We start from the raw sequence: 144179 nt of genomic DNA, 5'->3' as shown, positions 1-144179 counted from the left end.
AAATCAAAAAAAAGGGCATATCAACTGGCAAAAAAAAGCACCAGACCGGAAGATTGGGGGCAGTACAGGATACAGCAAAAGAGGACAAAGGGATTAATCAGGAAGGGGAAAATAGAATACGAAAGTAAACTTGCAGCAAACATAAAGACAGACTGCAAAAGCTTTTATCGGTATATCAGGAGGAAAAGACTGGTAAAATCCCAAGTCGGTCCCTTGCAGTCCGATTCGGGAGAATATATAATGGAGAATAAGGAAATGGCAGACCAATTAAACTCATACTTTGGCTCTGTATTCACAAAGGAGGACACAAATAACCTCCCAGGAATATCGGCAAACATAGGGACTAATGAGAGGGAGGAGCTGACAGAAATTAGTATCTCTAGGGATATGGTGTTGGGTAAGTTGAGGGGACTGAAGGCCGACAAATCCCCGGGGCCTGATAAACTACATCCTAGGGTACTTAAGGAGGTGGCCCTGGAGATAGCAGATGCTCTAAGGATCATCTTCCGGAACTCCATTGACTCGGGAACAGTACCCATGGATTGGAGGGTAGCTAATGTTACCCCAATATTTAAAAAGGGGGGTAGAGAGAAAACAGGGAATTATAGACCAGTAAGCCTTACATCGGTTGTGGGCAAAATGCTAGAGTCCATTATTAAGGATAAAATAGCGGAGCACTTGACAAATGGGGAAAGGATCGGACAGAGTCAACATGGATTTACAAAGGGTAAATCGTGTTTGACTAATCTGCTGGAATTTTTTGAGGAAGTAACTGGTAAAATAGATGGGGGAGAGCCAGTGGATGTGGTGTACCTTGACTTCCAGAAAGCCTTCGATAAGGTTCCACACAAAAGATTATCATGCAAAATTAAGGCTCATGGGATTGGGGGCAAAGTATTAACGTGGATAGAGAGCTGGCTGGCGGATAGAAAACAGAGAGTTGGAATAAACGGCTCGTTTTCGGAGTGGCAGGCAGTGACCAGCGGGGTGCCGCAAGGATCTGTCCTGGGACCCCAGCTGTTCACAATATATATAAATGATCTGGATCAGGGAATTGAATGCAATATTTCCAAATTCGCTGACGACACTAAACTAGGAGGAGGGGTGGGCTCTGATGAGGATGTCAGGAGGCTACAGTGCGATTTGGACAGGTTGGGGGAATGGGCGGATACGTGGCAGATGCACTATAATGTGGATAAATGCGAGGTTATCCACTTTGGGGGTAAAAACAGGAGGGTGGATTATTATCTAAATGGCAATAGATTGGGAGATGGGGAAGTGCAGAGGGACCTGGGTGTTCTTGTGCACCAGTCACTGAAGGAGAGCATGCAGGTGCAACAGGCGATTAAGAAGGCAAATGGTATGTTGGCCTTCATATCAAGGGGGTTCGAGTATAGGAATAGGGATACCTTACTACAGCTGTACAAGGTGCTGGTGAGACCGCATCTGGAGTATTGTGTACAGTTTTGGTCGCCCCATCTGCGGAAGGATGTTCTTGCCATGGAAAGAGTGCAGCGGCGATTCACCAGGCTGATACCTGGAATGGCGGGAATGACCTACGAGGAGAGATTGAATAGTTTGGGCTTGTACTCACTGGAGTTTAGAAGATTGAGAGGGGATCTCATCGAAACATATAAAATTATGGCAGGCCTGGACAGGCTGAATTCAGAGAGAATGTTTCCAATGGCAGGGGAGCACAGAACCAGGGGCCACAGTCTAAAAATAGCGGGCAAATCATTTAAAACAGAGATGAGGAAGAATTTCTTCACTCAAAGAGTGGTGAGCCTGTGGAATTCCCTGCCACAGAGGGCTGTGAAGGCTAAATCAATAAATATTTTCAAGAGAGAATTGGATATATTTCTGAATGCTAAGGGGATTAAGGGTTACGGAGAAAAGGCGGGGACGGGGTACTGAACTGGTAAGATCAGCTATGATCTCAGACGAAGATCAGCCATGATCTCATTGAATGGCGGAGCAGGCTCGAAGGGCCGAATGGCCTACTCCTGTTCCTATCTCTATGATTCTATGATTCTATGAAATTCCATTTGCCACTGTTCCGGCCATCTGACCAACCCATCTATATCGTCCTGCAGACTGAGGCTACCCTCCTCGCTATTTACCACCCCACCAATTTTGGTGTCATCTGCGAACTTACTGATCATACCTTTTACATTCACATCCAAATCATTAATGTAGACCACAAACAGCAAGGGACCCAGTACCGATCCCTGCGGTACCCCACTGGACACAGGCTTCCAGTCACAATAACAACCTTCCACCATCACCCTCTGCCTTCTGCCACGAAGCCAGTTTTGGATCCAATGTGTCAAGGCACCCTGGATCCCATGGGCTCTTACCTTCTTGACCAGTCTCCTATGCGGGACTTTATTGAAAGCCTTACTGAAATCCATGTATACCACATCCACTGCACTACCCTCATCCACACACCTAGTCACCCCCTCGAAAAATTCAATCATATTAGTCAGACATGATCTTCCCTTGACAAAGTCATGCTGACTATCCCTGATTAATCCTTGCCTCTCCAAGTGGAGACTAATTCTGTCCTTCAGAATTTTTTACAATAATTTCCCTATCACTGATGTTAAGCTCACTGGCCTGTAATTCCCTGGTTTATCCCTACTACCCTTCTTGAATAATGGTACTACGTTAGCTGTTCTCCAGTCCTCTGGCACATCCCCTGTGGCCAGAGAGGTTCTGAAAATTTGTGTCAGAGCCCCTGCAATTTCCTCCTTTGCCTCACACAGCAGCCTGGGATACATCTCCTCCGGGCCTGGGGATTTATCCACTTTTAAGCCTGCTAAAACCACCAGTACCTCCACCCTCTCGATGCTAATATGTTCAAGTATATCACAGTCCCCCTGCCCGATTTCTATGTCTACATCGTCCTTCGCCATAGTGAACACAGATGCAAAAAATTCATTTAAAAGCCCACCTACATCTTCTGGCTCCACACACAGATTGCCACTTTGGTCCCTAATGGGCTCTACTCTTTCCCTAGTTATCCTCTTGCCCTTAATATACTTATAATACACCTTAGGATTTTCCTTTATTTTGCTCGCCAGTGTTATTTCATGGCCCCTCCTCGCTCTCCTAATTTCTTTTTTAAGTATCCCCCTGCACTTTTTATACTCCTCTAGGGCTTCCTCTGTCTTTAGTCCTTTGTATCTGCCAAAAGCCCTCCTTTTTTTCCTAATCCATTCTCGTATATCCCTTGACATCCAAGGTTCCCTGGGCTTGTTGGTCCCACCCTTAACCTTTACGGGAACATGTTGCCATTGTACTCTCTCAATTTCCTTTCTGAAAGACTCCTATTGCTCCAATGTGGATTTTCCTACAAGTAGCTGATCCCAGTCCACTTTGGCCAGATCCTGCCTTATCATATTAAAATTGGCCTTCCCCCAATTTAGAACCTTTATTTCCGGTCCATCTCTGTCCTTTTCCATGACTACCTTAAATCACACCGAATTATGGTCACTGTCACCAAAGTGCTCACCTACTAACACTTCTACCACTTGCCCAGCCACATTCCCTAGAATTAGGTCCTGTACCGCCCCCTCTCTTGTAGGACTTTCTACATGCTGGCTCAAAAAGCTCTCCTGGATGCACTTTAAGAATTCTGCACCCTCTAAGCCTTTCACACTCTGACTATCCCAGTTAATATTGGGGAAGTTGAAATCCTCCACTATTATTACCCTATTATTTGCACAGTTCTCTGAGATTTGCCTACATATCTGTTCCTCTGTCTCCCCTGACTGTTTGGGGGCCTATAGTACACTCCCAGCAAAGTGCTTGCCCCCTTTTTATTTTTAAGTTCTACCCATATGGCCTCATTAGAGGAACCTGTTAATATATCATCCCTCCTTACAGCAGTAATTGACTCCTTAATTAATATTGCGACACCCCCTCTTTTACCCCCCCCCCCCACTCTGTCTCACCTGAAGATTCTGTACCCCGGAATATTGAGCTGCCAGTCTTGCCCCTCCCTCAACCATGTCTCCGTGATAGCAACAATATCATACTCCCGTGTGTTCATCAACACCTTCAGTTCATCCACCTTATTCGCAAGGCTCCTTGCATTAAAATAAATGCCATCCAGCCTTGCCCTACTCCCTTGTGCCATTACATATTTGCTCTGCCTTCCAAGCTGACTTGTTTTCTGCTCTATATTTGGCTGTACAGCATCCCCTATTATAGCTCCACTCTTTATCCCATCCTCCTGCCAAGTTAGTTTAAACCCCCCACAACAGTGCTAGCAAACCTCCCCGCAAGGATATTTGTCCCGTTCTGGTTCAGGTGCAACCCGTCCGACTTGTACAAGTCCCACCTTCCCCAGAAGCAGACCCAGTGATCCAGGAAACTAAAGCCCTCCCTCCTGCACCAACTCTTTAGCCACACATTCATCTGCTCTATCCTCCTATTCCTATACTCACTAACACGTGGCACCGGGAGTAATCCAGAGATTACAACCTTTGAGGTCCTGCTCTTTAATCTGCTACGCAGCTCCCTAAATTCTTGCTGCAGGACCTCATCCCTCTTCCTACCCATGTCGTTGGTCCCAATGTGAAACACGACCTCTGACTGTTCACCCTCCCCCTTCAGAATGCCCTGCAGCCGTTCAGTGACATCCTTGACCCTGGCACCAGGGAGGCAACAAACCATCCTGGAGTCACGTCTACGGCCACAGAAACGCCTATCTGTTCCCCTTACGATAGAATCCCCTACCACTATTGCTCTCCCACTCTTTTTCCTCCCTTCCTGAGCAGCAGATGCACCCCTGGTGCCAGGAAGTTGGCTGCTATTATTTTAAATCCGTGACCTTTGGTTACCGACCCACTTGCCAGAGTGAACAGTTTCTCCCTACTTGCTCGATCAAAACCCCTCATCATTTTGAACACCTCTATTAGGTCTCCTCTTAACCTTCTCTGCTCTAAGGGGAACAATCCCAGCTTCTCCAATCTCTCCACATAACTGAAGTCACTCATCCCTGGTACCATCCTGGTCAACCTCCTCTGTACCCTCTCCAAGGCCTTGACATCCTTCCTAAAGTATGGTGCCCAGAACTGTACACAAGACTCTAGCTGAGGCCAAAACCCTGCAGCTGTACAAAACCCTGGTTAGACCACACCTGGAGTACTGTGAGCAGTTCTGGGCACCACACCTGAGGAAGGATATATTGGCCTTGGAGGGAGTGCAGTGTACGTTTACCAGAATGATACCCGAACTTCAAGGGTTAAGTTACGGGGAGAGATTATATAAATTAGGGTTGTATTCCCTAGAATTTAGAAGGTTAAGGTGTGATCTGATCGAAGTTTTCAGGATATTAAGGGGAACAGATAGGGTAGATAGAGAGAAACTATTTCCGCTGGTTGGGGATTCTAGGACTGGGGGCATAGTCTAAAAATTAGAGCCAGACCTTTCAGGAGTGAAATTAGGAAACACTTCTACACACAAAGGGTGGTAGAAGTTTGGAACTCTCTTTCGCAAACGGCAATTGATGCGAGATCAATTGTTAATTTTAATCTGAGATTGATAGGTTTTTGATACCCAAAGGTGTTAAGGGATATGGGCCAAAGGCGGGTGTATGGAGTTAGGTCACAGATCAGGCATGATCTCATTGAATGGCGGAACAGGCTCGAGGGGCTGAATGGCCTCCTCCTGTCCTATGTTCCTAGTGATTTGTAAAGGTTTAGTGTAACTTCCTTGTTTTTGTATTCAATGGCCCTATTTACAAAGCCAAGTATCCCATACGCTTTCTGAACCGCCTCACCAACTTGCCGTGGCACTTTCAAAGATTTGTGAATATGGACCCCCAGGTTCCTCTGCTCTTGCACCCCCTCAAAATAGTCCCATTTAGATTATACGGCCTCTCCCTGTTGTTTCTCCCAAAGTGCATCACTTCACACTTATCCTCATTTAATTTCATCTGCCTTGTGTCTGCTCATTTCAGTCTGTCTCTGTCCTCCTGATGTCTGCTACTACTATGCTCACTATTTACTACGTTGCCAAGTTTTGTATCATCCATAAACTTCGAAATTGTACACCTATACCCAAGTCCAGGTCATTTATATATAACAAGAAAAGCAATGGTCCTAATCCCGACCCCTGGGGAACCCACTGCATACTTCCCTCCAGTCAGAAAAACATCCCTCAGCACTGCTCACTGCTTCCTCTCCCTTAGCCAATTATATACCTAAATTACCATCAGCCCTTTAATTCCCTGTGCTTCTATTTTCCGTGTAAGTCTCTTAAGTGGTACTTTATCAAATGCCTTTTGAAAGTCCATGTATACAACATCTACTGCACTACCTTCATCAACCCTCTGTTACTTCATCAAAGAACTCACTCAGGTTAGTCAGACACAATTTACCTTTAACAAATCCATACTGGCTGCCCCTTATTAACCCATGCTTCTCCAAGTGAGAATTAATTTTGTCCTTGACAATGGTCTCTGGTTGTTCTCCCACCACTGACATTAGACTGATTGGCCTGTAGTTACCAGGTTTATCCCTCTCCCCTTTTTTAAACAGGGTATAACATTTGCAATCCTCCAGTCCTCTGGCACCACTCCCATATATCTGAGGGAGATTGAAAGATTGTGGTCAGAGCTTCTGCTATCTCCACCCTAACTTCCCTCAGCAATCTCGGATGCACCCCATCTGGACCAGGTGACTTGTTAACTTTGAGTGATGACAACCTATTTAGCACCTCCTTTCTATCTATTTTTATCCAATTTCTCTACTCCCCCCTCCTCTACTGCGACATTAACTTCATCCTCTTTTGTGGAGACAGATGCTAAGTACTCATTCAGTACCTCAGCCACGCCCTCTGCCTCCGTATGATGAGCTCCTATTTGGTCCCTAATCAGCCCCACCATTCCTTTAACTATCCTTTTACTTTTCATATGTTTATAGAAGATTTTTGGGTTCTCTTTTATGTTACCCGCTAATCTTTTCTCATATTGTCTCTGCCCTTATATCCTGTTTCATTTTCCCCCGCACCCTCTGTATTCTCCTGGTTTTTGACTGTATTCTGTACCTAACATTTGTTGTAAACCTCCTTTCTCTGTTTTATTTTAACCTTTATATCCTTTCTCATCGGGAGCTCTAGCTTTGGATGGCCTATCTTTCCTCCTTATGGGAATATGCTTGGATTGTACCCGAACTATCTCAGCCTTGAAGGCCTGCCATTGGTCATTCACTGTTTTCCTGGACAATCTTTGTTTCCAGTCCACCTGTGCTCAATCCCTTCTCAAATCACTGAAATTGGCTCTCTTCCAGCTGGGTATTTTCACCATTGATTCTTCTTTGTCCCTTTCCTTAACTACTTTAAACCTAATGATATTGTGATCACTGTTAACCAGATCTCTCCTGCCCCAGAACCGATGAGAAACATAGAAACATACAAGATAGGAGCAGGAGTAGGCCATTCGGCCCCTCGAGCCTGATCCCTTTAGCCTTAAGAAATATATCCAACTCCTTCTTGAATATATTTAATGAATTGGCCTCAACTGCCTTCTGTGGTAGCGAATTCCACAGGTTCACCACTCTCTGGGTGAAGAAATTCCTCCTCATCTCTGTCCTAAATGGCTTACCCCTTATCCTTAGACTGTGACCCCTGGTTCTGGACTCCCTGACCATCGGGAACATCCTTCCTGCATCTAGTCTGTCTATTCCTGTTAGAATTTTATAAGTTTCAATGAGATCCCCTCTCATTCTTCTAAACTCCAGCGAGTACAAGCCCAATCGACCCAATCTCTCCTCATACGTCATTCCTGCCATCCCGGGTATCAGCCTGGTGAATCTTCGCTGCACTCCCTCCATAGCAAGAACATCCTTCCTCAGATAAGGTGACCAAAACTGCACACAATACTGAAGATGTGGTCTCACCAAGGCCCTGTACAACTGCAGCAAGACATCCTTGTTCCTGTACTCAAACCCTCTCGCTACGAAGGCCAACATACCATTTGCCTTCTTAACCGCCTGCTGCACCTGCATGCTTACCTTCAGCGACTGGTGCACAAGTATGCCCAGGTCTCGTTGCACTTCCCCTTCTCCCAATCTATTGCTATTCAGATAATAATCTGCCTTCTTGTTTTTGAAACCAAAGTGGATAACCTCGCATTTATCCACGTTATATTGTATCTGCCATGCTTCTGCCCAATCACCCAACCTGTCCAATTCATACTGGAGTTTCTAGGCATCTTCCTCACAGCACACACACACACCCAGCTTTGCGTCATCTGCAAACTTGGAGATATTACATCTTGTAAGAAATAGCTGTTAGATTCAAAGATGGGTTTTAATTCTTAGAACAGAGATTGACAACATGCAACCGGGAACAGATAGCATAAATGCCAGCAAGGTCGAATATCAAGCATCAAAAGACAAATAGAAGTGATAAGGAAATTATAAAATGCAAGGAAACAGGGAGGATAGCACCTGCTAGATAACAAGGAGCCACGAAGCCATAAAATGCCCTTGAAGAAACTTGACAAAACATTCCTCAGAAAGATAAGAGGGAGGCCTTGTCAGTCATGCAGAAAGGGACGGCGAGGGTTACCTCCCCGCTTCACAATTGGACAATAGGATGGGAATCAAATGATTGACACCAGATGATTACCAGCCCACCAAATTTAAATATAAATATAGACGACCGAGAGAGGAAATCAGGCAGTCAGGGGCAAAGGTTTCTCTGAGGTGGCTATGGCCTAACACCTTGGTCAAGTTTAGCCTCTGAGGTGGCTGATGGCCTAACACCTCCAGCAGCTTGAGAGATGACCCAACGGAAGTGACCACTGCAGCAGACTGCAGGAATCCACCCAATCCGAGACCACCCTACTGCCTCCCTGTCTGTCCGGTCGTGTCATTCGGATTCGGGAGTCGTAGATCGCTTCTACTGTCACGGGTTGTATGTCTATTATACTCAGCTTAAACCATATGTAATATCTGATTATGCTTTAAAACTGTAGCTCTTTAATAAAAGCCTTGCAACTTCTAAAACCCTGTTGGGTAATCTGTGTGAGCCTGTGATCCTAATCTTACAATCTAGTTCCCTCGTCCAGATCATTAATATATATTGTGAATAGCTGGGGTCCAAGGACCGATCCCTGCAGTACCCCACTAGTCTCTGCCTGCCACTTGGAAAATGAGCCATTTATTCCAACTCTTGGCTTTCTGTCTGCCAACCAGTTCTCTATCCAAATCAATACCTTGCCCCCAATCCCACGTGCCTTAACTTTACACGCTAATCTCTTCTGCGGGACCTTATCGATAGCCTTCTGAAAGTCCAAATACACCACATCCACTGGTTTTCCCTTATCTATTTTACCAGTTACATCCTCAAAAAATTCCAGTAGATTAGTCAAGCACGATTTACCTTTTGTAAATCCATGTTGACTTTGTCCGATCCAGTCACTGTTTTCCAAGTGCTCTGCTGTTACATCTTTTATAATGGACACTAGCATTTTCCCCACTACCGATGTCAGGCTTACTGGTCTGTAATTCCCCGTTTTCTCTCGACCATCTTTTTTGAACAGTGGGGTAACATTAGCTACCCGTCAATCCATGGGTACTGTTCCAGAGTCTACCGAATTTTGGAAGGTGACCAGTAATGCATCTACTATTCCTAGGGCCACTTCCTTTATGAGAGACCCTTTAAATGTTCTGACTGTGAAAAGAGGTTTCAGAGTTCATCCAACCTGCTGTGTCACCAGCGAGTTCACACAGATCCTCAAAAAAAGGAAGATGTTTTAGAAAGGCTGGCGACACTAAAGGTTCGTGAAAGCCCCGTCGCCCCATCGCGCCCCACATCGCTTCCCCCGCGGCTGCTCAATGGGAACTGAGCCGGTGTGAGGGCTGCTTGTGAGAGAAAGAATGAAAGAGGGAGAGAGTTTCTGGGCCCACCCCTTGAAACCTTCTCACGGACCCTGGTTGAGAACCTCTGATCGACAAGAGGCGCTGCAGCAACTCGCCAAGGCTTCTTCGGCAACACCTCCCAAACTCACCACCGAGAGGGACGAGGGCAGCAGGCGCAGGGGAACACCACCACCTCCAAGCTCCCCTCCAAGTCACACACCATCCCGACATGGAAATATATCGCCGATCCTTCATCGTCACTGGGTCAAAATCCTGGAACTCCCTCCCTAACAGCTCTGTGGGAGCACCTTCACCACATGGACTGCAGCAGTTCAAGGCGTTGGCTCACCACCACCTCAAGGGCAATTAGGGATGGGCAATAAACAATGGGCCATCCAGCGACACCCACATCCCAGGAATTAATAAAAAAAATCTTTCCTACCAGTCGTTAAATGTAGGAATACCATATCTTCTCCAACTTTGACTAGTTTATCCTGTCTGATTTAAACCGACCCCACAGTCACTGACACCAATCTCCTCCTGTCTGATATAAAACAACCCCACAGTCACTGACACCAATCTCCTCCTGTCTGATATAAGCCAACCCAACAGTCACTGACACCAATCTCCTCCTGCCTGATATAAACCAAACCCACAGGCCCACAAAGATTAAACTCAGCCCGTTAATTGGTTTGGACTTGTCCCCATTCCCATGCCGAGGGGATTGCTGTACCAGGTGGGAGGGGAAACATTTGAGGATTTGCCACCAATTCCCATTCCCCTTCTTTCTGGTGGATGATGGAGGTGCCATTGTGTGTAATGCGCAAGTCAGTAAGAATAGTCAGCAAGGATTAATCAGCACTTTCTAATTGGAGATGTTAATCAATGGAATCTTTCAGACAGTGAATTGTAGATTTTGTACCAAAGATCAATTTAGAATTGAAGTCATAGAGTTATATAGCACAGAAAGAGGCCCTTCGGCCCATCATGTCTGCGCCGTCCATCAAGCCCTGTCCAATCTAATCCCATTTTCCAGCATTTGGTCCATAGCCTTGTATGCAATGGCATTTCAAGTGCTCATCCAAATGCTTCTTGAATGTTGTGAGGGTTCCTGCCTCTACCACCCTTTCAGGCAGTGAGTTCCAGACTCCAACCACCCTCTGGGTGAAAAAGTTCCTCCTCAAATCCCCTCTAAACCTCCTGCCCCTTACCTTGAATCTATGCCCCCTTGTTATTGACCCCCCTACTAAGGGGAAAAGTTCCTCTTTATCTACCCTATCTATGCCCCTCATCATTTTGTACACCTCAATCAGGTCCCCCCTCAGCCTTCTTTGCTCCAAGGAAAACAACCCCAGCCTGTTTAGTCTTTCTTCATAGCTGAGGTGCTCCATCCCAGGTAACATCCTGGTGAATCTTCTCTGCACCCTCTCCAAAGCAATCACATCCTTCCTATAGTGAGGCGACCAGAACTGCACACAGTACTCCAGCTGTGGCCTCACCAGCGTTTTGTACAGCTCCATCATAACCTCCCTGCTCTTATATTCTATGCCTCGGCTAATGAAGGCAAGTATCCCATATGCCTTTTTAACCACCTTATCTACCTGTTCCGCTGCCTTCAGGGATCTATGTACATGTACACCAAGGTCCCTCTGACCCTCTGTACTTCCTAGGGTCCTACCACTCATTGTGTATTCCCTTGCCTTATTTGTCCGTCCAAAATGCATCACCTCACACTTTTCAGGGTTAAATTCCATTTGCCACTTTTCCGCCCATCTGACCAACCCGTTTATATCGTCCTGTAGCCTGAGGCTTTCCTCCTCGCAATTTACCACCCGACCAATTTTCGTGTCATCTGCGAACTTACTGATCATACCTTTTACATTCTCATCCAAATCATTTATGTAGATCACAAACAGCAAGGGACCCAGCACCGATCCCTGAGGTACCCCACTGGACACAGGCTTCCAGTCACAAAAGCAACCTTCGACCATCACCCTCTGCCTCCTGCCACTCAGCCAGTTTAGGATCCAACGTGCCAAGGCACCCTGGATCCCATGGGCTCTTACCTTCTTGACCAGTCTCCTATGCGGGACTTTGTCAAAAGCCTTACTGAAGTCCATGTATACCACATCCACAGCATTTCCCTCATCCACACACCTAGTCACCCCCTTGAAAAATTCAATCAGATTGGTCAGACATGATTTACCCTTGACAAAGCCATGCTGACTATCCCCGATTAATCCTTGCCTCTCCAAGTGGAGACTAATTTTGTCCCTCAGAATTTTTTCCAATAATTTCCCTACCACAGATGTTAGGCTCACTGGCCTGTAATTCCCTGGTTTATCCCTGCTACCCTTCTTGAATAATGGTACTACGTTAGCTGTTCTCCAGTCCTCTGGTACATCCCCTGTGGCCAGAGAGGTTCTGAAAATGTGTGTCAGAGCCCCTGCAATCTCCTCCTTTGCCTCACACAGCAGCCTGGGATACATCTCCTCCGGGCCTGGGGATTTATCCACTTTTAAGCCTGCTAAAACCACCAGTACCTCCTCCCTCTCGATGCTAATATGTTCAAGTATATCACAGTCCCCTTGCCCGATTTCTATGTCTACATCGTCTTTCTCCATAGTGAACACAGATGCAAAAAATTCATTTAAAACCCCGCCTACATCATCTGGCTTTACACACAGATTGCCACTTTGGTCCCTAATGGTCCCTACCCTTTCCCTGGTTATCCTCTTGCCCTTAATATATTTATAAAACATCTTAGGATTTTCCTTATTTTGCTCGCCAGTGTTATTTCATGGCCCCTCCTCGCTCCCCTAATTTCTTTTTTAAGTATGCCCCTGTGGCGACACGCCACCACTGGACATAATCCGCTCACGGCGGCACAGACAGTCTAAGCAGAAGCCCCCAGCCGGGGGCCCTTTCCTCCAGCAACTTGTTTCCCGCAGGGACAGGCTGCCGGGAGCACTTCCTGTCTGGAAAGTATTTAAGTGGATGCGCGGGCTTTTCTAGTTCCTGTTTGCCATGTGGTCAGAATAAAGAAGCTGTGTTTTCAATAGCTCTGTCTCGACTCCCACGTTTGCCGCGGTATCTCAACACTGGTGACCCCGACGCTCAGGACGAATCCTAAGCTAGCATGGCGGATACAAACGTAGTCACGGTTAAATTACCAGACTTTTGGGAGAACCTCGCCGAAGCCTGGTTCGTTCAAGCTGAGTCCAGATTCCGGCTGAAAGGCATTACAGTCGACGCCACGAAGTACGACTACCTTGTCGCCTCGCTCACCTACGCTACAGTCCCCAAGGTTTGGGCAGCGCTGCTGGATCCACCAACAGAGGGCAAGTACGAACATCTGAAGGCTGCGCTACTTAAAAAATTTCAAACGTCCTCTTACCAGCGCCACTGCCAACTCCTGGACCTCCCCGGCCTTGGTGACGCTTCACCATCAGACCTGCTTTCCCACATGCTGTCCCTCTCAGACGACAAAAATCCCGGCGCCCTTTTTCGCACGCTTTTCATTCGGCAGCTCCCCACCAGCATCCGCCCACTCCTTGTGGAGTCTGACTCCACGGACCTGAATGAGATAGCCGAAAAGGCCGACCGGCTGCTCTCTGCACAGGCCGCTCGCGACGTCGCGCCCGACCTCACGGCAACGACCACGTGGTCTTCCCGGGCCGCTAAGCCCGACCGCCCTACCACTCCGGGTCACTGCTACTACCACACCCGTTTTGGCGCTAGGGCTCAACGCTGCACGCCACCGTGTTCCTTCAAACCCCCCCCCGCACCGGCCCCCGCGATGGCCGCGTGGCAGAAGGAGCCCCTACTGTACGTCACTGACGACAGAACCAACCGCCGATTTCTGTGCGACACAGGGGCCCAGCACAGCATCACCCCCGCCTCCGCCCTCGAGAGCCAACGCGGCACATGGGGTATCACACTGGCTGCAGCCAACGGCTCTGAAATCCGCACATATGGCACCCGCATGGTCACGCTCGACCTCGCGGGCCGCCGCTACCGCTGGGAGTTCCTGACAGCCAAGGTCCTCTGCCCACTCATCGGCGCCGACTTCCTACGCGCCCACGGCCTCCTTGTCGACATTCCGAGGCACCGCCTCGTCGACATCAACACTATGGCCCCCATCCCCGGCGCCTTTACCCCGGCCCGTTCGGCCGGCCTGACGACCTACTGCCTCGCCAGAGCCACGGACGACTACTTGGCACTCCTAGCTGAGTTTCCCGCCCTCACTAACCCGACCTTTTCGGCCAAAGCCGCCAAGCACGGTGTGGAACACTATATCCCCACCACCGGCCCCCCAGTTTCTGCCCACGCCCGCAGACTCAACCCGGCCAAGCTGGAAATCGCGCGGGCCGAGTTTACCAACATGGAACAACTCGGCATCATCCGCCGCTCCAGCAGCCCTTGGGCCTCGCCCCTCCACATCGCCCCCAAGCCCGGCGGAGGCTGGCGCCCTTGCGGGGACTACCGCCGCCTCAACGACGCCACCACCCCCGATCGGTACCCGGTGCCACACATCCAGGACTTCTCGGCCCGACTGGCCGGACGAACCGTCTTTTCCAAAGTCGACCTGGTGCGCAGTTACCACCAAGTCCCCGTACACCCCGCGGACATCCCCAAAACGGCCGTCATCACCCCATTCGGCCTGTTCGAGTTCCTGAGGATGCCCTTCGGCCTCAAGAATGCAGCCCAGGCTTTCCAGCGCCTTATGGACTCAGTCCTCCGGGACCTGAACTTCCTATTCGTCTATCTAGACGACATTCTCGTGGCCAGCTCCTCCAAACAGGAACACCTCGAACACCTTCGCATCCTGTTCGGGCGCCTAGCCCAACACGGGCTCACCCTCAGCCCGGCGAAGTGCCAATTCGGCCTAACCGAGATCGATTTTCTCGGTCACCACATCACCCCTGCCGGGGCCGTCCCCCTGCCCAACAAGGTGCAGGCCGTCCAGCAATTCCCCCGCCCCACAACCATCAAGGGCCTCCAGGAGTTCCTCGGGATGGTGAACTTCTACAACAGGTTCATCCCCAGAGCCGCAGCCCTTATGAAGCCCCTATACGACTCCCTCCGAGGAAAATCCGGCAAGATGGACGTAGCCTGGACCACTGACACGGCAGCCGCCTTCGACGCCACCAAAAACGCGCTCGCCGACGCCACTCTGCTCGCGCACCCGAGGGCCGATGCCCGGGTCGCGCTCACCACCGACGCCTCCGACCACGCGGTCGGGGCCGTGTTCGAGCAGTGGGTCAATGGCGCGTGGCAGCCACTTGCCTTCTACAGCCGCCAACTGCGCCCCCCGGAGGTCAAATACTCCACTTTCGACCGCGAGCTTCTCGCTCTCCACCTGTTGGTCCGCCATTTCAGGTTCCTCCTGGAAGGCCGCCCCTTCACCGCGTATGTGGACCACAAGCCACTCACATACGCGATGGCCAAGCACACCGAACCCTGGTCCGCTAGGCAGCAACGCCAGCTCGCGGCCGTCTCCGAGTTTACTACGGACATTCAGCACGTCTCCGGTAGAGACAACGTGGTCGCCGACTGCCTTTCCCGTCCCGCCGTCTGTGCGAATCACCTCGCGGTCGACTACGCACAACTAGCAGCGGCCCAGCTCACGGACCCAGACCTCCTCTCGGCAGCTACCAGCCTGCCAGGGCTACGCCTAGCCAAGGTCGCGCATGGGCCCGAAGCCATGGCAGTCACGTGCGACGTCTCACTCGGCCAACCCAGGCCGGTCGTCCCTGAGACCTGGCGCCGCCGCGTCTTCGACGCGCTCCACGGGCTCTCTCACCCGGGTTCCCGCGCATCCGTCAAACTCCTCTCCAAGCGCTTCGTCTGGCGCGGCCTTAGCAGAGATGTTCGGACTTGGGCCACCTCCTGCCTCGCCTGCCAACGGGCTAAGGTACAGCTGCACACCAAAGCACCCCTGGGAGACTTCGAGGTACCCAGCCGCCGCTTCGACCACGTACACGTCGACATCGTCGGTCCCCTGCCGCCATCGCAAGGCCAAACTTATCTCCTCACGATGGTCGACCGCTACACACGCTGGCCTGAGGCAGTGCCGCTGACCTCCACCACCACAGCCGACATCGCCAGGGCGTTCGTTAACACCTGGGTTGCGAGGTTCGGCGTACCGGCCGACATAACCTCCGACAGAGGCTCCCAGTTCACCTCCGAACTCTGGACGGCCACAGCACGCAACCTCGGGGTGACGCTCCACCGCACCACGGCGTACCACCCGCAGGCCAACGGACTTTGTGAACGCTTCCACAGGTCACTCAAGGCCTCACTCCGCGCCGGCCTGCAGGACAGTACCTGGATTGACCGCCTACCGTGGGTGCTACTCGGCCTACGCACCGCGGTCAAGGAGGACCTCCAGTCCTCGGCAGCGGAGTTAGTCTATGGACAACCGCTGCGCGTCCCAGGCGAATTCCTTCCGGAGCCTACCAAGCCTTGGTCGGCCGAACAGCAGCGGCTCGACTCTTTCTCTTCCGCTCAGCAGTTCGCCCCACTTCTGGTCAACCGACACGGCGAACTCGCACCTCACGTCCCGCCAAATTTACAGCAGGCGCGCTTCGTCTTCGTGCGACACGACGCGCACCGCGGGCCCCTGCGACCCCCGTACGACGGTCCGTACGAGGTACTACAAACCGGGGACAAGGTATTCAAGCTGCGACTCGGCGACAGGGTCGAGACAGTCTCCATCGACCGGCTCAAACCAGCACACACAGAACCAGGGGAACAGGTCCCCGTGGCCCAGCCTCCAGCCAGAGGCCGTCCCCCCGGCAAGCCAGCACAGCCGGCGGCGAAGCCCCTGACCCAACCAACCAGACCGGCGACCACTCAGAGCCGCTGCGGCAGAACCATTAGACCACCGTCACGACTCGTCCACTCCTCCTAAGCGGATTCTGGGGGGAGCTCTGTGGCGACACGCCACCACTGGACATAATCCGCTCACGGCGGCACAGACAGTCTAAGCAGAAGCCCCCACAGCCGGGGGCCCTTTCCTCCAGCAACTTGTTTCCCGCAGGGACAGGCTGCCGGGAGCACTTCCTGTCTGGGAAGTATTTAAGTGGATGCGCGGGCTTTTCTAGTTCCTGTTTGCCATGTGGTCAGAATAAAGAAGCTGTGTTTTCAATAGCTCTGTCTCGACTCCCACGTTTGCCGCGGTATCTCAACACCCCTGCACTTTTTATACTCCTCTAGGGCTTCCTCCGTCTTTAGTCTTTTGTAACTGCCAAAAGCCCCCCTTTTTTTCCTAATGCATTTTTGTATATCCCTTGTCATCCAAGGTTCCCTTTGCTTGTTGGTCCCACCCTTGACCTTTACAGGAACATGTTGGCGTTGTACTCTCTCTATTTCCCTTCTGAAAGTCTCCCACTGCTTTGATGTGGATTTTCCTATAAGTAGCTGCTCCCAGTCCACTTTGGCCAGATCCTGCCTTATCATATTAAAATCGGCCTTCCCCCAATTTAGAACCCTTATTTCCGGGCCGTCTTTGTCTTTTTCCATGACCACCTTAAATCTCACCGAATTATGGTCACTGTCGCCAAAATGCTCTCCTACTGACACTTCCCCCACTTGCCCGGCTACATTCCCTAGAATTAGGTCCAGTACCGCCCCCTCTCTTGTAGGACTTTCTACATGTTGGCTCAAAAAGCTCTCCTGGATGCACTTTAAGAATTCTGCACCCTCTAAGCCTTTCACACTCTGACTATCCCAATTAATATTGGGGAAGTTGAAATCCCCCACTATTATTACCCTATTATTTTCGCACTTCTCTGAGATTTGCCTACTCAAAGATGTGCGGGTTAGGTTGATTGGCTATGATAAATTGACCCTTAGTGTTAGGGGGATTAAATGGGGATATGTGTTGGTGTAGGGGTTACGGGGATTGGGTGGGATATGTGTCGGTGCAGGCTCGATGGGCCGAAATGGCTTCTATCTGCATTGTGGGGTTTCTGTGATTTCTGTGATATCTGTTCCTCTATCTCTCCCTGACTGTTTGGGGGCCTCTAGTACACTCCCAGCAAAGTGCTTGCCCCCTTTTTGTTTTTAAATTCTACCCATATAGCCTCATTAGAGGAACCCGCTAATATATCATCCCTCCTTACAGCAGTAATTGACTCCTTAATTAATATTGCAACACCCCCTCCCCTTTTACACCCCCCTCTGCCTCGCCTGAAGATTCTATACCCCGGAATATTGAGCTGCCAGTCCTGACCCTCCCTCAACCATGTCTCCGTGATAGCAACAATATCGTACTCCCATGTGTTCAACAACAACTTCAGTTCATCCACCTTATTTGCAAGACTCCTTGCATTAAAATAAATGCCTTCCAGCCTTGCCATATTCCCTTTTGCCTTCACATATTTGCTCTGCCTTCCCAGCTGACTTGTTTTTTCCTCCGTATTTGGCTGTAAATCACCCCCTACTATAGCTCCACTCTGTATCCCATCCCCCTGCCAAGTTAGTTTAAGCCCCCCCCCAACAGTGCTAGCAAACCTCCCCGCAAGGATATTGGTCCCCCTCTGGTTCAGGTGTAAACCATCTGACTTGTACAAGTCCCACCTTTCCCAGAAGCAGACCCAGTGATCCAGGAAACTAAAGCCCTCCCTCTTGCACTGTAGGGGGTTTCTCTTGCTCGTTCTGGTCTCCTACCAGGCTTCGTGCAATAATTACCCTTGAGTGGTTCGACCCACTCTCCCCTACGGTTCTAGACCTTGGACCTAGGTGCAGGGAACTGTAGTGCAGAGAAAGACTCAATAGACCAGGTTGAATAGCACGAAATGGATGCTTTTATTATTAAACAGTTTGCAGCATTAAGAAATACATGTCATAAGCACAAATTAAAGCAACTACAAGCATGCACATATCTATAAACTTAATTCCATGGAAATGGGAAACACACGGCACATCGAAAAAGGGGGAACACATTACGATTACCCTTACCCCCTCCCCTAGACCTAGACTAAGTTTCGACCTGAGGAACTCGGAATCATGCTCACCACTTTCAGATTCGCAAAATAGGGGGTTCGCAGCCTTTTGGCACAGCTTTCCGTCGTCACGTGGATTTGGAAACTTCTGGCGCAGCTTGTTTTTCTCCCTCACTCTCTCTCAGGCGAGGAGGCAGTGGACACAGCCTTGATGAGCGCTCGTCATGGTTGAGTCTGTTAACAAGCTGTTGAAGAACTGGATACACATGGGAGAATCGGCCACCGATGTGATGTTGAATAACTGGATGCACATGGGAGAATCCGAGAGTTTCTGGCCGAATGGTATGTCGAGGCCCTGACTGGCTAGGCCCGGAATGTCTTTTTATTTATGTCTCGCTCCCGCCTGGCTCGGCGGTTTTCCAGAGGGTGTCTTCTCCTTCGGCCTGGGTCGTCGATGATCTCCCGACAAAAGTACCCGGGCCACCCTCCTTCGTCTCCCCGTCGTAGTCGAGCCTTGCCTGGCCGAGCTGGCTTCCCAGCCAAAGTCTTCTCGTCGTCCCCGAAGTTACGAATTGTACTGAAGAAGTGAATCGTCCTACGAATGAAGCATAGCCGTCGAGGTGAAGTGTTGCCTCCAGTGTGTGTGTGTCCTTTTTGATGGACTTTCAAATCCATAATTATACCCTTTTGGGACAGTCTTATCTCCCGCCAGATCATAGTCCAGTCTTTGTAATATTTTTGGCGGGCAGAAATCTCTGCAGGGGCGCTTTGTCTTGTAACGGGAGCTGATGATAGCTTAACTGGCCTTCCTGGCCGATAATGTCTTTTACATTGTCACCGTAACTCGGTTCGTATATTGATCGGTCTGGAGATTGCCCTTGATGGCTGTTAAACGGTTTTTCCTTTGTACAATAAATGGGTTTAAGTGTTCATTCAATTGTCCGCCCATATCTTGATGGGCCCCATCCTGTTGCCTGAAACTGTCTTGTACTTAGAATCCAATTGAATATGTATGCCCATTTCCCTGAGTTTCGGTTTCCTGATACTGGCTTTCGCGGGCTTACTGTTCTCAATCCACAAGCCTGTTTGGCTTGCAGTAACAGAAATCAAATGGTCCAAGAAACTGATCACGAGGTCCGGCGGCCATTTTGTATGCCCCTTTTTTTATCAAAGGGTTTTCTGTATAAGCTTCTTTTGGTCAATAAAGCTGTATTATTAATCCTGTTTCCTTGCGTGATTATTTAATGAAAATTTCCGAATCTTACAGCACCATCCCTTTAGCCACGCATTCATCTGTTCTATCTTCCTATTCCTATACTCACTAGCACGTGGCACTGGGCGTAATCCAGAGATTGCAACCTTTGAGGTCCTGCTCTTTAATCTTCTACCTAGCTCCCTAAATTCTTGCTGCAGGACCTCATCCCTCTTTTTACCTATGTCGTTGGTACCAATGTGGACCACGACCTCTGGCTGTTCGCCCTCCCCCTCCAGAATGCCCTGCAGCCGCTCAGTGACATCCTTGACCCTGGCACCAAGGAGGCAACAAACCATCCTGGATTCACGTCTACGGCCACAGAAACGCCTATCTGTTCCCCTTACTATAGAATCCCCTACCACTATTGCTCTCCCACTCTTTTTCCTCCCTTCCTGGGCAGCAGGAGCACCCCCAGTGCCAGGAAGTTGGCTGCTGCTGCCTTCCCCTGGTAAGTCATTCCCCCCAACAGTATCCAAAGCGGTATACCTGGTTGAAAGGGGGATGGCCACAGGGGTCCCCTGCACTACCTGCCTGCTTCTATTGTTCCACCTGGTGGTCACCCATTTCCCTTCTGCCTGTGCAGCCCTACCCTGCGGTGTGACCAACTCACTGTACGAGTAATTCGCAACCCTCTCAGCATCGTGAGTGCTCCACAACCCATCCACCCGCAGCTCCAGCACCCCAAGATGGCCCGTTAGTAGCTGCAGCTGGATGCATTTCTGGCACACGTGTTGGCCAGGGACACTGGCAGCGTCCCTGAATTCCCACATAGAGCAAGAGGAGCATATCATGGTGAGGATATAGAATGCAAAATATGGTAACAACTCGCTTCGCATAGCCAAGGATCCTGTCAATCTAAAATGGAGGATCCTGTCAGCATAAAATGGTGGTGAAATGTCGACATCGCTGAGTCACTTGCATATTGTAAGAAATGATCATGTTAACTCAAGAAACTGTGAAGGCAGCAGGAAGTAAAATAAAAGAAGCTAAACTGATCTGTGGCTGCTAATATGGCTGGCACCCACGATGTCACACCTTGCTGGTGGAAACAGTGTAGGGCGGAGTGCAGAGGTTATACAGACAATAGGCGATCAGAAAACACATTACCATGATTGCAAACGCATTACCATAATGATTAGGTGATCGTGAAACCATTACCAGGATATTTACTTAACTATAAACCATTCAGTGAAATGTGACTTCTTTGTTTCATACTGCCAGGCCAGGAAATCAAATTAAATGTATACGTGTACAGCTCGGGATTGGTGCAGACTGTACGATGTGTTAATGTCTTCTCAAATTCAAGTATAATAATGTGGCACACTGTATGAAAGATTGCTTGCTCTGGTTTAACCTGTCGGACTCTTCTGGAGTCAGGACTGTGCTGTATCAGAGTAAGTCTCCCGGGATGACGGAATAAAAACTTTTGAACTCAACCAGTATTCGACTCAGTGTTTGTACTGAACCAGATTGAGGACCAAAAGAATCCGTTTCAACAATGGGGCTGGGCTCTCCTGGCATGACCTACCCCTTTAATCCATTTAAATTAAATTAATTCAATACCACCAGTAAAGTAAGCCTTACCTGGTCACTGGAGCCCTTTGTAGGCCTGCTCTACCGCTGAAGCACCCGTCGAAGCTCTGAGGCCTTGCCTCACCTAACTCCCTGACTCACCCAACTCTTAGCACTCTGTTGAAAAACTGCACTCAGTGCAAAATCGCACTTCAAAGCCTGTTTTTATAGGCCCTGAAACAAAGACTTGCTGAGCCCAGCTACAGGAGAACCAGGTTAACCAGATTACTCCAGTTTCCCTTGTTAACTGCCTTCAGCTGCTCTGAGTTGTAGGACTTGTTTATCCCTTTTTAACCCTGCTTAAAGCTGGGAAATTTAGATTTTAAACAGTAAACAGTACACAGTAAATGTGAAACAAACAAAAGTTTGATTTCAGCAACCAGTTAAGGCTCCCTGACTCACCCAACTCTCAGCACTCTGTTGAAAAACCGCACTCAGTGCAAAATCGCACTTCAAAGCCTGTTTTTCGCACTTCAAAGCCTGTAAAAGTTCATAAATTTATTGCAAACAAATTTCTGACGAGAGTCCCTGAATTAAGGAGAATGATCACAGACTGCGGTTCTTAAAGGGACACTGCAGCCCCAACAAGTCAATCAGCTATACATCAAGAATATTAAACTCCAGACAGTTATAGGGTTATTAACATCAGCAGAAACAATCCCCAACTGTCAGAATGAACATGGTTCAGTCCTGGATTAGCATGTAAAGTTAAGGCACATGGGATTGAGGGCAAGGTACTGACTTGGATAGAGAACTGGTTGGCAGACAGGAAGCAAAGAGTTGGAATAAACGGCTCTTTTTCCGAGTGGCAGGCAGTGACTAGTGGGGTACCGCAGCGATCAGTGCAAGGTCCCCAGCTATTCACAATATATATTAATGATCTAGATGAGGGAACCAGATGTAATATCTCCAAGTTTGCAGATGACACAAAGCTGGGTGGGCATGTGTGCTGTGAGGAGGATGCCGAGAAACTCGAGTATGATTTGGACAGGTTGTGCGATTGGGCAGATGCATGGCAGATGCAGTATAATGTGGATAAATGCGAGGTTATACACTTTGGTGTCAAAAACAGTTAGGCAGATTATTATCTGAACAGCAATAGATTGGGAGAAGAGGAAGTGCAACGAGACCTGGCTGTCCTTGTGCACCAGTCGCTGAAAGTAAGCATGCAGGTGCAGCAGGCGGTTAAGAAGGCAAATGGTATGTTGGTCTTCGTAGCAAGAGGGTTTGAGTACAGGAACAAGGATGTCTTGCTGCAGTTGTACAGGGCCTTGGTGAGACCACATCTTGAGTATTGTGTGCAGTTTTGATCACCTTATCTGAGGAAGGATGTCCTTGCCATGGAGGGAGTGCAGCAAAGGTTCACCAGACTGATACCTGGGATGGCAGGAATGACGTATGAGGAGAGATTGGGTCGATTGGGCTTATACTCGCTGGAGTTTAGAAGAATGAGAGGGGATCTCATTGAAACTTATAAAATTCTAACAGGACTAGACAGACTAGATGCAGGAAGGATGTTCCTGATGGAGAAAGGATTAATTAGCAATCTTGTTCTGCGAGGCCCCTTGGGTCGGAGCGATCATAATATGATAGAATTCTTCATTAAGATGGAGAGTGAAGTAGTTGACTCAGAGACTAAGGTCCTGAATTTAAATAAATGGAACTATGATGGTATGAGATGCGAGTTGGGTAGGATTGATTGGGTAATGTCACTCAAATGGTTGATGGGGGATAGGCAATGGCAAACATTCAAAGATCGCATAGATGAACTACAGAATTTGTTTATCCCAGTTTGGCATAAAAATAAATCAAAAAAGGTGACTCAACCGTGGCTAACAAGGGAAATTAGGGATAACATAAGATCCAAAGAGAAAACATATAAATTGGCCAAAAAAAGCAGCAAGCCTGAGGATTGGGAGTAGTTTAGGATTCAGCAAAGGAGGACAAAAGGATTAATTAAGAGGGGGAAAATAGATTATGAAAGTAAGCTTGCAGGGAACATAAAAACTGACTGTAAAAGCTTTTATAGATATGTGAAGAGAAAAAGATTGGTGAAGTCAAGCATAGGTCCTTTACAGTCAGAATCAGGGGAATTTATAATGGGGAACAAAGAAATGGCAGACCAATTAAATACATATTTTGGTTCTGTCTTCACAAAGGAGGACACAAATAACCTCCCAGGGATGTCGGGGAACATAGGGACTAATGAGAGGGAGGAACCGAAATAAATCAGTATTTGTAGGGAAATGGTGTTGGGGAAGTTGACATAAGAACATAAGAAATAGGAGCAGGAGTAGGCCATATGGCCCGTCGGGCCTGCTCCGCCATTCAATAGGATCATGGCTGATCCAAACCTAGACTCACGTTCACTTCCCTGCCCGCTCCCCGTAACCCCTAATTCCCTTATCAGCTAGGAAACTGTCTATCTCCATTTTAAATTTATTTAATGTCGCAGCTTCCACAGCTCTCTGAGGTAGTATATTCCATAGATTTACTACCCTCTGAGTGAAGAAGTTTCTCCTCATCTCAGTTTTGAAATGGCAGCCCCTTATTTTAAGATCATGCCCCCTAGTTCTAATCTCACCCATCAGTGGAAACATCCTCCCCGCATCCACCCGATCAAGCCCCCTCACAATCTTATATGTGATGCGCTATCAATTACTGAGAAAGACTGGAAGTTAAGAGAGTAACAAACAGGCTTTTATTAGCTAAAGAACGAAGGCATGCCTCTAGTGGTCGACCGGTCCTGAATGCCTGGGGAACTGCAGAGCAGCCGCCTTTATACCAGGGCATATGGGTGGAGCCAGGGGCGGAGCCAGCTGAGGCATGCACAGACAGGTACAACAATGGGCAAGAGTGAACAACAGTGAAGTGAACAACAGTGAACAACAGTGAAGTGAACAACAGTGGTTTACCACAATATGTTTCGATAAGATCGCCTCTCATTCTTCTGAATTCCAATGAGTAGAGGCCCAACCTACTCAACCTTTCCTCATAAGTCAACCCCCTCATCTCTGGAATCAACTGAGTGAACCTTCTCTGAACTGCCTCGAGAGCAAGTATATCTTTTCTTAAATATGGAAACCAAAACTGTACACAATATTCCAGGTGTGGCCTCAGCAGTACCCTGTATAACTGAAGCAAGACTTCCCTGCTTTTATACTCAATCCCCCTTGCAATAAAAGCCAAGATTCCATTGGCCTTCCTGATCACCTGCTGTACCTGCATACCAACCTTCTGTGTTTCATGCACCAGGACCCCCAGATCCCTTTGTACTGTAGCACTTTGCAGTTTCTCTACATTTAGATAATAACTTGCTCTTTGATTTTTTCTGCCAAAGTGCATAACCTCACACTTTCCAACATTATATTCCATCTGCCAAATTTCTGCCCACTCACTTAGCCTGTCTATGTCCCTTTGCAGGTTTATTTATGTCCTCCTCACTCACTGCTTTCCCTCCCATCTTTGTATCGTCGGCAAACTTGGATATATTGCACTCGGTCCCTTCCTCCAAATCGTTAATATAGATTGTAAAGAGTTGGGGTCCCAGCACTGAACCCTGCGGAACACCACTAGTTACTGATTGCCAACCCGAGAATGAACCATTTATCCCAACTCTCTGTTTTCTGTTAGATAGCCAATCTTCCACCCATGCCAGTATATTACCCCCAATCCCGTGATTTTTTATCTTGTGCAGTAATCTTTTGTGTGGCACCTTGTCAAATGCCTTTTGGAAGTCCAAATGCACCACATCCACTGGTTCCCCTTTATCCATCCTGTTTGTTACATCCTCAAAGAATTCGAGCAAATTTGTCAAACATGACTTCCCCTTCATAAAACCATGCTGACTCTGTCCGATTAAATTATGCTTATCTAAATGTCCTGTTACTGCTTCCTTAATAATGGACTCCAACATTTTACCAACCACAGATGTTAGGCTAACTGGTCTATAGTTTCCAGCCTTTTGTCTACCTCCCTTTTTAAATAAGGGCGTTACATTAGCAGTTTTCCAATCTGCTGGGACCTTTCCTGAATCCAGGGAGTTTTGAAAAATTACCACCAGTGCATCCGCAATCCCCACCGCTACTTCTCTCAAGACCCTAGGATGTAAGCCATCAGGTCCAGGGGATTTATCCGCCTGAAGTCCCGTTATCTTACCGGGTACCATCTCCTGAGTGATTTTAATCGTGTTTAGCTCCTCCCCGCCTATAGCCCCCTGTTTGTCCAGTGTTGGGATATTTTTAGTGTCCTCTACTGTAAAGACTGATACAAAATATTTGTTCAGCGTTTCTGCCATCTCCGTGTTCCCCTTTTTATACTCCTCTAGGGCTTCCTCTGTCTTTAGTCCTTTGTATCTGTCAAAAGCCCCCCATTAGGAAAAAAAGGGGAGCTTTTGGCAGATACAAAGGACTAAAGACAGAGAAAGCCCTAGAGGAGTATAAAAAGTGCAGGGGGATACTTAAAAAAGAAATTAGGAGAGCGAGGAGGGGCCATGAAGTAACACTGGCGAGCAAAATAAAGGAAAATCCTAAGGTGTTTTATAAGTATATTAAGGGCAAGAGGATAACTAGGGAAAGAGTAGGGCCCAATAGGGACCAAAGTGGCAAACTGTGTGTAGAGCCAGAGGATGTAGGTGGGGTTTTAAATGAATTTTTTGTATCTGTGTTCACTATGGAGAAGGACGATGTGGACATAGAAATCGGGCAGGGGGACTGTGATATACTTGTACATATTAGCATCGAGAGGGAGGAGGTACTAGCGGTTTTAGCAGGCTTAAAAGTGGATAAATCCCCAGGCCCGGAGGAGATGTATCCCAGGCTACTATGTGAGGCAAAGGAGGAGATTGCAGGGGCTCTGACACAAATTTTCAGAACCTCTCTGGCCACAGGGGATGTGCCAGAGGACTGGAGAACAGCTAACGTAGTACCATTATTCAAGAAGGGTAGTAGGGATAAACCAGGGAATTACAGGCCAGTGAGCCTAACATCAGTGGTACGGAAATTATTGGAAAAAATTCTGAGGGACAGAATTGGTCTCCACTTGGAGAGGCAGGGATTAATTAGGGATAGCCAGCATGGCTTTGTCAAGGGAAGATCATGTCTGACTAATTTGATTGAATTCTTCGAGGGGGTGACTAGGCGTGTGGATGAGGGTAGTGCAGTGGATGTGGTATACATGGATTTCAGTAAGGCTTTCAATAAAGTCCCGCATAGGAGACTGGTCAAGAAGGTAAGAGCCCATGGGATCCAGGGTGCCTTGACACATTGGATCCAAAACTGGCTTAGTGGCAGAAGGCAGAGGGTGATGGTGGAAGGTTGTTTTTGTGACTGGAAGCCTGTGTCCAGTGGGGTACCGCAGGGATCGGTGCTGGGTCCCTTGCTGTTTGTGATCTACATAAATGATTTGGATGAGAATGTAAAAGGTATGATCAGTAAGTTCGCAGATGACACAAAAATTGGTGGGGTGGTAAATAGCAAGGCGGGTAGCCTCAGTCTGCAGGACGATATAGACGGGTTGGTCAGATGGGCAGAACAGTGGCAAATGGAATTTAACCCTGAAAAGTGTGAGGTGATGCATTTTGGATGGACTAACAAGGCAAGGGAATACACAATGAATGGCAAGACCCTAGGAAAGACAGAGGATCAGAGGGACATTGGTGTGCATGTACATAGATCCCTGAAGGCAGCAGAACAGGTGGATAAGGTGGTTAAAAAGGCATATGGGATACTTGCCTTCATTAGCCGAGGCATAGAATATAAGAGCAGGGAGTTTATGATGGAGCTGTACAAAACGCTGGTAAGGCCACAGCTGGAATACTGTGTGCAGTTCTGGTCACCACACTATAGAAAGGATGTGATTGCTTTCGAGAGGGTGCAGAGGAGATTTACCAGGATGTTACCTGGGCTGGAGCGCTTCAGCTATGAAGAAAGACTGGACAGGCTGGGGTTGTTTTCCTTGGAGCAGAGAAGGCTGAGGGGGGACCTGATTGAGGTATACAAAATTATGAGGGGCATAGATAGGGTGGATAGGAAGGAACTTTTCCCCTTAGTAGAGGGGTCAATAACAAGGGGGCATAGATTCAAGGTAAGGGGCAGGAAGTTTAGAGGGGATTTGAGGAAAAACGTTTTCACCCAGAGGGTGGTTGGAATCTGGAACTCACTGCCTGAAAGGGTGGTAGAGGCAGGAACCCTCACAACATTCAAGAAGCATTTGGATGAGCACTTGAAATGCCATAGCATACAAGGCTACGGACCAAATGCTGGAAAATGGGATTAGATTAGACAGGGCTTGATGGTCGGCGCGGATGCGATGGGCTGAAGGGCCTCTTTCTGTGCTGTATAACTCTATGACTCTATGACTATGACCACTAATTTCCCGGTCTCGTCCTCTAAGGGACCAACTTCACTTTAGCCTCCCTTTTTCTTTTTATATAACTGTAGAAACTCTTGCTATCCATTTTTATATTTTTTGCTAGTTTACTTTCATAATCTATCCTCCCTTTCTTAATTATTCTTTTAGTTATTCTTTGCTGGCTTTTAAATGCTTCCCAATCTTCCATCCTCCCACTAGATTTGGCTACTTTATATGCCCTTTTTTTCAGTCAGATACTAACCTTTATTTCTTTACTTAGCCACGGATGGCTGTCTTTTCTTTTATGCCCCTTTTTCCTCAGTGAAATATATTTTTCTTGAAAGTTGTGAAATATCTCCTTGAATGTACACCACTGCTCATGTACCGTCTTACACCTTAATCTATTTTCCCAGTCCACTTTAGTCAACTCTGCTCTCATACCTTCATAGTCTCCTTTATTTAAGCTTAGTACATTGGTTTGAGATCCAACTCTCTCACCCTCCAACCTTTCCTTCCTGTCTGTCCTTCCCAATTGTCAAATACCCCTGGATGTTTAGTTCCCAGTCATGGTTACCCTGCAGCCATGTCTCCACAATGGCCACCAGATCATACCCATGTGTAGTTATTTGTACCATCAACTCTTCTATTTTGTTACGAATGCTGCGTGCATTCAGATAAAGAACTTTTAAATATGTTTTGTGACAATTTATTCCTGCTTTTACCCCCTTTACTACTTTACCTTTATCTTTATCCATTCTGTCCCTTCCTGACACGCTCTGGTTTTTAATTCCCCCACTGCTACCTTGCTCTATTTCCTTCTCCATTGACATTTTTTTTTTCGCTCTCTTGAAACCTCCCCCCCCACTAATTAGTTTAAAGCCCTCTCTACAGCCCTAGTTATTCCAATAGCCAGGATTCTAGTCCCAGCACTGGCCAAGTGAAGTCCGTCCCAACGGAACAGCTCTCTCCTGTCCTAGTGCTGGTGCCAGTGTCCCAAGAAGCAAAACCCATTTCTCCCACACCAGTCTTTGAGCCACGCATTTAACTCTCTGATTTTATTTACCCTAGTCAAATTTGCTCGTGGCTCGGGTAGTAATCCAGAGATTATCACCCTTGTGGTTCTGCTTTTTAATTTGGCCCCTAGCTGCTCATACTCCCTCAGCAGAACCTCTTCCTTGTCCTATCTATGTCGTTGGTACCAACATGGACCACGACAACTGGATCCTGCCCCTCCCACTCCAAGTTTCTCTCCAGCCCAGAGGAGATGTCCTTAACCCTGGCACCGGACAGGCAACACAACCTTCGGGACTCTCGATCTCGGCTGCAAAGAACCCTATCTATCACCCTAATGATACTATACCCTACCACTACAACATTTCTTTTTACTCCCCCCACTTGAATGGCCCCTCATTCCACGGTGCTGTGGCCAGGTTGCTCATCCTCCCTGCAGTCCCCGTTCCCGTCCTCACAGGAAGTAAGAGCATCGAACCTGTTGGACAAGAGCAAGGGCTGCGGCTCCTCCAGCACTACCTCCTGGATCCCCGTACCTGCCTCACTCATAGTCACACCCTCCTGTCCCTGACCATGGACTACATCTGAATTAGTTAATCTAATTGGTGTGACTACTTCCTGGAACACAGAGTCCAGATAACTCTCCCCCTCCCTGATGTGTCGCAGTGTTTGAAGCTCGGACTCCAGCTCATCAACACGGAGCCGGAGTTCCTCGAGCAGCCAACACTTACTGCAAATGTGATCCCTGTAAACATCAATGGTGTCCACCAGCTCCCACATATTGCAGCAGTAACACATCACCTGCTCTCCCATTCTATGTAATTAATTAAATTTATTAATATTATTTTTAAATACCCTCTGCCCCGATTCTAGATGATGAATATCACACCTCTATTTAATTGAACTTTCCAACTTATAAAGGTTTAAAAGGGAAGGAAAAGTACTCACCAACCAGCCAATCAACCACTAGCTTGACTGTGATGTCACTTTTGAATTCTGGCCTCCCTTTGGAACGTTGCCTGTGGAGCCTGTTTAGGCTGCCTTGCCTCGCTGCTGCGGCTCAACTTGACACCCGCTGCTGCTCCCTGCTGCCTCGACAGGGCCTCGCCTCACTGCTCTGCCTCCGCGATGTCTGCTAATCCTGAGACTGGCAGGAAAATCAAGGCCAGAAACAAAACAGAAACAGCACCTAACACCCCACTTGCCTTAACTCTCTCACTTACCCAAACTCACAGCACTCTCTGCTGACTCGCACTGTTGATGGGATTGAAGGCCGATAAATCCCCAGGGTCTGATAATCTACATCCTAGGGTACTTAAGGAAGTGGCCCTGGAGATAGTAGCTGCATTGCTGGTCATCTTCCAGAACTCGATAGACTCTGGAACAGTACCCATGGATTGGAGGGTAGCTAATGTTACCCCACTATTCAAAAAAGGTGGTAGAGAAAAAGTGGGGAATTATAGACTGGTAAGCCTGACATCGGTAGTGGGGAAAATGCTAGAGTCCATTATAAAAGATGTAATAGCAGAGCACTTGGAAAGCAGTGACAGGATCGGACAAAGTCAACATGGATTTACAAAAGGTAAATCGTGCTTGACTAATCTACTGGAATTTTTTGAGGATGTAACTGGTAAAATAGATAAGGGAGAACCAGTGGATGTGGTGTATCTGGACTTTCAGAAGGCTTTCGATAAGGTCCCGCATAAGAGATTAGCGTGCAAAATTAAGGCACGTGGGATTGGGGGCAAGGTATTGACTTGGATAGAGAACTGGTTGGCAGATAGAAAGCAAAGAATTGGAATAAATGGGTCATTTTCTGAGTGGCAGGCAGTGACTAGTGCCGCAAGGATCGGTCCTAGGACCCCAGCTGTTCACAATATATATTAATGATCTGGACGAGGGAATTGGATGTAATATCTCCAGATTTGCAGATGACACAAAGCTGGGATGGAGGGTATGCTGTGAGGAGGATATCGTGAAACTCCAGTACGATTTGGACAGGTTGGGTGATTGGGCAGAAACATGGCAAATGCACTATAATGTGGATAAATGTGAGGTTACCCACTTTGGTGGCAAAAACAGGAAGGCAGATTATTATTTGAATGGCAATAGATTGGGAGAAGAGGAAGTGCAAAGAGACCTGGGTGTTCTTATGCACCAGTCGCTGAAGTTAAGCATGCAGGTGCAGCAGGCGGTTAAGAAGGCAAATGGTATGTTGGCCTTCGTAGCAAGAGGGTTCGAGTACAGGAACAAGGATGTCTTGCTGCAGTTGTACAGGGCCTTGGTGAGACCGCACCTTGAGTATTGTGTGCAGTTTTGGTCGCCTTATCTGAGGAAGGATGTTCTTGCCATGGAAGGAGTTCAGCGAAGATTCACCAGGCTGATACCTGGGATGGCAGGAATGACGTATGAGGAGAGATTGTGTCGATTGGGCTTATACTCACCGGAGTTTAGAAGATTGAGAGGGGATCTCATCGAAACCTATAAAATTCTGTCAGGCCTGGACAGACTAGATGCAGGACGGATGTTCCTGATGGCCGGGGAGTCCAGAACCAGGGGTCATAGTCTAAGGATAAGGGATAAGCCATTTAGGACTGAGATGAGGAGGAATTTCTTCACCCAGAGAGTGGTGAACCTGTGAAATTCTCTACCACAGAAGGCGGTGGAGGCCAGTTCATTAAATATATTCAAGAAGGAGTTAGATATATTTCTTAAGGCTAAAGGGATCAAGGGATATGGGGAAAAGGCAGGGACATGGTACTGAATTTGAATGATCAGCCATGATCTCATTGAATGGCGAGCAGGCTCGAGGGGTTGAATGGCATACTTCTGCTCCTATCTTCTATGTTTCTATGTTTCCCCCAAAGCTGTAAATCCCCATCCCACACACTCTCCCTCCTGCCTGTGCTGGAATCCAAACCCATCGCACCATCTCCAACATTTCTTCCCTCCACTCCCAGTTTTCCCCCTCCCTCTACTCTGGTTTGATTCAGTTCTACACCCTTTGTGTGCAGAGTGAGAATAAAATCAATGAGTCAATTATTGTCTCCCTGGCCACTGGGAACCTGAAGACCCGCCCACTCTTTGTTCCTATACAAAGATGGCCGTGCTGGCACCGTGCTGCAGGTGGAACCGGCGTATTTCCTCTACCAAGATGGCGGCATGTAACGCGGGCCTATCACCGAGAAAAAGCCTCACCGCTGCCGTCCGGCGGAACACAGACCGGGCTGCTGGATCTCATTCAGGCCTGAGGCCGTTCTCCAACTTTATAAACCCTGCGGCGCGGCCTACCCGCAGTTGATTAATCTCCCAACCCCGCTCCCGCTGACCTGCAGCTCCGCCTGGCGACTGTGTGAGGCTTTCTTGTAAAGTCGGTGAGGGACACGTGACCCGGGCCCACGGCCTGATTGACGGGAGCTTCCGGCCAATAGAGAGCGAGCGGGGTGGGGCTGGAGGAGCGAGCCGGAGGCGGGTCCTCCAACCAATCAGGGAGCCCGAGGGGTGGGACTAGCGCCGACTGATTGTCTGATCGGCAGGGCAGCGAGTTTCTCCAGTCCCGTGTTCAGGGCCCGGGGCCGGGGAGGCTGTGGGCCTTTATTCCCCTTATTGGACACAAGGCTCTTTGTCTCACAACACACTGGCTCAGGTTTTAATAGAGACTTTTTAAATTCATGAATAAGGGCAGATAAACCTTGTGCTTCTGTGGAACAGTCTTTTTAATATGTGGGAGTAAAAGTACAAGTTTTTTTCCCCCTGGGGAATTTATTATTAGTTTCAGGAAACAACAACAACCACTTGTATTTATAAAGCGCCTTTAAAGTAGCGAAACGTCCCAAGGCTCTTCACAGGAGTGTTAGAAAAGATCCAAGAGGTAGGTTTTAAGGAGCATCTTAAAGAAGGTGAGAGAGGTAGAGAGATGGAGAGGTTTAGGGAAGGAATTCCAGAGCTTAGGGCCCAGGCACGGCCGCCAATGGTGGAGCGATTAAAATCGGGGATGCTCAAGGGGCCGGAATTAGAGAAGTGCAAACATCTTGGGGGTTGTGTAACTGAAGGAGATTACAGAGATAGGGAGGGGCGAGGCCACGGAGGGATTTGAAAACAAGGATGAGAATTTTAAGGATGAGACACTTAAGGAAAAGCTGGGAGTGGGGGAGGGTCAAGCCCTTATGGGGCAGGGTCGTTAATTCTGTTCTGCGACAGTTACTGGGACAGACTGTATTTCCCCCTCTCCTCCACACAGGGATTTGTGGTAGTTAAAGGGACAGTGATTCTCCTTGTTCCGTGAGATTGTAATTAAAGGATCACTACTCTGAGATGGCTACGAATCTTTAGTGTCGCCAGCCTTTCTAAAACATCTTCCTTTCTTTGAAGATCTGTGTGAACTCGCTGGTGACTCAGCAGGTTGGATGAACTCTGAAACTTCTTTGCACAGTCAGAACATTTAAAGGGTCTCCCATTGGTTCTGGGGCAGGAGGGATCTGGTTAACAGTGATCACAATATCATTAGGTTTAAAGTAGTTATGGAAAGGGACAAAGAAAAATCAATGGTGAAAATACCCAGCTGGAAGAGAGCCAATTTCAGTGATTTGAGAAGGGATTGAGCACAGGTGGACTTGAAACAAAGATTGTCCAGGAAAACAGTGAATGACCAATGGCAGGCCTTCAAGGCTGAGATAGTTCGGGTACAAACCAAGCATATTCCCATAAGGAGGAAAGATGGGCATTCAAAGCTAGAGCTCCCTGGATGAGAAAGGATAGAGAGGTTAAAATAAAACAGAAAAAGGAGGTTTACAACAAATGTCAGGTGCAGAATACAGTCAAAAACCAGGCAGAATACAGAGAGTGCGGGGGAAAATGAAACAGGATATAAGAAGGGCAAAGAGACAATATGAGAAATGGAGGGGGCATCCTTTACCTGGTTTACGGTAATTTACCTGGTCAAGCAGCTTTTTTTCCCACTGCACTGAGACCAATACCAAACAGCGGTTTCGAATCGCTAAACCCCCCCCTTCCAGTTCTGACTGGAGGAACTTATAATTAATGATACATTAAAAACGGACTAATGATCTGGATGTAAGAAAGTCAAACTTTATTAACTAAATAAACTACACCACACGATCAATGTAATCACAGTAAAATTGCTTAACAGGGGAAGGCAGATGGCAAAACGAGGGATAAATAGATACAATGTTAACCTTACAATCTTAGCACATTTCCCCTAAATTACCACCCCTTTACTTCTCACTAGGTTGCCTTGTTGAGGAGCCAGAAACCTGCTCACCTATGTTCCAAAGAGAGAGAAGAGCTCACCTGCAGTCCAATGAAAAAAATAAGAGCTATGCTTCTGAGAAGCTATCTTTATATCCTGGGAGCTCCTGCTGTTTTGGCACTGAAAAGGTCTGTGTGCAAATTCGCACCGAAAAGTTCAAATACACAAAAGGCCATGATTGGAATGGTTGATTCAAACCCATTCACAGAATCACAGAAACCCCACAGTGCAGATAGAGGCCATTTCGGCCCATCGAGCCTGCACCGACACATATCCCACCCGATCCCCGTAACCCCTACACCAACACATATCCCACCCTATCCCCGTAACCCCACGTATTTAATCCCCCTAACACTAAGGGTCAATTTTTTTTATCATAGCCAATCATCCTAACCCGCACATCTTTGGACAGTGGGAGGAAACCGGAGCACCCGGAGGAAACCCACGCAAACACGGGGAGAATGTGCAAACTCCACACAGACAGTCACCCGAGGCCGGATTCGAACCTGGGTCCCTGGCACTGTGAGGCAACAGTGCTAACCACTATGCCACCGTGCTGCCCTTCTAAACTGTTCCCTTTCTCAGTTTGAGTGTCTTTTCCGTAGTTTCGTTGTGTTCTAATTGTGTGCTGGGCTTTGAATGGAGCTGGATTACTAGGTAAACAGAAGCCCTTTGTCCTGTGGTCACTGAAACCGCAGCCTAAGTGGATAATACTTTATATCAACATCCTGCAACAGTTTCTGTAAACAAACATTGCCTCTGCAGGGAAGGGAAACTCCTTTTTTGATTGACAGAATCTGACAGCCACTGCTTGAGCCTCCCACTTTTCACAGACCTACACGAGCTGTTTTCCAAGCCCCTTTGTCCTCGGCCATGCTTTTCTGATGGCCATTTTTGTCCCTTTGCAATTTACACAGTTCAAAACTCAAGAGTACATTTTTAAAATAAAATGTGCTGTATTAAAGTGTGCGAATTTTTCCACGAAGTTCCTCGATTCCGGTGTTGTCCACATGCTGCCCAACTCAACGCAGCCCTCCTGCGATTCTGGGTATGTTTAAAACATTGTCCAACCCAGAGGCAATTTCCACGATGTAGATTAATATTTCCAGTATCTTCGGGGCTGAGGGATTTTGCGAACCCCAACAGAAAAGATTAGCGGGCAACATAAAAGAGAAACCAAAAATCTTCTATAAACATATGAAAAGCAAAAGGATAGTTAAAGGAATGGTGGGGCCGATTAGCGACCAAATAGGAGCTCATCATATGGTGGCAGAGGGCGTGGCTGAGGTACTGAATGAGTACTTAGCATCTGTCTTCACAAAAGAGGATGAAGTTAATGTCGCAGTAGAGGAGGGGGAGTAGAGAACTTGGATAAAAATGGATAGAAAGGAGGTGCTAAATAGCTTGTCATCACTCAAAGTTAACAAGTCACCCGGTCCAGATGCGATGCATCCTAGATTGCTGAGGGAAGCTAGGGTGGAGATAGTAGAAGCTCTGACCACAATCTTTCAATCTCCCTCAGATATATGGGAGTGGTGCCAGAGGACTGGAGGATTGCAAATGTTACACCCTGTTTAAAAAAGGGGAGAGGGATAAACCTGGTAACTGCAGGCCAATCAGTCTAATGTCAGTGTGGGTGAACGACTAGAGACCATTGCCAAGGACAAAATTAATTCTCACTTGGAGAAGCATGGGTTAATAAGAGGCAGCCAGTATGGATTTGTTAAAGGTAAATCGTGTCTGACTAACCTGATTGAGTTCTTTGATGAAGTAACAGAGGTTTGATGAAGGTAGTGCAGCAGATGTTGTATATATGGACTTTCTAAAGGCATTTGATAAAGTACCACATAAGAGACTTACGTGGAAAATAGAAGCACAGGGAATTAAAGAGCTGATGGTAATTTGGGTATAATTGGCTAAGGGAGAGGAGACAGTGAGCAGTGCGGAGGGATGTTTTTCTGACTGGAGGGAAGTATGCAGTGGGTTCCCCCAGGGGTCAGGATTAGGACCACTGCTTTTCTTGTTATATATAACTGACCTGAACTTGGGTATAGGTGTAAAATATCGAAGTTTACGGATGATACAAAACTTGGCAACATAATAAATAGTGAGCATAGCAGTAGCAGACTTCAGAAGGACAGAGACAGACTGTGAAATGAGCAGACACAAGGCAGATGAAATTAAATGAGGATAAGTGTGAAGTGATGCACTTTGGGAGAAACAACAGGGAGAGGCTGTATAATCTAAGTGGGACTATTTTGAGGGGGTGCAAGAGCAGAGGGACCTGGGGGTCCGTATTCACAAATCTTTGAAAGAGCCACGGCAAGTTGGTGAGGCTGTTCAGAAAGCGTATGGGATACTTGGCTTTGTAAATAGGGCCATTGAATACAAAAACAAGGAAGCTACACTGAACCTTTACAAATCACTAGGAACATAGGAACAGGAGGAGACCATTCAGCCCCTCGAGTCTGTTCCACCATTCAATGAGATCATGCCTGACCTGTGACCTAACTCCATACACCCGCCTTTGGCCCATATCCCTTAATACCTTTGGGTATCAAAAACCTATCAATCTCAGATTAAAATTAACAATTGATCTCGCATCAATTGCCATTTGTGAAAGAGAGTTCCAAACTTCTACCACACTTTGTGTGTAGAAGTGTTTCCTAATTTCACTCCTGAAAGGTCTGGCTCTAATTTTTAGACTATGTCCCCAGTCCTAGATTCCCCAACCAGCGGAAATAGTTTCTCTCTATCTACCCTATCTGTTCCCCTTAATATCCTGAAAACTTCGATCAGATCACACCTTAACCTTCTAAATTCTAGGGAATACAACCCTAATTTATATAATCTCTCCCCGTAACTTAATCCTTGAAGTCCGAGTATCATTCTGGTAAACCTACGCTGCACTCCCTCCAAGGCCAATATATCCTTCCTAAGGTGTGGTGCCCAGAACTGCTCACAGTACTCCAGGTGTGGTCTAACCAGGGTTTTGTACAGCTGCAGGGTTTTAGCCTCAGCTGGAGTCTTGTGTACAGTTCTGGGCACCATACTTTAGGAAGGATGTCAAGGCCTTGGAGAGGGTACAGAGGAGGTTGACCAGGATGGTACCAGGGATGAGGGACTTCAGTTATGTGGAGAGATTGGAGAAGCTGGGATTGTTCCCCTTAGAGCAGAGAAAGTTAAGAGGAGACCTAATAGAGGTGTTCAAAATGATGAGGGGTTTTGATCGAGCAAGTAGGGTGAAACTGTTCACTCTGGCAAGTGGGTCGGTAATCAAAGGTCACAGATTTAAAAAAGTTGCTATAAGAACTAGAGGGAAATGAGGAGAATTGTTTTCACACAGAGGGTTGTTAAGATCTGGAATGCACCATCTGAAAGGATGCTGGAATCAGGTTCCACAGGAACTTTCAAACGGTAATTGGACATGTACTTGAAGAGGACTAGTTTGCAGAGTTCTGGGGATAAAGCTGGGGTTTGGGACTAAATTGGACAGATCTTTCAAAGAGCCGGCACAGACACGATGGGCTGAATCACCTCCTTCTGTGCTGTTAGATTCGATGATCAGTGTGAACACGTAGGTGACCCTTAAGGCTCTTCGAGCTTTTAAAGCTATTCCCACAGTCAGAACACTGAAATGGTCTCTCCCCAGTGTGAACAAGCTGGTGTCTCTGCAGGTTGGAGGGCCGAGCAAATCCCTTCCCACACACAGAGCAGGTGAACGGTCTCTTCCCACTGTGTAGGTTTTGGTGTATCTTCAGATTCCCGGAGCGTTTAAAGATCTTTCCACAGTCAGAACATGTAAAGGGGTTCTCTCCAGTGTGAACTCGCTGATGTTCCAGCAGGTGGGATGACTCAGTGAATCCCTTCCCACATTCACAGCAGATGAATGGCCTCTCACCAATGTGAACTCGCTGGTGTCTCTTCAGCACCCCGGGGCTTTTAAAGCTCTTCCCACAGTTAGAACATTTAAAGGGCCTCTCATCAGTGTGAGCTTGCTGGTGTTGCTTCAGATTCCCGGGGCTTTTAAAGCTCTTCCCACAGTCAGAACAGTTAAACGGTCTCTCATCAGTGTGAACTCGCTGGTGTTCCTTCAGATCCCCGGAGCTTTAAAAGCTCATCCCACAGTCAGAACATTTAAAAGGCCTCTCATCAGTGTGAGCTCGCTGGTGTTGCTTCAGATACTGGGGGCTTTTAAAGCTCTTCCCACAGTCAGAACATTTAAACAGCCTCTCCCCAGTGTGAACAAGCTGGTGTCTCTTCAGATCCCTGGGGCTTTTAAAGCTCTTCCCACAGTCAGGACACTGAAATGCTCTCTCATCAGTGTGAACAAGCTGGTGTTCCTTCAGATCCCCGGCGCTTTTAAAGCTCTTCCCACAGTCAGAACATTGAAATGGTCTCTCCCCAGTGTGAACTCGCTGGTGTGTTTGCAGGTGGGATGAACAAACAAATCCCTTTCCACACATGGAGCAGGTGAATGGACTGTCCCTGGTGTGACTGCGCCGTTGAACTTCCAATGCAGGCGGCAAATTGAATCCCTTCCCGCCGTGCCCACCTTGACCCCGTTTCTCCCTGGTGTGACGGTGCATGTGTCTCACCAGGTCAGGCAATCGGCTGAATCCGCGTCCACACACCGAACACGTGTGCGGTTTGTCATCGCTGCGATCGCTGCTTTCTCCTTCCATGTGCAAAGGCCGATGATATTCAAGCCCTGATGAATCGAGCGACTCTGTCAGATCTTGACGTGATGTTTGGTCTGAGCTTCCCGCCTGTAACTGCTCCACTTCTATAACCCTGTAAACTGAGTTCAGAAAAGGATCAGAGGCAAACTGTTGTTCAATTTTCCCCTTTCCGAACCTAGGGGCAGTGAAGCTGGTTTTCAGGCCCCAGCTGCTGCACAGGCTGGTTGAAAGGATCAGCAGTAATGGCGGCTGCAATACCCACAAGCCCCAGTGCTCCAGAAAGCGCTCTGTTGACTCTGAGTCCCGCGCATGTGCTCATGGCCCCCACGCTCTCCCTCCTGCTCCACAAACGCCCATCCCGATTGGTCCACAATGCGCATGCTCAGCGCGCAAAACCCTGCGGTTGGAACACCCACGCATGCGGAGCCGAAACATCTGGTATGCGTGCGTGGCTCAGTTGGGGGCGAGTCGGTGTTTCGCCTCAGCCGCCAGGGAGGTGCGCATGTGCAGGATGACTCAACATTCTTCCTGTCAGCAATCACTCCCTCGTTTCTTTAATAAAACCAGAAAATGCTGGAAATACTCAGCGGGTCAGGCAGTAACTGTGGAGAGAGAAACAGAGTTAACGTTTCAGGTCGATGACCTGTCATCAGAACTGCTTGTTCTTTAGTGTCAGCTGTGGCTCAGTTGGTAGCACTCTTGCCTCTGAGTCAGAAAGTTGTGGGTTCAAGTTCCACTCCAGAGATTTGAGCACCAAAATCTAGGCTGACACTCCAGTGCAGTGCTGAGGGAGTGCAGCACTGTCGGAGGTGGCGTCTTTCGGATGAGACGTTAAACTGAGGCCCTGTCTGCCCTCTCAGGTGGATGTAAAAGATCCCATGGCACTATTTTGAGACAGAAAGACTTGCATTTATACAGTGCTTTCATGACCACCAGATGTCTTGAAGTGCTTTACAGCCAATGAAGTACTTTTGAAGTGTAGTCACTATTGTAATGTGGGAAAGAGCAGGGGAATTATCCCTGCTGTCCCAGTCAATGTTTATCCCTCAATCAATGTAACAAAAAGATAGATTATCTGGTCATTATCACATTGCTGTTTGTGGGAGCTTGCTGTGCGCTAATTGGCTGCTGCATTTCCTACATTACAAATGTGACTACACTTCAACAGTACTTCATTGGTTGTGAAGCGCTTTGGGATGTCTGGTGGTGGTGAAAGGTGCAGAGAAATGCAAGTCTTTCTTTCTTCACTGATCTCACCAGTGACCTGTTCTGGCTGATTGACAGCCAAGAGTCTGCGCATGCGCACATGGAGCAGCGGTTTGGGTCGAGTCCGGCACAGCTACCCCTCCCGGTCACAACGGGTAATAACCGCGCATTCCCAGAGGAGACCAAACTCCCCTCCCCCACTCGGAGCTGTGCCTGCGCACTCGGATCCTGTCAGACGGAGTCGGCGCGGGGCATTCCAGGGAAAGGCCTTGGTGTCGGTTCCAGAGTCGCGATCGGTGATGCAAAGTGAGTTTTCTCTGCTCCGATTGGATGGAGAATCACGCGGGGTTGGGGGGAGGAGTGGATCGGGAGAGAATAAAGAGAAATAGAAAAACCTGAGAGTCCGCGAGGCCCCGGACCGGGCGACGTCAGTTGGACGGAGCACGTGATCTCCTCAGGGACACGTGACCCGGGCCCGTAGCCTGATTGACGGGAGCTTCCGACCAATAGGAAGCGAGTGGGGCGGGGCTGGAGGAGCGAGCCGGCGGCGGGTCCTCCAACCAATCGGGAAGCCTGAGGGGCGGGACTAGCGCCGGCTGATTGTCTGATCCACAGGGCAGCGAGTTTCTCCAGTCCCTTGTTCAGCGACCTTCCGGTCGCCTGTCATTTTAATTCACCACCCCATTCCCACTCGGACTTTACCGTCCTTGGCCTCTTGCATTGTTCCATGGAAGCTCAATGTAAACTCGAGGATCAGCACCTCATCTTCCGATTAGGCGCTTTGCAGCCTTCCAGACTCAATATCGAGTTCAACAATTTCAGATCATAACCTCGGCCCCTATTAATTTTTCCTTATATTTTTTATCCACCCCTTTGTGGTTTCTCCCTTCCTCCCCCCTTTCATTTTTTTTCTCTCTCCCACATGGCAGCTCTCTCTCATTCTGCCAGAGCATTTCACACCTAATCTGAGCCGTCTTTTGTCTCCACTAGTCCAATCACCATCTCGTCTCGTTTTGAATACCTTGCGTCTGCGCTCACTCGGAGGTCGAACTCCAAACCATCGTCAACACCTTCACCGAAGCATACGAGAGCATGGGCCTTACACAAAACATCCGTAAGACAAAGGTCCTCTACCAACCTGCCGCTGCCACACAGTACTGCCCCCCGATTATCAATATCCATGACAAGACCTTGGACAACATGGACCACTTTCCATACCTCGGGAGCCTACTGTCAACAAGGGCAGATGTCGATGACGAAGTCCAACACCGCCTTCAGTGTGCCAGTGCAGCCTTCGGTCACCTGAGGAAGAGAGTGTTTGAAGACCAGGACCTCAAACCTGGCACTAAGCTCATGGTCTACAGAGCAGTTGTGATACCTGCCCTGCTGTATGCCTCAGAGACATGGACCATGTACAGCAGGCACCTCAAAGCACTGGAGAGGTACCACCAACGCTGCCTCCACAAGATCCTGCAAATTCATTGGCAGGATAGGCGCACCATCAGTGTTCTTGCTCAGGCCAACATCCCCAACATTGAAGCTTTGACCATGCTCAATCAGCTCCAATGGACGTGTCACATCGTCCGCATGCCCGATACGAGACTCCCAAAACAAGCGCTCTACTCAGAGCTCCGACATGGCAAGAGAGCCCAAGGTGGACAGAGGAAACACTTCAAGGACACCCTCAAATCCTCCTTGAAAAAGTGCAACATCCCCACTGATACCTGGGAATCCCTCGCCCAAGACCGCACAAAGTGGAGAAGCATCTGGGAAGGCGCCGAACATTTTGCGTCTCTTCGCCGGGAGCAAGTGGCAGCCCAAACACCCCATCCACCCGCCCCTTCAACCACCGTCTGCCCCACCTGTGACAGAGACTGTAGGTCCCACACTGGACTCATCAGTCACCTGAGAACTCATTGTTAGTGTGGAAGCAAGTCATCCTCATTTCCCGAGGGACTGCCTAAGAAAAAGAAGATTTTGCCTGTAATGGAAAATAACTGAAGATTAGTCCCAGTGTAACCTTTGCTGTCATGAATGAGCCTCACATCCTTGCTCATGTTGGCTGCAATTGTGTAGAAAGGGGATGTGTAAAGAGAGGGTCTGTGTATGGAGATGTGAAACAAGGAAACAGTGTGTGTGTGTGCGATAGTGACACAGCCTTGTGGTCACAGTCAGAACAATGACAGATATCCTTGTGGTTATGGTTTGGGCAGGGCCAGATCAATAATGTAGTAAACAAGTTAAATATAAATATCGCCAGTGCAGTCACAGCTTGTTAGAACAGACCTGGGGAGAAGAGAGCTCTGAATCCACTGTATTATCTCTGTTCTCCGGATCGGGTAACTATACTCTCTGTATCTTTGTAGCGCTGTTAATAAAGTCAGTTAAAGACAATCTGTTGTGAGTTTGATTATCTGGTGTCTGAAACCACAAGACTCAATTTTTAGAGTCAACAAGATGAATAAGTAAACACATCATGACCCAATACTCCAGCTGTATACTCACAGGAGAAAGTCTGTTATCACACTCCTCGAGTGGACAGAATAAAGAAAGATCCCAACTCAAAGAGCCTCTAGAATCATTTGTAAATACCTTTCAAATCCTGACTGATATCAATTGTCAGTGTACGTTCCATTGATGTCAATGGAAGATGAGAGAGGGGCTGGAGAGTAGGGGTGAAAGAGGAGTTGGCGTGAGGGGGTTGGAGAGTAGGGGTGAAAGGAGTTGGGGTGATGGCAGTTGGAGAGTAGGGGTGAAAGAGGAGTTGGGGTGAGGAGGTTAGAGAGTAGGGCTGAAAGAGGAGTTGGGGTGAGGGAGTTTGGAGAGTAGGGGTGAAATAGGAGTTGGGGTGAGGGGGGTTGGAGTGCGGGGTGAAAGAGGAGTTGGGGTGAGGGGTTTTGGAGAGTAGGGGTGAACGAGGAGTTGGGGTGAGGGGGTTGAAGAGTAGGGGTGAAAGAGGAGTTGGGGTGAGGGGGGGTTGGAGAGTAGGGGTGAAAGAGGAGTTGGGGTGAGGGGGGTTGGAGAGTAGGGGTGAAAGAAGAGTTGGGGTGAGGGGGTTGGAGAGTAGGGGTGAAAGAGGAATTGGGGTGAGGGGGTTGGAGAGTAGGGGTGAAAGAGGAGTTGGGATGAGAGGGGTTGGAGAAAGTGAATAACCTCATATTTCCCCACATTACACTCCATCTGCCACCTTACTGCCCACTCACTTAGTCTATCTATATCCCTTTGCAGATTCTTTGTGTTCTCCTCACAGCTTACTGTCCCACCTAGCTTTGTATCATCAGCAAACTTGGATACATTACACTCAGTCCCTTCATCTAGGTCATTAATATAGATTGTAAATAGCTGAGGCCCCAACACTGATCCTTGCGGCACCCCACTAGTTACAGACTGCTAACCCGAAAAAGATCCATTTATCCCTACTCTCTGTTTTCTGTCCATTAACCAATCCTCTATCCATGCTACTACATTACCCCCAACCCCATGAGCCCTAATCTTGTGTAATAACCATTTATGTGACACCTTATCGAATGCCTTTTGGAAATCCAAATATACTACATCCACTGGTTCCCCTTTATCTACCCTGCTAGTTACATCCTCAAAAAATTCTAATAAATTCGTCAAATGCAATTTCCCTTTCATAAATCCATGTTGACTCTGCCTAATCATGTTATGATTTTCTAAGTGCCCAGTTACCACTTCCTTAACAATGGATTCCAGCATTTTCCCGACAACTGATGTAAAGCTAACTGGCCTGTAGTTCCCTGTTTTTTCTCTCCCTCCTTTCTTGAATAGCGGTGTTACATTTGCAACCTTTTTACTGGTCCAGTAACATTACCACCATGCTCCCGTTCCTGAGTTAACAATTCGGTGATGTCAGCTTGTGTCAAGTCTGTCTCTCTCTCCACGGGTTAGATACAGAGTAAAGCTCCCTCTACACTGTCCCATCAAACACTCCCAGGGCAGGTACAGCACGGGTTAGATACAGAGTAAAGCTCCCTCTACACTGTCCCATCAAACACTCCCAGGGCAGGTACAGCACGGGTTAGATACAGAGTAAAGCTCCCTCTACACTGTCCCATCAAACACTCTCAGGGCAGGTACAGCACGGGTTAGATACAGAGTAAAGCTCCCTCTACACTGTCCCATCAAACACTCCCAGGGCAGGTACAGCACGGGTTAGATACAGAGTAAAGCTCCCTCTACACTGTCCCATCAAACACTCCCAGGGCAGGTACAGCACGGGTTAGATACAGAGTAAAGTTCCCTCTACACTGTCCCATCAAACACTCCCAGGGCAGGTACAGCACGGGTTAGATACAGAGTAAAGCTCCCTCTACACTGTCCCATCAAACACTCCCAGGGCAGGTACAGCACGGGTTAGATACAGAGTAAAGTTCCCTCTACACTGTCCCATCAAACACTCCCAGGGCAGGTACAGCACGGGTTAGATACAGAGTAAAGCTCCCTCTACACTGTCCCATCAAACACTCCCAGGGCAGGTACAGCACGGGTTAGATACAGAGTAAAGCTCCCTCTACACTGTTCCATCAAACACTCCCAGGGCAGGCATAGCACGGGTTAGATACAGAGTAAAGCTCCCTCTACAATGTCTCATCAAACACTCCCAGGGAGAGAGAGAGAGAAGGTGGGGGTTCGAGTGGACCAGGGACAGTCTGTTAAACTCGCTGTTTGCTGTGACCAGTTTTCCTTCGGTTAAAAATGGCCTCCTGTAGCCCAGTGACACAAACAGCCCATTAAACTCCACCAATGGCCTTTGGTCTGGTGAGGTCTCCCTTTGTGAAACATCGGCTGTTGTTAAAGCTTTTCATGCTGACACGCTCACAGAGAAATGAGCTGCAGAACTGCCGACACCGTCAGCTTTAAGGAGACGTTTCCCTTTAGAGATCGGATTGTCCATGGAGTTTGATTAAACTGATGTTAAAGTAACAAGGCTGCTTTGCCCCGTGACAATAACAGATTATCAGAATATTTCCCATAGGTTAAAATTCAATATTACAGGGATTCACTGCCCTGGATGGTTGAAGTGGACCCTGTGATATAATAGAATTTTCTGTCCTGTCAGACTTGGACATCTTGTAGATCCATCTTTTAACAAGTTGTGGGATCTCAGTTCTCAGATGGATTCCACTCAGTTTGTAACAAGTCCTCAATCAGCTCGTTGTATTGTCGAGATATCAAGGACCCGACACACTGCGTGTGTGAAACAAAGCTAATTTATTTGACATTGATACAGATTAAACTCCAGCCCAGTTATAGGGGTTACTAACATCAGCTGAAACAAACCCCAACTGTCAGAATGAATATGGTTCAGTCCTGGATGTGATTAACAGCAGAATCCAACCCCTGCAGTCACTTGTGAACTCGCTGGTGTGTCAGCAGGTTGGATGACTGAGTGAATCCCTTCCTACACACGGAGCAGGTGAACGGCCTCTTCCCAGGCTGAACTCGCTGGTGTGTCCACAGGTTGGATGACTGAGTGAATCCCTTCCTACACACGGAGCAGGTGAACGGCCTCTTCCCAGGCTGAACTCGCTGGTGTGTCCACAGGTTGGATGATAGACTGAATCCCTTCCCACACACGGAGCAGGTGAACGGTCTCTCCCCAGTGTGAGTGTGTTGGTGTGTCAGCAGGTTGGATGATAGACTGAATCCCTTCCCACACCCACAAAGGGTATTAGGACTGCCAAAAGGAAACAGACACTGTGGATAGAGGATCATTTCCACAACAACTCGGACCCCGGCGCATGTGGCAATGCATCCAGTCCATCACTGACTACAAGGGCAAAAACACCAGCCCCCCTGGTTAGCGATGCCTCCCTTCCGGAGGAGCTTAACAACTTCTACGCTCGCTTCAACAGCGACAACAGGGAGCCGGCTACCAAAGCCTTGCCACCCCCGGAAGACAAGGTGCTCACTCTGTCGACCTCCGACGTAAGGGGTGTTCTACGTGGAGTGGACACACGAAAGGCTGCTGGACCGGATAGCATCCCTGGACGGGTACTCAAGGAATGTGCTGATCAGCTGGCTGATGTCTTCACCGCCATCTTCAATCTGTCATTGGCCCAGGCAGTAGTCCCTACATGCTTCAAGGCCGCTACCATTATTCCTGTGCCAAAACAAACGGCTGTGATGTGCCTGAACGACTATCGACCTGTCGCACTCACACCCATCATAATGAAGTGTTTCGAGAGACTGGTCCTGGCTCACATCAAAGCCAGTGTTCCCGCCTCTCTTGACCAACACCAGTTTGCCCATCGTGCAAACAGATCAATGGAGGATGCAATCACAACTGCTCTACACTCAGCACTGAATCACTTAGATGGTAAAGAGACCTACATCAGAATACTGTTCATAGACTACAGCTCAGCATTCAACACTATCGTCCCCAACAAGCTGGCCAAACTCTTGGCCTGAACACTTCCCTCTGCGACTGGACCCTGGACTTCCTAACAAACAGACCCCAGTCTGTCAAATTAGGTAACCACACCTCCCCCCCCGACCCTGAACACGGGGGCCCCACAAGGATGTGTGCTGAGCCCCCTCCTCTACTGCCTCTTCACCCACGACTGTGTGGCTGTTCATGGTTCCAACACCATCATCAAGTTTGCGGATGATACCACGGTAGTAGGCCAGATCACCAACAACGATGAGTCAGCCTACAGGGAGGAGGTCCAGCATCTCGTGAAGTGGTGCGCCGATAACAACCTGGCCCTTAACATCAAGAAAACCAAAGAAATCATTGTGGACTTCAGGAAGTCTAAAGGCGGAAGTCACACCCCCATCCACATCAATGGGGCTGTGGTGGAAAGGGTGGACAGCTTTAAGTTCCTCGGAGTCCACATCACGGAAGACCTCTCCTGGTCCCTCAATACCTCCTCTCTGGTGAAGAAGGCCCAGCAGCGCCTATATTTCCTAAGGAGGCTGAAGGGATGTAACCTGTCACCCCTGATCCTCTCTAACTTTTACCGCTGCACAATAGAGAGCATCCTGACGAACTGTATCACAGTATGGTATGGCAGCTGTAGCTACTATGACCGGAAAGCCCTGCAGCGCGGTCAAAACTGCCCAACGCATTACCGGCACCCGGCTACCGACCATAGAGCACATATACCAGAAACGCTGTTTACGGAGGTCACGGTCCATCATCAAAGACCCTACCCACCCCAGCCACAGTCTGTTCACCCTCCTGCCATCTGGGAGATGCTACAGATGCATTCGCACCCGTACGACCAGATTTAGGAACAGCTTCTTTCCCAGGGCTGTCATCCTACTGAACTCCACAAATAAACTCTAAAGCCTGCACATCTGCCAATGCACTTTATTATGGTTATGTTTATGTTAATATATTACAAGCCAAATGTATGTTGAATGTTTAAATGTCTTAATCTAAATGCACACTCTCGGGAGCCGCAAGCCTACATTTCGTTGTACTGCACTTGTGCACTAACAATGACAATAAAAGTTGATTTGATTTTTTTTGATTTGATTTGAACAGGTGAACGGCCTCTCCCCAGTGTGAACTCGTTGGTCTGTCAGCAGATACTTTGCACTTTCAAGAAGTCAAACAGGCGTTTCACTGCAGACAGGTTGCCATGGCAACACTGATAGGACATTCCACTGAATCGACTGGTTGGAAACTGTAATCAGATCAGGAGAAACAACAGAGTTTGCCGTTATTAACCACAATATAAGCTTAAACCGGAGTGAGTAATACATTCGATTATAATGTGTGATGAAAGGCTCTGACGGAAGGTCAGTGACCCGAACCGTTTACTCTGTTTCTCTCTCTCCACAGACGCTGCCTGACCTGCTGAGGATTTCCAGCATTTTCTCTCTTTATTTCAGATTTCCAGCATCCGCAGTATTTTACTTGTGTAATTGGATGGATCTTTCAGAGAGCCGCACAGGCACGATGGGCCGAATGGCCTCCTTCTGTGCTGTATCATTCTAGGATTCTGTGAAGTGTCAGTTAATGCAATTTAAGAAGCATCAAAGGGTTTGTGTCAGAATTTAACTGAGTATCGAGGCAACATGTCCAGGTTATGTAAACTGGGCCTGTTCACACTGGAAAGAGAAGGTTGAGAGGTGATAGGATTGCTGCTTTTAGGATTCTAAAGGGACTGGATAATGTAGAGCACGACAAGTTATTTCACCCTGTCTAGAACAGTAGAACCAGAGGACACGGCCTGCGCTTGAAGGGGGTAAATGCAAATTCAATCTGTGGAAACAATATTTCAGTGAGTGAGTGGTCAATCTAAGGGACAGGCTCCCTAGGGAGACGGTGGAAGCAGTTAGTGTTGATTCATTCAAATGCAAATTGGACCAATTTCATTCATAGAATAAGATTTTGGGACACAGTGTGTGAGTAATTTGAGACATGACATGTGGTCAGTGTAGAATGCTCGGGAGGAAGAGGTGACTTTGGTCCGATGGCTCCTAAAGCTCTCCACCACTGGGGTTTTCCTCACCTCATGTCTGGGTCTGTTGTAGACTCATTGATAGTGATTGATCGCTGTGATTAGTCAACAACTCCATTATCGTTGTATCATGGGACTCCCAGGATGGTAGAAGGCCAATTAGATCAGAACCGAAATAATCCAGAGTAAGAAAGGAGAAATGGACCAAAAATGGAGCAGTCAGTAACAGGACATCAATTAGTCTCCTCTTATCATGGAGTCAGCACAGACTCGACACAAAGTGTGTTTGAAACAAAGCTGATTGATTTGACATTTATCCAGAATATTAAACTCCAGCTCAGTTATAGGTTTATTAACATCAGCAGAAACAAACACCAAGGCCTAGAAATTCATTATAGCCACTTTTGGGGCGGTAAAGTCGGGCGGCCGCTAAAGTTTGCGCCCGGCGCAAAGTCGAGGCCACTTCGCCGAGATTCAGTTGCATCGCCCTAAGAGGTTGCTGCTGCGCTAAAACAGGCGATGCACGACTATCATTAGGCGCTAAGCCGGCAGCCCGGGGCGCCGACACCGGAAGTTGGGCGCAGGGCAGGTGCGGCGAGCTGCTGATTGCCGGCAGACACTCTGGCTCCGGTGAGCTCTTAAAGGGGGAGGGTGGATTTGTTTTTTTGACAGGCCGAGACTAGTGTATTTGTGTTTTTGGGGAGGGCTTCTCTCCATCACTTTGTTGTTGTTCCTCCTCCTCCTCCTATTCAGTAAGGCCCCGCCAGGTCTTCAGCGCCCGAAATTTAGCGCTCGCCCGGATTCCCGCAGCGCCCGCCTGAAATTCAGTTGCCACGTGCGAAGACGGAGGCGGGCGCTACTGCAGGGTTTGGCCGCCTCGATTGGGGCGATGAACGTCTATTTCAGCCGTCCAGCTGCCGCTGCGCCACCCGATGCGGTGCGGCAGGCTGGAGTACTGCAGGCCTCCTCCTTCTCTTAAGGAGGAGCTGCCTGCAGCCGTGAGATCACCGTTGGATTCTCCCGGCAAATGAGCCCGGCACCACGGAGAAGTGCCGGGCTCGCGGGAGTCAGACAGCAATGCAGCGGGGGGGGTGGTGCAGGAGTCCGGGGAGGGAGGTGCAGCCATGCGGCCGCCGGGAAAGCGGCCGGCCGCCCCTCCACCTTTATGCGCCAGCCTTTCGGAGCTGCAAGGCACCGTTTTCAAAACGTTGTTTGCGGCCGCTGCGGGCGAGGCGGCCGCAACTGAAGTTGGCTTCGGAGCGGAATCACGTTGTAACCGGGGCGCTGTGCACACCGATGACGTCATCGGTGCCGGCGCAGCGCTACCGGCTAACGCCGATGTTAGGGCCCAACTTAATTTCGGGCGATAAGAAACTTCAGGCGCAAACCACTTTATAGCCAATAAGTGGGCGCTAACGCAACTGAATTTCTAGGCCGGAGTGTTGCAAAACGGCTGCCTTTTCTACTGCAGGAGTGCCCTTTAATTTGCGCTCCCCGCGGCCCGCCTCGGCTGTGTACCGTTCCACTTCACAGTCGTTCGGGCCGCCAGGCGCACAATGGGGCGGCGTGAGTGAAGTTCCGGTTTCGGGCGCACAAAGGGCGTTGCACGACGAAATGACGTCATGATCTGCGCGCGCAGATGAGCGCGCGCAATGACTTTGCGCCGGCGCTAAATGTCTACTGAAGTTGGGGCGAGGCACAGATCGCGCTGCGCCCGGGCGCTAAGTGCCTAGCGCTCGAGATCTACTCCTCCTAAGGCGCTAATGGCTGGCGCAGCCAACTGAATTTCTAGGCCCAACTGTCACAGAGTGAACAGTCCTGGATGTGAAAAACAGCAGCAGTAAAAGCAGAATCCAACCCTTGCAGTCACTTGTGAACTCGCTGGTGTCTCAGTAGGGTGGATGACTGACTGAATCCATTCCCACACTCGGAGCAAGTGAATGGCCTCTCCCCAGTGTGAACTCGCTGGTGTGTCAGCAAGTTGCATGAACGAGTGAATCCCTTCCCACACACGGAGCAGGTGAACGGCCTCTCCCCAGTGTGAACTGGCTGGTGTATCAGCAGGTTGGATGAATCAGTGAATCCCTTCCCACAGACGGAGCAGGTAAACGGCCTCTCCCCAGTGTGAATGTGTTGGTGTCTGAACAGATCCTTTCTGCTTTTAAAGCTCTTCTCACAGTCAGAACATTTAAACAGTCTCTTATCAGAGTGAACAAGTTGGTGTTCAATGAGGCTGGATGAACAAGTGAATCCCTTCCTACACACGGAACAGGTGAATGGCCTCTCCCCAGTATGAGTACGTTGGTGTTTTAGCAGGTCATTTGTGCGCTTAAAGCTCTTCTCACAGCCAAAACATTTAAATGGTCTCTTGTCAGAGTGAACAAGTTGATGTTCAATTAAGTTCGATGAATAACTGAATCCCTTCCCACAGACGGAACAGGTGAACGGCCTCTCCCCAGTGTGAGTGCGTTGGTGTCTCAACAGATCCTTTGCGCGTTTAAAGCTCTGCTCACAGTCAGCACAATTAAATGGTCTCGTATCAGAGTGAACAAGTTGATGTTCAAGCAGGCTGGATGAACAAGTGAATCCCTCCCTACAGACCGGGCAGATGAACGGTCTCTCCCCAGTGTGAGTGCGTTGGTGTCTCAACAGCTCCTTTGTGCTTTTAAAGCTCTTCTCACAGTCGGAACATTTAAACGGTCTCTTATCAGAGTGTACAAGTTGATGTTCAAGCAGGCTGGATGAACAAGTGAATCCCTTCCCACACACGGGGCAAGTGAACAGTCTCTCATCAGTGTGAACTCGCTGGTGTGTTAGCAGTTAGGATGACTGAGTGAATCCCTTCCCACACTCAGAACAGGTTAACGTTCTCTCCCCAGTGTGAACTCGCTGGTGTGTTAGCAGTTGGGATGACTGAGTGAATCCCGTCCCACACATGGAGCAGATGAATGGCCTCTCCCCAGTGTGACTGCGTCGATGAGTTTCCAGCTCAGATGGGTAATTGAATCCCTTCCCACAGTCCCCACATTTCCATGGTTTCTCCGTGGTGCGGGTGTCCTTGTGTCTCTCCAGGTTGGATGATCAGTTGAAGCCTTGTCCACACACAGAACACGTGTATGGTTTCTCTCCACTGTGAATGGTGTGATGTTTTTTCAGGCTGTGTAACTGGTTAAAGCTCTTTCCACAGTCAGTGCACTGGAACACTCTCACTAGTGTGTGTGTGTCTCGGTGCATTGCCAGTCACACTGATGTTTGAAATCTTTTCCCACAGACAGAACAGGCAAACATTTCTCCTTCCACATTCAAAGGCCGATGATATTCCCTGTAAAAGTAGTTTACAAAAGAGATCACTGTAAGTTCAGGACAAAAATGCAGAACAGATATTTCTAGTTTCTACGGAATATTCTTTCCTCTCTTATTACATAGAATTACCCAGATTGTATGGCACAGAAACAGGCCATTCGACCCAATTGGTCTCCTCCTATTCCTTTCTCCCATGTGTTTATCCAGGTTCCCCTTAAATACATCCATGCTCTTCGCCTCAACTACTCCCTGTGGCAGCAAGTTCCACATTCTCAGCACTCTCTGGGTGAAGGAGTTTAATCGAAATAGGACTTTCCTGGGCAGCCAATGAACGCTGCTGCCTCTTCTGTGCATTTCCTGGCGAGGCTAAACAGTTGATATTTTCTGATCAAAAAGAGCTGAGCTCGGCAGCATTAGTCCTGCTTTGCCTCCTTTGGAGGCCAGGTGTACGAGCAGAGTGAGCGCAGCCTTCACAACAACCGTAATAAAATTGTTACAGTTGTGAAGGAACTTTGTGTCAGTGCATTGGACCACAAACAAAGTATGTGCGTCAATTATTGTCTGACTGCACTACTGTGATGCTTTAAAGGTGCTATATAAATGTAAGTTGTTGTTTGGTTTGAGTTTGCGGTGTGTAAATGCTGCCCTTCTCACAGCCTGTAAAAGTTTACAAAAGCCATCACTGAGAGTCCAGGAGAGAAATTGACAAGATTCTCTCCTCCTGGTTCCTGGCCAAGGGGGCCGCGCATGCGCCCTGCTGCCCCTGAGCCTCTCAAGATGGCGGCCGTTACCCCGGGCCTGTTACCGGGAGAAAGCCCCGCAGCTGCTGCCGCCCCGCTCGGAGCAAACGCCCGGCCCGGAGGCTCTTGTTCGGGACCTGAGGCCCACCCCGGGTGTGTGTGAAGCGGATAATGTTGAGTGTTTTAATAATGGGGGCTGGGGCCGCACTCGGGGTGTGAGCAGCCCGCGTCCCCCCGGGGTTCATTAATCTTTTATTTAAATCTGGCAGTACTTGTTACAATTCATCAATTACATGATAAATCCATTACATTCATTAACCACAATAAGGCTAAGCCTTAGAAGAAACAGCTTTAGGATTAACAGTACAAATACAATAATAAATTTTTCCAGACAAAACCAATGTCAACAATACAGGTACCCATAGTAAAAAAACAATACATACCAGTCCTACTGGCAATCTAGTAATGCTTCATTTTTGCTTGGAATAACCTGGTGTCCTTTTTTAAAATTTTAACATTCAAGTACAACAGTACTTCTACAACTCAACAGTTACATAGTAAATCCATTACATTCATTGACCAATTATGGTCAACAATATAAATACAACAATAAATTTTACAGGTAAATCAATAATGTTTACAGTACAAACTGCAACTATTTAATAAACCAAGAATCCGTACACGCCAGTCCAACTGGCATTGTTCAATCATTCAGTTATTCATTCCTCCATTCGTTCGCTCAAGCATAAGTTCCATGTGCATGACTGCGTGCATGTGTGCCATTTCTATCTGCGTGCATGCCTATGTGTTCGTTCATCTGTCCGGCAGGCTTCACGCTCACCAAGCCGACTTTCACCTGGGGAGCGAGGGCCCTTCATTCGGTCCAATGTAAGTTCCATTGTGTCAGCGTGCGTATCATTTGTCTACCTGTGTGCATGTGTGCGTTTGTTCATCCGTCCGGCAGGCCTCACGCTCACCGAGTGACCCCCATCCTGGAGAGCGGCCCTTCATTCGGTCGAACGCAAGTTCCATTGTGTATGCGTGCGTGCATATATTTGTATCCACATGCGTGCGTTCACTAGAGCATTCGTTCGTTCGATTAAGGAAGGCTTTAACATTAAATAACACCACAATATAGAAAATCCCACAACCATATCAAAAAATCTCTTAAGACTTCAAGTAAACTACTTTTAACCAGAACCCGAAACTTCTTCAAAAACAAGTAATACCAGTTCTACGCCAGTGCTATTGGCCCTCTAATAACTCCTCATCTTCACTTGATGTTATCCAACCATATAATGTCATAATCCTTATCCACAGTCTTCAACCTTTCCACAGAAAAGAAGCCGACCACTTTCTCAAATCCCATAAAAGAGGAAAACGAGTACTCAAATTCCCTTCTTCTTGCTGTTATCACTAACAGGACCCAGCCATCAAGACATTCGTTATTCCTTGCTGATATACCTTGTTTTGTCTTTTATTTTCCTTTTTTACTTATATCCCGTTCTCTTTTCCCATCTTATGGCTGTTCAAGCACCATACTATAGATAGGAACAGTCTGTCTTTCCTCCACCAAAATGGCAGCGCACAAACCCGATCCCATCACCGAAACAAAGCCTCGCAGCTGCCACCAGATGGAGCACAGGCGGGGCCACTGGAACTCATTCGGGCCGGAGACCGTTTTTCAACTTTAGAAACCGTGCAGCATGCTCACCCACAGCATCTCCCGACTCCGCTTCTGTCGACCAGCCGCTCCGCCCGAGGCCCCCCCCGTCTGGGGTCCTCCGTGGTGGGCCTCCCGCCTACGACACTCTCCTCTGGGTCTTCCACCCTGGGCCTTCTGCACTGGGCCCTCCGCACTGGCATTCCCCATGAGCAGCCGGGGTGTGGAGCAGCCCGTTCACACAGCACCGAGCAGAGCTGAGCTGCTGAGAATCTCGCAGCCTCCCCCGGGGTTCATGAACCCGCTCCCTGAGCTCTCTCACCTGATGTGTCAGCAGCTGCTGCCAAGGTCCGCACATGCTCAGCTCGCCTTCTGTTGTTCAGGTTTAAAGGTCAAGCCCCGCCCCTCACACACTCCGATTGGTTGGAGGACCCGCAGCCGCTCCTCCAGCCCCGCCCCCTCTTCCTATTGGCCGGGAGCTCCCGTCAATCACCCGGGCAGTGAGCGATGAGCATGCGCGGGAGTGACCGGACAGGAGAAACCACAACTGGATCGACACAGCAAAGCCGCCAATCCAGAGCCGGCTTGTATCAGGGCGGGCGCTGGATGCGGAAGTCGGTCCCTGGCCGCCTGTGTAGGTCTTTTTGTTGCTTCAGTTTGAGCTGGAGTGGAGATGGAGGAGAAGCTGCTGGGTTTAACCCCCAGTACTTCTGAGCCCAGGAGGACCCAACAATTTCCAATGTGGGACTGTCAAGGGAGGTAGAATCTGGGGGAGATTAGGTTGTTAAACAGACACTGTCCCTACAATGTAAAGGAGTATTGTTTTAGGAACAAGTATTTCTGTAGAGGTTTTAATCCAGTTTTTAAAAAATTAATTCATGGGATGTGGGCATCACTGGCAAGGCCAGCATTTATTGCCGATCCCTAATTGCCCTTGAGGAGGTGGTGGTGAGTCGCCTTCTTGAACCACAGAGGGCAGTTCAGAGTCAACCGCATTGCTGTGGGTCTGGAGTCACATATAGGCCAGGCCAGCAGATTTCCTCCCCTAAAGGACATTAATGAACCAGATGGGTTTTTACAACAACTCGATAGTTTCATGATCACCATTACAGATACTAGCTTTTCATTCCAGATTTATTTCATTAACTGAATTTAAAATTCCACAGCTTCCATGGTGGGATTTGAATTCATGTCTCTGGATCAGTTTACACACGCAGATTTTTTGAATTAATTCGTGGGTTGTGGGCGTCACTGGCAAGGCCAACATATGTTGCCAGTCACCAGTTTCCCATTGAGAATGTGATGGTGAGCCTTCTTCTTGAACCACTGCAGTCCGTGTGGTGAAGGTACTCCCACAATGCTGTCAGGTAAGGAGATCCAGGAGTTTCACCCAGCGACGATGAAGGAACAGCAATAGATGTCCAAGTGAGGATGGATGGTGTGTGACTTGGTGGGGAACTTGGAGGTGATGGTGTTCCCATGTGTCTTGTCCTTCAAGGTGGTAGAGGTCGCGGGTTTAGGAGGTTCTGTCAAAGTTCTTGTCGAGTTGTAGATGTATAAAGTCCCTTTCCTTCCCTTCCTTTCGCTCCCACCTCTCTCCTCCCATAGAGGCTACAGTCGTGTGTAGGCCCAGACCAGGTGGCGGATTCCCTTCCCTGAAGGACATCAGTGAACCAGTTGGGTTTTTATGACAATCCAGCAGCTTTCACGGTCACGTTTTCTGCTGCCGGCCCCACAAATGACCAGATTCATTGAGCTCAATTTCACAGCCTGCCTTTATTTTTTTTGTGGGCTCTCTCTCACGCTCTCTTTTTCCTGTTTTAAATTCATCTTACAGGGTATGAGGAGTGAAGAATTTGTGGACAGGAAGCTCAAGCCAAACATCGCATCAAAATCTGACAAAGTCACTCGATTCATCAGGTCCTGAATATCATTGTTGTTTGAACATGGAAGTAAAATGCACCGTTCACAGTGGAGAGAAACTGTACATGTGTTCTGTGTGTGGACGAGGCTTCAGCCGATCATCTAGCCTGTCAAGACACAGGCGCAGTCACACTGGGGAGAAACCATGGAAATGTGGGGACTGTGGGAAAGGATTCAATTACCCGTCTGAGCTGGAAACTCATCGGCGCAGTCACACCGGGGAGAGGCCGTTCACCTGCTCCGTGTGTGGGAGGGGATTCACTCAGTCATCTGCCCTGCTGACACACCAGCGCATTCACACCAAGGAGAAGCTGTTCACCTGCTCTGTGTGTGGGAAGGGATTCACTCATTTCTCTGCCCTGCTGAGACACCAACGGGTTCACACTGATGAGAGAGTCTTTAAATCCTCCAACTGCGAGAAGGGCTTTAAACGTCCTGAGGCACTGATGGAGCACCAGTACATTCACACCGGTTACACACCGTTCAGCTGCTCTCACTGCGGGAAGAGGTTCGGGCGATCACGTGACCTGCTGACACACCAGCGAGTTCACACTGGGGAGAGACCGTTCACTTGCCCCGAATGTGGGAAGGGATTCACTCAGTCATCAAATCTGCTGAAGCACCGGCGAGTTCACACTGACGAGAGACCTTTTAAATGCCTGGACTGCGGAGCTACAAAAGTTCTGGGGAACTGATGTGCCATCAACGTGTTCACACTGATGAGAGACCGTTCAGGTGCTCTCACTGCGGGATTGGATTCAGGCGGTCATCTGAACTCACTGTCCACCAGCGAGTTCACACTGGGGAGAGGCCGTTCACCTGCTCCATGTGTGGGAAGGGATTCACTCAGTCATCCGGCCTTGTGACACACCAGCGAGTTCACACTGGGGAGAGGCCATTCATCTGCTCCATGTGTGGGAAGGGATTCACTCAGTCACCACATCTACTGGCTCACCAACTTGTTCACACCAATAAGAGACCTTTTAAATGTTCTGACTGTGGGAAGAGATTTAAAAGCGCAAAACATCCGACACACCAATGCACTCACACTGTGTAGAGGCTCTGTGTGTGGGAAGGGATTTAATCGATCATCCAGCCTACTGACACACCAGCAAGTTCACATGTGACTGCAGGGGTTGGATTCTGCTGTTGTTAAACACTTCCAGGACTGAAACATGTTCATTCTGACAGTTTGTGTTTGTTTCTGCTGATGTCAATAAACCCTGTAACTGGGCTGGAGTTTAATATCCTGGATAAATCAGCTTTGCTTTAAACACATTGTTGTAGTTTTTCATCTTTCCCATCTGGGTGTTTAGCATCACCTGACTGGAGCTCAGAAAGGACAATCTGGGGGAGGATCGGACGGCGGGAACAGAACTTCAGCCTGGACACAGTCCTTCAGGGCCACACTGAGAGGGGCAAATGGCACTTTGGTCTTTCTCGTCTCTCTTCACTGACAGCAAAGTCCCCGTGTGAGTTAATCTTAAGGCCTGTAAGAAATGTGTCCCAGCCGCTCTCCTCCATGGTTCAGAGCTCCTAGGCACGGAACAGAATGCTCCTTTTCAACTGTGTTTAGAGTCAGGAAGAACGGCGAATGCTGGAAATGTGCTGTCAAATCGGAGATTGGTGTCAAACTGCGATCTGTTCCTGACTGAAAGTGAAACAGCAGGTTTAAGTTTCCAGTCAAAAAATGACTGTGGTAATTATTCTATGAAGATTTAACGTGTTTGCCTGACAGTCCTGACTCTAAATAAATCTGTTTAATATAAATTGGTTAAAGTCTGCATTAAAATAGCAGACGGAGGAGTTCACAGGAGCCTGTTAACTGCTGGTACAATTATACAACAGACATTTGATCTCCAGATAAAGAAGGACCTGCAGCGTGTTTCCAGGAATTCCCTGTTTTATTGATGTGTGTGTGTTAGACACCAGGATAACTAAAAATACACGACCCGGAACAGCCACGGGGATGCGATCCCGACAGTTATTCTGGGATCACTCCCACTGTGAAACTCCAGCACTGACCCTGCTGAAGGTTGTAGGCTCAGGGAGTGGGGCCTCCGGGAGTGGACGGTAAGAAAGCTGGGTTTCAGCATCCTGACAAATACATGGCGAGGAACCAGAGGAATCCTTACTGAGGAACCGTGTGGGGTTTTACCGGCCAACATAGGTCTAGGGGTGAAAGATTCCTGACTCACCGAACTGTCTTACATTGAACCCAGTTTGTAACAAGATGAATTCAGTTTACAGGAGAATAGAGACAAATATCACCTAGAATTGAGACAAAAGCAGCCATTAGAGAAGTTAAGAGATATTTGGAAAAGAAGATGCTGCACAATTATAGTAATAATAGCAAAAGCTTTTCCAGCTTTGTCAGAAGACATAGTTACACAGAGTTACATAGAATTACAGAGTCTACAGCACAGGAACAGGCCATTCGGCCCAACTGGTCAATGCTGGTGTTTCTGCTCCACACGAGTCTCCTCCCACCACTCTTCATCTAACCCTATTAGCATATCCTTCTATTCCTTTCTCCCTCATGTGCTTATCTACCTTTCCCATGAATGTATCTGTGCTATTCACCTCAACTACTCCTTGTGGTAGCACGTTCCACATTCTTATCTCTCTTTGGGTGAAGAAGTTTCCCCTGAATTCCCCATTGGATTTATTAGAGACTGTGTTATATTTATGACCTGTAGTTTTAGACTCCCCCACAAGTGGAAACATTTTCTCCAGGTCCACCCGATATAACCTTTTCATAATCTTAAAGACCTCGATCAGGTCACCCATCGGCCTTCTCTTTATTCTAGAGAAAAGAGCCCCAGCCTGTTCAGCCTTTCCTGATAAGTATATCCTCTCAGTTCTAGGATCATCCTTGCAAAGCCTTTTTCCACCTTCTCCAGTGCCTCTATATCCTTTTTATAATATGGAGACCAGAACTGTTCACTTTACTCCAAGTGTGGCCTAACCAATGTTCGATACAAGTTTAACATAACTTTTCTGCTTTTTAATTCTATCCCTCTAGAAATTATCCCCAGTCCATTGTTTGCTCCTGTTATGGCCTCATTAACCTGCGTCGCTACTTTTAGTGATTTGTGTATCTGGACCCCGAGATCCCTTTGCTCCTCTACCCCATTTAGACTCTTATTTTCTAAGTAGTAGGTGGCCTCCTTATTCTACCTACCAAAATGCACCACTTATCTTAAAATTAATTTGCTAATTGCCCTCCCATTCTGCAAGTTTATTAATGTCTTCTTGCATGTTGTCACAGTCTTCCTCAGTATTAACTCTACCTCCCAATTTGGTGTCATCGATAAATTTTGAAATTGTACCTCTGATTCCTGAGTCCAAATCGTTTCTGTAAATGGTGAATAACAGTGATCCCAGCACCGATCCCTGTGGAACACTACTTCCCACCTTTTGCCACTCTTAACCCCTACTCTCTGTTTTCTGTAACCAGCTTGCTATCCATAACAGTTTGTAAGATCGACAAGATAACCAAGGTCAGGCCGTGTTTAGTGAAGGGCCAGGCAGCAGAACGGATGTAAAGCTGGCTACAAAACAGAAATCAGAGGGTTGGAGTTAAGGGAAGTTTGTTGCAATCTTTCCATCCATTCTGCTGCCTGACCTTTGACTCCACACAGCCTGACCGTGGTCATCTTGTAGACTGTACATACTGCAGACACAATGCACCAGTGGTGGAGGGGGTGGATATTGAGTCCTGTGGCAGGGGCGCTGATGAAGTGGATTTCTCTGTCTGTGAGTTTTGAGGCATCGCTAGTGGCGTTTTTCACCACTTTCCACCTTTAAAAAAAACCTTGCTGACAGTTTATTAAAGCCATTAACAGCCGCTCGGGTGGGACACACCAATAACTGAGGCCTTGTTTCCCTCAGAATGACAGGCCTGAACCCGAGTTAGAAAACATTTAGTAATTAAACCAGACTGGCCGGGGCCTGAGGTGCGAGTTAGTAACGGAAAATTGGTGGCCAGCGTACTTCACACCAGGGCTGAGGACCCGGGGACTCAGGTTGCTGTATCATTTATTGATTCATTTTGTTTATTGCCCAATCTCAATCAGACTGGCGGGTCATCTTGCTGTCTGGCGGAGGCGAGGTTCCCCAGTGGAGGGCGCTCTACGCGGGGGTCCTTCCCTGCACCATTGGGGATCTGGGGTGGAGACTGTTGCAGGGAGCTGTCGTGTGCAGTTTCTAAGTTCCTTTCCAGACTCCAAGGCCAGATGTGGTTTCTGTGGCCTAGAGGAGTCCACGGGCCGTGTATATATTCAGTGTGAGAGGTTGCAGCCCCTGTATAGTTACCTGAAGGGGCTGCTCCTCAACTCTTGGTTACACTTTAGCCCCACACTCCTAATCTTTGCCCGCTTGGTGCGGAGGGGGGGTGGGTAAGTCGGAGGGTCTTCTCCCGGACCTGCTCTTGGGCCTGGCGAAAACAGTAATTTGTAGGTCCAGGATGGATGGGGCTCATGGGGAGGGTCACCCTGGCTGCCTGCCTCTCTCCTGTGGTCTTGTCCCTGCCCAGGTGGCCCTGGAGAGGGAGCAGGCGGTGTCCACCGGTTCACTTGATACCTTCCTCGACCGGTGGGCACGGAAGGTATCAAGAGGCGATAATCGATGCTCACAATCACATTGTGATTTAATTATTAATTTTCTGTGTGTCACAAATACATTCCTTCTATTTTGATACAAAAGCTCTACTAGACATGTTAAACTACTAGTTATTTAATCAGGGCTGCAGCTGCTGAAAGGTTGACTGTACTGAGGTTTGTGGCCAGAGCTGGCAGACGTGTTGTTCTGAAGTCTGATGTCTCACACCTGAAGAGTCTGTTTATGTCGTGTTGTAATGATCTTTTTCTGTTGCCTGGTGTCAGAAATAAAAATCAAACGGAGATGATGCCTCACTCTGTTAATCAACTCTTTGACACATTTCCATGCATTTCCTTTCTTAATTTACAAAGATCACAAATCCATTAGTGAACAATGGATTGCCAGTCTGCCACTTTTTAGTGAGGCTTGAAAGGATTTGCTGTGAAGCTACACCTGCTGATCTGTCTGTGTGTAACTGTTTGGATTGTGTTAGACAACAGTCCGAATATCTCGCCTACATCCATTACAATTTTTGAAATGTTAGATTGAAGAAGTTGAGTTTGAATCTGACAATTCTGAAATTGGGAGCTGTTAATGATTTCTGTTTTTCACGTAACTATATAGTGATGTGATCAGTCAAAGCAAATTAAAAGATGCTGCTATTTACTGAACACAACTGAATAATTCTACAAGGATGTTATCGCAGTCTTCCTCAGTATTAACTACACCCCCCAATTTAGTGTCATCAGCAAATTTTGAAATTGTACTTCTGATTCCCAAGTCCAAATCATTCATGTAAATGGTGAACAACAGTGGTCCCAGCACCAATCCCTGTGGAACACCGCTTCCCACCTTCTGCCCGTCTGAGTAAATACCTTTAACTCATCCCGTTACTATAACTGGACTTGTCTCCATTCCCGTGCCGAGGGATTGCTGTACCAGACGGGAGGGGCAACATTTGGGACGCTCGATTCTCCACCAATTCCCATTCCCCTTCTTTCTGGTGGATAATGGAGGTGCCACTGTGTGTAATGTGCAAGTCAGTAAGAATTGTCAGCGAGGATTAATCAGCACTTTCTAATTGGAGATGTTAATCAGCGGAACCTTTCAGACACTGAATTGTAGATTTTGTACCAAAGATCAATTTAGGATTGAAGTAAAAAGTTCATAATTTTACTGTAAAATAATTCAGGGACTCTCATCAAAAATTAAAGGGAAAGATGAGACAGCGGTTCTTAAACGGACACTGCAGCCCCGACAAGTCAATCAGCTATATATCCAGAATATTAAACTCCATCCCAGTTATAGGGTTATTAACATCAGCAGAAACAAACCCCAACTGTCAGAATGAACATGGTTCAGTCCTGGATGTGATTAAGAGCAGAATCCAACCCCTGCAGTCACATGTGAACTTGCTGGTGTGTCAGCAAGTTGGATGAACGATTAAATCCCTTCTCACACACGGAGCAGGTGAATGGCCTCTCCCCAGTGTGAATTCGTTGGTGTGTCAGCAGGTTGGATGATTGATTAAATCCCTTCCCACACACGGAGCAGGTGAACGGCCTCTCCTCAGTGTGAATTCGCTGGTGTGTCAACAGGTTAGATGATCGATTAAATCCCTTCTCACACACGGAGCAGGTGAACGGCCTCTCCCCAGTGTGAACTCGCTGGTGTGTCAGCAGTTTGGATGACTGATTAAATCCCTTCCCACACACGGAGCAGGTGAATGGCCTCTCTACGGTGTGAACTTGCTGGTGTGTTAGCAGGTGGGATGACCGAGTGAACCCCTTCCCACACACGGAGCAGGTGAACGGCCTCTCCCCAGTGTGAACTCGCTGGTGCAGAATGAGGTTGGATGACTGCTTGAACCTCTTCCCACAGTGAGTGCAGCTGAATGGTCTCTCGTCAGTGTGAACTCGCTGATGTGTCTGCAGAATGCACAAGCGAGTGAATCCCTTCCCACACACGGAGCAAGTGAACGGTCTCTCCCCAGTGTGACTGCGTTGATGAGTTTCCAGCTGGGACGGGTAATGGAATCCCTTCCCACAGTCCCCACATTTCCACGGTTTCTCCATGGTGCGGGTGTCCTTGTGTCTGTCCAGGTTGGATGATCAGTTGAAGCCTCGTCCACACACAGAACACATGTACGTTTTCTCCCCGCTGTGAACGGTGTGATGTTTTTTCAGGCTGTGCAACCGGTTAAGGCTCTTTCCACAGTCAGTGCACTGGAACACTCTCACTCAGGTGTGTGTGTCTCGGTGCTTTTCCAAACACACTGACGTTTGAAATCTTTTCCCACAGACAGAACAGACAAACATTTCTCCTTCCACATTCAAAGGCCGATGATATTCAGGTCCTGATGAATCGAGTGACTCTGTCAGATCTCGATGTGATGTTTGGTCTGAGTTTGCGGTGTGTAAATGCTGCCCTTCTCACAGCCTGTAAAAGGAGTTTACAAAAGTCATCATTGTGAGTCCAGGATAGAAATTGACAAGATTCTCTCCTCCTGGTTCCTGGCCAAGGGGGCCTCGCATGCGCCCTGCTGCCCCGAGCCTCTCAAGGTGGCAGCCGTTACCCCGGGCCTGTCACCGGGAGAAAGCCCCGCAGCTGCTGCCCCGCTCGGGGCAAACGCCCGGCCCGGAGGCTCTTGTTTGGGGCCTGAGGCCCACCCCCGGTGTGTGTGAAGCGGATAATGTTGAGTGTTTTAATAATTGGGCCTGGGGCCGCACTCGGGGTGTGAGCAGCCCGGATCCCCCCGGGGTTTATTTTTTTTATGTATAACAAACTTTATTTACAGCCAAGTTAAAACTTACTGATCTTTTAATCATTTTTCCTTTCTGTAATATAGTACATCTAAAGCAACATGAATCCAAAAATAGGCCAAGAATCTTCTTGGGTTGAAATATAAATTATTCAAAAGCCCAGAAAGAGTCCAAAAGAACACAAAACATAAGCATTCTATTTTTGTAAAAGTATCAATACTTTGTAGTACAGCACTTTCAAAAAGACTGACATGTCATAGTGACATAGAAACATAGAAAATAGGAGCAGGTGTAGGCCATTCGGCCCCTCGAGTCTGCTCCGCCATTCAATGAGATCATGGCTGATCATCCAAACTCAGTACCCTGTCCCTGCTTTCTCCCCATATCCTTGATCCCTTTAGCCTTAAGAAATATATCGAACTCCTTCTTGAATTTATTTAATGAATTGGCCTTCACTGCCTTCTGTGGTAGAGAATTCCACAGGTTCACCACTCTCTGGGTGAAGAAATTCCTCCTCATCTCTGTCCTAAATGGCTTACCCCTTATCCTTAGACTGTGACCCCTGGTTCTGGACTCCCCGGCCATCGGGAACATCCTTCCTGCATCTAGTCTGTCTAGTCTTGTTAGAATTTTGTAAGTTTCAATGAGATCCCCTCTCATTCTTCTAAACTCCAGCGAGTATAAGCCCAATCGACACAATCTCTCCTCATACGTCATTCCTGCCATCCCATGTATCAGCCTGGTGAATCTTCGCTGCACTCCCTCCATGGCAAGAACATCTTTCCTCAGATAAGACAACCAAAACTGCACACAATACTCAAGATGTGGTCTCACCAAGGCCCTGTACAACTGCAGCAAGAAATCCTTGTTCCTGTACTCAAACCCTCTTGCTACGAAAACCAACATACCATTTGCCTTCTTAACCGCCTGCTGCACCTGCATGCTTACCTTCAGCGACTGGTGCACAAGGACACCCAGGTCTCATTGCACTTCCCCTTTGCCCAATCTATTGCCATTCAGATAATAATCTGCCTTCCTGTTTTTGACACCAAAGTGGATAACCTCGCATTTATCCACATTATACTGCATCTGCCATGCTTCTGCCCAATCACCCAACCTGTCCAAATCATACTGGAGTTTCTCGGCATCCTCCTCACAGCACACACGCCCACCCAGCTTTGTGTCGTCTGCAAACTTGGAGATATTACATCTAGTTCCCTTGTCTAGATCATTAATATATATTGTGAATAGTTGGGGTCCAAGGACCGATCCCTGCGGTACCCCAGTAGTCACTGCCTGCCACTCAGAAAAAGACCCGTTTATTCTGGGCCTGATAATCTACATCCTAGGGTACTTAAGGAAGTGGCCCTAGAAATAGTTGATGCTTTGCTGATCATCTTCCAGCATTCAATGGAATCTGGAACAGTACCCATGGATTGGAGGGTAGCTAATGTTACCCCACTATTCAAAAAAGGTGGTAGAGAGAAAATGGGGAATTACAGACCGGTAAGCCTGACATCGGTAGTGGGGAAAATGCTAGAGTCCATTATAAAAGATGTAATAGCAGAGCACTTGGAAAACAGTGACAGGATCAGACAAAGTCAACATGGATTTACAAAAGGTAAATCGTGCTTGACTAATCTACTGGAATTTTTTGAGGATGTAACTGGTAAAATAGATAAGGGAGAACCAGTGGATGTAGTGTATTTGGGCTTTCAGAAGGCTTTCGATAAGGTGCCACATAAGAGATTAGCATGTAAAGTTAAGGCACATGGGATTGGGGGCAAGGTATTGACTTGGATAGAGAACTGGTTGGCAGATAGAAAGCAAAGAATTGGAATAAGCGGGTCTTTTTCCGAGTGGCAGGCAGTGACTAGTGGGGTCCTTGGGCCGATATATTAATGATCTAGACAAGGGAACTAGATGTAATATTTCCAAATTTGCAGACGACACAAAGCTGGGTGGGCGTGTGTGCTGTGAGGAGGATGCCGAGAAACTCCAGGATGATTTGGACAGGTTGGGTGATTGGGCAAAAGCATGGCAGGTGTAATATAACGTTGATAAATGCGAGGTTATCCACTTTGGTGGCAAAAACAGGAAGGCAGATTATTATCTGAATGGCAATAGATTGGGAGAAGGGTAAGTGCAACGAGACCTGGGTGTCCTTGCGCACCAGTTGCTGAATGTAAGCATGCAGGTGCAGCAGGTGGTTAAGAAGGCAAATGGCATGTTGGCCTTCGTAGCGAGAGGGTTCAAGTACAGGAACAAGGATGTCTTGCTGCAGTTATACAGGGCCTTGGTGAGACCACACCTTGAGTATTGTGTGCAGTTTTGGTCGCCTTATCTGAGGAAGGATGTTCTTGCCCTGGAAGGAATTCAGCGAAGATTCACCAGGCTGATACCTGGGATGGCAGGAATGACGTATGAGGAGAGATTGGGTCGACTGGGCTTGTACTCGCTGGAGTTTAGAAGAATGAGAGGGGATCTCATTGAAACTTATAAAATATTGACAGGACTGGACAGACTAGATGTTGGAAGGATGTTCCCGATGGTCGGGGAGTCCAGAACCAGGGGTCACAGTCTAAGGATAAGGGGTAGGCCATTTAGGACAGAAATGAGGAGGAATTTCTCCACCCAGAGAGTGGTGAACCTGTGGAATTCTCTACCATAGAAGGCAGTAGAGGCCATTACATTAAATAAATTCAAGAAGGAGTTGGATATATTTCTTAAGGCTAAAGGGATCAAGGGGTATGGGGAGAAAGCAGGGGCCGGGTACTGAATTTGGATGATCAGCCATGATCGCATTGAATGGCGGAGCAGGCTCGAGGGGCCGAATGGCCTACTCCTGCTCCTATCCTCTATGTTTCTATTCCAACTCTTTGCTTTCTGTCTGCCAACCAGTTCTCTATCCAAGTCAATGCCTTGCTCCCAATCCCATGTGCCTTAACTTTACACGCTAATCTCTTATGCGGGACCTTATCGAAAACCTTTTGAAAGTCCAAATACACCACATCCACTGGTTCTCCCTTATCTATTTTACCAGTTACATCCTCAAAAAATTCCAGTGGATTAGTCAAGCACGATTAACCTTCTGTTAATCCATGTTGACTTTGTCCGATCCTGTCACTGTTTTCCAAGTGCTCTGCTATTACATCTTTTATAATGGACTCTAGCATTTTCCCCACTACCGATGTCAGGCTTACCGGTCTGTAATTCCCCGTTTTCTCTCTACCACCTTTTTTGAATAGTGGGGTAACATTAGCTACCCTCCAATCCATGGGTACTGTTCCAGATTCCATCGAATGTTGGAAGATGATCAGCAATGCATCTACTATTTCCAGGGCCACTTCCTTAAGTACCCTAGGATGTAGATTATCAGGCCCTGGGGATTTATCGGCCTTCAATCCTGTGAATTTCCCTAACACCATTTCCCTACAAATACTGATTTCTTTCAGTTCCTCCCTTTCATTAGACCCTATGTTCACCGACATCTCTGGGAGATTATTTGTGTCTTCCTTTGTGAAGACAGAACCAAAGTATGTATTTAATTGGTCTGCCATTTCTTTGTTCCCCATTATAAATTCCCCTGATTCTGACTGCAAGGGGCCTACGTTTGGCTTTACCAATCTTTTTCTCTTCACATATCTATAAAAGCTTTTCCAGTCAGTTTTTATGTTCTCTGCAAGCTTACTCTCATATTCTATTTCTCCCCTCTTAATTAATCCCTTTGTCCTCCTTTGCTGAATCCTAAACTGCTCCCAATCCTCAGGTTTACTGCTTTTTCTGGCCAATTTATATGTCTTCTCCTTGGATCTTATGCTATCCCTAATTTCCCTTGTTAGCCACGGTTGAGTCACCTTTTTTGATTTATTTTTATGCCAAACAGGGATGAACAAATTCTGTAGTTCATCCATGCGATCTTTGAATGTTTGCCATTGCCTGTCCACTGTTAACCCTTTGAGTGACATTCCCCAATCAATCCTACCCAAATCGTGCCTCGTACCATCGTAGTTTCCTTTATTTAAATTCAGGACCCTAGTCTCTGAGTCAACTACTTCACTCTCCATCTTAATGAAGAATTCTATCACATTATGATCGCTCCGACCCAAGGGGCCTCGCACAACAGGATTGCTAATTAATCCTTTCTCATTACATAATATACCCAGTCTAAGATGGCCCGATCTCTAGTTGGTTCCTCGACATATTGGTCCAGGAAACCATCCCGTATACACTCCAGGAATTCCTCCTCCACAGTATTGTTACTAATTTGGTTATATTTATCTCTTCAAAGAAACAACTCAACTGATTTCCCTTTCCTTGATTACATGCAACTCAGTATTTCAGTTAGCAATGGTTTATCAAATACAGAATATAAAATGTTGATGATATATGCCCACTCCCCGGGGTTCATGAACCCGCTCCCTGAGTTCTCACCTGATGTATCAGCGGCTGCTTCCAAAGTCCGCGCATGCTCAGCTCACACTGCCCGGGTAATTGACGGGAGCTCCGGACCAATAGGAAGAGCGGGGCGGAACTGGAGGACCGGGCGGCGGGTCCTCCAAGCAATCGGAGTGTGTGAGGGGCGGGGCTTCGCCTTTGAACCGGAACAACAGATGGTGAACTGAGCATGCGCGGGAGAGGCTGATTGTTGGGTGGTGAAGCGGAAGCGGAAGCGGAGAGGCTGCAGCAGGTAAAGGCGGGTTAGTAAACCCCGGGGAGACGCGGGCTTCACACACCCCGAGTGCGGCCCCAGGCCCGATTATAAGAGCAGTGAACATTATCCGCCCCCACCCGCGGGTTCCCGTTTCACTCCGGCCCGAATCTCAACAAAGCGCCAAACTCCGGGACAGACAGGAAGTGAGTCAGGGAGTGTCTGTAAATGGAGGAGAAATGGTGACTGGTCAGGGAGCGTCTGTAAATGGAGGATGAATGGAGACTGGTCAGGGTGCGTCTGTAAATGGAGGAGAAATGGTGACTGGTCAGGGAGCGTCTGTAAATGGTGGAGAAATGGTGACTGGTCAGGGAGCGTCTGTAAATGGAGGACAAATGGAGACTGGTCAGGGAGCGTTTGTAAATGGAGGAAAAATGGTGACTGGTCAGGGAGCGTCTATAAATGGAAGAGAAATGGTGACTGCTCAGGGAGCATTTATAAATGGAGGAGAAATGGTGACTGGTCAGGGAGTGTCTGTAAATGAAAGCGAAATAGTGACTGATCAGGGAGCATCTGTAAATGGAGGAGAAAAGGTGACTGGTCACAGAGCGTCTGTAAATGGAGGGGAAATGGTGACTGGTCAGGGAGCGTCTGTAAATGAGGAGAAATGGTGACTGGTCAGGGAGCATCTGTAAATGGAGGAGAAATGGTGACTGGTCAGGGAGCGTCTGGGAGAAATCATTCAGCATTTTTTGGGGGTTGATTTGTGTGAACAAATATATCAGTGATTTTAATGAGACTCTGTGTCCCAGCTCCTGTAAATACTGGCTGGAAAGGGGCCGGACTCTCAGGAGGCTCCACACCGCTGACTGCTTGTGTGTCAGTGATCTCCCATCAGATTAATGTGATTCTGCTGTGGGTGTGTTTAATAAAGTGCCCGAAGCCCTCACTGTAACACTCTCACATATCCCACCTGCAGTGTAATGTCTGTGCTGTGTGCTTCCTGTCCAATATCCCCCTGATCCCTGGCTCTCCTGTTGCACCAACTCGGTATAATGGGACAAGAAGTGCAGCTTAAGAGATTCCCAAATCAGGGACGGAATGAAAGGTTCAGACATGTGGAATGTTAATCTTACACAATGTGTGAGATGCTGAGCACCCGCCCAACATTTCACCACCACAGCTTCTATCAAATAGTTTCTTCAATTTCTCTTCTGAAGCCATTATTTTATGACAGAGTCCGGTCCCCGCAGGGTGCTGGCTTCCAGTCGCTCATGAGTGTAGAACTGAACCCATCAGAGTCAACACCTTCAGGGGGAGGAAGAAAAGTCGATTGAAAGGAAAAATGTTGGAGATGGTGCGATGGGTTTGGATGTCAGCACAGGGAGGAGGGAGAGTGTGTGGGATGGGGATTTACAGCTTTGGGGAAAAAGAGAGGAAAGAATGTTCCATAGAAACTAGAATTGTCTGTTCTGAATTTCTATCCTCTACTTACAGCGATGTCTTTTGTAAACTCCTTTTACAGGGTATTAGAAGGGGTGGGATTACAGACAGGAAACTCAAACCAAACATCACCTCAACATCAGTGTGACTGGAAAAGCACCGAGCCCCACACACCCGAGTGAGAGTGTTCCCATGCACTGACTGTGGAAAGAGCTTTAACCAGTTACACAGCCTGAAAAAACATCACACCTTTCACAGCAAGGAGAAACCGTACACGTGTTCTCTGTGTGGACAAGGCTTCAACCGATCGTCCAACCTGGAGAGACACAAGGACACCCGCACCACGGAGAAACCGTGGAAATGTGGGGACTGTGGGAAGGGATTCAATTACCTGTTTGAGCTGGAAACTCATCAACGCACTCACACCGGGGAGAGGCCGTTTACCTGCTCCGTGTGTGGGAAGGGATTCATTTCCCCATCCCAGCTGGAAACTCATCGCTACAGTCACACTGGGGAGAGGCCATTCACCTGCTCCATGTGTGGGAAGGGATTCACTCAGTCATCCAACCTGCTGACTCACCAGCGAGTTCACACCGGGGAGAGACCGTTCACCTGCTCCATGTGTGGGAAGAGTTTCACTAATTCAGCTCACCTTCTGAGACACCAGCGAGTTCACACTGACGAGAGACCTTTTAAATGTTCCAACTGTGCGAACTGCTTTAAAAGCTCTGAGGAACTGATTCAACACCAGCGGGTTCACACTGACGATAAACCATTCAGTTGCTCTCACTGTGGGAAGAGGTTCAGGTATTCATCCAATCTCGTTGTACACCAGCGCACTCACACTGGGGAGAGACCATTCACCTGCTCCATGTGTGGAAAGGGATTCATTAAATCATCCAACCTGCTGACACACCAGCGACTTCACACTGGGGAGAGGCCTTTCACCTGCTCCGTGTGTGGAGAGGGATTCACTTGTTCATCCAGCCTGCTGAAACACCAACGAGTTCACACTGGGGAGAGGCCATTCACCTGCTCCGTGTGTGGGAAGGGATTCACTTGCTCATTCGGCCTTCGGACACACCAGCGAGTTCACACCGGGGAGAGGCCATTCACCTGCTCTGTGTGTGGGAAGGGATTCACTCAGTCATCCGGCCTGCTGATTCACCAACGAGCTCACACTGGGGAGAGGCCGTTCACCTGCTCCGTGTGTGGGAAGGGATTCACTCAGTCATCCAACCTGCTGAGACACCAGCGAGTTCACAAGTAACTGCAGGGGTTAGATTCTGATGTTGCTGCTGTTAATTACAGCCAGGACTGAACCATGTTCATTCTGACAGTTGGAGTTTGTTTCTGCTGATGTTAATATCCGCTATTACTAGGCTGGAGTTTAATATTCTGGATATATAGCTGATTGACTTGTTGGGGCTGCAGTGTCCCTTTAAGAATCATTGTGATCATTCCCCTTAATTCAGGACTTTCATAAGAAATTATTTGACAATAAAATTATTTAACCCTAAATTGACCTTTGGTATTAAATCTACAATTTATTGTCTGAAAAGTTCCACTGATTAACATTTCCAATTAGAAAGTGCTGATTAATCCTTGCTGACAATTCTTACTGACTTGCACATTACACACAGTGGCACCTCCATTATCCACCAGAAAGAAGGGGAATGGGAATTGGTAGAGAATCGAGAGTCCCCAAATGTTGCCCCTCCCGTCTGGTACAGCAATCCCCTCGGCATGGGAATGGATACATGTCCAATCCAAGTAATAGGCTGAGTTTAATATTTCTGGGCCCGTGGGATTGGTTTATATCAGACAGGAGGAGATTGGTGTCAGTGACTGTGGGGTTGGCTTACATCAGACAGGAGGAGATTGGTGTCGGTGACTGTGGGCCTGGTTTATATCAGACAGGAAGAGATTGGTGTCGGTGACGGGTTGGTTTATATCAGACAGGAGGAGATTGGTGTCGGAGACGGATTGGTTTATATCCGACAGGAGGAGACTGGTGTCAGTGACTGTGGGGTTGGTTTATATCAGACAGGAGGAGATTGGTGTCAGTGACTGCGGGGTTGGTTTATATCAGAGAGGATAAACTAGTCAAAGTTGGAGAAGATATGGTATTCCTATATTTAACGACTGTGGTAGGAATTTTTTAATGCATTCATAGGATGTGGGCGTCGCTGGATGGCCCAGCATTTATTGCCCATCCCTAATTGCCCTTGAGAAGGTGGTGGTGAGCCCCCTTCTTGAACCGCTGCAGTCCGTGTGGTGAAGGTCCTCCCACAGAGCTGTTAGGGAGGGAGTTCCAGGATTTTGACCCAGCGACGATGAAGGATCGGCGATATATTTCCATGTCGGGATGGTGTGTGACTTGGTGGGGAGCTTGGAGGTGGTGGTGTTCCCCTGCGCCTGCTGCCCTCGTCCCTCTCGGCGGTGGAGGTGGTGGGTTTGGGAGGTGCTGCCGAAGAAGCCTTGGCGAGTTGTTGCAGCACCTCTTGTCGATCAGAGGTTCTCAACCGGGGTCCGTGAGAAGGTTTCAAGGGGTGGGCCCAGAAACTCTCTCCCTCTTTCATTCTTTCTCCCACAAGCAGCCCTCACACCGGGCGCCGGCTCAGTTCCCATTGAGCAGCCGCGGGGGAAGCGATGTGGGGCGCGATGGGGCCAAGGCTGCGGAAGCCGCCCCTCGCTCGCTGCCAATTGGGTTGATCCAGATTCCCATCATCTCCATCCAGCCTGTTGCCCCCATCTCCCCCTTCCCCCCTACAAATCCAGGCTGGGGTTTATTGGAGGGTGGGGCCATTCCCAATTCCAGGAGCCCAGCCCGTTAACCACCTTCTCCCACTGGAACAGGAGCAGTGCGCAGGCGCAGTTTCCGGGACCGCAGCTCCAGCCGCTGCTCGCCCTCACACCAGGCGGCGCCACTGAGCAGGACAGCCCGCGGCTCTGGGGATTGGTCCCATCAAACGTCAATCAAAGGCCAGCAGCCAATCCGCTTGGCCCAAATCCCGCCTCCAACCGCCGTCTATTGTTGGGGCGAAATTCAAAGCGCCGCGAGCGGGAGCTCAAACTGTCAATCAAAGGCCAACCCCGCCCACTGCACCTGCTCACTCTCCGATTGGTGGCTGCGGGGGTGGGCGGGGCGATAAAGGGCCAATCAGTGCTCTCTCCGCCTGGGAGCGGGGCTTTGCGCAGGTGAGCAGATCACGTGGGCTGGAAGGAAGGCGGCCACAAGGCAGCTTGTGAGGTCACTGGGCCTCTTGTATTGGAGAATCAAGGAGGAGGGAGTTTAAAACATACTATTACCGCACTTAATCGCCAAATAACTATTTATTTCAAAAAATAAAGCACAGTGATTTGAAATGGAAAGACTTGCATTTATAGAGAGGCTTCTGTGATCTCAGGATGTCCCAAAGTGCTTTACAGACAATGGATCCTGGCCTCTTTATTTCATTTCCTGTGCTGCTTTAGTCTTCACAAAGGGTTCACCTGAAACGTTGACTCTATTTTCTCTCCACGGATGTTGCCTGGCCTGCTGAGTTTTTCCAGCATTTTCTGTTGTTATTCTGGATTTCCAGCATCTACAGACAATGAATACTTGTGTTGTATTACAGGGGGTCCAGGGAATTTTTATAACATAGGAGGGGCCTCAGAGAACCCCTGATCTCCACTGTCCCATCAAACACTCTCAGGGCAGGTACAGCATAGGTTAGATACAGAGTAAAGCTCCCTCTACACTGTCCCATCAAACACTCCCAGGGCAGGTACAGCACAGGTTAGATACAGAGTAAAGCTCCCTCTACACTGTCCCATCAAACGTTCCCAGGGCAGGTACAGCACGGGTTAGATACAGAGTAAAGCTCCCTCTACACTGTCCCATCAAACACTCCCAGAGCAGGTACAGCACGGGTTAGATACAGAGTAAAGCTCCCTCTACACTGTCCCATCAAACGTTCCCAGGGCAGGTACAGCACGGGTTAGATACAGAGTAAAGCTCTCTCTACACTGTCCCATCAAATACTCCCAGGGCAGGTACAGCACAGGTTAGATACAGAGTAAAGCTCCCTCTACTCTGTCCCATCAAACACTCCCAGGGCAGGTACAGCACATGTTAGATACAGAGTAAAGCTCCCTCTACACTGTCCCATCAAACACTCCCTGGTTAGGTACAGCACGGGTTCGACACAGCGTAAAGCTCCCTCTACACTGTCCCATCAAACACTCCCAGGGCAGGTACAGCACGGGTTAGATACAGTGTGGAGCTCCCTCCACACTGTCCCATCAAACACTCCCAGGGCAGGTACAGCACGGGTTAGATACAGAGTAAAGCTCCCTCTACGCTGTCCCATCAAACACTCCCAGGACAGGTACATGGACATGTTATCGATAACTCCCCTAGATACATGTTTGACAAATTTGCTCGAATGCTTTGAGGACGTAACAAACAGGGTGGATAAAGGGGAACCAGTGGATGTAGTGTATTTGGACTTCCAAAAGGCAATTGACAAGGTGCCACACAAAAGATTACTGCACAAGATAAAAAAATCACGGGATTGGGGGCAATATACTGGCATGGGTGGAAGATTGGCTATCTAACAGAAAACAGAGAGTTGGGATAAATGGTTCATTCTTGGGTTGGCAATCAGTAACTAGTGGTGTTCCGCAGGGGTCAGTGCTGCGACCCCAACTCTTTACAATCTATATTAACGATTTGGAGGAAGGGACCGAGTGCAACGTATCCAAGTTTGCCGACGATACTAAGATGGGAGGGAAAGTAGTGACTGAGAAGAATAAAAAAAAACCTGCAAAAGGTCATAGACAGGCTAAGTGAGTGGGCAAAAATTTGGCAGATGGACTATAATGTTGGAATGTGTGAGGTTATGCACTTTGGCAAAAAAAATCAAAGAGCAAGTTATTATCTAAATGGAGAGAAACTGCAAAGTGCTACAGTACAAAGGGATCTGGGGGTCCTGGTGCATGAAACACAGAAGGTTAGTATGCAGGTACAGCAGGTGATCAAGAAGGCCAATTGAATCTTGGCTTTTATTGCAAGGGGGATGGAGTATAAAAGCAGGGAAGTCTTGCTGCAGTTATACAGGGTACTGGTGAGGCCACACCTGGAATACTGCGTACAGTTTTGGTTTCCATATTTAAGAAAAGATATACAGGTACTTGCTCTCGAGGCAGTTCAGAGAAGGTTCACTTGGTTGATTCCGGAGATGAGGGGGTTGACTTATGAGGAAAGGTTGAGTAGGTTGGGCCTCTACTCATTGGAATTCAGAAGAATGAGAGGCGATCTTATCGAAACATATAAGATTGTGAGGGGGCTTGATTGGGTGGATGCGGGGAGGATGTTTCCACTGATGGGTGAGACTAGAACTAGGGGGCATAATCTTAGAATAAGGGGCTGCCCTTTCAAAACTGAGATGAGAAACTTCTTCACTCAGAGGGCAGTAAATCTATGGAATTTGCTACCTCAGAGAGCTGTGGAAGCTGCGACATTAAATAAATTTAAAACAGAGATAGACAGTTTCCTAGCTGATAAGGGAATTAGGGGTTACGGGGAGAGGGCAGGGAAGTGGACGTGAATCTAAGTTTGGATCAGCCATGATCCTATTGAATGGCGGAGCAGGCCCGAGGAGCCGTATGGCCTACTCCTGCTCCTACTTCTTATGTTCTTATGTTCTTATACCAAGGCTAGGAGAGGCACCCTGGATGGTATGGGTAGCTGGGACTTGTCCATAAGAGTAACTGAAGGTATGAGAGCTGAAATAATCTACAGTAATGATCGGGTGTTAGTCGTGGCTCAGTGGGAGCACTCTCTCTCTCTGTCTCTCTCTCTCTCTCTCTGTGTCTCAGTGGGAGCACTCTCTCTCTCTCTCTCTCTCTCTCTCTGTGTCTCAGTGGGAGCACTCTCTCTCTCTCTCTCTCTCTCTTGTCTCTGAGTCAGTAGGTTGTGGGATCTAGTCCACCTCCAGAGACTTGAGAACAAAATCTAGGCTGACACTCCAATGCTGTACTGAGGGAGCACGGCACTGAAAGAGGAGCCGTCTTCGGACGAGACGTTCAAGCGAGGCCCCATCTGCCCTCTCAAGTGGACGTAAAAGATCGGATATAAAAGCAAAATACTGCAGATGCTGGAAATCTGAAATAAAAACAGAAAATGCTAGAAATACTCAGCAGGTCAGGCAGCATCTGTGAAGAGAGAAACAGAGTTAACATTTCAGGTCGATGACCTTTCATCAGAACTGGGGCCATCGACCTGAAATGTTAACTCTGTTTCTCTCCCCACAGATGCTGCCTGACCTGCTGAGTATTTCCAGCATTTTCTGTTTTTATAAAAGATCCTCTTGATGTTATTTTGAAGAGCAGGGGAGTTCTCCCTGGAGTCCTGGCCAACATTTCTCCCTGAACCAACATCACTAAAACAGATCATCTGGTCATTATCACAGTGCTGTCTGTGGGACCTTGCTGTGCGCAGATTGGCTGCTGCATTTCCTACATTACAACAGTGACTGCTCTTCAAAAGTACTTCATTGGCTGTAAAGTGCTTTGGGATGTCCTGAAGTTGTGAAAGGTGCTGTAACAATACAAGTCTTTCTTTAACAAAGGTGAAAATGCCCCAAAATGGAACAGTCGGTAACGGGATATCAATTAGTCTCCTCTTATCTTAGAGACATCAAGGACTCGATACCAAGTGTGTTTGAAACAAAGCAGATTTATTTGACTTATCTCTAGAATGTTAAACTCCAGCCCAATTAGAGGGGTTACTAACATCAGCAGAAACAAACCCCAACTGTCAGAATGAACATTGTTCAGTCCTGGATGTGATTAACAGCAGCAATAACAGCAGAATCCAACCCCTGCAGTCACTTTTGAACTTGCTGGTGTCTCAGCAGGTTGTATGACCGAGTGAATCCCTTCCCACACACGGAGCAGGTGACTGGCTTCTCCCCAGTGTGAGTGCGCTGGTGTCTCAGCAGGTTGGAGCTCTGAGTGAATCCCTTCCCACACACTGAGCAGGTGAACGGCCTCTCCCTAGAGTGAACTCGCTGGTGTGCCAGCAGACTGCAGTTCTGAGTGAATCCCTTACCACACACTGAGCAGGTGAACAGCGTCTCCCCGGTGTGAACTCGCTGGTGTGTCAGCAGGCTGGAGTTCTGAGTGAATCCCTTCCCACACACTGAGCAGTTGAACGGCCTCTCCCCGGTGTGAACTTGCTGGTGTGTCAGTAGGTGGGATGAATTCGTGAATCCCTTCCCATACACGGAGCAGGTGAACGTCCTCTCCCCAGTGTGAACTCGCTGGTGTTGTATCCGTGTGTTAAGAGAGACACGGAAGGCAGGAGTTGGTTTCACAGGTGTTTACTGAACAAAGTCTGGAGGCGAACTAACTGATACAACATAATATACAAGCTTATATAGCCCGAGTGGCCATTACCGGCATTACAGTACACAGGGGGCTCTTAAAGGCACATACACTACAATTCCTCCCCTTTTAGCCAACCAGTACATAATATTTTAAGTAATCATTAATTACATGTTACAAGAACAATAATCTACACATTGCTGCAGTTAATCAATTATAAGTCAGTCTCTCTGGAGGCTTCCTGACTCGGTCCGGATAACGCCTCGGTGATGTAGTAGTTTCTGGTGGTGTAGTAGGTTCTTTTGGCAAGGCTGATTCGGCTTGAATGCCAGTGTCGGGTTCATCTGGTTCCAGTATCACCGGATCGGAGGTAGATACTATGGGTATCTCTAATTCATCATTAGGCGTATAGAGTTGTGGTGTAGGTTGTCCCTTTTCGGATGACTCTATGATCTGGTCAGCATGGCGCCTTATTATGCTTTCTCCAATGTCCACGGTATACATTAGCGGTCCTAGTCGTGTGCAAATAGTTCCAGGCTGCCATTTCTCGGTACGGCAGTCCCGGGCCAAAACTTGTTAACCTATCTGGAAGGTTCTAGTTGGCCTTTCATTCATACATTGAAATTGCCGGTTCTCCACGTCCCTTCTGATGTTTGGCTTGATCAAATCCAGCCGGCATCTTAGGCTTCTATTGAAGAACATCATGGCGGGAGTTTGGTTTGTAACCATATGTGTTGCATTCCTGTATGCAAACAAGAAGTTATCTACCTTATGCTGAAGTTTTATGTCTTCATTACCCATGGCCTTTATGGCCTTCTTGAAGGTCTGGACAAACCTTTCAGCCAATCCATTGGTGGTGGGATGGTATGGGGCGGACATGTAGTGCTTAACCCCATTGTTTTTTAAGAACTTCCTGAATTCTTCGGACACAAATTGCAGTCCATTATCAGAACAGATCTGTTCAGGCAGCCCATTCCTGGCAAATATGGTCCTTAATACTGTGATGGCTTTTTCCGTGGTGGTGGAGGACATCTTTATTACCTCCAGCCACTTGGAGTGTGCATCAACCGCGATTAAGAACATTGAGTCCATAAATGGACCAGCAAAGTCGATGTGTACCCTTTGCCATGGAGATGAGGGGCTTGTGGTGGAGCGTTTTGGACCCTCTTGCATCCTAGGCAGCTCTTGGTCATTTCTTCGATGTCTCCATCAATACCTGGCCACCATACAAACGCTCTGGCTAGGTTCTTCATTTTCACTCCACCCAGATGCCCCTCGTGAAGCTCCTTTAGCACTTTATCCTGGAGTTTGGGTGGAATCACCACTCTGGATCCACACATCAAGGTTCCTCGGCACACTGACAGCTGTTCTCTTCTTTGCGAGAATGCTGGCAACAGTGGTTCACCATGTGCTGGCCATCCCTTCACTGTTAAATCGTAGACTCGTGAGAGAGTCGGGTCATTTCTCGTTTCCTTTTCAATGGCAGAATTTGTTACTGGTAGACATTCCACTATGGTAGAGTGGAACATCTCCACTGGGTCTACTGTAGGTGCCTCTTCTACCGTTGGCAACGGTAGACGCGATAAACCATCAGCATTCCCATGCTGTTTTGATCCTTTGTATTCTATGTCATATTGGTGTCCCCCTAGAAAAAGGGACCACCTCTGTAGCCTTTGCGCTGTCATAATGGGAACACACTTTTTAGGGTTGAATATGGAGACGAGGGGTTGATGGTCAGTCAACAAGGTAAATTTTTGTCCGTGTAGGTAATGGTTGAATTTCTTCACTCCCCATACCAGGCTGAGTGCTTCTCTGTCGATCTGGGCATAGTTACGCTCAGCTGAGTTCAATGAGCGTGATGCAAAAGCTATCGGCCGCTCCGAGCCATCAGGGAATCTATGCGATAATACCGTTCCTACGCCGTAAGGGGATGCATCGCACGCCAGTCAGATTGGCAGTGATGGGTTGTAATGAGCCAAAACTTCTTCGGATGTGATTAAGTCTTTGCATTTATGGAAGGCATGTTTACAGTCTTCGCTCCATTTCCAAATTACTCCTGTTTGTAGCAGTTCATTAAGAGGGTGCAGAAGAGTTGATAAGTTCGGTAAAAATTTATGATAGTAATTTATCAATCCCAGGAACGACCTTAATTGTGAGACATTTTCAGGTGCTGGGGCTTTTATGACCGCTTCAATTTTTTCAGGTGACTTATGCAACCCTTCCTTGTTAATTATGTGGCCACAATATGATATTTGTTTCTGGAAAAATTCGCACTTAGGGCGATTTGCTCGTAGGCCCCGTTCTCTCAGCCTAGTGAGCACCTGCTCCAAATTGGCAAGGTGCTCGTCGTTTTCTCCTGTTACAAGGATGTCGTCTAGGTAGCATTGAGTCCCCAGAATCCCTTGGAGGACTTGCTCCACAGCTCTTTGCCAGATAGCTGGAGCTGATGCTACTCCGAAAACCAGTCGATTGTACTGATACAGGCCTTTGTGTGTCTTTATCGTGAGATACTTTTTAGAGGCCTCTTCAACCTCCATCTGTAGATATGCCTGTGCCAAGTCAATTTTGGTGAAACGTTTCCCTCCGGATAGTGAGGCGAAAATATCTTCTAACCTCGGAAGAGGATACTGTACCGTGTGAAGGACTGGGTTTACAGTCACCTTGAAGTCTCCACAGATGCGAATTTTTCTCTGTTCTTCAGATTTATCATTATTCAACGTTTTCTTCATGACCAGGACGATGGGTGTTGCCCACTCACTCCAATCTATCTTGGATAATACGCCTGCCTTTTCCAAATTCTCCAGCTCTGCCTCGACTGCTGGACGAATTGCGTATGGCACCGGCCTTGCCTTAAAAAACTTGGGAATTACCGCATCTTCCACTTTTATTGAGGCGGTGATGCCTTTCAAGGTTCCTAGTTTCTCTTGAAACACTTCTTTGGCGTTGGCCAAGATGTCTTTTAATCGTTCAGTTATGACGTCATCGTCATTTTTTTTCTTACTGGTCACCGTCAGTGCCTGAATGGAGTGCCAGTCTAAACGTATCTTCCTGATCCATTCACGTCCCAACAGCGGTGGACCACCATCTTGTAGAACGTATAAATACAACTTCTGTATTTCCTTGCCGTTGTATACAACAGGCACCCTTATTTTTCCTTTGGGGTATACTTTCTGCCCCGTATATGTTTTCAAGATAATGGATGTGTCTTTTAAAGGTATATGCGGAAATAGCCGCTCGTAATCCCGTCGATTTATGACGGTCAGAGCTGATCCTGTATCTCGCTCCATTTTAACTGGGGACCCCGCTATTGTGAGGGTAACCCAAATGGTCTGGTAATCTTCTTTGGCAATTACATTATGTAATTTGAGACAGCTTAGTCTCTTGTTTCTGGAGTCGCTATCGCTCTTCTGGTCTTCGGAGCTTCTGTCCGTCATCATTTGTACCTTTCTGTACTTTTCCTTATTGATTTTTTTCCTGTCCGTGGATTTTTTTTGTCCAGATCGGCATACACGTGCAATGTGTCCAATCTTTCCGCATTGCCTGCATGCTTTGTCCTTGAACCAGCAGTCCCTCTGGTCATGGGTGGATCTGCCGCAGCGATAACATCTCTCGAAACCCTGTGTCATTTCATGGGTGCCGAAGTCCTGCATCTTTTGCTGTATCTCTGCAGCTCCTCTTGCGGCTGCTTCGTATGATGCAGCCATACTGAAAGCCTTGTCCAGTGTCAAATCTTTCTCAGAAAGCAGCCTTTTCTGTGTTCCTTCACTTAGGAGACCGCAGACGAATTTGTCTCGAAGAGAATCTGCCAATCCTGCCCCAAATTGGCAGTGCTTTGACAGCTTTCTTAATTCGGTAAGGTAATCAGCGTTACTTTCATTCTTGTGCTGATTCCTCTTGAAGAATTTGAATCGTTCCGCTATCAGCAGCGGTGTTGGGTTTAAGTGCTCCTGTAGGGTATTAACAATCTCCTTAAAATTCTTGTCCTTTGGTTTGGCTGGAGTGATTAAGTTTCGTAACAGCCCGTATGTCTTTGCGCCCATTAGATTTAGAAGTACTGACGCTTTTTATCATTTTCTATTCCATTTGCTGTGCAATATACCTCCACTCTTTCCACATATATGGTCCAATCCTCTATATCGTTATCAAAAGCATCAATATTGCCAGCCTTAGGCATCCTGGAAAAAAATGGCGCTTCCCGCGCTTTCCTTTCTTCCCTGCAGAAAAAAAATGGCGCTTCCCGCGCTTTCCCGCCGCTGCTGCTGCTGACAACGCTGTTTTCCGCGGTTTTTTTATTTACAGGTGGAGACTCGTTCCCGCCGGACTCTCTGGGACTTTTCCCCCCCTCTGCTTGGTCCGAACGCCGACCTGCTTTGCAGCGCCGGCCGTCTCCTGAGTGCTCCCCCCCTCTGTTTCTGTTTGCCTCCGCCTTCGCTGCTCGGCCCCGCTGCAGAGCCAGCCGATGGAGCCCCAGCCCGCCCAGGAAGGATTATTGCAGTACCTGCCACCAGCTCGGCTAGCTGGTGAAACCACAGTTTTTTTTTTTCTTTCTTGCTTTTCTTCGACTTTGGACGTCTGAGGAATCGATGTCCTTGAGGTGCTGCCGAATTGCAGGTAAGTCCGTTTCCAATTCGTCGCCACTGTTGTATCCGTGTGTTAATAGAGACACGGAAGGCAGGAGTTGGTTTCACAGGTGTTTACTGAACAAAGTCTGGAGCCGAACTAACTGATACAACACAATATACAGGCTTATATAGCCCGAGTGGCCATTACCGACATTACAGTACACAGGGGGCTCTTAAAGGCACATACACTACAGCTCGTGTGTCAGAAGGGTGGTTGAATTTGTGAATCCTTTTCCACACTCAGAGCAGGTGAACGGCCTCTCCCCAGAATGAATTCACTGGTGTGTCAGCAGATCCCTTTTGCTTTTAAAGCTTTTCTCACTGTCAGAACATTTAAAAGGTCTCATGTTTGTGTGAACAAGTTGGTGTCTCAGTAGCTGGGATGACTGAGTGAATCCATTCCCACACACGGAGCAGGTGAACGGTCTCTCCCCGGTGTGACTGCGTCGATGAGTTTCCAGCTGATACGGGTAATCAAATCCTTTCCCACAGTCCCATTTCCACGTTTCTCCCTGGTGTGACTGCGCTTGTGTTTCGCCAGGCCAGAGGATCGACTGAATCCTCGTCCACACACAGAACACGTGTACAGTTTCTCCCCGCTATGAATGGTGCTTTTTGCTTCCATGTTATGTTTGATGATATTCAGGTCCCGATGAATAGAGTGACTCTGTCAGATCTTGATGTGATGTTTGAGTTCAATTTCCTGTCTACAAATCCTGCCCTTCGAATACCCTGTAAAATGAATATAAAACAGGAAAAAGGGAGCGTGAGACAACCCACAAAAACACAAAGACAGGTTCTGAAAGTGAGCTCAATGAATCTGGGAATTTGTGGGGCCGGTACTAGAAAAAAAGTAATGATGAAAGCTGCCGGATTGTCATAAAATCCCAACTGGTTCACTAATGTCCCTCAGGGATATGGGGATCAGGTGGGAAAGTCAAGCTGAGGTCGAAGATCAGCCATGACCTTATTGAATGGTGGAGCGGGCTTGAGGGGCTGTATGGCCCACTCCTGCTCCTAATTCTTGTGTTCTTATGGAAGGGAACCTGCCACCCTACCTGTCCCACGACTTCTACTGCCTAGAAGGAAAACAGCAGCAGGTGCATGGGAACACCATCATCTGCAAGTCACACACCATCCTGACTTGGACATAGAGCGCCGTTCCTTCATTGTCACTGGGTCAAAATCCTGGAACTCCGTCCCTAACAGCACTGTGGGAGCACCTTCACCACACGGACTGCAGCGGTTCAAGAAGGTGGCCCACCACCACCTTCTCAAGGGCAACTAGGGATGGGCAATAAATGCTGGGCCATCCAGCGACACCCACACCCCATGAATGAATTAAAAAATCTGCATATGTAAAATAGATTAAAAGCCTCTACAGAAATGCTTGTTCCTGAAACAATACTCTTTTACATTGTAGGGACAATGTCTGTTTAACAACCTAATCTCCCCGAGAATCCACCTCCCTTGACAGTCCCACATTGGAAATTGTTGGGTCCTCCTGGGCTCAGAAGTACTGGGGGTTAAACCCAGCAGCTTCTCCTCCATCTCTACTCCAGCTCAAACTGAAGCAACAAAAAGACCTACACAGGCGGCCAGGGATCGACTTCCGCATCCAGCGCCCGCCCTGATACAAGCCGGCTCTGGATTGGCGGCTCTGCTGTGTCGATCCAGTTGTGGTTTCTCCTGTCTGGGTTTCCTGGTGCCGCGCTCATCAGTCACCTGACAACCCATTGTTAGCGGAAGCGCGTCATCCTAGGTCCCAGGGACCGCCTCAGGAAAGAAAATGGCCGCACATGTGCCATGCTGCAGGGGGAACCAGTCCGTCTTTCCTCCACCAAGATGGCTGTGCGTAGCCCGGGCATGTCGCCGAGGAAAAGCCTCACCGTTGCCGTCCGGCGCAACACAGACCGGGTGGCTGGATCTCATTCGAGCCTGAGGCCTTTCTCCAACTTTATAAACCCTGTGGCGTGGCCTACCCGCAGTTTATTAATCTCCCGACCCCGCTCCCGCCGACCTGCAGCTTTGCCCGGCGACCGCGCGAGGCTTTCATTTAAAGTCAGTGAGGGACACGTGACCCAGGGCCGCGGCCTGATTGACGGGAGCTTCCAACCAATAGGAAGCGAGCGGGGCGGGGCTGGAGGAGCAAGCCGGCGGCGGGTCCTTCAACCAATCGGGGAGCCCGAGGGGCGGGACTAGCGCCGGCTGATTGTCTGATCCGCAGGGCAGCGAGTTTCTCCAGTCCCTTGTTCAGGGCCCGGGGCCAGGGGAGGCTGTGGGCCTTTATTCCCCTTATTGGACACAAGGCTCTTTGTCTCACAACACACTGGCTCAGGTTTTAATACAGACTTTTTAAATTCATCAATAAAAGCAGATAAACCCTGTGCTTCTGTAGAACAAACTTTTTAATATTTGGGAGTAAAAGTACAAGTTTCTTTCCCTCTGGGGAATTTATTATTAGTTTCAGAAAACAACAACAACCACTTGTATTTATAAAGCGCCTTTAATGTAGTAAAACGTCCCAAGGCTCTTCACAGGATCGTTATAAAACAAAATTTGACACCGAGCCACATAAGGAGATATTCGGGAAGATGACTGTCTTGTTTTGCACACTTTGTACAAAAATAATAAATTGCAGGACAACGGAGTATTACAGTTTAAACTATTTTAATGAAGCATCAGGTCTGTAAGCTTTCTCACAGCAACACCGTGTGGACAAGATGGAGTCAGGGTCCCTGGGTCTTCTAAACAATAGCAGTCCTTACAGATGCCTGCAGGCCAATGACAACTCAGCATGTGATTACATGTGAATATAATAGGTATTCCTTACAGATGCCTGCGGGCCAATGATAAATCAATATGCAAATGTTACATCCCCTTTCTTTTAAAAGAAAAAAGTTATGCATTACTTTTCTGCCCTTGCAGCACGTTCCTTTGCAGAGCTAGACAGGTAGCTAACAACTTGATATCTTCCCATAAAAATCACTTGACTTTTCTTGTAAACTTTACTGAAAGATTCTTATTGTGAAACTGAAATACAATACAGAAGTGGAAGCATACATTAGTACACAAGCACATAACTGATATACATACACAAACTTAGGTAAGCATGAGCAACACAGTACATTTGGCATGTAACTTACCAAAACACGTGAAAACACAGCTTACTGTGAATATACATTTAGCAAACTGAAAGGCATTCTCTTACATTCACTTTAAATTAGCCCTGTACATAGTGCATCAAAATACAGCTACAAGTTAACCAGTTAGATACAGAGAGCGAGCAATTCACGGCTAGCTGTGTAGGTTTGCTTACAGAGAAAGGTTACAAACTAAACATTTTCTGCAAAATATAGTGTACACTAATCATCTATAACATTCTCAAGTACTTACAGACAAATAGTGTCCAAGGCCGAAGCATAACAAGAAAATAACTGCAACACCATGTGTCGAGCTGCAGGTCTTGTGATATACAGCAATTTTACTTTACAGCAATTTTCCTTTACAGCACTTTACTGCGCTTTACTGCACTTGCTAGGTACCAAATATCCACTAGGTGGCAGCACACCATGGGAATCGACCCAAATTAATTAAACCCCTGAATTAACTTGAAACTAACATAAATCCTAAAGGAAGGCAGCACACTCCCCACTTGGTATAATTCCATTGTACCACTACAGATACAAAATAAAACCTAAAGAAAACATCCTTTGGCTGCAAACATACTCAGAATCCTTTCTCTAGGTTTCTTCAGAAAGGAGGACTACGATCTCTGAGACCGGCCTCAGAAACACTTTGACAGTCCCCTCCTTGACAATCTTCACCTCCAGCTTGCGGACCCTCTTGTCCCTGCTCGGCAGAGTTTTGACAACCAGTCCCACTGGCCATTCATTTCTGTGTGCTTGGCTGTCTTTCAGCAAGACAACATCTCCCACTTTGACATTTGGCTTGTCTTCTGTCCATTTCCTACGGCTCTGTAGGGTGGACAAATACTCTCCTGTCCATCTCTTCCAAAAAGTGTCTGCAAGACACTGGACTTGCTTCCACTGCTTCCCGTGCAGCTCAGCCATGTTGAAGTTTCCAGAGGGGGCTGAAATAGCACTCATCTTTTGAGTCAGGAGCATCGTTGGGGTGAGGACTGCAGGCATGTCTGAGTCAGTGGACACCAGCACCAGGGGTCTTGCATTCATGATCGCCATGACTTCAGCCATGAGAGTGCTTAAGACGTCATGTGTGAGACGAGTAGGTCCCGTCTGAAGCAGCATAGCATCCAGAATACGCCTGGCAACACCGATGAGCCTCTCCCATGAACCACCCATGTGGGATGAATGCGGGGGGTTAAACACCCACGTGCATCCTTTCTTTTGGAGGTAGCTTCTTAGCGCTGCATCGTCCGTGTGGATGTCCAACTCCTTACAGGCACCCATGAAGTTAGTCCCTCTGTTGGAGCGGAGAAGTTTGGCTGGACCACGGATTGAGAAAAACCTCCTCAGCGCATTGATGGTTAGGAAAGCTTTGTTGTCCATGGATAGTGCTGGCTTGTCGTCATCCTTGGACCTTTCAAACACTGAGCATCCTAGGCTGTCTGTGCTCACAGTGAGACCTGCCTCTTCCTCACAGGCAGAGGAGGTTGACCTATGATGCTGCGTCATGCCATCGTAGTCTTCCTTTACCTGGATCCTGTTTGGGCATGGGCTGAGAAAGGATGTGCGACCGTTGTGCAAAACGTTTGCTTTATAAACGTTGACACCCGCTGGTTTGTGGACTGTTCCCAGGCAAACTCCACCCATGAGGACCCATCCCAGGTCAAGCCGCTGCGCATAAGGAGCATTGTGGGGCCCGTTGATTTGCTCACGCACCTTGTGCACCCTTAAGATGTCTCTTCCCAAGAGCAGGAGGATTGGAGCGTCCGGGTCCACAGCTGGAATCTTGTTGGCAACTGGCTGTAGGTGGGGCTGATGGCGTGCGACCTCTGGGGAGGGAATTTCCATCCTATCATCTGGCATCATGTCACACTCAATTAAGGTGGGGAGGGGAAGCTGTAGTTTCCCATCCATGGACTCGATCATGAAGTTGCCAACTCTCCTACCTGTTGTCTTTGTTGTCCCTGAACAGGTTTTTAGCGTGTACGGAGCTGCGCTGGCCTTGATTTCAAAGAGATTGAAGAATTCTGTCTTCGCTAGAGACTTGTTACTTTGCTCATCAAGCACTGCATACATCTTGATTGCCTTCTCCTTTCTCCCTGCAGGATACGCTTTAACCAAGCAGATTTTGGAGCATGAGCGTGGGCTGCTTGCATTTCCACAAACCTCTGTACACTTGGAGGTGACTGAAGAAGATGTGCTTTCGCTTTGCTCCCCGCTATCCTCTTTGTCAACCGCAGCACTCTCGGTGGTTGAAGGAGGAGGACCTGGATGCAGGGCTGTGATGTGTTTTTCACTGTTGCACTCGAAGCACTTGATTGTCGCCTTGCAGTCTTTTGCCATGTGCATAGTTGACCCACAACACCTGAAGCAGATGCGATTCTCTTTCAGGTATGATTTGCGCTCATCAATAGGCTTGCCTCTAAAGCTTCAACACTTTTTGAGTGGGTGGGGCTTCTTGTGTATTGGACACTGATGATCTGGGTCATCCACTTTATTCCCAGCAGAACTGGATTGGTTGACTGAGGGTCCGGCTGGAACATTTGTTTTGTGCATGCTCACAGAGGCTTTGTTGCTGTACTTTGTGGGTTTCTCTGTTCTCGAAGGAGCGTAACTGCTGGAGTTGGAGAAAGTGAAACTTGGATCATTCCTCACCTTTGCCTGTTGTTGGACGAACCTGGAGAAGAGACAGAGGGAGGAAATGCCACTCCGTAGTCCTCCTTGTACTTGGATTCCTTAGCTATCCATTTCTCTTGAAGGTTGTAGGGGAGCTTTTCCACTATTGGGTTTACCCCACGAGCTGTATCCAAATACGAGAGACCTGTCAGGTAACCTTCTCCCTTAGCACACTCCAGTTCGAGGAGAATGTCACCCAGTTCTCGAAGCTCGACATTATCTTTGTTGGTTAGCTTTGGAAAGTCCTCAATCTTCTTAAGCAGTGCATGTTCAATGACTTCTGGTGTCCCATAACAGTCTTCGAGACGTTGCCAAACCAAGTTGAGACCTGCTGTGGGATTGCGGACGTGCACTGTGCGAATTCTCTTCGACTGTTCTGACGACTCAGCTCCGAGCCACTTTGTCATCAAGTCTAGTTCTTCTCTGGCTGACAGATTCAAGTCCTTGGTGGTACTCAGGAAGGACGCTTTCCATGACCAATAATTTTCAGGATGGTCATCAAATTCTAGAAGACATGAACTTAACAATACTCGGCGGATGAGGTACCTAGCGAGGTCTTGTGCACCTTGTGGCTCGGGTAAGGACTGCTTGGCTGGATTGGCCGAGTGCTGTGGAGGTCTCTGCAGGTAAGTCTTACTTGCTTCTTCTCTTTTAAGCTCAGTGTCTCCGAAAACAGGCTGTTTGTTACTGTGGTGAGTAGCTGGTTCTGCGTCAAGATACCTGGCTGTTTCCTTGAAGAACAATTTGGAGTGTTGTTGGACATACTCACTTGTACGTTGCACTGGACTGAGGGGCTGTTCTAGAACATAAGGTTCATGGCTGTGCTCCCCGCCTTCATTCTCCTCACCACCTTCATAAGCTGCAGCTTCAGCTTCAGCGGCAGCGGCAGCTCTCTGGCTTTGGAGAATGTGGAGACTGGCGTCGAGGTCAGCTCTCTGCTTCATCACACTGGCGTCGAGGTCAGCTCTCTGCTTCATCACACTGGTGTCGTGGTCAGCTCTCTGCTTCATCACACTGGCGTCGAGGTCAGCTCTCTGCTTCATCACACTAGCTTCTTTTTCAGCGAAGGACAATTGAGCCTGGGCAGCTTTTGCCTTGGCATGTGCTTTGGCGGCTGCAGAAGCTGTCGATGACGACGGCCTGCTGGACCGCCGAGATGATCTAGAGGATGCTTTAGAGGACTGTGACTTGGCATCATTTGCTTTAAGAGGCTCATGCTTCTCGGTTGGCTGGTCGACGTCCTCTATGGTATATTATCTTCCTGAGCGTAGACTCATGGTAGCTGGGGGGTATCTTCCTGTGCTTGAGCCCGCTGTGCTGTTGTCTTTTCACTTTTCTGCCCTTGCAGCGCATTCCTTTGCAGAGCTAGACAGGTAGCTAACAACTTGATATCTTCCCATAATAATCACAAGGCTTGACTCTTCTTGTAAACTTCACTGAAAGATTCTTATTGTGAAACTGAAATACAATACAGAAGTGGAAGCATACATTAGTATACAAGCACATAACTGATATACATACACAAACTTAGGTAAGCATGAGCAACACAGTACATTTGGCATGTAACTTACCAAAACACGTGAAAACACAGCTTACTGTGAATATACATTTAGCAAACTGAAAGGCATTCTCTTACATTCACTTAAAATTAGCCCTGTACATAGTGCATCAAAATACAGCTACAAGTTAACCAGCTAGATACAGAGAGCGAGCAATTCACGGCTAGCTGTGTAGGTTTGCATACAGAGAAAGGTTACAAACTAAACATTTTCTGCAAAATATAGTGTACACTAATCATCTATAACATTCTCAAGTACTTACAGAGAAATAGTGTCCAAGGCCGAAGCATAACAAGAAAATAACTGCAACACCATGTGTTGAGCTGCAGGTCTTGTGATATACAGCAATTTTACTTTACAGCAATTTTACTTTACTGCACTTTACTGCGCTTTACTGCACTTGCTAGGTACCAAATATCCACTAGGTGGTGGCACACCATGGGAATCGACCCAAATTAATTAAACCCCTGAATTAACTTGAAACTAACATAAATTCCTAAAGGAAGGCAGCACAATTACCTTTAAACCTTTCTTCTACATAATGTTCTCAGTAGCATCAACATATAAGTAAATCAACATTTAACTATCACTGAAAACATCTCAACGTTTCAATAACGATGTACAGTTTTTTTAGGGCAGCGATCTGCCTACACCCTTTGACAGTTCACAAGTCAAGGATAACTCTAGGCTTGACCTCTCGTCCCGACCTTGTGTGGTATGGAACTGAGCATGCTCCTGAATCGGTCAACAATTCCGGTTCAGGTTTAGGTTCAGGTAAGTATGATGTGTTTTGTGTATTGCTCTGTTCATCACACTCTGTTGAACTGATCCTCTCATCGGAATGACGGTGTTGTTCCTTGGTGTTCAGGAGGTGCCTGCGATTGCGGCGGTACACCTGTCCTGGGGTGTGGATGTGATACGATCGCTCAGTGTCAGCTGGCTGGATGACGACTGCTGGCTTCCAGTAGTCCTGCTCCTGGATTCTGACGGATTCTCCATTGTGCAGCGGCGGCAGTAGTCTAGCTGACCTGTCATAGTATCTCTTTTGGTGTTGCTGTCTCTGTACATGTTTTGCATGCAATTGCTTGCAGCTGATGACCTCTGGCTGCAGCTGCTGGTTGGTGCTTGGAAGGATTGAGCAAAGTCTACGGCTCATCAACAGCTGTGCTGGTGACTTGAAGTTGTCAACCGGAGTGTTGCGGTACTCAAGGAGACTGATGTAGGGTTCTCTTTTGTCCGCTTTGGCTTTGTCCATGAGTGTTTTTGCAATCTGCACAGTTTTTTCAGCAAGGCCATTACTTTGAGGGTAATGTGGGCTTGATGTGACATGTGTGAAATCCCATGCCTTGGCAATCGACTCGAACTCTTTCGATTTGTATTGGGGGCCATTGTCTGAGACTAAAGTCTCTACCATGCCATGCCTGGCAAAGGCTGCCTTTAGCTTGTGGATCACAGCTGCAGATGTGGTGCTGTGAAGCTTGTCCAATTCAAAAAATCTGCTGTAGTAATCAACAGTCACTATGTAGTCCTCGTTGTTCCATGTGAACAGATCCGTTGCCGCGACCTGCCAGGGCCTGTCTGGGATACGGTGAGGTATCATGGGCTCTTTGACATTTGATGGGCAGCGTTCTAGACAAATGGAACATTTTCCGACAATGTCCTCAATGTGTTTGCACATTCTGGGCCAAAACATAATGTCATGTGCTCTTTGTTTGCATTTTTCCATGCCCATATGTCCAGCATGAATTTTTGTCAACATTTCTTCTCTGAGACTGGTAGGAATAATGATTTTCTCCCCTTTGAAGATGATTCCGTTGATTTGTGACAGTTCGTCTCTGTGGTTCCAGAATTCAGATATGCTCTGAGCGCATTTCCTCCTTTCTTCAGGCCATCCTTCGTGTATGACTTTGCTCAGCAGTGTGAGTTGTGCATCTTTCTCTGTTCCTGCTTGGAACTCCTTCAGTTTTGAGTCACTCACAGGTAAGCTTTTGTACACCATGTGCACCTGCACATCCATGCCTTCACTGAGGCTGCTGTCCTGGTAGCTAAGAGACTTTCTGGACAGCGTGTCTGCAACAGGAATGTCTTTGCCTGGATGGTGAATGATTGTGAAGTCGTACTTCTGTAGCTGAAGGATCATTCTCTGTAGCCTTGGTGGGGCTGCGGCTAGTGGTTTCCTCATGATTGACTCGAGGGGCTTGTGGTCGGATTCCACAATGACTTGTCGGCCATAGATGTACTGGTGGAAATGCTTACATCCAAACAGAATTGCATATAGCTCTTTCTCAATTTGAGCATAGTTGATTTCACTGTCTGTGAGAGATCTGGAAGCGTAGCTGATGGGCTTTCCTTCTTGCAGTAATACTGCACCCAGTCCATACTTTGATGCGTCCACTTGTAGTCTGAGCTGTTTGTTGGGGTCGAAGTAGGCAAGAACTGGTCCTGGTTCTCTGGTGATTAGGTCTTTCATTTTCTGAAATGCTGTGTCATGTTGTTTGTCCCACAGGAACTCATTGGATTGTTTGAGCAACTGACGCATGGGTGCGTTGATTTCGGAGAGGCTCGGGGCAAACTTGGCTAAGTAGTTAACCATGTTTAGTACTGTCTCTAGCTCTGCGCGGTTCTTCAGCGGCTCCATCTTATTGATGGCGGAGATTTTCTCTGGATCCGGCTTAATGCCATCAGTTGAGAAGCGATGCCCGAAATAACTGATCTCGGTGGATCCGATTATGCTTTTCTCGGGGTTGAGCCAGATACCTTTCTCCCGTGATCTTTGTAGCATCGCACGGAGGTTCCTGTCATGTTCCTCTCTATTCCTGTCATAGATGAGGATGTCGTCTATGATTGTGACTACTCCGTCGAGGCCTTCATAGGTTTTGTCGATCTTCCGCTGGAATTCATCCTGAGCTGAGATAAGGCCAAATGGTAAACGCAGAAATCGGTAGCATCCAAATGGTGTGTTGAACGTTGTTAGCTTAGATGACTCTTCCGTGAGCTTGATATTCCAGTATCCTGATCGTGCGTCCATTACACTGAAGTAACGTGCTCCCACTAGCTTGGGTGTGATGACATCTAGCGTTGGTAGAGGATAGTGAGGGCGTTTGATAGCCTTGTTCAAATCTCTGGGGTCGAGACAGATTCTGAGCTTGCCTGTACGTGGTTTCTCAACCATTACTAACGCGTTGACCCACTCTGTCGGTTCTGTTTCCCGGACGATGATTTCTGTATTCTCCATGCTCTGCAGCTCCTCCTTCAGGCAACTACGTAGAGCAAGGGGTATCCTTCTCGGTGGGTAAACCACAGGGGTTGCTGCTGGGTCAAGGTGAATAGTGCATTCACCTGGGAATAGTCCGATTCCTTTGAAAATGTCAGCAAACTCTTCCATGACTGTCTGCTTCTCAACTGGTGCTGTCAATGATAGCACTAGCTTGACGAGGTCCATGTCTAAACATGCCTTTAGACCTAGCACTGGAGGTGCTTGAGTGTTAACAATGTAAAAGTCCAGCATCATGTCGCTTTCTTTGTACTTGCATTTCATCACGCATGTGCCTTTTACAATGAGCTGCTCACCCCCATAGCCGGTCAGTCTGCCTGAGGTGGGCTGTAGCTCACACTCATCCTTCAAGCTATGATAACCACTCAGAGAAATTACATTAACCTGAGATCCAGTGTCTAGTTTAAACTTAAGCTCTTTGCCTTGTTTTCCTATCTCAATATCGGCATAGGCTTGCTCAGTCTCTGAAATCTGTTTTTTCTGTGACACAGAATCAATAAACAGTTCCTCTGCATTTGGCGCTCTATCTGGCATTTGGCTGTCACTCACTGTGTGTACTGCTTTTCCGAAAACAGTCTTGCAAACTTTAGCAAAGTGGTTCCGTTTACCACATTTAGTACATTGCCTTCCTTTGGCAGGGCAGTACTCCTTTTTTCCATGCCAGTTGTTTCCACAATATCCACAGTTTTTGAAACGTTTTATGTCTGTGTCGCCCATTTTTAGAACTCTCGCTGTTCTTTCTGTTCTGAAACACGCTCTCTGGGCAGTGTTCTTTGGTGTGTATCTATTAACTGCGTGCACTGTCTGTTCACTCGAGCTGCTCGTGGCGCCGGTTATGGTTTTCAATTGTGCTTGGGCTATCTCATGCGATCTAGCTATGTCTATAGCTTTGTCCAGCATTAGCCCGGACCCAACATTTAAAAGTTTCTCTCTCACTTTAGCTGAATGTATTCCAAACACGATGCGGTCTGTGACCATCTCATTTTTATCTGCATATACACAGTCTTTTACCAGCAGTTTTAACTCAGTCATGAACTGTTCAAACGACTCACTAGCTCCTTGAACTTTCTCCTGAAACTTGTACCTAGTGAATATCGTATTTGTCTTGGGCATCACATATGCTTCAAAACAGTCAAAATAACTTTTCAGTACCTTTGCTTCATCTGCGGTGAGAGACCATGTGTTAAAAATGTCTCTCCCTTTTTCTTCGATCCACAGGAGTAGATAGCTGCATTTTTCTTCCTCTCCTTTTCTTTTCAACGGACCCAAGAACATTAATTCCACGTGTTGCTTGAACTTGCACCATTCTCTATGTAAGTTCAAGGATTCCCAATTCATTCGAGGTAAGGCAGCTCCAACGATATCCATTTCAAATCCCTGTTCTGACACCGTGTCTTGTTTTGCACACTTTGTACAAAAATAATAAATTGCAGGACAACAGAGTATTACAGTTTAAACTATTTTAATGAAGCATCAGGTCTGTAAGTTTTCTCAATCAATACAGCAGTACAGCACCGTGTGGACAAGATGGAGTCAGGACCCTTGGGTCTTCTAAACAATAGCAGTCCTTACAGATGCCTGCAGGCCAATGACAACTCAGCATGTGATCACATGTGAATATAATAGGTATTCCTTACAGATGCCTGCGGGCCAATGATAAATCAATATGCAAATGTTACAATGACCAAAAGCTTGGTCAAAGAGGTAGGTTTTAAGGAGCATCTTAAAGAAGGAGAGAGAGGTAGAGAGATGGAGAGGTTTAGGGAAGGAATTCCAGAGCTTAGGGCCCAGGCAACTGAAGGCACGGCCGCTAATGGTGGAGCGATTAAAATCGGGGATGCTCAAGAGGCCGGAATTAGAGGAGCGCAGATATCTCGGGGGGGGGGGGGTTGTGGAGCTAGAAGAGATTACAGAGATAGGGAGGGGCAAGGCCACAGAGGGATTTGAAAACAAGGATGAGAATTTTAAAGATGAGACACTTGAGGAAAAGCAGGGACTGGGGGAGGGTCAAGCCCTTATGGGACAGGGTCGTTAATTCTGTTCTGCGACAGTTACTGGGACAGACTGTATCTCCCCCTCTCCTCCACAGGGATTTGTGGTAGTTAAAGGGACGGTGATTCTTCTTGTTCCGCGAGATTGTAATTAAAGGGACACTACTCTGAGATGGCTGTGAACTTTTAGTGCCGCCAGTCTTTCTAAAACATCTTCCTTTCTTTGAGGATCTGTGTGAACTCGCTGGTGACTCAGCAGGTTGGATGAACTCTGAAACCTCTTTACACAGTCAGAACATTTAAAGGGTCTCTCATCAGTTCTGGGGCAGGAGGGATCTGGTTAACAGTGATCACAATATCATTAGGTTTAAAGTAGTTATGGAAAGGGACAAAATAAATTCAACGGTGAAAATACCCAGCTGGAAGAGAGCCAATTTCAGTGATGTGAGAAGGGATTGAGCACAGGTGGACTGGAAACAAAGATTGTCCAGGAAAACAGTGAATGACCAATGGCAGGCCTTCAGGGCTGAGATAGTTCGAGTACAAACCAAACATATTCCCATAAGGAGGAAAGATGGGCCATCCAAAGCTCGAGCTCCCGATGACAAAGGATATCGAGGTTAGAATAAAACAGAAAAAGGTTTACAACAAATGTCAGGTACAGAATACAGTCAAAAACCAGGCAGAATACAGAGAGTGCAGGGGAAATTGAAACAGGATATAAGAAGGGCAAAGAGACAATATGAGAAAAGATTAGCAGGTAACATAAAAGAGAACCCAAAAATCTTCTATAAACATATGAAAAGCAAAAGGATAGTTAAAGGAATGGTGGGGCCGATTAGGGACCAAATAGGAGCTCATCATATGGAGGCAGAGGGCATGGCTGAGGTACTGAATGAGTACTTAGCATCTGTCTTCACAAAAGAAGAGGATGAAGTTAATGTCGCAGTAGAGGAGGGGGGAGTAGAGAAATTGGATAAAAATAGATAGAAAGGAGGTACTAAATAGGTTGTCATCACTCAAAGTTAACAAGTCACCCGGTCCAGATGGGATGCATCCTAGATTGCTGAGGGAAGTTAGGGTGGAGATAGCAGAAGCTCCAACCACAATCTTTCAATCTCCCTCAGATATATGGGAGTGGTGCCAGAAGACTGGAGGATTGCAAATGTTGCACCCTGTTTAAAAAAGGGGAGAGGGATAAACCTGGTAACTGCAGGCCAATCAGTCTAATGTCAGTGATGGGTGAACAACTAGAGACCATTGTCAAGGACAAAATTAATTCTCACTTGGAGAAGCATGGGTTAATAAGGGGCAGCCAGTATGGATTTGTTAAAGGTAAATCGTGTCCGACTAACCTGATTGAGTTCTTTGATGAAGTAACAGAGGTTGATGAAGGTAGTGCAGCAGATGTTGTATAGTGGACTTTCTAAAGGCATTTGATAAAGTACCACACAAGAGACTTACTCTGAAAATAGAAGCACAGGGAATTAAAGGACTGATGGTAATTTGGGTATATAATTGGTTAAGGGAGAGGAGACAGTGAGCAGTGCTGAGGGATGTTTTTATGACTGGAGGGAAGTATGCAGTAGGTTCCCCCAGGGGTCGGGATTAGGACCATTGCTTTTCTTGTTATATATAACTGACCTGGACTTGGGTATAGGTGTAAAATTTCAAAGTTTATAGATGATACAAAACTTGGCAACGTAGTAAATAGTGAGCATAGTAGTAGCAGACTTCAGGAGGACAGAGACAGACTGTGAAATGAGCAGACACAAGGCAGATGAAATTAAATGAGGATAAGTGTGAAGTGATGCACTTTGGGAGAAACAACAGGGAGAGGCCGTATAATCTAAATGGGACTATTTTGAGGGGGTGCAAGAGCAGAGGGACCTGGGGGTCCATATTCACAAATCTTTGAAAGTGCCGCGGCAAGTTGGTGAGGCGGTTCAGAAAGTGTATGGGATACTTGGCTTTGTAAATAGGGCCATTGAATACAAAAACAAGGAAGTTACACTAAACCTTTACAAATCACTAGTAAGAAACATAGGAACAGGAAGAGGCCATTCAGCCCCTCGAGCCTGTTCTGCCATTCAATGAGATCATGGCTGATCTGTGATCTAACTCCATATATCCACCTTTGGCCCATATCCCTTAATACCTTTGGGTAACAAAAACCTATCAATCTCAGATTTAAAATTAACAATTGATCTCGCATCAGTTGCCGTTTGCGGAAGAGAGTTCCAAACTTCTACCACCCTTTGCGTGTAGAAGTGTTTCCTAATTTCACTCCTGAAAGGTCTGGCTCTAATTTTTAGGATATGTCCCCTAGTCCTAGAATCCCCAACCAGCGGAAATAGTTTCTCTCTATCTACCTTATCTGTTCCCCTTATTATCCTGAAAACTTCGATCAGATCACACCTTAACCTTCTAAATTCTAGGGAATACAACCCTAATTTATATAATCTCTCCTCGTAACTTAACCCTTGAAGTCCGGGTATCATTCTGGTAAACCTACGCTGCACTCCCTCCAAGGCCAATATATCCTTCCTAAGGTGTGGTGCCCAGAACTGCTCACAGTACTCCAGGTGTGGTCTAACCAGGGTTTTGTACAGCTGCAGGGTTTTGGCCTCAGCTGGAGTCTTGTGTACATTTCTGGTCACCACACTTTAGGAAGGATGTCAAGGCCTTGGAGAGGGTACAGAGGAGGTTGACCAGGATGGTACCAGGGATGAGGGACTTCAGTTATGTGGAGAGATTGCAGAAGCTGGGATTGTTCCCCTTAGAGCAGAGAAGGTTAAGAGGAGACCTAATAGAGGTGTTCAAAATGATGAGGGGTTTTGATCGAGCAAGTAGGGAGAAACTGTTCACCCTGGCAAGTGGGTCGGTAACCAAAGGTCACAGATTTAAAATAGTTGCTAAAAGAACTAGAGGGAAATGAAGAGAATTGTTTTCACACAGAGGGTTGTTAAGATCTGCAACGCACCATCTGAAAGGATGCTGGAATCAGGTTCCACAGGAACTTTCAAACGGTAATTGGACATGTACTTGAAGAGGACTAGTTTGCAGAGTTCTGGGGATAAAGCTGGGGTTTGGGACTAAATTGGACAGCTCTTTCAAAGAGCCAGCACAGACACGATGGGCCAAATCTCCTCCTTCTGTGCTGTTAGATTCTATGATCAGTGTGAAGACGTTGGTGTCCCTTAAGGCTCTTAGAGCTTTTAAAGCTCTTCCCACAGCCAGAACATTTAAAGTGTCTCTCGTCAGTGTGAACAAGCTGGTGTGACAGGAGGGTGGATGAATGAGTGAATCCCTTCCCACACACAGAGCAGGTGAATGGTCTGTCTCCAGTGTGAAGAATCTGTTGTGACAGGAGGTGGGATGACTGAGTGAATCCCTTCCCACACACGGAGCAGGTGAACGGTCTCTCCCCAGTGTGGAGGAGCCAATGTGTCTTCAGCTCCCCTTCTGTGCTGTTAGATTCGATGATCAGTGTGTACACGCTGGTGACTCTGAAGGCTCTTCGAGCTTTTAAAGCTCTTCCCACAGTCAGAACATTTAAAGGGTCTCTCATCAGTGTGAACTCGCTGGTGATGCTTCAGTTCCCCGGAGCTTTTAAAGCTCTTCCCACAGTCAGAACACTGAAATGGACTCTCATCAGTGTTTTTTTTTTAATTCATTGATGGGATGTGGGCGTCGCTGGCTGGCTAGGCCTGTATTTAGTGCCCATCCCTAATTGCCCTTGAGAAGATGGTGGTGAGCCGCATTCTTGAACTGCTGCAGTCCATATGGTGTAGGTACACCCACAATGCTGTTAGGGAGGGAGTTCCAGGATTTTGGCCCAGCGACAGTGAAGGAACGGCGATACAGGTCCAAGTCAGGATGGTGTGTGGCTTGGAGGGGAACTTGTAGGTGGTGATGTTCCCATGCGTCTGCTGCCCTTGTCCTTCTAAGTGGTAGAGGTTGCGGGTTTGGAAGGTGCTGTTGAAGGAGCTTTGGCGAGTTGCTGCAGTGCATCTTGTAGATGGTACACACTGCAGCCACAGTGCACCGGTGGTGGAGGGAGTGAATGTTGAAGGTGGTGGATGGAGTGCCAATCAAGCGGGCTGCTTTATCCTGAATGGTGTCGAGCTTCTTGAGTGTTGTTGGAGCTGCACTCATCCAGGCAAGTGGAGAGTATTCCATCACACTCCTGACTTGTGCCTTGCGAACAAGCTGGTGTCCCTTCAGATCCCCGGAGCTTTTAAAGCTCTTCCCACAGTCAGAACACTGAAATGGTCTCTCATCAGTGTGAACAAGCTGGTGTTGCTTCAGTTCCCCGGGGCTTTTAAAGCTCTTCCCACAGTCAGAACACTGAAATGGTCTCTCATCAGTGTGAACAAGCGGGTGTCCCTTCAGATCCCCGGAGCTTTTAAAGCTCTTCCCACAGTCAGAACACTGAAATGGTCTCCCGTCAGTGTGAACTCGCTGGTGTGTTTGCAGGTGGGATGAACAAACATATCCCTTTCCACACACGGAGCAGGTGAATGGACAGTCCCTGGTGTGACTGCGTCGTTGAACTTCCAATGCAGACGGGGAACTGAATCCCTTCCCACTGTCCCCACCTTTAAATTTACCCGGTTTCTCCCCGGTGTGACAGTGCATGTGTCTCGCCAGGTCAGGCGATCGGCTGAATCCGCATCCACACACTGAACACGTGTGCGGTTTGTCATCGCTGCGATCGCTGCTTTCTCCTTCCATGTGCAAAGGCCGACGATATTCATGTCCTGATGAATCGAGCGACTCTGTCAGATCTTGATGTAATGTTTGGTCTGAGCTTCCCGCCTGTAACTGCTCCACTTCTATAACCCTGTAAATTGAGATCAGAAAAGGATCAGAGACAAACTGTTGTTTAATTTTCCCCTTTCCGACCCTAGGGGCAGTGAAGCTGATTTTCAGGCCCCAGCTGCTGCACAGGTTGGTTGAAAGGATCAGCAGTAATGGCGGCTGTAATACCCACAAGCCCTAGCGCTCCAGAAAGCACTCTGTTGACTCTGAGTCCCGCCCATATGCTCATGGTCCCCGCGCTCTCCCTCCTGCTCCACAATCGCCCATCCCGATCGGTCCGCAACACACATGCTCAGTGCACAAAACCCTGCGGTTGGAACATCGGGCGCGCATGCCCAGCCGCAACATCTGGTATGCGTGCGCGGCTCAGGTGGGGGCGAGTCGGTGTTTCGCCTCAGCCGCCAGGGAGGTGCGCATGCGCAGGACGACCCAACATTCTTCCTGTCAGCAATCACTCCCTCATTTCTTTAATAACAACTGAAAATGCTGGAAATACTCAGTAGGTCAGGCAGCATCTGTGGAAAGAGAAACAGAGTTAACGTTTCAGGTCGATGACCTTTCGTCAGAACTGCTTGTTCTTTAGTGTCAGCCTGTGGCTCAGTTGGTAGCACTCTCGCCTCTGAGTCAGAAAGTTGTGGGTTGAAGTCCCAGCCCAGAGACTTGAGCACAACAATCTAGGCTGACATTCCAGTGCAGTACTGAGGGAGTGCTGCACTGTCGGAGGATCTGTCTTTTGGATGAGGCGTTAAACTGAGGCCCTGTCTGCTCTCTCAGGTGGATGTAAAAGATCCCATGGCACAATTTCAAGAAAGAAAGACCTGCATTTATATAGTGCTTTCATGACCACCAGATGTCTTGAAGTGCTTTACAGCCAATGAAGTACTACAATGAAGTAGTCACTGTTGTAATGTGGGAAAGAGCAGGGCAGTTATCCCCAGTCTCCTAGCCAATGTTGATCTCTCAATCAACATAAAAAGATAGATTATCTGGTCATTATAACATTGCTGTTTGTAGGATCTTGCTGTGCGCTAATTGACTGCCGCATTTCTTACATTACAACAGTGACTACACTTCAAAAGTACTTAATTGGCTATAAAACAGTTTGGGATGTCCAGTGGTGGTGAAAGGCGCTATATAAATGCAAGTCTTTCTTTCTTCACTGGTCTCACCAGCGACCTCTTCTGACTGTTGGTTGATTGACATTACAAGAGGATTTGAGTACAGGATAAAGTAGTCTTACTCCAATTATATAGGGCCTTGGTGAGTCCACACCTGGAGTACTGTGTACAATTTTGGTCTCCTTACCTAAGGAAGGATATACTTGCCATAGAGGGAGTGCAATGAAGGTTCACGAGATTGATTCCTGGGATGGCGGGACTGTCGTATGAGAAGAGATTGAGTAAACTAGGCCTGTATTCTCTTGAATTCAGAAGAAGGAGAGGGGATCTCATTGAAGCGTACAAAATTATTACAGGGCTTGATAGGGTGGATGCTGGGAGAATGTTTCCCTTGGCTGGGGAGTCTAGAACCAGGGGCCACAGCCTCAGGATAAAGGGTCGGCCATTCAGGACTGAGATGAGAAGACATTTCTTCACACAGAGCGTGGTGAATCTTTGGAATTCTCTACCCCAGAGGGCTGTGGAGGCTCAGTCATTGGGTATATTCAAAACAGAAGTCGATAGATTTCTGACCAGTAAGGGCATCAAGGGATATGGCGATAGGGCTGGTGAATGGAGTTGAGGCAGAAGATCAGCCATGATCTCATTTAATGGCGGAGCAGGCTCGAGGGGCCGAATGGCCCACTCCTGCTCCTATGTAAAGAACTAGATGTAATATCTCCAAGTTTGCAGATGACACAAAGCTGGGTGGGCATGTGTGCTGTGAGGAGGATGCCGAGAAACTCCTGTATGATTTGGACAGGTTGGGTGATTGGGCAGATGCAGTATAATGTGGATAAATATGAGGTTATCCACTTTGGTGGCAAAAACAGGAAGGCAGATTATTATCTGAATGGCAATAGATTGGGAGAAGGGGAAGCGCAATGAGACCTGGGTGTCCTTGTGCACCAGTCGCTGAAGGTAAGCATGCCGGTGCAGCAGGCGGTTAAGAAGGCAAATGGTATGTTGGTCTTCGTAGCGAGAAGGTTCGAGTACAGGAACAAGGATGTCTTGCTGCAGTTGTACAGGGCCTTGGTGAGACCACACCTTGAGTATTGTGTGCAGTTTTGGTCGCCTTATCTGAGGAAGGATGTTCTTGCCATGGAGGGAGTGCAGCAAAGATTCACCAGACTGATACCTGGGATGGCAGGAATGACGTATGAGGAGGGATTGGGTCGATTGGGCTTATACTCGCTGGAGTTTAGAAGAATGAGAGGGGATCTCATTGAAACTTATAAAATCCTAACAGGACTAGACAGACTAGATGCAGGAAGGATGTTCCCGATGGTCGGGGAGTCCAAACCAGGGGTCACAGTCTAAGGATAAGGGGTAAGCCATTTAGGACAGGGATGAGGAGGAATTTCTTCACCCAGAGAGTGGTGAACCTGTGTAATTCTCTACCACAGAAGGCAGTGGAGGCCAATTCATTAAATATATTCAAGAAGGAGTTAGATATATTTCTTAAAGTTAAAGGGATCAAGGGATATGGGGAGAAGGCAGGGACAGGGTACTGAGTTTGGATGATCAGCCATGATCTCATTGAATGGCAGAGCAGGCTCAAGGGGCTGAATGGCCTACTCCTGCTCCTATCTTCTATGTTTCAATGGTTATCCCTCAATTAACATAACAAAATGATAGATTATCAGATTGCTGTTTGTGGGAGCTTGCTGTCTGCTAATTGACTGCTGCGTTTCTTACATTACAACAGTAACAACACTTCAAAAGTACTTCATTGGCTATAAAGCGCTTTGGGACGTCCGGTGGTGGTGAAAGGCGCTATATAAATGCAAGTCTTTCTTCCTTCACTGGTCTCACCAGCAACCTCTGCTGGCTGATGGTTGATTGACAGCCGAGAGTCCGTGCCTGCGCAGGCGGGACGGCGGTTTCGGCTGAGTCCGGCACAGCGACCCCTCCCTGTCATCAAGGGTAATAACCGCGCATGCCCAGAGTAGACCAATCCCCTTCCCCCACTCGGAGCTGTGCCTGTGCACTCGGATCCTGTCGGACGGAGTCGGCACGGGGCATTCCGGGTAAAGGCCACTGGGACCATGAAGTCCCGCCCACTCACTGTTCCTGTACCAAGATGGCCGCACATGCGCTGTGCTCCAGGTGGAACCGGCCTGCCTTTCCTCCACCAAGTTGGCGGCGCGTAGCCCGGGCCTATCTCTGAGAAAAAGCCTCACCGCTGCCGTCCGGTGGAACACAGACCGGGCCGCTGGATCTCAATCGGGCCTGAGGCCATTCTCCAACTTTATAAACCCTGCGGCGTGGCCTACCCGCAGTTTATTAATCTCCCGACCCCGCTCCCGTCGACCTGCAGCTCCGCCCGGCGACTGCGCGAGGCTTTCTTTGTAAAGTTGGTGAGGGACACGTGACCCAGGTCCACGGCCTGATTGGCGGGAGCTTCCGACCAATAGAGAGCAAGGGGGCAGGGCTGGAGGAGCGAGCTGGTGGCGCGTCCTCCAACCAATCGGGGAGCCCGAGGGGCGGGACTAGCGTTGGCTGATTGTCTGATCCGCAGGGCAGCGAGTTTCTCCAGTCGCTTGTTCAGGGTCCGGGGCCAGGGGAGGCTGTGGGCCTTTCTTCCCCTTATTGGACACAAGGCTCTTTGTCTCACAACACACTGGCTCAGATTTTAATAGAGACTTTTTAAATTCATCAATAAAAGCAGATAAATCTCATGCTTCTGTGGCACAAACTTTCTAATATTTTATAGAATTATAGAATGGTTACAGCACAGAAGGAGGCCATTCGGCCCGTCGAGCCTGCTCCGCCATTCAATGAGATCATGGCTGATCATCCAAACTCAGTACCCTGTCCCTGCCTTCTCTCCATATCCCTTGATCCCTTTTGCCTTAAGAAATATATCTAACTCCTTCTTGAATATATTTAATGATAATTATCCAATTCCCTTTTGAAAGCCATGATTGAATTTGCCTCCACCACCCTTTCAGGCAGTGCATTCCAGATCCTAACCACTCACTGCGTAAAAAAGTTTTTCCTCATGTCGCCTTTGGTTCTTCTGCCAATCACCTTAAATCTGTGTCCTCTGGTTCTCGACCCTTCTGCCAATGGGAACAGTTTCTCTCTATCTACCCTGTCCAGAACCCTCATGATTTTGAACACCTCTATCAAATCTCCTCTCAACCTTCTCTGCTCTAAGGAGAACCACCCCAGCTTCTCCAGTCTATCCACGTAACTGAAGTCTCTCATCCCTTATCCCTGGAACCATTCTTGTCAATCTTTTCTGCACCATCTCTAAGGCCTTCACATCCTTCATAAAGTGCGGTGCCCAGAATTGGACACAATACTCCAGTTGAGGCCGAACCAGTGTTTTATAAAGGTTCATCATAACTTCCTTGCTTTTTGACTCTATGCCTCTATTTATAAAGCCCAGGATCCTGTATGCTTTTTTAACCACTTTCTCCACCTGCCCTGCCACCTTCAACGATTTGTGCACACATACGCCCAGGTCTCTCTGTTCATGCACCCACTTTAGGATTGTACCCTTTAGTTTATATTGCCTCTCCTCGTTCTTCCTACCAAAATGTACCACTTCGCACTTTTCTGCGTTAAATTTCATCTGCCACGTGTCCACCCATTCCACCAGCCTGTCTATGTCCTCTTGAAGTCTATCACTATTCTCCTCACTGTTCACTATACTTCCAAGTTTTGTGACATCTGCAAATTTTGAAATTGTGTCCTGTACACCCAAGTTCAAGTCATTAATATATATCAAGAAAAGCAGTGGTCCTGGTACCGACCCCTGGGGAACACCACTGTGTACTTTCCTCCAGTCTGAAAAACAACCGTTCACCACTATTCTCTGTTTTCTGTCACTTAGCCAATTTCGTATCCATGCTGCCACTGTCCCTTTTATTCCATGGGCTTCAACTTTGCTGGCAAGCCTATTATGTGGCACTTTGTCGAACGCCTTTTGGAAATCCATGTACACCACGTCAACCGCATTGCCCTCATCAACCCTCTCTGTTACCTCATCAAAAAACTCAATCAGAATCAGATCAGCCAGGCCCGGCGGACGTGCGGCCAGGGCCCCTGCACCAGGAAACCCAGGGTGCAGCACCTCCCCCATCCGAGCCGCCACTTCCCGTTTTCTTCAGCTGGTTCCACCGAGTCCGACTCAAAACAAAGGACAGGAGCCAGGCTCCCAGAAAGTCCCACGGCCCCGGGGAGCATGCGTACTCTCAGCGGGGAAATCAGCGCATTGAATAGAGCGGTTTCTGGGACGCGGGGGATTGTGGGTGCTGCGGCCGCCATTAGTCAGCGGCTGTCGGGAAGAGTTTTATTGCAGGCTGACGGAAGGTAGGTCCCTGGCCGCCTGTGTAGGTCTTTTTGTTGCTTCAGTTTGAGCTGGAGTGGAGATGGAGGAGAAGCTGTTGGCTTTAACCCTCAGTACTTCTGAGCCCAGGAGGACCCAACAATTTCCAATGTGAGACTGTCAAGGGAGGTGGATTCTGGGGGAGATTAGGTTGCTAAGCAGACACTGTCCCTACAATGTAAAAGAGTATTGTTTTAGGAACAAGTATTTCTGTAGAGGCTTTTAATCCCGTTTACATCTACAGATTTGCTTTAATTCATTCTTGGGATGTGGGCACCGCTCGCAAGAGCAGCAAATATTGCCAATCCCCAGTTGCCCGTTGAGAAGGGGGTGGTGAGTCGCCTTCTTGAACTCCTGCAGTCCGTGTGGTGAAGGTACTACCACAATGTTGTTAGGTAAGGAGTTCCAGGATTTTGACCCAGCAACGATGAAGGAATGGTGATATATGTCTTAAGTCAGGATGGTGTGTGACTTGGAGGGGAACTTGGAGATGATGGTGCTCCCATGCAACAGCTGCCCTTGTCCTTCTAGGTGGTGGAGGTTGTGGGTTTTGGATGTTCTGTCAAAGTCCTGGTCGAGTTGCAGATGTATAAAGTCCATGTCCTTCACCCACCTCCCCCTCCCACCTCACTCTCTCTCCACCCATAGAGGCCAGAGTCGTGTGTAGGCCCAGACCAGGTGGTAGATTCCCTTCCCTGAAGGACATCAGTGAACCAGTTGGATTTTTATGACAATCGGCAGCTTTCATGGTCACTTTTTCTAGTGCCGGCCCCACAAATGACCAGATTCATTGAGCTCAATTTCACAACCTGGCTTTGGTTTCTTGTGGGTTCTCTCTCACGCTCCCCGTTTTAAATTAATTTTACAGGATATTAGAAGGGGAGGATTTGCAGATGGTAAGCTCAAACCAAACATCACGCCAAGATCTGACAAAGTCACTCGACTCATCGTATCTGAATATCACCGGCCTCTGAACATGGAAGCAAAAAGCACCGTTCACAGCGGGGAGAAACCGTACACGTGTTCTGCTTGTGGACGAGGCTTCAGCCAATCCTTTGGCCTATCGACACTGTATTGATTTCTTTTTGGGTTCAATAAAGACTCATTTCTGAAAGAGAATGTTGTTTAATCTAAAGTCTTGTTCAAGACTTTCTACAGCTTTTTACAGAACACACTATGCTGTGATGCATCTAGAAAGAAACTGAAAGTAAAACTCCTCTGGACTGCTTGTCTCTCACATGACCTCTGCTGGTCAGGCACAAGTAATCAAAAACACAGACAAATATGCTGTAAGGCATAAGTAATCAAACACAGACAAATATCATCACTATTTGCTGATATCATTACATCTCCCTTTCTTAAAACAAAAGTATTTTACTTTTAACTAACAACATTTAATGAACTTACATTATCATTATCATGATCAAGGTTTTTTACCCTTGCTTTGTGTGTTCACATGAAATATGTCAATACACTAGAACTTGAAGAAAGAATAAGATAACATTACTTCCTTCTTTAACAATAGTCTTTAAATTTGCTCAATGAGTCTCTTAGGAGGCTTCACATGTCTTGAGGATTTTCTGATTGATCGTCCTTGAATCTGAGTTGTTGCCTCAGATGATTGGTTCTCAGCTGTGTGATCAGGTTGTTCACCAGTATCAGTCTCTTGACCTGCTGTGGCTGGTCCCATGAGAAGATCTCAACGATTTCTTCTCAGAACAGCACCCTCATCTGTCTGAATGGTGTATGATCTTGGTTGAACTTCACTCAGGACAGTTCCCTTCTGAGTCCATGTGTTTGTTTTGTCTTTCAACCTTACTTGGTCACCAGTGTGGAGTTCAGGTAGGTTTTGTGTTCCTCTGTCATAGTAGTACTTTTGCTTTTCTTTCTGTTGCTCTTTGAACTTCCTCACTTTCTCCCCCTCTTTTGTTTTCAGGAGGTTCTCCGGGATGGGTAGGTTTGAGCTTAGCCGACGTCCCATCAGGAGTTGGGCTGGTGAAATACCACACTCGAGTGGCGTTGTGCGGTATACAAGCATGCTTCGGTAGAAGTCAGTTCCACTGTCTTTTGCCTTGTACATCAGTCTTTTCACTGTCTGGACCGATTTTTCCACTAGTCCATTGGACTGTGGATAGTGAGGACTTGACGTTGTGTGGACAAAGTCCCACTCTTTGGCAAAGTGTTGGAAATTTGCATTGTTAAACTGGGGTCCGTTGTCTGTGAAGACCTCGCTTGCCACGCCATGTCTGGAGAATATGGCTTTCATACTTCTTATCACAGCTTCTGCAGTGGTGGTGTACAGTCTACAAACCTCTGGATACAGGGAGTAATAGTCTGTGACGACAAGATAGTCCTTCCCTTGACATACGAATAGGTCAGTGCCTACCTTCTGGTAAGGTCTGTCTGGTGCTGGGTGTGGCTTTAGTGGTTCTACCGGATTGCTTGCTCGATATTTCAGGCATATTGTGCAGTTTGACACCTCATTTGTCACATCTTGGTTGATTCGTGGCCAGTACATCACCTCTCGTGCTCTTTTCTTACACTTTTCGATTCTCAGATGTCCTCCATGGATCTTTTTTAGCATCTCTCTTCTCAGACTCTTTGGGATAACTATTTTACTTCCTTTGTAGATGATGTCTTTGACCACTGATAGTTCCGCCCTGCAGTTCCAGTACTCTGCTATATCAGGTGAGCAGTCTTGCTTCATGTTGGGCCATCCATCCAAGATGCTTTTTCTCAGTCGTCTCATTGTTTCATCTTTGTTTGTCTCAGTCTTTATGAGCTCCATTTTTGCATCTGCTATGGGCAGTGCACTTGTGATCATGTCCACGTAGGCGTTCACTTTTTCATCCATTGTGGTGTTTGCGGGCTCACTTGGGTCAACAGCTCTGGACAACGTGTCTGCTGTATACATCAGCTTACCCGGTGTGTACGCAACATTCAGTGTATAGCGTTGCAGCCTGATCATCATTCTTTGTATTCTAAGCAGACAGCTATTCAGTGGCTTTTGGAACAATGCAATCAAGGGCTTATGGTCAGTCTCTACACTGATTGCTTGTCCTGCCACAAACTGGTGAAATCTTTCACAGGTGTATGTGATGCTGAGCAGCTCCTTTTCTATTTGAGCATATCGCGTCTCCGCGTCTGTCATTGAGCGCGATGCATATGCAATAGGTTGCCAGTAGTCATATTGTTGCAGAAGAACGGCACCGAGCCCACTCTGTGATGCATCTGATGATATCTTGATGGGTCTCGCTGGGTCATAAAACCTCAGAACTGGTTCCTCTGTGAGCAGTTTCTTTAGATCGCTCCATGACTTCTCATGCTCATGATTCCATTCCCATTCTATGTTCTTTTCAGTTAGTCCTCTCAGTGGCGCTATTTTTTCTGAGAGGTTGGATATGAATTTACCCATGTAGTTGATCATTCCATTAAACCTCTGCACGTCCTTTTTGCATTGTGGCCTTGGCATATTCGCAATGGCGGACACCTTTCTGGGATCTGGTCTGATGCCCTCACTGCCAAGGATATCTCCCACGAATGTCAGTTCTGTCACCCCGAGCTGGCATTTCTCTCTATTCAGCTTCAGGTTTGTTTTCCTTGTTGCTTCCAGCACTTTTTTCAGTCTCTCGTCATGCTCAGTTCTCATGGTTCCCCATACTATGATGTCATCCATTGATGTATCAACTCCCTCCAGGTGCTCATAGATCATATGGATAGTCTTGTGATACACTTCAGGAGCTGAGGCAATGCCAAATGCTAACCTTAGGAATCTGTATCTGCCAAATGGAGTGTTGAACGTGCACAGTCTTGAACTTGCTTCGTCCAGCTTCATCTGCCAAAATCCTGAGGACGCATCTAACTTGCTGAAATATTTTGCATTTGCAAACTGTGCCATGATTTCCTCACGTGTAGGAAGCTTGAAGTGCTCTCTCTTTATTGCTCTGTTTAGATCTCTTGGATCCAGGCAAATTCTGAGCTTTCCATTCTTTTTGTCCACTACGACGAGGGAACTCACCCACTCAGTTGGCTCATCTATCTTCTGAATCACGTTCAGGCTTTCCATCCTGTCCAACTCTGCCTTCAGTTGCTTTTGAAGAGCAAACGGAACTTTTCTGCATGGATGTATAACCGGTGTCATACTTTTATCTACTCTGATCGTGTGTTCTCCTGGAATGCAGCCTAGACCCTTAAATAGGTCTTTGTACTCTTTCATGAGTTCATCATAGACTGTCTCTCCTTCGCTTTCCACAACGAGGACTCTCTTTACCAGGTTCAGTCTCTCACAGGCTTTTAACCCTAGTATGGCTTGCACATCCTTTGGCACCACGATTAATGCTAGCGTGTGCTCTCTGTCCTTGTGTGTTACTTTGACAATGCATTTTCCTTTCACTGGTATATCAGTACCTGAGTATCCGGTCATTTTCACTTGTATTCCATGTAACTTTGGTCTGGGCCTAATTCTCTTAAAATTGGTCTCTGATATCACATTAACTTGTGCTCCAGTATCCAATTTAAATGGAATGTGTATGTCATTCACTTTTAGTGTCAACATCCAGTCTCTTTCTTTTTTGTTTTCAGGCACAACATCTACATTGAATTCCTCTATCTCGCTTTCATCTACTGTATGGACCTTGCTTTGTTGCGCTTGGTTCTTACAGCAACGGGCATAATGGTTGTTTTTGTTGCATCTATTGCATGTTTTACCATATGCTGGACACTTTCTTGGTGGATGCTGTGTACCGCATCGACTACATGACTTCCGATTGTCTCTTTCATTTTCGTTTGCTGGCCACGTCTCTTTTTTCACATTGGCGCTCTCTTTGTTAAACGGTTTGTATCTGTTCTTTCTCACTGCATCCACGTTGCAGCTACTGTCACTGAACAGCTCCTTTGCCTGCAACTTCACAGTCTCTGTAACCCTACACAGTGCTATGGCTTTTCCCAGGTCTAGATCTTGCTCTCTTAGCAGTCTTTCCCTTAAACCATTATCTCGAATACCACACACCAGTCTGTCTTTTATCAGTGAGTCTGTGAGTCCCCCAAATTCACACGATTTGCTCCGGTTTCTCAGTTCAGTCACATACTGATCAATAGTCTCACCGATTTTCTGTACACATGTGAAAACTTTGTGCCTCTCAAAGGTCACGTTGCGTTTAGGTATGCAGTAGGCCTCAAACTGTTCCATTATTTTATCTAGCTTCATTTTGTCTCCATCAACAGCGAATGTGAAGTTATTATACACCTCCAGCGCTTCATCACCCACGACATGCAAGAACAGTGACGATTTCTGTTTATTACTTTTCTTGTCAGCTCCAATTGCCGCTAAATACAACTCTAAACGTTGTTTGAACCTTCTCCAATTTTCAGCCACATTACCTGTTAATTGAAGCGTCGCCGGTGGGAGTAAACCTTCCATTTTTTCACTTCGTTAGCTATTCTCTAATGGTAAGCAACGATGTTCTCTTCTGGCTTGCTAATATGTGGAGAGCTGATTTCGCTTACTTGCCACAACTGCTTTCACTGTCCCATCAAGTTGCTAACTTCAGATTTTTTCTCTTTCAGCCACTTCTGACATCATGTATTGATTTCTTTTTGGGTTCAATAAAGACTCATTTCTGAAAGAGAATGTTGTTTAATCTAAAGTCTTGTTCAAGACTTTCTACAGCTTTTTACAGAACACACTATGCTGTGATGTATCTAGAAAGAAACTGAAAGTAAAACTCCTCTGGACTGCTTGTCTCTCACATGACCTCTGCTGGTCAGGCACAAGTAATCAAAAACACAGACAAATATGCTGTAAGGCATAAGTAATCAAACACAGACAAATATCATCACTATTTGCTGATATCATTACAGACACACAAGTGCATTCACACCGGGGAGAGGCCGTTCACCTGCTCTGAGTGTGGGAACGGATTCACTCATTCACCTCACCTACTGAGACACCAGCAAGTTCACACTGGGGAGAGGCCGTTCACCTGCTCTGAGTGTGGGAAGGGATTCACTAATTCATCCCACCTACTGAGACACCAGCATGTTCACACTGGGGAGAGGCTGTTCACCTGCTTGGTGTGTAGGAAGGGATTCACTCAGTCATCCAACCTGCTGGATCATCAGTGCGCTCACACTGATGAGAGACCTTTTAAATGCCTGGACTGTGCGAAGTGCTGTAAAAGTTCCTGGGAACTGACGTACCATCAACGTGTTCACACTGACAAGAGACCGTTCAGGCGCTCTCACTGCGGGACTGGGTTCAGGCAGTCATCTGAACTCACTGTACACCAGCGCACTCACACTGGGGAGAGACCGTTCACCTGCTCCGTGTGTGGGAAGGGATTCACTCAGTCATCCACCCTGCTGAGACACCAGCGAGTTCACATGTGACTGCAAGGGTTGGATTCTGCTGTTATTGCTGCTGTTAATCACATCCAGGACTGAATCATGTTCATTCTGACAATTGGGTTTTGTTTCTACTGATGTTAATAACTCCTGTAACTGGGCTGGAGTTTAATATTCTGGATATATGTCAAATAAACCAGCTTTGTTTTAAGCACATTGTTGTAGATTTTCTTCTTTCCCATCTGGGTGTTTAGCATCACCTGGCTGGAGCTCAGAAAGGACAATCTGGGGGAGGATCGTACGGCGGGAACAGAACTTCAGCCTGGACGCAGTCCTTCAGGGCCACACTGAGAGGGGCAAATGGCACTTTGGTCTTTCTCGTCTCTCTTCACTGACCGCAAAGGCTCCGTGCGGGTTAATCTCGAGGTGTGTGAGAAATGTGTCCCAGCCGCTCTCTGCCATGGTTCAGAGCTCCTAGGCATGGAACAGAAGGCTCCTTCAGGAATGTACCCCAGTGCTTTTTTTTAATGGCCTTATTAACCTGTGTCATTACTTTTAGTGATTTGTGTATCTGTATCCCGGGATCCCTCTGCTCCTCCAGCCCATTTAGACTCTTAGGGGGAAAATTCGGTGGCACCCCCCTTGGGTCGCTAATGTCGTCGGGGCTAAAGTTAGCGCACCAAAAAAGTTAGCGCCCCGGTGCATTAAATTCAGTGGTAGCGCCCCAGGCAGGAGGCGGGGTGCTACTGGAAGCGCTCCCCTCCCTCTTGAGGCACTACCAGTGAATTTCACGGTGCTTCGTGCAACAGCGCCACACCCGTCGGCACATTGCACTGTGTCATAGGAGGAGTGGGAGAGGAATCAATGAGTGTAGAACTGAACCCAGCCAGAGTCAGCACCTTCAGGGGAGGGACGAGGGAGGGGAACCAGTGAGTGTAGAACTGAACCCAGCCAGAGTCGGCACCTTCAGGGGAGGAGTGGGAGAGGAACCAATGAGTGTAGAACTGAACCCAGCCAGAGTCAGCACCTTCAGGGGAGGAGAGGGAGGGGAACCAATGAGTGTAGAACTGAACCCAGCCAGAGTCAGCACCTTCAGGGGAGGAGAGGGAGGGGAACCAATGAGTGTAGAACTGAACCCAGCCAGAATCAGCACCTTCAGGGTAGGAGAGGGAGGGGAACCAGTGAGTGTAGAACTGAACCCAGCCATAGTCAGCACCTTCAGGGGAGAGGGAGGGGAACCAGTGAGTGTAGAACTGAACCCAGCCAGAGTCGGCACCTTCAGGGGAGGAGTGGGAGAGGAACCAATGAGTGTAGAACTGAACCCAGCCAGAGTCAGCACCTTCAGGTGAGGAGTGGGAGAGGAACCAGTGGGAGAGGAACCAGTGAGTGTAGAACTGAACCCAGCCAGAGTCAGCGCCTTCAGGGGAGGAGAGGGAGGGGAACCAATGAGTGTAGAACTGAACCCAGCCAGAATCAGCACCTTCAGGGTAGGAGAGGGAGGGGAACCAGTGAGTGTAGAACTGAACCCAGCCAGAGTCAGCACCTTCAGGGGAGGAGATGGAGGGGAACCAGTGAGTGTAGAACTGAACCCAGCCAGAGAAAGCACCTTCAAGGGAGGTGAGGGAGGGGAACCAGTGAGTGTAGGACTGAAACCAGCCAGAGACAGTACCTTCAGGGGAGGAGAGTGAGGTGAACCAGTGAGTGTAGAACTGAACCCAGCCAGAGTCAGCACCTTCAGGGGAGGAGAGGGAGGGGAACCAGTGAATGTAGAACTGAACCCAGCCAGAGTCAGCACCTTCAAGGGAGGAGAGGGAGGGGAACCAATGAGTGTAGGACTGAAACCAGCCAGAGTCAGTACCTTCAGGGGAGGAGAGTGAGGGGAACCAGTGAGTTTAGAACTGAACCCAGCCAGAGTCACCACCTTCAGGGGAGGAGATAGAGGGGAACTTTTCTGCCCTCGCAGCATGTTCCTATGCAGAGCTAGACAGGTAGCTAACAACTTGATATCTTCCCATAAAAATCACAAGGCTTGACTTTTCTTGTAAAGCTTTACTGAAAGATTCTTATTGTAAAACTGAAATACAACACAAAAATGGAAGCACACATTAGTATACAAGCGCATAACTGATATGTATACACAAATTTAGGTACGCCTGAGCAACACAGTACATTTGGCATGTAAATTACCAAACACGTGGAAACACAGCTTACTGTGAATATACATTTAGCAAACTGGAAGGCATTCTCTTTAAATTAGCCCTGTACATAGTGCATCAAAATACAGCTACTAGTTAACCAGCTAGACAGAGAGCGAGCACTTCACGGCTAGCTGTGTAAGTTTGCTTACAGAGAAAAGTTACAAACTAAGCATTTCCTGCAACATACAGTGTACACTAATCATCTATAACATTCTCAAGTACTTACAGACAAGTAATATCCAAGACTCAGGCGTGAGAACAATATACTTTCCAGAGCATGTGCCGCTGTAGATCTGTAATATATACAGTAGTTTACTTTACTGCACTTACTGTGCTTTACTGCACTTTACTGCACTTTTACTGCAGTTGCTAGGTACCAAATAGCCACTAGGTGGCGGCACACAATGGGAATCGACCCAACTTACTCAACCCCCTGAATTAACTGGAAAACTAACATAAATTGCTACAGAGAGACAGCACACTCCCCGCTTGGTACAATTCCATTGTACCACTACAGGTACAAAATGAGCCTAAAGAAAAGGACCTTTGGCTGCAAACATATTCAGAATCCGTTCTCTAGGTTTCTTCAGAAAGGAGGACTATGATCTCTGAGACTGGCCTCAGAAACACTTTGACAGTACCCTCCTTGACAATCTTCACCTCCACCTTGCGGAACCTCTTGTCCCTGCTCGGCAGAGTTTTGACAACCAGTCGCACTGGCCATTCATTTCTGTGTGCTTGGCTGTCTTTCAGCAAGACAACATCTCTCACTTTGACATTTGGCTTGTCTTCTGTCCATTTCCTACGGCTCTGTAGGGTGGACAAATACTCTCCTCTCCATCTCTTCCAAAAAGTGTCTGCAAGACACTGGACTTGCTTCCACTGCTTCCTGTGCAGCTCAACCATGTCAAAGTTTCCAGAGGGGGCTGAAATAGCACTCATCTTTTGAGTCAGGAGCATCGCTGGGGTGAGGACTGCAGGCATGTCTGGGTCGGTGGACACCAGCACCAGGGGTCTTGCATTCATGATCACCATGACTTCAGCCATGAGAGTGCTTAAGACGTCGTGTGTGAGACGTGTCGCCCAGTTGGAAACATACACATAAAACCTTCTTGTGGAGTTGTGGATGTAACCAAGTACAATCTTGCTGTCCGTGAAGAACTTGACGGTGCCCACATCGATGTCAATCTCGTCTCTGATCAACTCGTACAGTTGAACAGCCAACACAGCTGCACAAAGCTCGAGACGTGGGATGGTGTGGGCAGGCCGAGGGGCCAACTTGGACTTCCCCATAACGAATCCCACATAGTATTTCCCATCAGTGTCAGCTGCTCTCAAGTAGGCCACAGCTCCTATTGCTACCGTGGAAGCATCTGAGAAGATGCACAGCTCTCTTCACTGTGTTGAAGACAGCGATCCTGGAATGTAGCACCTCTCTATGTGCAGGTCTTCGAGAGCCTTCAAGGACTCCTTCCATAGGTTCCATTTTGCTTCTTTTTCTGGGAGGAGTGGAGCATCCCACTCACTCTGATCCGATGAGAGTTCCCGTACTAATGATTTTCCTTGCATTGTTATGGGAGCTACGAACCCCAAAGGGTCGTACAAACTGTTGACTGTGGACAGGACGCCTCTCCATGTGAATGGCCTTTCTTCACGGGACACCAGGAATGTGAAGCTGTCTGTTTCCAGGTTCCAGGAGAGCCCCAGGCTCTGTTGAAGGGGGAGAGGATCCACTCCAAGGTGCAAATCCTTCAGATCCTTAGCACGGTCCTCTGCAGGGAAGGCTTCCATCACCTGTCCACTGTTCGATGCTACCTTGTGTAGTCTCAGGTTGGACTCTGCCAACATCGCTCTGGTTCTTGTCAGGAGATCTATTGCTTCTTCAGGTGTGGTAACCGAGGTAAGACCATCGTCAACATAGAACTGTCTCTCAACAAAATGCTTCGCATCGGAGCCATATTCTTGCTCACCTTTCTGAGCAGCTCGCCTCATGCAGTAGATAGCCACAGCAGGTGAAGGGCTGTTTCCAAACACGTGGACCTTCATCCTGTACTCCACCACATTCTTGTTGATGTCGTTGTCCTCATGCCACAGGTAGCGGAGATAGTCCCTGTGGTCTTCTCGGACGACGAAGCAATAAAACATTTGCTGCACATCTGCTGTCAGGGCTACAGGTTCTTTCCTGAACCACAGAAGAACTCCCAACAAGGTGTTGTTCAAGTCTGGGCTGCTGAGGAGTACATCGTTCAGAGACACTCCTTTACATTCAGCACTTGAATCGAACACAACTCGTAACTGGTCTGGCTTTTGTGGGTGATACACACCGAATGTTGGCAGGTACCAGTGTTCTTTACCTTCCTCCAGAGGTGGAGCAGGCTCAGCTTGGTCGTTGTCCAGCATCTTCTGCATGAACTCTATGTAATGGCCCTTCATTTCTAGCCTTTTCTCCAGTGTTCTCCTGAGTGAGCAGAGGCGCTTCATAGCTTGTTCCCTGTTACTCGGAAGACGGCGTCTGGGAGAGTGAAATGGTAGGGGTGCCACCCAGCTGTGTCCATCGTCCTGGTAAACCTCCTCATTCATGATGGTTTGGAAAGCTTTGTCATCCATGGATAGTGCTGGCTTGTCATCATCCTTGGACCTTTCAAACACTGAGCATCCTAGGCTGTCTGTGCTCACAGTGAGGCCTGCCTCTTCCTCACAGGCAGAGGAGGTTGACCTATGATGCTGCGTCATGCCATCATAGTCTTCCTTTACCTGGATCCTGTTTGGGCATGGGCTGAGAAAGGATGTGCGACCATTGTGCAACACGTTTGCTTTATAGACGTTGACACCCGCTGATTTGTGGACTGTTCCCAGGCAAACTCCACCCACAAGGACCCATCCCAGGTCAAGCCGCTGCGCATAAGGAGCATTGTGGGGCCCGTTGATTTGCTCACGCACCTTGTGCACCCTTAAGATGTCTCTTCCCAAGAGCAGGAGGATTGGAGCGTCCGGGTCCACAGCTGGAATGTTGTTGGCAACTGGCTGTAGATGGGGCTGATGGCGTGCGACCTCTGGGGAGGGAATTTCCGTCCTATCATCTGGCATCATGTCACACTCAATTAAGGTGGGGAGGGGAAGCTGTAGTTTCCCACCCATGGACTCGATCATGAAGTTCCCAACTCTCCTACCCGTAGTCTCTGTTGTCCCTGAACAGGTTTTTAGCGTGTACGGAGCTGCGCTGGCCTTGACTTCAAAGAGATTGAAGAATTCTGTCTTCGCTAGAGACTTGTTACTTTGCTCATCAAGCACTGCGTACATTTTGATTGCCTTCTCCTTTCTCCCTGCAGGATATGCTTTAACCAAGCAGATTTTGGGGCATGAGCGTGGGCTGCTTGCATTTCCACAAACCTCTGTACACTTGGAGGTGACTGAAGAAGATGTGCTTTCGCTTTGCTCCCCGCTATCCTCTTTGTCAACCGCAGCACTCTCGGTGGTTGAAGGAGGAGGACCTGGATGCAGGGCTGCGATGTGTTTTTCACTGTTGCACTCAAAGCACTTGATTGTCACCTTGCAGTCTTTCGCCATGTGCACAGTCGACCCACAACACCTGAAGCAGATGCGATTCTCTTTCAGGTATGATTTGCGCTCATCAATAGGCTTGTCTCTAAAGCTTCGACACTTTTTGAGTGGGTGTGGCTTCTTGTGTATTGGACACTGATGATCTGGGTCATCCACTTTATTCCCAGCAGAACTGGATTGGTTGACTGAGGGTTCGGCTGGAACATCTGTTTTGTGCAGGCTCACAGAGGCTTTGTTGCTGTACTTTGTGGGTTTCTCTGTTCTCGAAGGAGCGTAACTGCTGGAGGTGGAGAAAGTGAAACTTGGATCATTCCTCACCTTTGCCTGTTGTTGGACAAACCTGGAGAAGAGAGAGAAGGGGGGAAATGCCACTCCATTGCCCTCCTTGTACTTGGATCCCTTAGTTATCCATTTCTCTTGAAGGTTGTAGGGGAGCTTTTCCACTATTGGGTTTACCCCACGAGCTGTATCCAAATACGAGAGGCCGGTCAGGTAACCTTCTCCCTTGGCACACTCCAGTTCGAGGAGAATGTCACCCAGTTCTCGGAGCTCGACATTATCTTTGTTGGTTAGCTTCGGAAAGTCCTCAATCTTCTTGAGCAATGCGTGATCAATGACTTCTGGTGTCCCATAACAGTCTTCGAGACATTGCCAAACCAGGTTGAGGCCTGCTGTGGGATTGCGGACGTGCGCTGAGCGAATTCTCTTCGCCTGTTCTGACGACTCAGCTCCGAGCCACTTTGTCATCAAATCTAGTTCTTCTCTGGCTGACAGATTCAAGTCCTTTGTGGTACTCAGGAAGGATGCTTTCCATGACCAATAATTTTCAGGACGGTCATCAAATTCTAGAAGGCCTGAACTTAACAATTCTCGGCGGATAAGGTACCTAGCGATGTCTTGTGCACCTTGTGGCTCGGGTGAGGACTGCTTGGCTGGATTGGCCGAGTGCTGTGGAGGCCTCTGCAGGTAAGTCTTACTTGTTTCTTCTCCTTTAAGCTCAGTGTCTCCAAAAACAGGCTGTTTGCTACTGTGGTGAGTAGCTGGTTCTGCGTCGAGATACCTGGATGTTTCCTTGAAGAACAATTTGGAGTGTTGTTGGACATACTCACTTGTACATTGCACTGGACTGAGGGGCTGTTCTAGAACATATGGTTCATGGCTGTGCTCCCCGCCTTCGTTCTCCTCACCACCTTCATAAGCTGCAGCTTCAGCTTCAGCGGCAGCGGCAGCTCTCTGGCTTTGGAGAATGTGGAGACTGGCGTCGAGGTCAGCTCTCTGCTTCATCACACTGGCGTCGAGGTCAGCTCTCTGCTTCATCACACTAGCTTCTTTTTCAGCAAAGAACAATTGAGCCTGGGCAGCTTTTGCCTTGGCACGTGCTTTGGCGGCTGCAGAAGCTGTCGATGACGACGGTCTGCTGGACCGCCAAGATGATCTAGAGGATGCTTTAGAGGACTGTGACTTGGCATCATTTGCTCGGAGGGGCTCATGCTTCTCGATTGGCTGGTCGACGTCCTCTATGGTATATTGTCTTCCTGAGCGTAGACTCATGGTAGCTGAGTGGTATCTTCTTGTGCTTGAGCCCGCTGTGCTGTTGTCTTTTTACTTTTCTGCCCTTGCAGCGCATTCCTATGCAGAGCTAGACAGGTAGCTAACAATTTGATATCTTCCCATAAAAATCACAAGGCTTGACTTTTCTTGTAAAGCTTTACTGAAAGATTCTTATTGTAAAACTGAAATACAACACAGAAATGGAAGCACACATTAGTATACAAGCGCATAACTGATATGTATACACAAATTTAGGTACGCCTGAGCAACACAGTACATTTGGCATGTAAATTACCAAACACGTGGAAACACAGCTTACTGTGAATATACATTTAGCAAACTGGAAGGCATTCTCTTTAAATTAGCCCTGTACATAGTGCATCAAAATACAGCTACTAGTTAACCAGCTAGACAGAGAGCGAGCACTTCATGGCTAGCTGTGTAGGTTTGCTTACAGAGAAAAGTTACAAACTAAGCATTTTCTGCAACATACAGTGTACACTAATCATCTATAACATTCTCAAGTACTTACAGACAAATAATATCCAAGACTCAGGCGTGGGAACAATATACTTTCCAGAGCATGTGCCGCTGTAGGTCTGTAATATATACAGTAGTTTACTTTACTGCACTTACTGTGCTTTACTGCACTTTACTGCGCTTTTACTGCAGTTGCTAGGTACCAAATAGCCACTAGGTGGCGGCACACAATGGGAATTGACCCAACTTACTCAACCCCCTGAATTAACTGGAAAACTAACATAAATTGCTACAGAGAGACAGCACAGGAACCAATGAGTGTAGAACTGAACCCAGCCAGAGTCAGCACCTTCAGGGAAGGAGAGGGAGGGGAACCAGTGAATGTAGAACTGATCCCAGCCAGAGTCAGCACCTTCAGGGGAGGAGAAAAACTGGGAGCAGAGGAGAAAATGTTGGAGATGGTACAATGGGTTTGGATTTCAGCACAGGGAGGAGGGAGAGTGTGTGGGATGGGGATTTACAGCTTTGGGGGAACAAGAGTGGAAAGAATGTTCCATAGAAACTAGAATTGTCTGTTCTGAATTTCTATCCTGTACTTCCAGTGATGTCTTTTGTAAACTCCTTTTACAGGGTGTTAGAAGGGGAGGATTTACAGACGGGAAACTCAAACCAAAATCACGTCAAGCTCTGACAGTCACTCCATTCATCAGGACTTGAATATCATCAGCCTTTGAATGTGGAAGGAAAAATGTTTGTCTGTGGGAAAAGATTTCAAACATCAGTGTGACTGGAAAAGCACCGAGATACACACACCCGAGTGAGAGTGTTCCAGAGCACTGACTGTGGAAAGAGCTTTAACCAGTTACACAGCCTGAAAAAACATCGCACCGTTCACAGTGGGGAGAAACCGTACACGTGTTGTGTGTGTGGACGAGTCTTCAACTGATTGTCCAACCTGGAGAGACACAAGGACACCCGCACCATGGAGAAACCATGGAAATGTGGGGACTGTGGGAAGTGATTCAATTACCCGTCTGAGCGGGAAACTCATCGACGCCTTCACACTGGGGAGAGGCCATTCACCTGCTTCGTGTGTGGGAAGGGATTCAGTCTGTTATGCAACATGCTCAGACACCAAGGTGTTCACACTGGGGCGAGGCCATTCACCTGCTCCGTGTGTGGGAAGGGATTCAGTCTGTTATGCAACATGCTCAGACACCAAGGTGTTCACACTGTTGCCACACAGTTTAATAGCTCCGTGTGTGGGAATGAATTCACTCAATCGCCTAACCTGCCGAAACACCAGTGAGTTCACACTGACGAGAGTCTGTTTACATGTTCTGACTGTGGGAACTGCTTTAAAAGCTCTGAGGAACTGATTAAACACCAGGGCATTCACACTGGGGAGAGCCGTTCACCTGCTCTGTGTGTGGGAAGGGATTCACTAATTCATCTCACCTACTGAGACACCAACTTGTTCACACTGATAAGAGACCGTTTAAATGTTCTGACTGTGAGAAGAGCTTTAAAAGCACAAAGGATCTGATGCAACACCAATGCACTGACACCGGGGAGAGGCCGTTCACCTGCTCCGTGTGTGCGAAGGGATTCACTCGCTCATCCCACCTCGCTACACATCAACTTGTTCACACTGATAAGAGACCATTTAAATGTTCTGATTGTGAGCAGAGTTTTAAAAGCACAGCTGATCTCCTGAGACACCAACGAGTTCACACTGACGAGAGTCTGTTTAAATGTTCTGACAGTGGGAACTGCTTTAAAAGCTCTGAGGAACTGATTAAACACCAGCGCGTTCACACTGGGGAGAGACCATTCACCTGCTCCGTGTGTGGGAAGGGATTCACTAACTCCTCTAGCCTCACTGCACACTGATGTGCCTCAATAATTCCGAGACTCGATGTTAGCGAAACAAAACAAGGCTTTTATTAACTTAGAAAGTAACACGTAAGAGAGAGAGGTATCTTCCTTCTGGAGACTGAGGCCAGACTGAGCTAGCTTACAAAAGGGGCCAGGCATGGGCGGAGCCCTACACACACAGCACATTCCAGCACATTCCAATAAACAATACAATGAGGACTGGGGGAAGGGAAATGACACTGAAACTGACCACAGTCACAGGCAGTGATGAATGGAATATTTCATCACATTCACCCCTTCTATAGATTTAGTCTGTTCGGGGGTTTGATAGTCCTCTGCGACCGACGTGGCTGTTGTGGTGCCGCGGGTGTCGGCTGGGTGTCCCCGGTAGTCTCCTGGGTCTCTGCCGGGGGTGCCGCCAGGGTTGTTGAAGGGGTAGTTGGTGGGGGTGCCGTTGGTCGATGTTCTTCCGGGGGTGATGAAAGAGTAGTGGGTGGGTAAGAGTTGCTGTGATCGTTGTTGCTGCTATTGCCGTGTGATGCGCTATCAATTACTCATAAAAGACTGAGAGTTAGAAGAGTAACTAAAGGCTTTTATTAACAACAGAATGGAGGTCTGCCTCGCGTGGTCGACCGGTCCAGGATACAAAGGGCTGGGGAGCAGTCACCTTTATACTAGGACCTGTGGGAGGAGTCAGCCGAGGCATGTCCAGGCATGTACACAGTGGAATACAAACAGGACAAACAGGAATACAAACAGTGGTTTACCACATTCACCCCTTGTTTAAAATTGAGTCCGGCGGGGTGAAGTGTATTAAAAGTTAGTGTATTGGAGTCTCTCCGGAGGTCTTGTCTGCCGCTGTGATTGGCGTGGCGACGGCAGGGGTAGTGAAGCTTCCGGCGTCGAGTCCAGCGTAGGCTGTGGCACAGGCTTGTCGTCCTCGTAGATGTTGAGCAGGTCGCGGGGCCCAGGCCTGCCGTCTGCTGGGGCTGGATATCGGATCGTGGGGGGGGGGTAGTGGGTAGTGGGTTACTGCGGCCCCCGAGGGTGCAAGGTCTCTTATGGAGACTGTGTCCTCCCGCCCGTCCGGGTATGCGATGTAAGCATACTGGGGGTTGGCGTGGAGGAGGTCGACCCTCTCGACCAGGGGGCCCATTTTATGGGTCCTCACGTGTCTTCTCAGTAGGACCGGCCCTGGGGACGTCAGCCATGGCGGTAGCGATGTCCCCGATGTGGACTTCCTTGGGAAGACAAACATTTTCTCATGAGGGGTGGCGTTAGTGGCAGTGCAGAGCAGTGACCGAATAGAGTGGAGCGCATCGGGGAGCACATCCTGCCAGCGGGAGGTTGGAAGGCCCTTAGACTTTAAGGCTAGCAGGACGGCCTTCCAAACTGTCGCATTTTCTCTTTCCACCTGTCCGTTCCCCCGGGGGTTGTAACTGGTGGTCCTGCTTGTGGCAATACCCCTAGTTAGCAGGTACTGACGGAGTTCGTCGCTCATAAACGATGAGCCCCGGTCGCTATGGATATAGCTGGGGATGCCGAACAGGGTGAAGAGGTTGTTCAGACATTTAATGACCGTGGCACTGGTCATGTCCGGGCAGGGGAAGGCGAATGGGAAACGGGAGTACTCATCAATAATATTGAGGAAGTACACATTGCGGTCGGAGGAGGGGAGAGGCCCTTTAAAATCAACGCTCAGGCGCTCGAAGGGGCGAGTGGCTTTTATCAGGTGGGCCCTGTCTGGTCTATAAAAGTGCGGTTTGCACTCAGCGCAGACTTGGCAGTTCCTGGTCATGGTCCTGACCTCCTCAATAGAGTAAGGCAGGTTGCGGGCCTTGATGAGGTGGAAGAACCTGGTGACCCCCGGGTGGCAGAGGTCATTGTGGAGGGCCCGCAGTCTATCGATCTGCGCGCTGGCGCAGGTGCCACGCGATAGCGCATCCGGGGGTTCATTTAGCTTCCCGGGCCGGTACAAGATCTCGTAATTGTAGGTGGAAAGTTCGATTCTCCACCTCAAGATCTTGTCATTTTTGATTTTGCCCCTCTGCTTGTTGTTAAACATAAAAGCAACTGAACGCTGGTCAGTGAGCAAGGTAAATCGTTTTCCGGCCAGGTAGTGCCTCCAATGACGCACAGCCTCCACAATCGCCTGGGCCTCCTTCTCAACAGCGGAGTGTCTGGTCTCCGGGCCTTGGAGGGTTCGTGAAAAGAAGGCCACGGGTCTCCCCGCCTGATTGAGGGTAGCGGCCAGGGCAAAGTCGGACGCGTCGCTTTCCACCTGGAAGGGGATGGATTCGTCCACTGCGTGCATGGTGGCTTTGGCAATGTCCTCCTTGATACGGTGGAAGGCTAAGCGGGCCTCTGCCATCAAGGGAAAAGAGGTGGACTTGATCAGGGGACGGGCCTTGTCCGCATAGTAGGGGACCCACTGGGCGTAATAGGAGAAAAACCCTAGGCACCTCTTCAGGGCCTTGAGGCAGTGGGGCAGTGGAAGTTCCATAAGGGGACGCATCCGGTCGGGGTCGGGGCTGATGACTCCGTGTTCCACAACACAGCCAAGGATGGCGAGGCGGTTTGTGCGGAATATGCACTTCTCCTTGTTATATGTCAGGTTTAGGAGTTGGGCGGTGCGGAGGAATTTTTCGAGGTTTGCGTCATGGTCCTGCAAGTCACGGCCGCAGATGGTCACATTGTCCAGATATGGGAAAGTGGCCTGCAACGCATTTTGATCTACCATCCGGTCCATCTCCCTTTGGAAGACGGAGACCCCATTGGTGACGCCAAAGGGAACCCTAAGGAAGTGATAGAGGCGGCCGTTTGCCTCAAAGGCAGTGTACTGGCAGTCCTCAGGGCGGATGGGGAGCTGGTGGTACGCTGATTTCAGGTCAATGGTCGAGAAGACGCGGTACTGCGCGATCTGGTTGACCATATCAGCTATACGGGGGAGTGGGTAGGCGTCCAGCAGGGTGTAGCGATTTATTGTCTGGCTGTAGTCGATGACCAGGCGCTGCTTCTCGCCGGTCTTAACGACCACAACCTGGGCTCGCCAGGGGCTGGTGCTGCCCTCAATAATCCCTTCTTTCAGGAGCCGCTCCACTTCGGTTTTAATGAAAACCCTGTCCCCGGCACTGTATCACCTGCTCTTTGTGGCGATGGGCTTACAGTCGGGGGTGAGGTTAGCAAACAGTGGTGGGGGGGTGACTCTGAGTGTGGAGAGGTTGCACCTGGTGCGCGGCGGGCAATTTGGAAGCTGCTGGCTGCGGACTGTGAGTGGGGGTAGGGGTCCACCGTACGCCATCGTAACACTTTTAAGGTGGCACTGAAAATCTAACCACAGCAGGACGGCAGCGCAGAGGTCAGGCAGGACCAGAAGTTTAAAATGATCGTACACGGTCCCGTCTACTACGAGTGTCACCACGCAGTAGCCGCCGATGTCCGCCGACTGGGACTCGGAGGCCATAGAAATCCGCTGTTGCACAGGCAGGACTGGGAGAGAGCAACGCCGCACCGTGTCGGGGTGGATGAAGCTCTCCGTGCTCCCAGAGTCAAAAAGGCAGATTGTATCATGACCATTTACCTTAATGTCCATTGTGGAACTGGCCAGTTGGTGCGGTCTCGCTTGGTCCAGTGTAACGGATGCCAGCGTAGGGGTCGGTGTGTCGCTGCGGGTATCCGATGAGGCGGTGTCGGGGGCCTGCTGCGTCCCAGCTGTCATCCAAGATGGCGGTGTCCATGATCCCCATGTGGCTGGAGGCGTCCAAAATGGCTGCTGTACCGGTGATTCGCACATGGCCGGGGAGGTCCAAGATGGCGGCCCGCATGGCCCACACACGGCGCTGCTGGGGTTCGGGGTGGCTTTGGCCCTGCAGACACTAGCGTAGTGTCCCTTCCTCCCGCAGCCCGAGCAGATCGCGTTTTTCGCCGGGCAGCGCGCTCTGGGGTGTTTTGCCTGGCCACAGAAGTAGCATTTCTGGCCTTGGGGCACTGCTGTCTGGCCTTGGGACACTGCTGCGGTAGTTGGGCCGTTGTTGGGGTGTGGCTGGGGTGGCACGGCGCTATGAGGTGGTCCTACCGTGTCCCAGGCTGTCATTCCCCGCGGCATCCACGGTGCAGAGGAGTAGGCCTCCATGCCCTGGTAGGCTGCATCCAACGATAGTGCGAGTTCAGAGGCCTTGTTGAGGTCGAGGTTACTCTGCTCCAACAGTCGCTGTCGGGTGTAATTGGATCTGTGGCCCGCTACAAAAGCGTCCCGGATAAGTTCCTCTGTGTACACGGCGGCCTTTACATCCTTACAACCACAGGCCCGGCCAAGCACAGACAGTGCCTGAAGGTATTCCACGGTCGATTCCCCAGGTTGTTGTTTACGGCTCCCCAGGAGGTGCCTGGCGTACACTTCGTTCACTGGGCACGTGTACTGGTCCTTGAGGAGCTTGATAGCGTCCGCGTACGAGGTCGCGTCTTGGATGACCGAGTACACTCGGTGGTTCACTTTGGAGGTCAGGACATCCAGTTTGTCCTCGTCTGATTTGATTGCTTTGGAGGCGGTCAGGAATTTTTCGAAACACTTAAGCCAGTGAGTAAACTTGGTGGATGAGTCCGCCTCCCGATGATCTAAGTCCAGGCATGCTGGTGTGAGGATCTTCTCCATTATAAAAATGTTGTTAATAAAATTGATGCGCTATCAATTACTCATAAAAGACTGAGAGTTAGAAGAGTAACTAAAGGCTTTTATTAACAACAGAATGGAGGTCTGCCTCGCGTGGTCGACCGGTCCAGGATACAAAGGGCTGGGGAGCAGTCACCTTTATACTAGGACCTGTGGGAGGAGTCAGCCGAGGCATGTCCAGGCATGTACACAGTGGAATACAAACAGGACAAACAGGAATACAAACAGTGGTTTACCACACCGTGGTTGTTGTCGATGCCGGCTAGGGCGACGTCTTTTATGGACACGGTGTCCTCCCTTCCGTCGGCGTGCCGGACATATGCGTATTGGGGGTTGGCGTGGAGTAGGTGTACTGGCTCCACGAGAGGGTCCGTCTTGTGGCCACTCACATGCCTTCGCACGAGTACCGGACCTGGGGTGGAGAGCCATGACGGCATGGATACGCCTGAGGTTGATTTCTGGGGAAAGACAAACATTCGTTCATGAGGCGTGGCATTAGTGGCCGTACACAATAGCGACCGTATCGAATGGAGCACATCCGAGAGGACTTCCTGCCAGCGGGAGATAGGGAGGCCCTTGGTCCTTAGAGCTAGAGTGACTGCTTTCCATACTGTCCCGTTCTCTCGCTCCACTTGGCCGTTACCCCGGGGGTTGTAGCTGGTGGTACGGCTCGTGGCGATCCCCTTGGACAGCATGTACTGGCGTAGCTCTTCACTCATGAAGGACGCCCCCCTATCCGTATGGATGTAGCTCGGCATACCGAACAGGCAGAACAGGCTGTTGAGGCATTTAATGACCGTGGCGCTGGTCATGTCTGGGCAGGGGAAGGCGAATGGGAACCGGGAGTATTCGTCCACAATGTTCAGGAAGTAAACATTGCGGTCGACGGACGGGAGGGGGCCCTTGAAATCTAAGCTGAGTGGCTCAAAGGGCCGTGTAGCTTTGATTAAGTGGGCTCTATCTGAGCGGTAGAACCGAGGCTTGCACTCAGCGCAAGTGTGGCAGTTCCTGGTCTGAGACCGAACTTCCTCAATCGAGTAGGGTAAGTTACGGGACTTTATGAAGTGGAACAGCCGCGTGACCCCTGGGTGGCAGAGGTCGTTGTGGAGGGTCTGTAGCCGATCCCCGGTGGCGCTGGCACACATCCCTCGTGAGAGGGCATCAGGGGATTCGTTAAGGGCCCCTGGCCGGTAAATGATGTCGTACTCGAAGGTGGAGAGCTCGATCCGCCACCTAAGAATCTTATCATTTTTAATCTTCCCCCTCTGTTTATTATTGAACATAAACGCTACCGACCGCTGGTCGGTAAGTAGGGTGAAGCGTTTGCCGGCTAGGTAGTGGCGCCAGTGGCGCACTGCCTCCATGATGGCTTGGGCCTCCTTTTCCACAGAGGAGTGTCTGATCTCGGGCCCTTGGAGGGTCCTCGAGAAGAAAGCTACGGGCCGCCCCGCCTGGTTGAGGGTGGCCGCCAAGGCGAAGTCAGACGCATCACTTTCCACTTGAAATGGAGTGTTCTCGTCCACTGCCTGTAGCGTGGCCCGCTCAATATCCTGCTTAATGCTTTTGAAGGCGGCGTGGGCCTCAGCAGAGAGCGGAAAAGAGGATGCTTTCAAGAGGGGGCGGGCTTTGTCGGAGTAGTTGGGGACCCATTGGGAATAATAAGAAAATAACCCCAGGCACCTTTTCAGGGCTTTGGGAGTGTTGGGCAGGGGCAGCTCCCGTAGGGGGCGCAATCGGTCGGGGTCTGGTCCGATTTCCCCATTCTCCACCACGCTGCCTAGTATGCAGAGGCGCTTGGTGTTGAAAACGCACTTGTCCTCGTTGTAGGTGAGGTTGAGTTTTTGTGCGGTTTCCAGGAACCTCTCGAGGTTCGAGTCGTGATCCTGCTGATTGTGGCCGCAGATGGTGACGTTGTCGAGGTAGGGGAAGGTTGCCTGCAAGTGGTGGTCATCGACCATGCGGTCCATCTCCCTCTGAAAAACCGGGACCCCATTCGTCACCCCAAAGGGGACTCTGAGGAATTGGTAGAGGCGTCCGTTCGCCTCGAAGGCGGTGTACGGGCGGTCCTCTGGTCTGATAGGGAGCTGGTGGTACGCTGACTTGAGGTCGATGGTGGAGAACACCCGGTATTGGGCGATTTGGTTCACCATTTCTGATATGCGGGGTAGCGGGTAGGCGTCTAGTTGGGTGTACCTGTTGATCGTTTGACTATAGTCGATCACCATCCGTTTCTTCTCGCTACCCCTTACCACTACCACTTGGGCGCGCCACGGGCTGTTGCTGCGTTCAATAATGCGCTCTTTCAGGAGCCTGTTTACCTCGGTCGCGATAAACCGCCTGTCCTCCCAGCTGTACCTCCTGCTTTTGGTCGCTATTGGCCGGCAGTTAGGGGTAAGGTTCACGAATAGCGAAGGCGGCTTTACCTTCAGGGTAGCCAGACCGCACACTGTGAGGGGCGGATGGGACCCACCGTACTTGAGCGTGATGCTTTGGTGGTTGCACTGGAAATCCAGGCCCAAGATCACGCTCGCACATAGGTTCTTCATGATTAATACTTTAAAATTATCGTATACAGTTCCGTTAACGCCCAATTGTACCGTGCAGTAACCCAGAATGGTCGATGTCTGGGTTTTATCAGCCATAGAGATGGTACCCTGAGCAGGGACCACCTTTAGGGAGAGTTGCTGTGCCAGTTCAGGGTGGATAAAACTCTCCGTGCTTCCACTGTCAATTAAACATTTAACCCGGCACCCATTTACCTCGATGTCCACCATTGATTTGGATAGCGGGTGCGGCCTGGTCTGGTCCACTGTGACCGATGCCACTGTAGGGCCCTGATCGATACAAGATGGCGTCCACGCTGTCTGCTCATAAGATGGCGGACCCCACGAGGTCGGGCAAGATGGCGTCCAAGATGGCCGCTCCCACGGCGCACACGCGGCGGTGGCGGGTTTTCCGGCGGTTGGTTTTCCGGCGGGGTTCCCTCTGCACACCTTCCCGAAGTGCCCCTTCTTACCGCACTTAAAGCAGGTGGTGCCTTTCGCCGGGCACAGGTTTCTGGTGTGTTTTGGCTGCCCGCAGAAGTAGCAGTTGGGTCCCTGACGCGTCACGGCTGTCGTAAGGCTTCTGGGGGGAGAGCGGGGCCCCGCCAGTGTCGGGCTGCCGGGCGGGGAAGATGCCTTCCAAGATGGCGGCGCTCTCGGTGCACACGTGGCGGCGTGGACGGCGCGGGCTGAAGAGTAGGCGTCCGAGTTTCTCTGGGCCACATCCAGGGATCGCACGGTGTCCGCAGCCTGTTTCAGGTCCAACCCTGTTTTTTCCAGCAGTCTTTGCCGGATGTAAGTGGAGCTGAGGCCTGTGATAAAGGCATCGCGAACAAGCTCGTCAGTGTACACTGCGGCTTTTACATCTCAGCACTTGCAGTCTTTGCCAAGCATTTTCAGGGTGCTTAGGAACTCCTCCACCGATTCCCCAGGTCGCTGTGCGCGAGTAGCGAGCAGATGCCTAGCATACACCTCATTCGTAGGCTGCTGGTAATGCGCCTTTAAGATGTCGCAGGCGGCCAGGTACGTATCGGCGTCTTGGATGAGGGGGTAAACCCGGTGGCTTACCCAATTCCGCAGAATTCCGAGTCTCATCCTCGCAGCGTCCGTAGCGTCTTTGACGGCTGCGGAATTGTCCAGGAAGAATTCCATACACTCAAACCAGTGTCCGAAGCGTGCTGATGCGTCCGGAGCATGTTGATCCAAATCCAAACGTTCGGGTTTCAGGAGTTGATCCATAGTGTTGAAAAATAAGTTAATAAAATTGATGTGCCTCAATAATTCCGAGACTCGATGTTAGCGAAACAAAACAAGGCTTTTATTAACTTAGAATGTAACACGTAAGAGAGAGAGGTATCTTCCTTCTGGAGACTGAGGCCAGACTGAGCTAGCTTACAAAAGGGGCCAGGTATGGGCGGAGCCCTACACACACAGCACATTCCAGCACATTCCAATAAACAATACAATGAGGACTGGGGGAAGGGAAATTACACTGAAACCGACCACAGTCACAGGCAGTGATGAATGGAATATTTCATCACACACACCAACTTGTTCACTCTAATATGAGATCGTTTAAATGTTCTGACTGTGAGAAGAGCTTTAAAAGCAGAAAGCATCTGATGCAACACCAACGCACTGACACCGGGGAGAGGCCATTCACCTGCTCTGTGTGTGGGAGCGGATTCACTCGCTCATCCCACCTCGCTGCACATCAACTTGTTCACACTGATAAGAGACCAATTAAATGTTCTGATTGTGAGCAGAGCTTTAAAAGCACAGCTGATCTCCTGAGACACCAGCGAGTTCACACTGTGGAGAGGCCGTTCACCTGCTCCTTGTGTGGGAAGGGATTCACTTGGTCATCCAACCTGCTGACACACCAGCGAGTTCACACTGGGGAGAGACCGTTCAGCTGCTCCGAGTGTGGGAAGGGATTCACTTGGTCATCCAACCTGCTGACACACCAGCGAGTTCACACTGGGGAGAGGGCGTTCACCTGCTCCGAGTGTGGGAAGGGATTCACTTGTTCATCCCACCTGCTGAGACACCAGTGAGTTCACAAGTGACTGCAGGGGTTGGATTCTGCTGTTATTGCTGCTGTTAATCACATCCAGGACTGAACCATGTTCATTCTGACATTTGGGGTTTGTTTCTGCTGATCTTAATAATCCCAATAACTGGGCTGGAGTTTAATATTCTGGGGCCTAGAAATTCAGTGCCCTTAGCACCAATTTTGCAGCGCTAGAGGGCCTAGCGCTGCAATTGGCGCCGGTTCCTAAATTGCCTGGGGCCCTTCCGCGGCGGTAGACCGGTAGCGCTGCGCCGGCACCGATGACGTCATCGGTGTGCGCAGCGTCCCGGTTGCCATGGTAACCCGGCCCCAAGCCGAAATTCAGTTGCGGCCGCCTCGCCAGTGGCAGCCGCAACTAAGACTCCGGCAAACGAGTGCTGCCGGAGTCTGCGCCGGCGCTTTAAGGAGGCGCGGCGGCCGGCCGCTTTCCCGCCGGCCGCCTGCCCGCAGCTCCCTCCCCGGACTTCTCCCCCCCCCCCCCGGAACAGATGCAAGCCCGGCACTTGTCCGAGGTGCCGGGCTCATTTTTGAGGAGATTTGCGCGGGCCGCGGCCGGGTGCAGGCAGCTCCTCCTTAACGGAAGGAGGAGGCCTGCACTTCCCCAGCCTGCCGCACCGCATCGGGTGCCGCAGTGCCGGAATTGCGGCGCGAAACGGCAGTTAGCGCCCTTTTCCAGGCGCTAAGACCCTTCAGTAGCGCCGGCAGCCGTTTGGGCGCGGCGCCACTGAATTTTTGGCGCGCGCAGGGGACTTAGCGCCGGCACTAATTTCCGGCGCTAAAGCCCTGGCTAAGCCAAAACCCAATTTCTAGGCCTGATTATCTGTCGAATAAATCAGCTTTGCTTCAAATACCCTGGCCTAGAAATTGGGTTTTGGCTTAGCCAGGGCTTTAGCGCCGGAAATTAGTGCCGCCGCTAAGTCCCCTGCGCGCGCCAAAAATTCAGTGGCGCCGCGCCCAAACGGCTGCCGGCGCTACTGAAGGGTCTTAGCGCCTGGAAAAGGGCGCTAACTGCCGTTTCGCGCTGCAATTCCGGCGCTGCGGCACCCGATGCGGTGCGGCAGGCTGGGGAAGTGCAGGCCTCCTCCTTCCGTTAAGGAGGAGCTGCCTGCACCCGGCCGCGGCCCGCGCAAATCTCCTCAAAAATGAGCCCGGCACCTCGGACAAGTGCCGGGCTTGCATCTGTTCCGGGGGGGGGGGCGGAGAAGTCCGGGGAGGGAGCTGCGGGCAGGCGGCCGGCGGGAAAGCGGCCGGCCGCCGCGCCTCCTTAAAGCGCCGGCGCAGACTCCGGCAGCACTCGTTTGCCGGAGTCTTAGCTGCGGCTGCCACTGGCGAGGCGGCCGCAACTGAATTTCGGCTTGGGGCCGGGTTACCACGGCAACCGGGATGCTGCGCACACCGATGACGTCATCGGTGCCGGCGCAGCGCTACCGGTCTACCGCCGCGGAAGGGCCCCAGGCAATTTAGGAACCGGCGCCAATTGCAGCGCTAGGCCCTCTAGCGCTGCAAAATCGGTGCTAAGGGCACTGAATTTCTAGGCCCCTGTGTGTTGAGTATTTGATTTCTCCAAGATAAGAGGAGACTAATTGATGTCCTATTACTGACTGCTCCATTTTTGGGCCTCTCTCCCAGCCTTGGTATCCAGGGAAGGTATCGTTAACATGCCCAGGATTACTAAACATAAAACCCAGTCTGTCAATCACTTTCAGCTACTGGACTTCGTGTGTGACCCACAGCATCTCTCTAACCTTCGATGTGTGAATAGAGCATCACGCTTGTAAACTGTGTTTTGAATCTGCTCTTGCCCTGGATTTTCCGATGAGCTTGCCCTGGGGCCCAGTGGGCCTTCACTGCTCCGGGGTATTTCCGGGCATGTCCTCGCTGCCCCTGGAATTCCCACACATTGCCCCCTGGGTGTGAGGCCAGCGCTCTGTGCCTTTAAACACTGGAGCGAAGCCGAGTCCTGCAGACACACAGTCACCAGGAGGAGTTTCTAACTGTCCGCACCGACCTTTTGGGGAGATTATCCCACTTTTGGGCCGGTTGTGGTTTCTTCCCATTGTCCCGTTGCTTGTTCCCTTGGATTGGATCTTTATTTGTTCCCTTGGGTTTGGTTTCAGTTTCACTGCTGGACCCACCACTCAAAGCACTTTGTCTGATCTGCCCCCGGGAATGAGCAGACTCCTCCCTCACCTCCCTCACTGCACCATCTATGTTTAAATGAGGGGAGAGTGTAAACCCGGGGAGTCCGCCGTATTCACCGGGCAAAATGTACCAGTGGCAGCGATGTACCAGGAGTGGAGTTTCAGCCCCGATATCTCATTCCCTCCACACAAGTCCAGATCAGCATCAGTCCCCCGCCCCGGGTCCACCTCCTCCACCCCTTGAAGCCCAATCGGGTGAAAGAAGGACACCCTCTGTATAAAGAGACTCCTTGTATTCTCTCCCACCACTCGAATCCCTCAGGTATCTGGGGAAGTGCACAGACTCACAGCTAAGGGTTTGACAGTCAATGGAAACACCAGGGGGGCAATGGACCCCCTGCCCAGAACCCTGAATGGTTCAAAAGGGACAGACCCAATCCCATTGGTGATCATTAAAGGTGGAGGGTGAGAGCACAGTGAGGAGACCCGCTGAGTGAATGTTTCAAACCCCATCGACCCCAGCACCATCTCCAGAGAGACTCTCAACTCGGGACAAAGGCTTCTGAGAACGAATGGATAGGGCAAGGGCTGGGATCTGCCACAGAACCTGCAGCCTGGGGAGCGTTTAATAGTCATCGGATCAAACCTTCCTCGCAAACAGTGGACAACCATCAACTGCCTCAGAAACGGTCATGGTAGATGCTGCCACCTTCTCCATAGATGGAAGATTAAAGCATCCCCATCATGTGACTGTGGAGCTCCTGATCAGACCCTGGAGCCCATCATTGAGCACTGCCCTCAGAGGAAATTCACAGGCAGCCGACAAGATCCCCACACTGTTACAAAGGAAGCTTTGGCCTGGATATCTGACTTAGATATTGACATTTGATTTACTTTGTTACTAACATACGAAAAAAGATCAGACTTTATCTGAGAGACTCCTTCAGACAGAGCCTGTCTGATCGGGTGGGGATCAGCGAATCAGACCCATTCAGGTGAAGGATTACACAATATCTTTGAGTCACTATTGAGAGTTTAGATGGGTCTGCAGAGTCTGTCCCCAGGAACCCTGGTCTGTTACAGGATAAGGGAGATGTGTCTGCAGGGTCTGGCCCCAGGAACCCTGGTCTGTTACAGGATAATGGAGATGGGTCTGTGGGGTCTGTCCCCAGGAACCGTGGTCTGTTACAGGATAAGGGAAATGTGTCTGCAGGGTCTATCCCCAGGAACACTGGTCTGTTACAGGCTAAGAGAGATGGGTCTGTCCCCAGGAACCTGGTCTGTTACAGGATAAGGGAGATGGGTCTGTGGGGTCTGTCCCCAGGAACCCTGGTCTGTTACAGGATAAGGGAGATGGGTCTGCAGAATCTGTCCCCAGGAACCCTGGTCTGTTACAGGAAAAGGGGGATGGGTCTGTGGGGTCTGTCCCCAGGAACCCTGGTCTGTTACAGGATAAGGGAGATGGGTCTGTGGGGTCTGTCCCCAGGAACCCTGGTCTGTTACAGGATAAGGGAGATGGGTCTGTGGGGTCTGTCCCCAGGAACCCTGGTCTGTTACAGGATAAGGGAGATGGGTCTGTAGGGTCTGTCCCCAGGAACCCTGGTCTGTCACAGGATAAGGGAGATGTGTCTGCAGGGTCTGTCCCCAGGAACCCTGGTCTGTTACAGGATAAGGGAGATGGGTCTGTGGGGTCTGTCCCCAGTAACCCTGGTCTGTTACAGGATAAGGGAGATGGGTCAGTGGGGTCTTCCCCAGGAACCCTGGTCTGTTACAGGATAAGGGAGATGTGTCTGCAGGGTCTGTCGCCAGGAACCCTGGTCTGTTACAGGATAAGGGAGATGTGTCTGTGGGGTCTGTCCCCAGGGACCCTGGTCTGTTACAGGATAAGGGAGATGGGTCTGTGGGGTCTGTCCCCAGGAACCCTGGTCTGCTCCAGGATAAGGGAGATGGGTCAGTGGGGTCTTCCCCAGGAACCCTGGTCTGTTACAGGATAAGGGAGATGGGTCTGTGGGGTCTTCCCCAGGAACCCTGGTCTGTTACAGGATAAGGGAGATGGGTCAGTGGGGTCTTCCCCAGGAACCCTGGTCTGTTACAGGGTAAGGGAGATGGGTCTGTAGGGTCTTCCCCAGGAACCCTGGTCTGTTACAGGATAAGGGAGATGGGTCTGTGGAGTCTGTCCACAGGAACCCTGGTCTGTTACAGGATAAGGGAGATGGGTCTGTGGGGTCTGTCCCCAGGAACCCTGGTCTGCTCCAGGATAAGGGAGATGGGTCTGTAGGGTCTGTCCCCAGGAACCCTGGTCTGTTACAGGATAAGGGAGATGGGTCAGCAGATTCTGTCCCCAGGAACCTTAGTCTGTTACAGGATAAGGGAGATGGGTCTGTGGGGTCTGTCCCCAGGAACCTTGGTCTGTTACAGGATAAAGGAGATGGGTCTGTGGGGTCTGTCCCCAGGAACCCTGGTCTGTTACAGGATAAGGGAGATGGGTCTATGTGATCTGTCCTCAGGAACCCTGGTCTGTTACAGGATAAAGGAAATGGGTCTGTGGGGTCTGTCCCCAGGAACCCTGGTCTGTTACAGGATAAGGGAGATGAGTCTGTGGGATCTTTCCCCAGGAACCCTGGTCTGTTACAGGATAACAGAGATGGGTCTGTGGGGTCTGTCTCCAGGAACCCTGGTCTGTTACAGGATAAGGGAGATGAGTCTGCAGGGTCTGGCCCCAGGAAACCTGGTCTGTTACAGGATAACGGAGATGGGTCTGTGGGGTCTGTCCCCAGGAACCCTGGTCTGTTGCAGGATAATGGAGATTGGTCTATCCCCAGGAACACTGGTCTGTTACAGGCTAAGAGAGATGGGTCTGTCCCCAGGAACCTGGTCTGTTACAGGATAAGGGAGATGGGTCTGTGGGGTCTGTCCCCAGGAACCCTGGTCTGTTACAGGATAAGGGAGATGGGTCTGTAGGGTCTGTCCCCAGGAACCCTGGTCTGTTACAGGATAAGGGAGATGGGTCTGTGGGGTCTGTCCCCAGGAACCCTGGTCTGTTACAGGATAAGGGAGATGGGTCTGTAAGGTCTGTCCCCAGGAACCCTGGTCTGTTACAGGATAAGGGAGATGTGTCTGCAGGGTCTGTCCCCAGGAGCCCTGGTCTGTTACAGGATAAGGGAGATGTGTCTGCAGGGTCTGTCCCCAGGAACCCTGGTCTGTTACAGGATAAGGGAGATGGGTCTGTGGGGTCTGTCCCCAGTAACCCTGGTCTGTTACAGGATAAGGGGGATGGGTCAGTGGGGTCTTCCCCAGGAACCCTGGTCTGTTACAGGATAAGGGAGATGGGTCTGTCCCCAGGAACCCTGGTCTGCTCCAGGATAAGGGAGATGGGTCTGTAGGGTCTGTCCCCAGGAACCCTGGTCTGTTATAGGATAAGGGAGATGGGTCTGCAGAGTCTGTCCCCAGGAACCCTGGTCTGTTACAGGATAAGGGAGATGGGTCAGCAGATTCTGTCCCCAGGAACCCTAGTCTGTTACAGGATAAGGGAGATGGGTCTGTGGGGTCTGTCCCCAGGAACCCTGGTCTGTTACAGGATAAGGGAGATGGGTCTGTGGGGCCTGTCCCCGGGCACCCTAGTCTGCTACAGGATAAGGGAGATGGGTCTGTGTGGTCTGTCCTCAGGAACCCTGGTCTGTTACAGGGTAAAGGAGATGGGTCTGTGGGGTCTGTCCCCAGGAACCCTGGTCTGTTACAGGATAAGGGAGGTGAGTCTGTGGGATCTTTCCCCAGGAACCCTGGTCTGTTACAGGATAAGGGAGATGGGTCTGTGGGGTCTGCCCCCAGGAACCCTGGTCTGTTACAGGATAAGGGAGATGGGTCTGTGAGGTCTGTCCTCAGGAACCCTGGTCTGTTACAGGATAAGGGAGATTGGTCTGTGGGGTCTGTCCCTAGGAACCCTGGTCTGTTACAGGATAAGGGAGATGGGTCTGTGGGTTCTGTCCACAGGAACCCTAGTCTGTTACAGGATAAGGGAGATGGGTCTGTGGGGCTGTCCTCAGGAACCCTGGTCTGTTACAGGATAAGGGAGATGGGTCTGTGGGGTCTGTCCCTAGGAACCCTGGTCTGTTACAGGATAAGGGAGATGGGTCTGTGGGATCTGTCCCCAGGAACCCTAGTCTGTTACAGGATAAGGGAGATGGGTCTGTGGAGTCTGTCCTCAGGAACCCTGGTCTGTTACAGGATAAGGGAGATGGGTCTGTGGGGTCTGTCCCTAGGAACCCTGGTCTATTACAGGATAAGGGAGATGGGTCTGTGGGGTCTGTCCCCAGGAACCCTGGTCTGTTACAGGATAAGGGAGATGGGTCTGTGGGGTTTTCCCCAGGAACCCTGGTCTGTTACAGCATAAGGGAGATGGGTCTGTGGGATCTGTCCCCAGGAACCCTAGTCTGTTACAGGATAAGGGAGATGGGTCTGTGGAGTCTGTCCTCAGGAACCCTGGTCTGTTACAGGATAAGGGAGATGGGTCTGTGGGGTCTGTCCCTAGGAACCCTGGTCTATTACAGGATAAGGGAGATGGGTCTGTGGGGTCTGTCCCCAGGAACCCTGGTCTGTTACAGGATAAGGGAGATGGGTCTGTGGGGTCTTCCCCAGGAACCCTGGTCTGTTACAGGATAAGGGAGATGGGTCTGTGGGGTCTTCCCCAGGAACCCTGGTCTGTTACAGGATAAGGGAGATGGGTCTGTGGGATCTGTCCCCAGGAACCCTAGTCTGTTACAGGATAAGGGAGATGGGTCTGTGGAGTCTGTCCTCAGGAACCCTGGTCTGTTACAGGATAAGGGAGATGGGTCTGTGGGGTCTGTCCCTAGGAACCCTGGTCTATTACAGGATAAGGGAGATGGGTCTGTGGGGTCTGTCCCCAGGAACCCTGGTCTGTTACAGGATAAGGGAGATGGGTCTGTGGGGTCTTCCCCAGGAACCCTGGTCTGTTACAGGATAAGGGAGATGTGTCTGTGGGGTCTTCCCCAGGAACCCTGGTCTGTTACAGGATAAGGGAGATGGGTCTGTGGGGTCTGTCCCCAGGAACCCTGGTCTGTTACAGGATAAGGGAGATGGGTCTGTGGGGTTTTCCCCAGGAACCCTGGTCTGTTACAGCATAAGGGAGATGGGTCTGTGGGATCTGTCCCCAGGAACCCTAGTCTGTTACAGGATAAGGGAGATGGGTCTGTGGAGTCTGTCCTCAGGAACCCTGGTCTGTTACAGGATAAGGGAGATGGGTCTGTGGGGTCTGTCCCTAGGAACCCTGGTCTATTACAGGATAAGGGAGATGGGTCTGTGGGGTCTGTCCCCAGGAACCCTGGTCTGTTACAGGATAAGGGAGATGGGTCTGTGGGGTCTTCCCCAGGAACCCTGGTCTGTTACAGGATAAGGGAGATGGGTCTGTGGGGTCTTCCCCAGGAACCCTGGTCTGTTACAGGATAAGGGAGATGGGTCTGTGGGGTCTTCCCCAGGAACCCTGGTCTGTTACAGGATAAGGGAGATGGGTCTGTGGGATCTGTCCCCAGGAACCCTAGTCTGTTACAGGATAAGGGAGATGGGTCTGTGGAGTCTGTCCTCAGGAACCCTGGTCTGTTACAGGATAAGGGAGATGGGTCTGTGGGGTCTGTCCCTAGGAACCCTGGTCTATTACAGGATAAGGGAGATGGGTCTGTGGGGTCTGTCCCCAGGAACCCTAGTCTGTTACAGGATAAGGGAGATGGGTCTGTGGGGTCTTCCCCAGGAACCCTGGTCTGTTACAGGATAAGGGAGATGTGTCTGTGGGGTCTTCCCCAGGAACCCTGGTCTGTTACAGGATAATACATTTTTCAAACATGATTTCTCTTTCATAAAACCATGTTGACTCTGCCTAATCATATTATCATTTTCTAAGTGCCCTGTTCCACTTCCTTAATAATGGATTCCAGCATTTTCCCGATGATTGATGTCAGGCTATCTGGCCTGTAGATCCCTGTTTCCTCTCTCCCTCCTTTCTTGAATAGCAGGGTTACATTTGCTACCTTCCAATCCATGAGGACCTTTCCAGAATCTAGGGAATTTTGGAAGATCACGAACAATGCATCCACTATCTCTGCAGCCACCTCTTTTAGAACCCTAGGATGTAGGCCGTCAGGTCCAGGGGATTTGTCAGCTTTTAGTCCCGTTAGTTTCTCAAGTACTTTTTCTGGACTGATATGAATTACTTTAAGTTGCTCACTCTCATTAGCCCCTTGGTTCCCCACTATTTCTGGAATCCCAACCTTCTCCAGTGTAGCTCACGCGGTTCCAGCTCGTGCAGCCTAAGCCCGGGTTCTCCGCAGTGCGGCCGCAACATGCCTGTAGACTTGCACGAGTGGTCGGGACCTCTCTCCCTGACCGAGGTGGACGAGAAGCCTGCGCAGCCCCTCCGTGTCAAGTATGACAACGTGGACATAGATGTGCTGGGTAAAGTGCTGAGCCCGGCCCAGGCACTGACTGCAGCTGAGAGCTGAACACACAGGAACCGCTCCAGTGCCTGGAGCCAGCAACAAGAGGTAACAAAAGCAAGGAAGGCACAGAGTCCAAAAGCAAGGAAGTTATGATGAACCTTCATAAAACACACGTTCGGCCTCAACTGGAGTATTGTGTCCAATTCTGGGCACCGCACTTTCGGAAGGATGTGAAGGCCTTAGAGACGGTGCAGAAAAGATTTACAATAATGGTTCCAGGGATAAGGGACTTCAGTTACGTGGATAGACTGGAGAAGCTGGGGTGGTTCTCCTTAGAACAGAGAAGTTTGAGAGGAGATTTCATAGAGGTGTTCAAAATCATGAGGGATCTAGACAGAGTAGATAGAGAGAAACTGTTCCCATTGGCGGAAGGGTCGAGAACCAGAGGACACAGATTTAAGGTGATTGGTAGAAGAACCAAAGGTGACATGAGGAAAAACTTTTTTACGCAGCGAGTGGTTAGGATCTGGAATGCACTGCCTGAAAGGGTGGTGGAGGCAGATTCAATCACAGCTTTCAAAAGGGAATTGGATAAGTACCTGAAAGAAAAATATTTGCAGGGCTACGGGGAAAGGGCGGGGGAGTGGGACTAGCTGAAGTGTTCTTGCAGAGAGCCGGCACGGGCTCGACAGGCCGAATGGCCTCCTTCTGTGCTGTAACCATTCTCTGATTCTAAGCTTATATTGTGGTTATTAACAGACAAACTCTGTTCTTTCCCCTGATCTGGTTACAGATTCCAACCAGTCGATTCAGCAAATGGCATGTCTTATCAGTGTTGCCATGGCGACCTGACTGCAGTGAAACGCCTGTTTGAGTTTCTAACTCAGACTAAACTTCTCTTTCCCATAATACACATTATATCAGACATGTTATCTCAATATATTTTAACCATGCTATGTTAATATCTCTAAAATCTACAGGGAGATCAGATACACAAATCTTTAAAAGTTGGAGGATAAGTTTATAAAGTGGTTTAAAAATGTTACCCGAGGTTTTTTATAAATGGGGCGTAGAAAACAAAACCATCGGTTCGACTGCAGTTAGAATAAGTTTTGGGCATCTTACACTAGGAAGGGTGTCGGGGCCTCAGAGAGGCTGCAGAATAAATTCACTGAGGTTACACCATGGATGAGAGGCTTTAGTTATCAGAGAATCAGAGAATGGTACAGCACAAAAGGCGGCCATTCGGCCCATCATGCTTGTGCCAGCTCTTTGGGGCAGCTATTCAATTAGTCCCACTCCCTTGCTCTTTCCCCATATCCCGGTAAATGTTTTCCCTTCCAATATTTATCCAAATCTCTTTTGAAAGTTACTCTTGAATCTGCTTCCTCCACCCTTTCAGGCAGTGCATTTCAGATCATAATAACTCGCTGGGTAAAGAAATGTTTCCTCATGATGACCTGTCTACAGTGAAGCACCTGTTTGAGTTTCTAACTGAGGCAAACTTCTCTTTCCCAGGAGAGATGAGAGAAACTGGGGCACTTCTCATTAGAACAAAGCAGGATGAGAGGAGATGTGAGCGAGGTGTTTAAACTTGATCAACGACACCGACCAAAATATCAGAGACACTCCCTGTCCTTCAGGACCTGTGTCCAGGGGAGAAGCTGATGGGTTTATCAGATCATCTTTGGGTTAAATGTTGTGCTCGTGGAGCCGAGCCCCTAGTGTCAGCATCAAACACTCTCCAGTCGGGTACAGCATGGGTTAGATACAGAGTAAACCCATCAGTCGCTCCCCGACACAGATACCGAGGGACAGGGAGTGTCCGGGACAATGACATTTCTCACTCAATAAGGTATAAATTGATCCTGTACCTCTCCCCATTAATCCTGGGCTCCACACGGGGCGAATCCTGCTCCTGTTTCGCTTCCTGTAACAGCACTGAGCTAAACCCAGCCCATAATGAGCAGGGCCCAGGGAGGTTGGTTGCTAGGCGCTGCAGTGATGTCATAAAGCAGGGCCATTCAGCCCAGCTGGTCGTCTCCTTGTCCCTTTAAAGGTGGAGAGCTGGGACACCCTGTCTGCAAACACATCCCACCTGTTCATACTGAGAATCCCCGGGGAAGGCCCAAGGCCCAGAGTGTGGAACACAACCAAGGGGGAAAGAGGAGGAGAGAAGGAGAGGTAAATCAAGGAGTCGGGACTGAGGGACACCAAGCTTCAGTTTTAGAGCCTGTAGACTTCAGGAGGGGAAGAGTGAGTTCAGTAGTTTTAGGATCCAGGGAGAGAACAAGGAGCAGATGGGGAGACTGGTGTGGATTCCAGCACAGTGAGGATGTAGGGGGAGGGAGATTGTGTTGGGCCGTGTATTAGGGGTGTAGGAGGGACAAGAGAGGAAAGGTCAGAGGAGCAATTACTGCAGCAGTGCCCATAAATAGTGAGAGAGAGAGAGAAGGTGGGGGTTCAAGTGGACCAGGGACAATCTGTTAAACTCTCTGTTTGCTGTGACCAGTTTTCCTTCAGTTAAAAATGGCCTCCTGTAGCCCAGTGACACAAACAGCCCATTAAACTCCACCAATGGCCTTTGGTCTGCTGAGGTCTCCCTTTGTGAAACATCGGCTGTTGTTAAAGCTTTTCATTCTGACACGCTCACACTGAGAAATGAGCTGCAGAACTTCCGACACCATCAGCTTTAAGGAGACGTTTCCCTTTGGAGATCGGATTGTCCATTGAGTTTGATTAAATTGATGTTAAAGTAACAAGGCTGCTTTGCCCTGTGACAATAACAGATTATCCGAATATTTCCCATAGGTTAAAATCCAATGTTACAGGGGCTCACTGCCCTGGAGGGTTGAAGTGGACCCTGTGATATAATAGAATTTTCTGTCCTGTCAGACTTGGACATCTTGTAGATCCATCTTTTAACAAGTTGTGGGATCTCAGTTCTCAGATGGGTTCCACTCAGTTTGTAACAAGTCCTCAAGCAGCTCGTGTTATTGTCGAGATATCAAGGACTCGACTCACTGTGTGTGTGTAAATCAAAGCTCATTTATTTGACATTGATACAGATTAAACTCAAGCCCAGTTATAGGGGTTACTAACATCAGCTGAAACAAACCCCAACTGTCAGAATGAACACGGTTCAGTCCTGGATGTGATTAACAGCAGCAAAAACAGCAGATTCCAATCCCTGCAGTCACATGTGAACTCACTGGTGTCGCAGCAGGTGGGATGAACCATTGAACCCCTTACCACACACAGAGCAGGTAAACGGGATCTCCCCGGTGTGAGTACGTCGATGAATTTCCAGCTCAGACGGGTAATTGAATCCCTTCCCATAGTCCCCACATTTCCACGGTTTCTCCATGGTGCGGGTGTCCTTGTGTCTCTCCTGGTTGGATGATCAGTTGATGCCTCGTCCACACACAGAACACGTGTACGGTTTGTCCCCGCTGTGAATGGTGTGATGTTTATTCAGGCTCTATAATGGGTTAAAGCTCTTTCCGCAGTCAGTGCACTGGAACACTCTCACTCGGGTGTGTCTCGGTGCTTTTCCAGTCACACTGATGTTTGAAATCTTTTCCCACAGACAGAACAGAAAAACATTCCTCCTTCCACATTCAAAGGGCTGATGATATTCAGCCTGTTACTAGAACTGGACTTGTCTCCATTCCCGTGCCGAGGGAATTGCTGTACCAGATCGGAGGGCAACATTTGGGGACTCTCGATTCTCCACCAATTCCCATTCCCCTTCTTTCTGGTGCATAATGGAGGTGCCACTGTGTGTAATGTGCAAGTCAGTAAGAATTGTCAGCAAGGATTAACCAGCACTTTCTAATTGGAGATGTTAATCAGTGAAACCTTTCAGACACTGAATTGTACCAAAGATTAATAAAGGGTTGAAACATAGAAACATAGAAGATAGGAGCAGGAGTAGGCCATTCGGCCTCTCGAGCCTGCTCCGCCATTCAATGCGATCATGGCTGATCATCCAAATTCCTGTCCCTGCTTTCTCCCCATATCCCTTGATCCCTTTAGCCTTAAGAAATATATCCAACTCCTTCTTGAATATATTTAATGAATTGGACTCTACTGCCTTCTGTGGTAGAGAATTCCACAGGTTCACCACTCTCTGGGTGAAGAAATTCCTCCTCATCTCTGTCCTAAATGGTTTACCCCTTATCATTAGACTGTGACCCCTGGTTCTGGACTCCCCAACCATCAGGAACATCCTTCCTGCATCTAGTCTGTCTAGTCCTGTTAGAATTTTATAAGTTTCAATGAGATCCCCTCTCATTCTTCTAAACTCCAGCGAGTACAAGCCCAATCGACCCAATCCTCCTCATACGTCATTCCTGCCATACCAGGTATCAGCCTGGTGAATCTTCGCTGCACTCCTTCCATGGCAAGTACATCCTTCCTCAGATAAGGCAAACAAAACTGCACGTAGTATTCAAGATGTGGTCTCACCAAATCCCTGTACAACTGCAGCAAGACATCCTTGTTCCTGTACTCAAATGCTCTCGCTACAAAGGCCAACATACCATTTGCCTTCTTAACCGCCTGCTGCACCTGCATGCTTACCTTCAGCGACTGGTGCACAAGGACGCCCAGGTCTCGTTGCACTTCCCATTCTCCCAATCTATTGCCGTTCAGATAATAATCTGCCTTCTTGTTTTTGACACCAAAGTGGATAACCTCGCATTTATCCACGTTATATTGCATCTGCCATGCTTCTGCCCAATCACCCAACCTGTCCAAATCATCCTGGAGTTTCTCGGCATCCTCCTCACAGCACACACGCCCACCCAGCTTTGTGTCGTATGCAAACTTGGAGATATTACATCTAGTTCCCTCGTCCAGATCATTAATACATATTGTGAATAGCTGGGGTCCAAGGACCAATCCCTGCGGTACCCCTCTAGTCACTGCCTGCCATTTGGAAAAAGAGCCGTTTATTCCAACTCTTTGCTTTCTGTCTGCCAACCAGTTCTCTATCCAAGTCAATACCTTGCCCCCAATCCCATGTGCCTTAACTTTACACGCTAATCTCTTATGCAGGACCTTATCGAAAGCCTTTTGAAAGTCCAAATACTCCACATCCACTGATTCTCCTTTATCTATTTTACCAGTTACATCCTCAAAAAATTGCAGTAGATTAGTCAAGCAGGATTTAACTTTTGTAAATCCATGTTGACTTTGTCCGATCCTGTCACTGTTTTCCAAGTGCTCTGCTATTACATCTTTTATAATGGACTCTAGCATTTTCCCCACTAACGATGTCAGGCTTACCGGTCTGTAATTTCCCTTTTCTCTCTACCACCTTTTTTGAATAGTGGGGTAACATTAGCTACCCACCAATCCATGGATACTGTTGCAGAGTCTATCGAATTTTGGAAGATGACCAGCAATGCTCTACTATTTCTAGGGCCACTTCCTTAAGTACCCTAGGATGCAGATTATCAGGCCCTGGGGATTTATCGGCCTTCAATCCCAGCAATTTCTCTAACACCATTTCCCTACAAATACTGATTTCTATCAGTTCCTCCCTTTCATTAGACCCTATGTTCCCTGACATCTCTGGGAGGTTATTTGTGTCCTCCTTTGTGAAGACAGAACCAAAGTATGTATTTAATT

At 48.6% G+C, this 144179-nt stretch overlaps 2 protein-coding genes and 3 pseudogenes across 3 annotated transcripts; 3 read left to right on the top strand and 2 right to left on the bottom strand.

Annotated features, from left to right (window-relative positions):
- Positions 1-45299: 45299 nt before the first annotated feature.
- On the bottom strand, positions 45300-51702 carry LOC147119445 (uncharacterized; annotated as a pseudogene).
- A 3253-nt stretch (positions 51703-54955) lies between these two features.
- Positions 54956-58817, top strand: LOC147119444 (uncharacterized; annotated as a pseudogene). Its single transcript, XR_015078022.1, has 2 exons — positions 54956-55075; positions 56154-58817. The product of XR_015078022.1 is annotated as an uncharacterized LOC147119444 (transcript).
- Positions 58818-61955: 3138 nt separating this feature from the next.
- LOC147119442 (uncharacterized) lies at positions 61956-83430 on the bottom strand. The gene is made up of 3 exons (XM_085984094.1): positions 83419-83430; positions 76580-76959; positions 61956-62920 (listed from the first exon to the last, which is right to left on the bottom strand). Exons 1-3 carry the CDS (start codon positions 83428-83430, stop codon positions 62242-62244), a joined length of 1071 nt encoding a protein of 356 aa, XP_085840220.1. The 3' UTR covers positions 61956-62241.
- LOC147119443 (uncharacterized) lies at positions 69754-71222 on the top strand. The gene is made up of 2 exons (XM_085983647.1): positions 69754-69762; positions 69855-71222. The coding sequence occupies exons 1-2, from the start codon at positions 69754-69756 to the stop codon at positions 70965-70967; spliced, it is 1122 nt and encodes a 373-aa protein (XP_085839773.1). The 3' UTR covers positions 70968-71222.
- Positions 83431-83538: 108 nt separating the features above from the next.
- On the top strand, positions 83539-111100 carry LOC147119441 (uncharacterized; annotated as a pseudogene).
- The last annotated feature ends 33079 nt before the right edge of the window (positions 111101-144179 follow it).

The sequence above is a fragment of the Somniosus microcephalus genome, chromosome 4 (assembly GCF_052327205.1).
Source record: "Somniosus microcephalus isolate GS21.2 chromosome 4, FLI_Smic_1.0, whole genome shotgun sequence".
Taxonomy (NCBI): Eukaryota; Metazoa; Chordata; class Chondrichthyes; order Squaliformes; family Somniosidae; genus Somniosus; species Somniosus microcephalus.
This window is presented reverse-complemented; position numbering and strand designations above follow the sequence as displayed.

Excerpts from the sequence above, each read along its gene's own strand:
- LOC147119442 (XM_085984094.1), bottom strand. Across the intron at positions 62,921-76,579 it reads CTGAGACACCAGCAAGTTCA|CACCATGGAGAAACCGTGGA; the intron begins AAAGTGACTGCA and ends CAAGGACACCCG.